The sequence below is a fragment of the Myiozetetes cayanensis genome, unplaced genomic scaffold (genome assembly GCF_022539395.1).
Source record: "Myiozetetes cayanensis isolate MyiCay16 unplaced genomic scaffold, myiCay2020 scf14, whole genome shotgun sequence".
In the NCBI taxonomy this organism is placed as follows: domain Eukaryota; kingdom Metazoa; phylum Chordata; class Aves; order Passeriformes; family Tyrannidae; genus Myiozetetes; species Myiozetetes cayanensis.
The window spans coordinates 5,601,820-5,744,981 of NW_026087048.1; the positions used below are offsets into that span (position 1 = coordinate 5,601,820).

The 143,162-nt window shown below is 39.4% G+C and overlaps 5 protein-coding genes and 1 pseudogene across 16 annotated transcripts; 5 read left to right on the forward strand and 1 right to left on the reverse strand.

Annotated features, from left to right (window-relative positions):
* Nucleotides 1-7,088: 7,088 nt before the first annotated feature.
* On the forward strand, nt 7,089-15,695 carry LOC126636890 (Ig heavy chain Mem5-like; annotated as a pseudogene).
* A 5,075-nt stretch (nt 15,696-20,770) lies between these two features.
* Nucleotides 20,771-36,803, forward strand: LOC126636789 (threonine--tRNA ligase 1, cytoplasmic-like). Of its 2 annotated transcripts, none has more exons than XM_050309434.1 (19): nt 20,771-21,032; nt 21,680-21,772; nt 22,592-22,782; nt 23,338-23,461; nt 24,603-24,724; nt 25,516-25,633; nt 26,218-26,282; nt 26,967-27,045; nt 28,252-28,398; nt 29,920-30,018; nt 30,345-30,511; nt 31,016-31,178; nt 32,076-32,213; nt 32,649-32,726; nt 32,826-32,926; nt 34,054-34,158; nt 34,973-35,045; nt 35,734-35,848; nt 35,971-36,803. In XM_050309434.1, exons 1-19 carry the CDS (start codon nt 20,775-20,777, stop codon nt 36,117-36,119), a joined length of 2,385 nt encoding a protein of 794 aa, XP_050165391.1. In that variant the 5' UTR covers nt 20,771-20,774; the 3' UTR covers nt 36,120-36,803. The 2 variants fall into 2 exon arrangements, with proteins under 2 accessions (XP_050165391.1, XP_050165392.1); XM_050309435.1 differs by having other exon boundaries at nt 31,016-31,127.
* Nucleotides 36,804-38,117: 1,314 nt separating this feature from the next.
* TM2D3 (TM2 domain containing 3) lies at nt 38,118-43,793 on the forward strand. Its single transcript, XM_050309436.1, has 6 exons — nt 38,118-38,266; nt 39,123-39,215; nt 40,016-40,173; nt 40,690-40,864; nt 41,437-41,512; nt 42,729-43,793. The coding sequence occupies exons 1-6, from the start codon at nt 38,179-38,181 to the stop codon at nt 42,892-42,894; spliced, it is 756 nt and encodes a 251-aa protein (XP_050165393.1). The 5' UTR covers nt 38,118-38,178; the 3' UTR covers nt 42,895-43,793.
* A 138-nt stretch (nt 43,794-43,931) lies between these two features.
* Nucleotides 43,932-73,535, forward strand: ADAL (adenosine deaminase like). Of its 6 annotated transcripts, XR_007628193.1 has the most exons (12): nt 43,932-44,036; nt 53,063-53,193; nt 53,699-53,759; nt 54,191-54,278; nt 54,876-54,957; nt 55,661-55,787; nt 56,470-56,550; nt 57,172-57,310; nt 57,780-57,880; nt 69,385-69,511; nt 72,819-72,881; nt 73,454-73,535. XR_007628193.1 is itself a non-coding variant. In XM_050310022.1 (10 exons), exons 1-10 carry the CDS (start codon nt 43,977-43,979, stop codon nt 69,445-69,447), a joined length of 933 nt encoding a protein of 310 aa, XP_050165979.1. In that variant the 5' UTR covers nt 43,932-43,976; the 3' UTR covers nt 69,448-69,814. The 6 variants fall into 6 exon arrangements, 4 of the variants coding, with proteins under 4 accessions (XP_050165979.1, XP_050165978.1, XP_050165980.1 ...); XR_007628192.1 differs by lacking the exons at nt 72,819-72,881; nt 73,454-73,535 and adding an exon at nt 69,826-71,817; XM_050310022.1 differs by lacking the exons at nt 72,819-72,881; nt 73,454-73,535 and having other exon boundaries at nt 69,385-69,814.
* LARP6 (La ribonucleoprotein 6, translational regulator) lies at nt 61,900-69,219 on the reverse strand. 6 transcript variants are annotated; one of them, XM_050310018.1, is made up of 4 exons: nt 68,662-68,858; nt 65,319-65,495; nt 65,011-65,203; nt 61,900-63,916 (listed from the first exon to the last, which is right to left on the reverse strand). In XM_050310018.1, the coding sequence occupies exons 2-4, from the start codon at nt 65,399-65,401 to the stop codon at nt 62,846-62,848; spliced, it is 1,347 nt and encodes a 448-aa protein (XP_050165975.1). In that variant the 5' UTR covers nt 65,402-65,495; nt 68,662-68,858; the 3' UTR covers nt 61,900-62,845. The 6 variants fall into 6 exon arrangements, with proteins under 6 accessions (XP_050165975.1, XP_050165973.1, XP_050165971.1 ...); XM_050310016.1 differs by having other exon boundaries at nt 65,802-68,858; XM_050310014.1 differs by lacking the exons at nt 65,319-65,495; nt 68,662-68,858 and adding an exon at nt 68,936-69,219.
* Nucleotides 72,190-113,982, forward strand: LRRC49 (leucine rich repeat containing 49). The gene is made up of 16 exons (XM_050310013.1): nt 72,190-72,338; nt 72,819-72,881; nt 73,454-73,541; nt 75,876-75,975; nt 76,453-76,656; nt 78,097-78,163; nt 84,276-84,419; nt 87,343-87,404; nt 93,020-93,167; nt 100,175-100,258; nt 104,143-104,294; nt 105,299-105,536; nt 106,814-106,999; nt 109,937-110,046; nt 110,713-110,866; nt 112,887-113,982. Exons 1-16 carry the CDS (start codon nt 72,285-72,287, stop codon nt 113,091-113,093), a joined length of 2,061 nt encoding a protein of 686 aa, XP_050165970.1. The 5' UTR covers nt 72,190-72,284; the 3' UTR covers nt 113,094-113,982.
* Nucleotides 113,983-143,162: the final 29,180 nt, after the last annotated feature.

A 143,162-nucleotide genomic window follows, 5' to 3' on the forward strand; every position in this document is an offset into this window, starting at 1 on the left:
TCCCTGATGATGTGGGCAAAAAGACAAATATTGTCACTGTGAACCCAAGTATCCTTAACACAAGGTAATAGGTGTGGTAATGAAAAAAGAGGACAGGACCCCTAACTTTCTTTTCCCACATATACTCTGGTCTTGAAGAAGCAATCTCTTTTGCTTCTGCCCTGGATCCCAGAAAACAGACACGCCTTTACTACCTTGCAAGGTCTGTCCAAATAAAAACTATTGACATTTACTGACATGAGATTCTCTCCTCTGTGCAGAGGTATACAGAGGAATACTGCAAGCCCTGGAGTTATTTGGAGCACAGTTTGATCTGATTGTTTTATCTTACTACTAGAGATTAATAGAATTTCCAGTCTTTCCAGTGAGCTGATCCCCTCAAGGGTGACATCAAGATAGGCAGAGGGGCTCCCAAGTGCTGCTGCTGTTGGGAGGAGCTCTGATGGGAACTATTCAATCTCATCCTAGATGCAAAAATACTCCTTATATTTAATGAAGAACATAGGTACTTCTTGTCCTACAGCTGACATCTAAAATAAGACAGATCAGGATGTGATCCAGCTGTACATCTTTCCCTCCAGTGACTAAAAAAGACATTTAGAAAACTAGCTCAGATGTAGATATCTGTGTAGTAGATGTCTAAAAGCAGGAGCCCTCTGCTCTACAGTATGGGACATGGTCCTCCATGAATTTTTAGCAGTGGGACCATGGAGGTTTTAAATTTGAAGATCTCTTCCCAGCATTTTAACAAACAGCTCACCATCGAGCTTTCTGGGTATTTTCAAGCAGCTCCTCTGATTCTGTGTTAGGTGTACCTGAGGATCTGGAACTCAGATCATCCAAAAGGTACATATTAAGAGAAAATGGAGGTGAAGAATACAACTGTTATTTCCCTGCTTTGGGACTGAATAGCATAAGAAGGCAGGAGGGAATGAGGATGGTGTTGGCAGGGGGTGACAGTCCCATATCTCTTGCCTCACAGGTTTCGTGGTCTGGTTGGTCGACGCCTGCCATTTGTGAAGGCAGCATCTTCCTATGGAAAGACTTGGTTTCTCATCTCAGCTTTCTCCTTCCCTGGACTTAGTGAGGTTTCTTACCGAGCATTCTATGCCTTAGAGGACTCTGGTTACGAGTCCCATGTAATTTTCTTCCACCCTCAGTACCTGAGTGCTCTGAGCAAGTACTGGTGTGATCATGGTTTTCATGTCTATCGCCTCTCCTCTGCTTTTATGCTAGTCAGTGCTGCCCTGGAGTTGTGCCAACACACTACACTCTATGGATTCTGGCCATTCTCTTTGCATCCAGATGGCTATTCCCTGACCCATCATTACTATCACAACATGCTTCCCAAGAAGCATATGCACAACATACCCAAAGAGTTTGCATACTATGTGGATATGCACTTTCACGGTGTGCTGCAGGTGCACGTGGGGCAGTGCTGAAGGGTCAACACAAAGAAACAGGGCCTAAAGAACATATGATTTTAAACTGAAAGAGAGGAGGTTCCAATTAGAAATTCCTTACTGTGAGGATAGTGAAGCCCTGGCACAAGCACCCCAGAGAAATTGTGGCTGCCCCATCCCTGGAAGTGTTCAAGACCAAATTGGACAGGCCATGGAGCAACCTGGGATAGTGGAAGGTGTCCCTGGCCATGGCAAAGGGTTTGGAACTGGACGATCTTTAAAGTCCTCTCCAACACAAGTCATTCTATGATTTTGTGATTCTATGAACATGACTTCTGCTCTTGTTATTATCCATTCCAGGAGCTTCTGATGAAAACACATAGACCTAGATGAAAGTCTAGACGTTCTAAGGATGAAAAGTATGCCACCTGACCAGATCTTTTCCACACTGACCAGTAGATGGCATCAGATAATTTTAATGTTAATTAATTATGAGGTGTTAATTTTTATCTGTTAGGGGTTAAACCATAATTAAATTACTAGTAAATTACTTCCTTTCTTGTCAAGAATGCAAATTTATTAACTTATTAACATTTCAGAATTTGAGTACTTCATCTCAAAAACTTTCATTTTTCTAACACCACTTGTCAATAAACTATTCAACGCTTGTCACATTTTTATTATGCTTTGTTGGCTTCTGTTTGCTTCAATCAGTTAGCTGATTCTTTTATCTAGTTGTCTTACAAGCATTAGTCATAAAGCATTTAGTTCTACCTATTTGCCGATCTATGCACTTAGTCATCATTCATGCTGATGCAGATCAGAGTTAATCTGTCAGTCCTCGCTGTCTGGTGGATTGCCAGCTGGGCTGGTGGCCGGTATGGATTGCTGGCTGGAATGCTCCCAAAACGGAGCAGTGTGTCTTCCACCAACACATAAATGAACAACAAATCCCTCCTGTGGCTGTGAGTGACTGCCAACTGATTCATACAGTAGTTCTAGATTAGAGAGATATATGCTCTCCTCATTTAGGGAGTGTCCAGTACCGATTTACAAAGGGGAAGATCATACCTCTTGCAGCTGACAGACTTCTGCAGGGAGTATTGTCTTGGTGGGTGAAAGGAGCTGTTTATGCCTTTGGGAAGGATTTCAGTACTGTGTCCCATAACATTTCCACTGGTGAATTGATGAAGAACAACCAGTGGACAGTGAGGTGGAGAGCAAACTTGCTAAATGGCCAGGCTTACAATATTGTGAGCAGAGATATGAAGTCAGCTGCAGGCCAGGCACCAGTCAGCAGTAGTGTGCTTGAAAACAAAGCCAGCAATATTAGATATCTTCAAATGAGACTGGGATCAGTACTGCTGTCATCCAGGGGCTTATTTCAAGGTGGAAGTGTATAGACTGTATACAGTAAGAGGGCATTTTTTCTTCAGCTTTCACAGGGCATTCATTAACAATTCTTTCTGTGTTTGATACCTCAAAGCATACAGGAACTGGACCAGATTTCTTTGGCTTGTACCTCATTATCTTGATTATCAGAACATGTAGTTAAGGAGGAGGAGAACAAGGAGCCTTGGACATGTCAGTGCAAGCACTACCATCAGCTGTCCAGGCAGGAGCAGAATTTATTATTCTACCTTTTTCTTTAGAGTTTATGCAGCCATGAATTTACCAGACTATCCCTGCCCACCTCAAACATTGGCATCTCCTCCCCTAAAAAAGACCACTCTGTCCTGCCAGGAGCAATTCTGGGCCAAGCATCAAATTCCATTATATCACCTCCTTTTCATATGCCATTCCTTGCAACAAAACCAGCAACATCATAAGTTTTGAAAAGAGTAAGGACTTAGATTATTTCACTTATTGGCCTGGAAGAGAAATATAAAGTTCATCTATCCCCCCCCCCCCATCAGGAACATTCCATAAAACTGTGGATGACAGGAAAGCTGGGGAATGGAGCTACCCTGTGCCCCAAATCAGCATCTCATCATCATGTCCTGCTCCAGCTCATCTCTCAGCCATTGTTTGCTAGACAATGGAAAAATGGGATACTGCCCCAGGAAGAGCCTTGAGCCATGAGTGGCGGGGAAAGAGTGATGGTCAATGGTAAATACACCAAGGCTTTACACAGCATCAGAACCCCCTGCATGGTCCCTCTGCTTGACTCTCATCACTGTCTCCAATTTTCAGCATTAATTAGACCATGGAGAGGCTTTGTCAGTAAAGGCCCTCAGTGGGGCCAATTAATAATCAAAAAAAACTTCAGAATTTCGTTCTGACTTTGTCTTCTTGAACAGTTTGTTTAATATCCTCTCAGTAACTGACTTAGAACCAAATACACCCTGGGGCTCATTAAAATTCTGAAATTTTCTTCAAGTCCTTGAGAATTGTACAGATAATTGGGAAGGTTTAAGGGGAGTAGTGAATGATGAAGATTTCAATGACCATTTAAAAAGAAAGGTTTTTTGCTTTTTAAGGATATTTTTTTAATTTTTCACATTACAGAAGAAGTGATAGCAGCATGCTCCAACTGACATTGATCCAGAGGGTGTCCTAAGGAGATCTGGGTGGGCAGGAAAAGCTGTCTCCTTGAGCCTAGACACTATATCAACAAACTTCCTCATCACCTTCCTTTTATCTGCCCTGTGGGACTTCCATCATTTTCCTTACATCAGACTTCTCCACTGAAATCTGCAGCTTCAGTGAGTTGTTACAACTCCTTTGCACCAACTCCCACTTGCTTTCCTCAGAGAATTGACTGCACACAGGCACGGGAGGATTTCTCTTCATTGTAAACAAACAAAACTTACACAAAATACAACTTAATGAACAGGAAAACACTCCTTAACTGTATGCTAAGTCCAAGCTCCATGTGGTGAGTCCACAAGGGACAGTAGAAAAAGAACTTTTTTTGGCAGAGAGATAGGAAATGTTACATATAAACACAATAATGTAGATCAAAGAGTAAATTTAGTACAAGCAAACCTGTCCCTTTTCCTTATTCTGAAAACAATTGTTATGTCCACAGCAGCTGATAGAAGTGTTTCTCTGACCAAATTGAGCCATGTGCCACAGAGTGTGTTCAGTCTCTCTCTTCCCTATTTGCTGTATTTACTAGATGTCCAGTGACTATAAAGGCAGGAGTCTCATAGACATCCCTACATTGCTTCCCCTAATCTAGTCCAGCTGCTGAATTTATTAGTCAAATACAAGCCTTTGGTCCTAATTCAGATACCAAAACCATCTGACACAGTTGTAGCACACAGCTTGCAAGGGCAGTGCAGGTCATCATGGTCAGCTATCCTCATTCAGAGCTGGTGTACCACAGAATCCCCAGGTCATCTCAGACAGATTCATCTTTCTTAGGAGAAAGTGACTGATTCCCACCACTGCCATGAGGCAAGGCCTGTGCATCTCCCACATTCTGTTGTCATCTCCTGGATGATACAATTAAGGGACAGGCGAATGATTTTCAACATGTTCCTGGGCCAAAGGATGTCCATACCCAAAGACTTTTCATCAGCACCTGGGCCTTTCTGGAGATTACCTTCATTTTCATCACTGGTCCTCTGGGCCTTCACAGACATCACAGAGTACAAATTCTATCCACCTCTGGCCTGGTAGGCAGCAGGGTTTACTCTCTCTGTGCACACAATTTCAGCTATACATTGCCTCCTGCCATCTATGCCAGCATGTCTCTACTCTGGAACAACAACTTTGCTTTGGCACTTGGTAGCAGGTTTTCCCAATCCTAACCTTAACACTGAAAGTAGTCCTAATAATGGGGAAGGGAGGTTTGGCTGCAGAGATGTTTCAGGTCTTGGAAGACATAGCCCTGAGGGCAAAGGTGGGTGGTGAGAAGGCAAAGGAGCTTGCTCAGAGGAAGCTGTGTACTTTGAATGGGATCACAGTTTCTGGATTTTCCCTCCCACATTTCTGTTTTTACTTTCCTCTCATACTCTGATCATATCCCTGCTGCCTGGAGCTTTTCCTCGTGGGATATATTTCCCCTTCCTTATTTTTTTTCCCTGTCAGTGCTCATAGACTGCATCCCAAACTATGTGCACTCACCCATCTCTGTAGGGCACTGGCTGGGCACACATTCATGTTTGCAGATGGAGAAAGGTAGGTCAAAACAACTTGAAGGGTCCAATAGCACTCAAAGCTGATGCTAATGCTGTCCACAGGCAGAGGAGTGGCTAAAAACACTTTACAAGACTCGATCAGATCTGCTGATCTTTTAAAGTTACAGATCAGACATCTGAGTGACTTGTTCAAACTTGTTCCTTTACCCTCTCTCCCCTCACCCCACTACCTCCAGAGTAGGAAAATGAAAACACAAGAAAGTTCCGTAACTTTACACTAATCCCTGCATTGAGTTTCCTCTTGAAAAGTCTCTGCTAGAGATGTCCTGTCTGGATGTGTGAGCAGACCTGACTCACACAGCACTCTCCCAAAAGTAGGACCTGCCCTGAAAGGGGTTTCTCCTTCCCACCAGAGCTTCTTCTTGCTGTGTCACAGGAAGCTGTCCAGGCAAGCTGGGTGCTGACCCTGGCAGGCAGGAGTCTCTGCCCTGGAAGACAGCTTCCTGGGCCACGGGACCCTGCTCTGAAGAACAGCCCCAGCCACCCCTGGGTGAACACATAGCTGAGCACCCCTGCAGATGTTCCTGGCAGAAGAAAGGTGTCATGTCCTGTCCTTTGACAGTGCAGCAGGGAAAGCCTGCTCAAGAGCACCTTCTCTGCATAGACCATGGTATGTGCCAATTCTAAGAAATACTTCCAGACTACTCATCTGCATTGTGCTGCAGCCAGAGACTTACCATGTAAAGGTCTGAGAATCTTTCTCCAGCAGTGAAATTTTCTCTGTCCTCCCACACCAGACTTTTAAGCCTCTCTACCTCGTTCATCTCCTCTTGGAGCCTGCAGGCAGTGTCCTCAGCTCTTTTGCTCCTGGGCAGAGGTTCAAATAGCTCCGTCAGACCCAGGAGCCTGCCCCAGCTCAACAGCAGAGCACCAGCCTTTCTTGAGATGTTTTCATAGCTCCAGGGCTGACAGCTCCTGGAATCCTGCAGGGTGCCCCCTGGGATGTGTAGGTTGAAGCAGACTGATGTATTTCCTGAATGTTCCTCTTTGAACATTGAAGACACTGCATTTGTAAGAGTGATTTGTTCTCCAGAACTTGGTATTCTTTGGGAGAAGGACATTTTCTCCTACCTCAGCTCCTATCCCTGACCTATTGCCAGGCAGGACACCTCAGCAGTGACAGGTAGGGGTTGTATCCCCTCATCTAAAGCAGCTGAAGGAGGGAGGATACCACTCTGAAGGAGAAGATCCTCTCCACAGTCCCCTCCCAGCCACCGCATGACCACAGTCATCTCCAGGGCCACAGTTCCTTACAGGAGGTTCAGAGATACGAGGGTGAGGAGCACTGGGGAGTAAAGAGAAGTTTCTACATTTCCAGTGCAGGCTGAGCAGTACAAAAAAACAAATGTGGTTTCCTGCCCCACCTGGGGCAGCAGTGACGTGTGTACCCAACTCCCTCATATACAAAGTACCTGCAGCTACAAAGTGCCCAGAAAAGGCTACAAGTCTGCCTGGAGCTGCAAGGAGCCTTCAGTGCTGGAAGGACAGGGCATTTCTCTGCTGACCCAAAGAGCAGAGCCCTTTGGGTGAGCCCTTCTCAGCCCCTCAATATTACTTTCCTAATTCTTGGTGCACCATGCAAATTCCTCTGGGGAAGCCTGCAACGCTCCTCCGGATGCTGGTCATTGTCTTTTCTGCACTCCCTACAGGTGAGAACTCTCACAGACAAGGTGGAGGGGCTGGGGGAGGGGTGTTTCCCCCTGCCTGGGACCTGTATAATTCCCAAAATACTTTGTCCTTTCCTGGCCTCCCATAGGATGTGTGGAGGTTGGAGGATCAATAGAAGGATGGATGTCTGATATAGCCCTGCAGTACCCCACTGCCAGGTGCAGAAGAGAGGTCCACCAGTCCCAGGGCTAGAAGGGATGGGAGCCAGACTGGGTCTCTGTGACCTAGGCAGACCTGAGCTCTGCCCTGCCATGGTAACCTGATCCCTCTCTGCAGACTCACAGAGAATGCACTGTCCTGCTGGACTTGGGAAGTGGGGAGAACCAGGCTGTAGCTGGAGGAGAAGGAGCAGGAGATGGTTCTGATGTAGTCAGGTCTCCCCTTGGTATAAACTGCAGGAGGTAAGGCAGGTCCCAAGAGGGGTCTCAGGAACACAGGGCCATTTTGAGGTATCCAGACCAAGGACAGAGAAAGGTTGTGTCAGGGAATGGGAACATCTTTGGAGCTTTAACTTTCCTCTGTAAAAGGGAGAGGAACAGGCTGTTAGCACCCTAGCATTCTCCTTTCCCCCTACCAAACACCCTGTCTCTGCTGAATGTGCTATGGTGGTGGGGAGCAATCCTGAGAGTGTGACACAACAGGTGAAAGTGATGGGGGGAGGGAGGCTTTGAGCGCCCTGCACCTATCCTCTTGTTGCTGTGACTGTGGCCATGTGCCTTGGGAGGTGTAAGCTCTCAGGTGTGTCTGGTTACAGGTGGAGAGGGGCTGACAGCACCCAGGGGTTCATTGCATCTCTCCTGTACCACGTCTCCTACATCAGCCACAGTTCTTCCACACTGCAGTGTGGGGCTGCTGTGGACAAACAAGCCACCATCTCTAAAAGTAGCTCATAGAGAACACCTCTAGTTTTGTGCATCCTGCACCCTCAGGACTCCAAGGAACTGCACAGTCTTGCTCTGAACAGCCTTGGTATTTTGTAGGGAAAGGACATTTCTTGGGAAGGTTTAAGAGCCCCAAGAGAAGGTCAAAAAGCTTCTTGTCCCTCCGGTGCTCATAGGCAACTGGCAAACCAATTCCCTGTGTGTCCATGTCCAGCCTGTTCTCTGCACCCTCTATATATGGGGATATGTGTTCAAGCATAGCTGGTGAAAGGAGCAGGTGAGCTGGAAGGGCTGGAGACTCCATGCTCTCCTTCTACCAAGCTTCTGGATTCATATTTAAAGATACAGCACGTTAACAAGCAGTTACACAGGGTCTTGTGAGTTTTCTACCTCAGTAGTTCTTTGATCTGTGGCGTCTAGACAAGCCACTGCCTCCAGGCATAAGTTCTGGAACTAAAGGCCAAAATTCTGGATTTGTGCACCCTACAACCCCAGGATGGACTACTGCACATGTGAGCTTTCTCACAGCCACTCAAAAGTCACACCTGCCCTATGTCTTTCCAGGTACCCTCTCCAACATAGAGATGGTGGCATCTGGTCCTAAGGTGGGGAAGGTCTCCAGCTCGTTCTCACTCACCTGCACTGTAACGGGAACACCTCTGGACAGCCCTCGATATGATTGGAATTGTGTCCGTCAGACCCCTGGAGGGCACCTGCAATTCGTAGGCTGGATCTACCCTTTTGGGAATAACACAGGCTATGCCCTAACCTTCCAAGGCCGAGTTACCCTTTCTGCAGATAAAATCAAAAGCAAGGTCTCCCTGCAGCTGCATTCCCTTACAGCCTCGGACACAGCCACCTACTTCTGTGCCAGACAGCACACAGTGATGCCATTGCAGGGAGAGGAAGCACAAAAATGGGGAGGTACTGCAGTGGTGGCAGATCCCTTTCTCAGAATGACAGTTGCCTGGACTTGCTCTAGGAAATATCAGAGAGACTTGGGATTGATAGACGTGGCCTCACCAGCTCTGAGTACAGGGGAAGAATCATGTCCTTGGTCCTGCTGGCCACACTGTTCCTGATACAGGCCAGGATGCCATTGGCCTTCTTGGCCACCTGGGCATACCACTGGCTCATGCTCAGCTTCCTGTCGATCCAAACTCTCAGGCCTCTTTCTGCCTGGCTGCTCTCCAGCCACTCTGGGCCCAGCCTGTAGCACTGCAGGGGGTTGTTGGGGCCAAAGTGAGGGACATGGCACTTGGCCTCGTTGAACCTCATCCTGTTGGAATCTCTCCAGTCTGTCCAGGTCCCTCTGAAGAGCTCTCCTGCCTTCCAGCAGATCAACACTCTCCCTAACTTGGTGTCATCTGCAAATTTGCTAATGATACACTCAATCCCCTCATCCAGATCATCAGTAAATATATTAAACAGAACTGGGCCCAACACTGATCCCTGAGGGACACCACCAGTGACCAGCCACCAACCATTTACCACAACTCTCTAAGGAATCACTAAGGAATTGTAATGTCTGTCATGGTGAGAAGAGGCTGAGACAACCAGATGGTTCAGCCAGGTGGAAAGGTTGATTGGGAAGTGGGGGATCTTCTCTGTATAAATATCTAACAGAAGGAAGTAAAGAGGATTACGTCAAACTCTTCCGAGTGGTACCCAGGGAAAGGACAAGAGCAAATGGGCACAAAGTGAAATGCAGGAAATTCCACTTAAACAAAGCAAAGTATTTTTCACATCCTGAACCTGGGCAGGTCACTCCTGAGAGTGACTGAGCACTGGAACAATTTCCCCGGAGAAGTTGTGGAGTCTTCATATTCAAAACTCAAGTAGACATAGTCCTTAGTTACCTGCTTTATCTAACCTTACTTTGAGCAGGGGTTTGGGAGTTAACAGTCCTCTAACATCCCATCCATTCTCATCCATTCTTTAATTCTCTCTTTCTGGGTCACCACTCCTTTCCACCACAACCCCTCAACCTCCACCCAAAATCCATACAGAAAAAGAGAGAATGATACCAATGAAAATTAACCTCTGAAGAATTTGTGTATCCGAGACTTATTTTTCCTAGAGCATGAAAATATTAGACATATAAATAATTTTAGGTACAGAGTAATCTTAATACATTAGAAAATAATCTGACTGTGTCTGGTTCTTGACATTCTTTAAAAAGTATCCTCCCTTAAATCTCTAGAATTTTATTTAAAATATATCTGAAATCAAATAATTTGACTTAAGGTCTCTTACAATCCAAATTGATCCATATTCAGTGTCACCAGCTGTGGGCAATATTTCAGTAAGAGTTGTATTATTACCTTAATCTGGCATAAAGATGATGCTGGCAATGCTTTTATTAATAACTGTAATTGCTGTGTGGTTTGATTTTCCAGCAACAAAAGGGCAGAGGAAGAAAAAATGCAACATTCAAAAGACATCAAAGAAGAGGTGTCACCTGGCATTGAAATGAAAAGACAGTTTTTGTATGACTATTCACTGCTGTGTGGTCTAGGTGACACAGTGTTTAAAGGAGACTGAATCATCCATCAAAAACTGACTTCTGGAAAAGCCTGAAGATGCAACCTACCCCACTTCCTCACGGCATCATCCTCCCCCAGATAGCTGCATCCTGAAGAACACATCTGATTCTGACTGGGGTTCAAGCTATGGAGTGATCACTATATGCCACATTCAAATACAGATGTTGGTTTCTAGATCATTTGATTTTGAACATACTCTTACCAGCTCCAGTTCAGCAGATTCGTGTTTTTACTTGACACAGTTTAGAAGTTTCTATCTGTTACACATGGTGTCCCCTCTACTCCATTGTAGAGAAATAGCTGGTTCTAGAATTTTTCGCTTCCCAAGCTACTTTAGAGAGATAAAACAGTTTGGTCAATTGCACTTGCTGCATGACTCTCTTCACAACATTCAGATGATGCCCTCAAATGCAGACCCTCGAAGCTAGATAAGAAGACTTTAGCTCCATGTGGCAGGTCTGGTTTTCCCTGACCAGACCATGACCCTACCCTCTATTACTGAGCATCACCACTGAAATGGGTCCCTCTATCTTCATATCAGCTCACAGTAAACAGTGACCTTCTACCCACCAGCTCTATCTAGTGTTACAGTTCTCCCACCCTTCCTGCCTTTTCCACATCTGTTTCTCTTTCCGCTCAACGATTTAAGAGATCATGCATTCATTCCCTCTTCAACTGCATGGCTAATGTTTTCCTCCATGGCCCAGATCATGATCTCCTTTTTTTGCCCATGACAGCAGCAGTTTCTTCCCATTCATTATATCTTCACGAACCACTGCAAGGAACACTGTCTGAGTTTCTGACAGTCTCAGTGTACTTCACTATCAGAGCAAATCTAAGTTAGTGCACTTCTTCTTAAACACCCTCATGGGCTATAGATTAGACTGTTGCAGAATCTCTATTGCTGCTAAACACTTAGGACACTTAGAGCCTCCCTGGAGTCACTCAGGCATCTCACAGCTTCTGGGAAGAGAGGAGACCCCATCCACTCTGGGGCCATTTCCAGTGTGGCCTCTTTATGCCCTGGTCAGCCTGGTCCCCTCCCACCTCCTTTTTGGGGTATGTTTTTTAACCCTCACGGCCAACTTTCAGCACTACTTTAGTGGAGGACCAGACCAGTACTTTTGCACCTTTTTCCCTTGTTGACGCTGTCACTTGGGTAGAAAAATCCTATACTAGCGCACAATTGCCTTATAATCTCCCGCCACATATAAATTTTTTTTTCAGGATTTTAATATATTTCCCTTCTTTCTGCCCTTCTCCGGCTTGACAGCAGTTAGTGATTGGTATTAAATTGTATTTCCTTGGTACACCACCTGTACCCAGGTTTTCTTCTTCCTTATAAGCTGTTAACATGAGTTTAGCTTACTGCTGCTACCTCAGGCTAAGAGAACCACTACATGTCTATTTTCAAGGATTGTTGTTTCAGTATTGTCTGGGGTGGGGGAAGAGGTACCCATGCATTTACCCTACTGCAAATACCACATGATTCATGTTTCAATTAAAGGTAATTTGCTTGTATCATGTGGCTGTGTTTACATCCTTGCATTGCAAAATTATCTTTTATAGCATCTTCAGTAAGTCAGCCAAGATTTCACCACCACAGTTTCCCTTCTATCACTAAAGTGGCAGCTGCTTTGCTGTCCAGCCTACGTATGAGGCTGGATTTATCTTTGCTTGCATTTAATGTTCCACCCAAGTCCTTAGTTTCAGGTGGTACTAAGGATGCAGAACTTACCCATCGTGCAGGATTTGATCAATCCCCTTTGCACCATCCAGAGCAAAATCCTTGTTAATAACTCCTCCCATGGAACAGTGTACCTCTGCCTAATAAAGAGCAATAATTTCTTTTTCACTTTTAAAAATACCAAAAGCAGAGTAAAGACTTCCTGAGGCAGCAAATGATCCTCACACTGGCCCATAAGAAAGATGACAACTTGAAAAAAAAAATTCAGAGCATAGAGAATACAAAAACAACATCAAAAAAACTCCACATCTGTAACTCTGAAGAGTTTTGAGAATTGCTGTAGAATAATACTCAAACTTTTCTCATGAGACTAAAATCTGAGCCTTACCAGACTAACATTATAATACTTCATTATACTCTTAGAGGTGTCAAGCAGGTTCAAATCTCCTTTTTTCTTTCCACCTTCGGGTCCCTATTTTAAAGTCCATGTGATTTCTTATGTGCTATAAAGGGCATATGACTCCAAATCTCACATCACTGTACAGGAAAAGGGAAGGAAGCAGCACTTTTTGTAACTCAGTATATCACTGTGCTGAGAACTTGGGGTAGCTCACAGTGGCACAAACGCCCTAAAGTCTCATTCAAAAACCTGAGACTACCAAAGGAGCAATGCATTTTGAAGAAAGAAAGAATGGGAAAAGGAAATATATTAAAGAAGATAACTGCAGAATTCCTAGGAGTACTTATTCTGGAAGTATATTGCTTATTGAGGTAATAAATGAGAGATGGGTTTTAAAAGCTTTGGCCTGGATCAAGTTCTTGAAAATCACTCTATAATGAAATTATTGTTTTCTATGCTCAGGATTTTGCTGATTTTCAAACACTTTCATGGCTGTCCATATATGGATCATTTGGACAAACTCTGGCATTTTCTTGTCTGGTTTTATACACTTTTAGAGTGTGGTGAGGAAGGTGGGTTTATTTGACTATGTGCAAACAGTGTGGCAACAGACAAGCTTGTATTTGGAACAGGAACCACTTTTTCAGTTGAGCCAAGTAAGTTCCAATTCTCTTACTAATAATGTGTTTCTGAAGTCTTCTCTCCTTATGTGTTATGGTTAAGCCTTTTAGCATCATCCAGTGAACCATTTTTGGGTAATTAGAAAAGAACACCAAAACCTTTCAATATGTATCATACATATCAAGCATATTAAGCTACTCTTGAAGTAAATAGTCTTCTTAGTATCTAAATTTTTTAAAATAAAAATTATTATGATAATTTCTGTTGTATTCTTCAAACTTTCCTCCCTCATTTCAAGGTCCCTCAGTTAAATTTGTGTGTGTGTGTGTGTGAGGACAAGCTTAGGAGTCCAAGAGATTATAAGCTCCAATGAAAATCCTACCCTTATACTCCCTTTCCATCTTTGATCTCCTCTGTGGTAAATAGAAAGAAAAATAAACATAGACAAACACTCAGCTGTCGGGGGACAGATGTGGCTGGACTGTATCTGAACTATAGATGACTTAGCTCTCAGAAAACATGCAGAAAAATGAAATCATCACAAAACAAAGCTTCTTTTTTTCAGAGAGCCTAAAAGAATCTGCCCCAGAAGTCATTGTACTCAAATCAAAGAAGACTAAACAACATGACAACAAACTGAACATGGCTTGTTTGGCAAGGTCTTTCTACCCTGAGAGCATCAGCCTTGATGTGCCTGAGAGTATTGTTTTGTATGACGTGAAGGTACCTCTGGTCACATCTGGGGGGATGTACAGCACCATGAAGGTCGTTGAAGTGGAGCCAGATGCAGAGTTGACCTGTAAGGCTACGCACAAAGGGAACAGGAGTAAAGCCAGCACAATTCTGCCAGGTACAGTGCTGTTGCCCAAATGCCACCTGACTCTAGAAGATGTGTCTTCCATGATTTTTTCCTGCCCTCTGGGAATCTAGCAAGGAAAAGTGCAGTCAGAAAGATATTTAGGCACTTAGTTAGGTGAAGACAAGATATTTAAAAGCCATAGCATTTGTGACCTTAATTGAACTATTAAAGCACAACAAACAACTAAACTAATCTAAACTTTTCTCATCCCGAAAAAGAATAAACATAACCCTCTAATATTTGTTGGTCTAACTTTATCTACAACAAAATAGTTGAAGGGAAATGGGTACACATGTCTGCTAGAAGAAAGCTTGAAATAACGTCCTTAAAAACACAAAATAAAAAAAGGACATATGATTGTTTGGTTACATTTGATCACTTTTTAAATTGTTGTTTTCCTTCAAAAGGGAGAGAAAAGTAAAACTCAACAATCCTGAGGGGGTTTTTCTGCAATCACATCTAGAAAGCTGATTTTTCTCTTCAAGTTAATAATTAATTAATGACTTGCCATCTGATTCTCCAGTACTGCTTAATTACTGCTGGCAAAAGAGCTATAGGTATATTTCGTGTAATTCCTGTTTTGCATAGTTTGGATACAATTTATAGTGTGTATCATTTGACAGAAGAGAAAACTGAAGAATTTGGAACAGTTAATGATTGCAGCATTACAGATGCTTCTAAAAGAGGTGAGTTCTCTGAAAAAACATCAGAGTACAGTTACTTTATTGGGGATTCAGCAACAATACAGGAACGTGCACTGCCTTTGATACAGAAACGTCTGAACTGGAGATACTTATTAAGCAATGAGCTGCACCTTTCTACAGACTCAATATCAAAACATGAACAATTGCTTTCTCTGGTGCAGAAATCTCAGAATTGGAAATAATTATTGAGAAATAACCTGCTTCTTCAGGTTAACAGACTAGATAGCTGACAAATTTCCATGGGATAAACAGCAATTGGAAGTCCTTTCTCCTCTCTTCCCTGCACTTACTACATTCCTCTCTCATATTTCCCTTAGTTCCTGCATCCCTGTGTGGATTTTCCTTCTTTTTTGGGGGTGAGTGGGGCAGGGTGGGGATAATATCAAGATGACACTTTCTTCCCTCTTCTTCTTCTTAAAGCAAATGCCAAAATGGAGAAAATGAACACGCTTTTCATGGCTGTTCTGGGTTTGAGAGTCTTGCTGGCAAAAAACATCATCTTCAATGCTCTCATGAGTATCAAGCTGTTCCTCTTCTGAGGTAGGAAACACATCATTCAGTCCTGCGAACACAGGAGGCAAGATCAAAGAGTAGCCATTTGCATCCTTCTGTAACCCCACAAGGAATGACATTACTTCAGTTGTTCCTGTTTCCACTGAATAAGTTAATTTATCCTCCAAATTGCACCTTATCCCCAAATCAGGCTAATCCAGAGCATCTCAGGTTCTATTAAAAATCTGCTGGTTGTTTCCAGTGGCAAAGAACAAAGTCTGGATAAATGTCCAAATCAGAAAGAATATAAAGGGAGAATCCCAAAAGTCAACAAAGGCAAAAAGAGGAGTAGGAAAAGAAGGAAAGAAAATTATAAAGATCAGGTAGCAAAATGACCAAAAAACATTTGGCCACTCCATTGCAGATTAACAGGAGCTCAGTGCCACTGCATTAAATATGAATAAGAATTTAAAAGAAATATTGTTTGCTCTTTCAGGTACTGGGTGAGCCAGAAATGGGCTGAATAAGAGCAGGAAAGAACACACAACAGGATAACACTGTGTGTCAGCTTTGCTACCCATAAACATCTGAAGAATCAACAAACTCCCCCATTTCTGTAGATCTATGAGTCTCTTCACTTCATCAAGGTGCTCTTTAGTGAACACCATCTAGAATCCTTCTTAGACAGAATTCTCGTCTAGCTTAGAATCATTAATAGAACATTTTCTGGTGTTTCTTATTTCCCTCATCCCTCTGTTGAGTAGGAACAATTAGCTCTCCTACTCCTGGATCCATTGCACTGATGCATTCAAATTGCTTAGATAGTTTTGAAAATTTTAACTGTATACTTAGTATGCTTTAAAAATACCATCTCTGGTCATATTACTTTGTTGTCTACAGAAGTAATGATCTTCTGCTCAGGGATCCCAGGCACAGGGGGAGAACTGTATAATTTCAATTTTTAGAGGATTTTATCAGTGGCAATTTTCCAGGGCAGGTCCAGATATCATTTGGACCTAAAGGAATTCACTTCAGACAGGTATAGCGTTTTCATTTCCATTACCATTTTCATTTCCATTTCTTCTTTCAAGCATTTTTCTCTTTTTTTAAGTATATGGTACCTGAATTTTAGGTTTCCTTAATATGCACCAAAATAAAGTTTTATTACGCTTGATTTTTACTGTGCGATTTCTTCTGAAAGTTGGATGAAAAGCTTTGAGATTTCACTGTCCTATCCAGTGACCACTGAGAACTAGAAAATTACTTATTACAGTCCAGATTTCCTTTTTATTAAATTTGTCTTCCTTGTGCTTTCCACAGGGAAAGAGAAAGACTCCTTAGCCCATTTAAAAGATTTCAGGACACCTATTGGGTTTAAATGAATTTTAATTACTCATGGTCCTTTCAAATTAATCAGGCTCAAAATTTTGGATCATAACAATAAGAGAGACAGGTCTAAAGAGAAAAGGTGAGAGAACAGGCTGTTGATTTGCCACGCACCAATACTAGGAAGGGGCCAACAGGAAACACTGGGGTGTTCTGATAAATCACACAACCGTTGGCTGGCAGTCACGAAAACCCAACACCGACTTCTGTCTCCCGAGCTGCAAGCTGTGAGGATGCTGTGGTTAAAACACACTGACTTTATCAGGCTACTCAAGAAAAATATCCCCTTGCTTTTAAACATGCGTTAACCACTTCCCAGGTGGCAGGGCCCAGAGCATTTCTCAGGTGCTGACTGAACCACTGTTGACTCCAAAAAAGCCCCCAGAAGGGTGCATGGTGAAATATATTTAGCTAAATTTGACAAATTTAGTTCAAACTCTCCCTACAGAAGTTGTGACATTTCTGTGGTGAAACCACTGTCTCTAGGTCCTGTAGCTCTGTGGTTGGTTCTCAGGAGCACATACTTAGTCTGGAAAACCATGTCAGTCTTGTTATTGTTTCCTAGGCATCCCAAGAGCCAGATGGACATGTGAAGCAAGCTGACAGCAAATCTGTCTTGAGACAGCCCACTTCCTGTCCCAGTTTAAACAGGCCATACCCCACCTCTGTGGTCTGAGTGACTCAACCACAAAACCAGGCTGCTCTCACAGTTCCCTTCTTCTACTCTGTTGCTCCCTTTCCACCCTGGCTCCTGAGCCTGAGCTGACTTCTCTGCAGGCAGTGCCCAACACCTGTATTTCCCTCTCTGTGACAAAGGAGGCAGAAAACATGCTGGTTCGGTGCAAGGACTTGTAGGGAGAGAGGCATCCATGGGAACCAGACAGTTCCCACTACAGTTCCCATCTCCCCACAGACATGGACAGGTAACTCCAGACAAGGCCAAAGCTTGGTGTTCCCTGTGCTCCAGAGGCAATGGATGGAAAGGTGGGATATGCTGTTGGAGCAGACCCTGCTCCACCAGGACCATGACATTTCCTCTTCCCAGCTCTTCTGTTGCTTCACTTGGATTTTCCCTGAGGCTGTGGTGTGCCAGCACAGACAGCCAGTGCCACCCTTAGTCCCTGAATGCCCAGGACTGGACACAGAGAAAATAATAGTAGTATGGAAATCCCTGCACTAGGAGTTTGTGGTGCTCTGGATTAAATCTTGGATTTATAATTTTAAAATTGTGAGTGAGGTGAGGGGTGAGGTCTGAGGAGTGACAGCAGGGAGGGGTGGGAATGGGTGGGGCTGTGGCTATAAAAGGAGTGGGCAGGGTGGTGCCACAGTCAGTTTTTGGGGTCACAGGGAGAAATTTGGCACTGCATTTGCTGGTCTTGGAACTGGGCCGAAGTCCTGTGATTTGAGGCTCACAAGCAGACATCCAGTGCTGTGTTTTGGGGGTTCAGAACCGGGCTCACTTGGAGAATTTTTAGGGCATTGGACAGTTGCAATGATGCAATGGAGGAGGAGATGAGTGGGGAATCGAGGGGGTCAGGTGGAATCCCCCCAGAAAGGGAGGTTACAGCCCAAAAATGCCAGAAAATTCATAGGGAGTGTGTGTGAATGCTAAAACCTTTAAAGTTTCTCATTATATATATATATATAATCAAATAATATTAATTTATATAAAAATATTCTAAAATAAACCCCTGTGCCTGCTAGATTATATACAAGATTTTAGGATATAAGAAATTCCGAATACAGATCTATAGGATTTGAGAATACAAATGTAACTTTTGAATATACAAATTAACCAACAAAGGGCTGGAAAACGTAAGGAAACATGATGAATATGAAGGCAATAGGAAGAGCTCTGGGTGCTGGGAGGCTTTTTTCTTTTCCTTCTCGATGTCACACCCCGAGCTCAGGACCACGCCTGGGATTGTAATCGCCGCTGTGGTGAAGGCGATGTACTACAAGTGTTTGGTGACTCGCGGGTGACACCTCCTGACCGAAAGCGGTAATATCGAGCTTTTCTGAGCCGGAATGGAAGTGACAATTCTGGGGTAAAACTTGAGCTAGTCAGGGGATGTTTCAGGGAGCAAAATCTGAGTTCATGTACAGAGGACAGAATGAACGTTTCTGAGGGAAAAGCAGAGGCAAAATAGGAGTGGGAACAGAGGTGGCTTTTTTTGACAGAAATGCTGAGGTGATTTTGATTAAACAAAATCATGTTTTTTGCAGTTTGAATACAGGGGTACTTTGGGGAGGGAAAAAATTCTTTGTGAGAGAAATTCTGCAAACTCAGGGAAGACATAGGCAGCGTTTTTGACAGAAACTCTGGGATTACTTAGAGGGGACAGAGGTGACACTTTGAAAATCTGACATAATTTAGAGGAGACAAAATCAGTTTTATTCAGGGAAGTGTGAACTGATGTAGAGGGGAGAGAGGTGGAATTTTGATGTCTCATGTGCAGAAGATGAGTGCTGCCCACTTCGTGGACAGCAAGACCTTTCTGTTCTGTTCCTTTGCCTGGGAGGAATCTTTGGCCGTATTCAATTTTGGAAGGCAGACTCACAGTTTCAGCACAATAGGAGTTGTACAATCCTCCTCAGCTTCAAGTCCTAAACCCTGGAAACTCAAACCTCTTCAAATTATTTACTTTTGTGCCAATTTCTGCAATTGGTGTAAATATGCTGCTTAATTTCAGACAACTTAATTTCATAAGAAATGGTAGCAACCGGGAAGCATCCACTACAAATAAGCTCTGGTAGTGTTTATCTGACATTGAGGTCAAATAAGGATGTCATTTGACCCAGACTTTTTGACATTGAAATTGTTTCATAATAACAATGAAGGAGGATACAGCACAGATTGCCAGGGCCATGGGAACACTGACTAGCTATCCATATTTTCGCATACACTGACAATATCTCTGTCTTTCTAAGGCACCTGGTAATTGTCATTCTCTTTTATTTGAATAATCTTTTGAAGGACCAAGACTTTGGTGATTTTACATGTAAGTCCTTTGCAAGCATGTATTTATTTAAATGGTATTGTTAAAGGGTTGCTTTTCTGTGTTTTTAATAACAAATAAGCTCCACAGATGATAAATTGGGTATTTGGGAACATAAAGCAAACTTGATGTGTTTTTTCCCCTCCCTGTTACAAACTCCTTGTCATGTGCTCCGCAAAAATGGCATGATCAGGATTTTGAGAACTTGTGATGTGATTTTTCACTGCAGCCTCAGTTTATTCAGCTTCTTGTTTATGGGTGTTACAGAGAAAACATTTGCAAAGAGCATTTTTAGATAAACTGAAGTGGGACTCCAACATGAGCTATCCAGAGGAGGGCAATAAAAATGGTGAAGGGTCTGGAGCATGAGCTTGATGAGGAGCAGCTGAGGGAGCTGGGGGGCTCAGCCTGGAGTAAAGGAAGCTCAGGGTGGATCTTCTCACTCTCTACGACTCCCTGACAGGAGAGCGGAGCCAGGTAGGAATGGGGCACTGCGCCCAGGGAACAAGGGACTGGATAAGAGAACAGAGTCTTGAGCTGCACCTGGGGAGATTTAGGTTGGACGTTAGGAGAAATTTCTTCACAGAAAGGGGGATTAGACACTGGAATGGGCTGCCCGGGGAGGTGGTGGAGTCGCTGTCCCTGGAGGTGTTTAAGGAACGGCTAGACGCGGCACTCGGTGCCATGGTCTGGTTGACTCGGTGGTCTCAGAGGTCTTTCCCAACCTAATCCATTCTGAGCATATCGACACTTCCCAATTGCTCACCGGTCTGGGAGCCTCGCGGGCGGGTACGTTATTAATTAACGCCATAGCAGCGAGGGGTACAAAGCATTTACTCAATGAGAACGACTGATACTAACGGTCCCAGCCCCTCAGTCCCCGAGGCAGCGCCCGGACGGTCTCAGGGCGGATCGGGCGAGGCCGGGGCGGGGGTGGTGCGGCGCAGGGGCGGTACGGCGCGGCGCGGCGCAGGGCAAACATGGCGGTGGCGGCGGCCGAGGCCGAGGCGGTGGCGTTGAGGGTGTCGCGGCAAGAGAGGGAGCTACGCTGGCTGGCGGCGGAGGTTGGGCGGCTGAAGGAGCCGCAGGAGCCGTGCTGCGCCGGCAGCGTCAGCCCCGAGTTGCAGAGGCTGCGGGCCGAGAACGAGAAGCTACGCTACCGTCTGCTGCACCTGCGCCGCAGCCTGGCGGCCGAGCTGGGCCGAGCGGCGCCGCCCGAGCCCCCGGGCGGCGCGAAGGTACAGCCTAGGGGCGAGCGGGGGCCTCTAGGCCCCAACGGGGAGGGAAGGGACGGGACAAGGCCGTTCACGGACCTGTCACCAGCCCACGGGGGTCGCTCAGGGTGGTGCGAGCCTGCCATGGTGTCCGCACGCAGCACTGAACAGGGTCCTACCTTTGCGCGAGTGTCACAGAATCAGAGAATGGATTAGGTTGGGATCATCTCCTTCCAACCCCTTGCCGTGGGCAGGGACACCTTCCACTAGACCACGTTGCTCAGAGCCCCATCCGGCCTGGCCTTGAACACTTCCATGGATGTGGCACCTGCAGCTTCTCTGGGCAACCTGGGCCAGGTGTGACACCACTGGAAGTTGCCACTGCTCAGTGCTTCCACGGTCTCTCTTGGGATGTTTTGTCGGTGATAGTTGTAGCAGTGCCATTGGGTAAATTGTGTTGAGAAAACTTTACTTGGCGAGCAGTTTTGCTGTGTCTGCAAAGATGAAAGCTTAGGTGTGCCATGAGAAGTCTTTGTGCTAAGGAACATAACTTATTCCCCGGGAATGGCCTTTTTAGCCCAGTATTGTACTGGACTGGTTTGGTTTAATGATTGCTGGGAAAAGTCTTAAAAGCATAGCAGGTGTATACTTTGTATTATCACTGTTTTCAGAAAGTCTGCAGTGCAAGTCCAACTGATACAGTGAATCAAAATAAAGAGGAAAAGAAAAAAGAAAATAAAGCTGTGAACCAATATCAGAATGATGTAAGTCATTATTTTATACTACATAATAATAGAAGAAGGAGTGTTGTTTGACCAGAAAGGGTGCTCAAATCTGAAATACTTTGCTGTATTTTGAAATCCCAACTTTTGGGAAAAAGGCTTTCTATAGCATAGAGGAAAAAAAAAACCAAAAAACCAACATTATTTAGGAGCTTCATCTTCTGTTAGTAGGATTACTTACACATTCTTAGGTCTGTACTTTTTATGTAAGAAAAGGATTGGGATTATTGGGAAATAAAAGTTGTAATTCTGTGGTGCCTAAAGAGAGTGAAGGTTCAGGAGCAGTTAAACAGTGTGATCGCTGAAAGGATGTTTGTTGGCAACAGTGGCTGTAGTAATAATAATAATATAATAATAGTACAGTAGAGCTTAATAACTCAACTTACGTTAAACCAGAGTGAACTTCACGTCACCTATCTTCTTTGAATCTGATGCTTTGAATGGACTAGCAGAAGTGAGGACTTGTTGGAGTGATTCACATTTCTCTAGGACATCTGCCAAATGCAAATTCTGGGGCAGGAATGTAAGCTGCTTTCTGAGGTCAAACTCACAAAGCCACTTAGGCCCAAATTGATGAAAGTGCATGGAAAATTGGAAAGCCACTATAAAACAGTCAGAAACTTGGATGAGACTAACCTGTATATAATTATTTACAAATCCTTTAATGTTTTTTAGTATAAATTCTAGTACAGTGAAATCTGGTCCAAGCTGGGACCTCTGGGAATGCACCAACACTGTGAATCCTTTAATTCTGTTTCTCTCAAAAGTGTGTATGTGTATAATCTAATTTATTTGTTGCAGCTACGGTGTGCGCCAAGCTTCATAGAAGACAGACTGAAGCTTTATGAAGCACTGAAAAAAGAACATGATGCTTTGCTAGCTTACAGAGCAGCCAACCAGAGCAAATCTGTCAAAATTACTCTGAGAGATGGAATGATGGCTGAAGGGGAGTCTTGGAAAACCACACCGTATCAATTAGCTATAGGAATTAGGTAACCTGCAGATTCAAGGAGTTACACTTTTGGAGTGATAAAACTGTTACTGTCATTTGTCTCTTACCTTTTTGTGAAAAAATATATGTCATGGTCAGTGGATGGTGACTCAAACTTGTTTCTTTGGAAAGCATTGAAACTTCAGCTTAATGTAGAATAAACAGGTGGTTGAAGTTAGTCTTCTGAGTGATACTTGAGGTTCTGTGCTGGGATCATAATGCCTGCTTACAGTTAAAGAGTAAGTCAGTGAGAGTGCTAGGGATTAATAGAGACATCTGAAGTTCTGTGAGTTACCAGATACAGTAGAACCTGTTGTAAGAAACAGTCTTTCCGCCAGATCTCTAGCACTGAAAACTGTGGAATGAAACTTCTCAAGACCTTAAGGTTCTTTACCTTAAAAGTGGAAAAGTGTTCAAGACCACCACTGAAACAAAAATGTAAGGTCTTCAGGTGCTACAAGATGTGGGTGTGATCTCACAGGGTTTAGAAACCTAAGGTCTTTTACAAATTGAACCTAAATCTTCAGGTCTCTTGTCATCTTTTCTGGTTTTTTAGTCAAGCATTGGCTTCGAGTGCAGTCATAGCCAAAGTGAATGGTGAACTGTGGGACCTGGATCGTCCACTGGAGGGAGATTGTACTCTAGAGCTGCTGACCTTTGATGATGAAGAAGCAAAAGCTGTGAGTAAACACTCTGGTTTCTGCTTGATTAGGAGAACTGATGACATAAAATTGATTGCAGTATTAGGCATTTAAAATCTTGAAATAAAAAAAAAAAAAGCCACAAAAGTTCAAGTAATGTATTTCCCATGATTCAGCAAAGATGATATGCTAATCTGAGAGCCTATAATCTGAGAGTGAATAAAATTTTAGTGTTCTTTTCATCCTTCTCTTTTACATAAACAGGTTATTTCTCAAATGAGATCATACAGAACATCTTGATTTGTATGCTAACATGAAATAGTTTAATGTCTTCTAAGATGTGTTTTGTGGTTTGACTCAGTGCATCCAAAGATCAGACAGTAAAAGCAAAGTAAGACTATTTTACCATTTTCTAAAAATTGTCCAATATTAGATTTGAACCATAAATAAAATCTTCATGTCCTTGTACTGGCACTGTTTAATAAAACCTTAAGTAGTCATATCTGAGTCAATTAAACTATGAATATTCTTAGCAACACGCCTAAGATTTTTTTTTAATGGGATTCAATCTGAAACCTATACACTACAATTAGACTTCAGTTTTGTCAAAGAATTATTCATGTGATTGAGCTTGTCTGAGGCATTCCATGTAAAGGCATTATCTTGTAGCAGTGGCTCTAAATTAGTCCAAATTAATAGAAACTTAGAACATAAGACTGGTATTGATCTACTGGGTCATTGGCTCCCCTCTGCTGACATTTCAGGTAATGTACTTTACAGACCTATTAATAAACGTACTGAATGTGAACAGTGGAAGCTTAACTGGCTGCATTGTTTTAGATCTGATTAGTGTTGCATAGACTTCTGACTGACTGGAAACTAACTTATAAATGAATAAGTTACAGTAAGTACTAAGTTGATGGGATAGCACACAGGTATAGTCATGGTCTTTCAAACTGATGTGTGGTAGGCCTTTAGTGCTACATCTGACGTTGTATCAGTCATTTAGAGTACTTCAAAATGAGAACAGGAAATTGTTTTACCTCTCTCAAAATTTAAACAACCTTGGTTCCAGTCTATTTCCCATCTACAGGTATACTTAATGGTTTGTTGTTGGTTTTTTTTTTCAGTTACACAATGCCACTGACCTCTTGACTTGCTCACCTAAGTTTACTTGCAGGTTTATTGGCATTCAAGTGCTCACGTCCTTGGAGAGGCCATGGAAGGATATTTTGGGGGCTGCTTGTGCTATGGACCACCAATTGAGAATGGATTTTATTATGACATGTATATTGAAGATAGGTAAAATTTCAGTGTCTTAGAACTTTTATACTCTGTATTGAAGCTCAGTACTAGAATTATTTTGTTCTGTCAAGTTTCTGCATGTTAAAATTGTGTCTCTGAAATGATTTGAAGCTCATAGGTTATTCTTGTATGTAGACACATAAATTGAGTATGTGTGTGTGTATTTAAATTCAGGAGCTCTGTTCAGATACCTGCTCTGTAAGACTTGCAGCTGTTCAGTGTTCTGTGGAAAAAACATAGAGTGGATAAAACTTTATGAACTTCTGGGGACACAAAGGAGATGGAAACCAAACTCCCCTAATTCTTCAAGGAAACCGAGTCACTTATACTGAGGGCACCTATGCATGTAACTTGTATAAGTGTTTACTACTTTTCTAATCCTTGTGCACAGCACCCCAATTCTGTTTATTCCTTGTTTATCTTTCTGTAGTAAGGGAAAATACTGAATCTGCATCAGCTGATAAACAAACTCCTGCAGCTGGGTTGAGCCTTTTCTCGCCTCCTTTTTTTTCTTAAATCATATGTATACTTCAACCTGAAGGTCTTCCAGACATTTAATCATGTCAAAGACTGATGAAATGATTACTGTGGGTTTGTTTGGGGTAGTATGATTTGTGTTTCTGAGTTTAGTGTCTGAAAATAGAGCTGATTGGAAGAAACCAAGAAAATACCGTGACAAATCACAACAACACATTTTTATGGTTTTGTATTAGAAAGTGGTTAATTGAAAAAATCTGAGTATCAAAATAATTAATTTATATTTCTTTTACCTGTGTCTTTTTGTTTAGAGGTGTGTCTAGTACTGAATTCCCAGTACTAGAGAACTGCTGTAAAAATATCATAAAAGAGAAACAGGCTTTTGAAAGGCTGGAAGTCAAAAAGGAGACCCTGTTAGAGATGTTTAAGGTAAATCTTTTGAGTAGCTGTGGTTCTGGTACAATGATCTTTTAAAATGTAACTTTTTAAAAAATTCTACATGTGACTGACTCATCGGAATTGTACCTGTCTACTAAAACAAAGAAAAAGAACATCATCCTCTTCCCCCTCTTTCCTCTCAAATGTTCAAAATGTTTTCAAGCACTAATAAAAACAATTTTTATTACACAAAAACACCTCAGGCTCAGTGAGATGACAAATAAATACACAAAAGGCACACATTCCTTCTGGCTCACTTGCAGAGACAGGTCAAAAAAGACTTTTGGTTTAGCCCCTGATTTTATACAGAGAATATTGCCAGTCTCACTGTACTGTGTAATTCAGGTGGTACTCGCCATCCTCAGCACACCCTCAGGGGACTGAGATCTTTTTGTCTCTCCTCTTATTTTAGAGCTCTTCGGAAAGGATGTTGAACTGTTGAATACAAGCTTTTTTTTTTTTTTTAAGTTACAAGTGTCTGTTACTGATGCACTTGCATTATTAATACATAATTTAAAAAAAGAATTTTGTTACCCAATTTATTGATATTATTGACTTTTCATGTTTCCACGCAGTATAACAAGTTTAAGTGTCGTATCCTTAATGAGAAGGTGAAGACACTGACTACCACAATATACAGGTAAAGAAATATACTTCAAAGGTATTACGAAGTATTTTTATAGTTAGTTTATTTAAATTGAGAGGAGAATAAATTGATTTTTTGTTTTGTTTTGTATTCTTTCTGAATTCTTGTGTGATTAGGATTTAAGTTTGCAGTTAACATTGCTACTTATATAAAAAGAGATCTTTTCTGTGCTGGGACGGATTAGATCTCAATTTGTGAGCAAATGGCAAATCCAGTTTTTATTCATTCCCTCTGGTTTCAGTAAACTGGTTAAAGTAAGTTACCACCCTTAACATTGGATTGATGCATAGTGGATAACACTAATTCTTACCTCATTGCGGGATGAGGAACCTGCTTATTCAGTTGCTCATTCCAATCAGTTGAAAAATGGCAAAACCATTTTTCTGTTTGATGTGCATAGTTTGAAATCTCTTGGGCAACTGTAACATAAAGTTCACATGTGGAATTATCTGAATTGGTAACTGTTGTGATGCTGTTGATAATAGATAGCTGTGCTGAGCATTTACTGAGCAAATATCCCAGTTGAGGTAGAAGGCACAGTTACATTTAAGGTGCACTGAACTTTCTGCATGTTGCATATTTGTATTTACTGTCATGTTGGAATGTGTCAAGCACGAACTTGTCACAGGAAAGGTTGGAGCGTTTGGAAATGAACCCTTTCTTTCTCTTGGCATATAGATGTGGTCCACTGATTGATCTCTGCAGGGGTCCACATGTCAGACACACTGGAAAAATTAAGACCCTTAAAATAGTTAAGGTAAGTTTAAATTAAGTGTGTGTTGAAACCAAAATTAGAATGCAGTTGATTTATTTATATATTTATTTCTCCTGAGCTGATTATGCTAGGGTTCTTTGTATTGTTTTCTTTGTTTACTCTGAAAATAGTCCTTCATTTCTTTCCCACCTCCCATTGTATAAGTAGAACTACAGACTTCAATCATTCATCTGCATCCAAGGTTTACTGATTCTTGACTTTCACAATAGCACATAGTGAAAGTTAACAGCATCTTTTTTTATCAGGGTATTAGTGTAGTAACATGCATGTTTAGACTGCATAACACTACAAAAACACTGTAGTTAGTAGTGACTAGATTTGCTGTGGAACCAATTGTACCACGCCTAGTAGAGAAGTGCAGAGCCTAAGCCCATGTGGCAGTGCTGTTCCAGTATCTCCAGCCAGCACTGCACCTGTATCCTGGTTTGAGTCTGTCCTTGCTGTCACATCTCTGTGTGTGTGGGGGTGTTGTATGCACACTCTGTTCTGCAGTAGATGAACATCCAAGTATTTATTGGGTCAGAAAATACTATTTTGACCTTGTCAGATGGTATCTTTTCAGGTACAGGATGTAAAGTGGACAGTGGCAGATCTGCAAGTGCTGCTGTTAAAAGATGACATTGCTTATAGGAAAGGCAGAGACAGTGTTGGCAGAGGCCTCTGGTTTTGTGGTGTAGTTTAAGTTATTCACAGATGCTAATTTTGGTAACCTTATTAGACTGACCTCATTAATCATAGTTGCTTTTGCTGGCTTCCTAACTGAAGCGTATGGAACTCCGAATTCCAGGGATTACATGTTAGATTGTTAAAGCAGCTCAGAATTAACTGTGAGAGTTAGGTTTGTTGTGTCTTTCGTGTTTCCACACTGCATTATGTTTTGAGTGTAAACAGGTGCTGCTTTTTTAGCTGCTATAACATGAAATAATAAAACATGCCTTGATGTGAGTTGAAACAAAGTGCCTAAGCAGAATAAAAATATTACTTGACCAGTCACTTTTTTTTGTCATCTGTACTAATATGCTGACTGAAAGGTACTGCAAGTGTATTCGTGTTATAAACAAATGCTGAAAGACTGCCTATAAATCTTTTCCCGAGGGAGAAAATAATAATATTTGAATGTGTTAATGTTTATCCCTCTTTTCCCTGATATTATGTAATATTCCCTTAAGTCTGGGTTTTGTGTATCAGAGTTCCTCTACATATTGGGAAGGAAAATCTGATATGGAAACTCTGCAGAGAATATATGGAATATCCTTTCCTGAAAACAAAATGATGAAGGAATGGGAAAAAATACAGGAAGAAGCCAAAAACCGGGATCATAGAAAAATTGGAAAGGTACAGTATTCCACTGTCTACTTATTTTACACTTCTATAATAGAATTCATTCTCTTTCCTTGTTTTTTTTAGTTTTGAGTTTGTTTGGGTTTTTTTTCCCATTTTTGACAATTTTAATGGGAGCCAGTTCTGTGTGCTTCTTGGTGTTGCTTACATTTTGCAATTTTTGTTCTACAAACTCAACTTGTCACTTGCATACGAGTGTTAAACTAATGTTGGGAATAAGTTAATGGGTTTAGTCCCTTGGTTTAGGGAAGTACATCTTAAACCTTTTAATGTAGAGACTTTAGGGATTCTACCTAAACCACAGTATTTTTCATAGAAGAGATAATTTATTTGAAAATTGCATAAATAATATGGTTTGGTCTTTGTTTATTATAGGTATAAATAACGTTTACACCTTTACTGTAGTTTTGCTGATAGGGTGGAGCTATAGGGAGGGTATTTCGGAAAAGAAAGGAGCTTTGTGGATATGTAAAGGCACAATGAGCAGTACAGGTGTAAGCAGGAAGGCATTTACTTGAACAACTGTTGTGTAAATGAAGGACAGCATTGTTGGACAGGAGGATGGAGGCATTAACCTTTTGCTGCTCACTGGCAGACATGAAAGGAGAGACTGTGGAGGGCCTTCACAAGCAGAGGGTGAACAACTGAGGTAACTCAGAAGAGGAAGAAACAATGAGAAATTTATAGAAGACAATAACAAAAATTTAAAAAAATTAGGAAAATGGTCTTTATGGAAGTGATCATGCTTATTTCTATTCTTATTAAGACTTGAATATTTCTGTAGTATTTGTTCGATTACTTTTATGCCTCTTCATAAACAAATGATCTAGTATCAATCAATCAGAGAGGTTCTTACCCCAGAGGGTGATCAGGTACTGAACAGGCTCCCCAGAGCAGTGGTAACAGCACCAAGGCTGCCAGAGCTCAAGGAATGTTTGGATGATACTCTGGGGCACCTGGTATAACTCTTGGGGGTGGTCCTGTGCGGGGCCTGGAGTTGGACTGGATGATCCATGTGGGTCCCTTCCAACTCGGCATATCCTATGAATTTATCTAGTGTTTATGAATCTAGTATCTGTGATATTGAAGTGGGTAAAGCTCTCCAAAGATGTATGAGCCACACTGCTGGGCTTCTCTTTTTTTGAAATAAAAATGCTGATAAAGAGTGAGTAGCTCACAAGCTTCAGCCATCATCCCTCACGTGTGATGGATATCTGCTTAATTGCTTTACTAAAGCAATTAAGGTTACTAAAGGTAAGATTAGATACGTAAAAAAACTTCAGGATTTGGGGGAAATGTGTCAAAGAATCAAATGGAATTCAGTGTTATTACAAACTTCTAAGAGTAAGAACTGTAGATCAATTAACTGGTGTTGCTGAGAACTTGTAGACTTCAGTAAATCATCTTGTTTCTGTAACATTTCATCTTTGTGAACAGTGTCTCAATGTGTGTGAGGTAATTATGTTCTGCAGTTCTATCTGAACTGTTAGAGCAATCTGGTTTTAATTTACCTAGGAGCAAGAACTCTTCTTCTTTCATGATATGAGTCCTGGAAGCTGCTTTTTCCTCCCCAGAGGTGCCTTTATCTATAACACACTCATGGATTTCATACGGGTGAGTATATAGTGATGTAACTCTTAAGAAGTTTAGTATCAGTTGTCAATCTTAAATTGACATTCATATCACTGAGCTATCCACAGAAAAATAAATATCTATGTATATAAATATTTACCAGATTTTCAGTATGATTATATATATCTAACCTTTTTTGAAAATAGTGCAGAGTGAGGCTGTGCTTTTCCAGTTGTGCAAAACTTACATGTGCAGTAGTCCTTTAGTCTCTCTGTAAATTGCCATCATAATAACACAGATTAAAAGAATCAAGCTTTGGCTTGTCGAAAGCTCTGTAACCTTTTAAATGGTGAATTTTTTTTCTACAGGGAGAATATCACAGGCATAATTTTACTGAAGTTGTGTCTCCAAATATCTTCAACAGTAAACTCTGGGAAGCTTCAGGACACTGGCAGCACTACAGTGAAAATATGTTCTCTTTTGAGGTTGAGAAGGAAACTTTTGCCCTTAAACCCATGAATTGTCCTGGACATTGGTTTGTACTCTTAACTGGAAAACTTCTTATTTTACTTCATTTATCCTTTGTGGGGCTGAGGAGAATAAATGGGGTATCAATACATGTTGTCATGTATGTTCACAATGCACTACTAAGCCACTGGGTGTGTCCAGGGAGCTTCTCTGACAGTGTCCCAGAAGTCTGCCCTAACTGAGCAATGTTTGTGCATGCTAATCCTAGTCTGTACCATTAGTGAATACAAATTGTTTTGGGTAGAAATAGGCATCAGACGTGCTGTACCAAGAAGGTACAGATGAACCAGTCTTGATTTACTCTAGCAGTGGGTTTTTTTCTAGGTGGTCTTCAGCAGTACATTCTGAGTGAAGCACTTTTTTTGTTTGCCTGTCTTTTAGGATGCAAACAACCTGAATGAATAAATGCTTAAAAATGTGCTTACTGTCTGTATTGATCTTGGTTTATTTCTGTGTTGTCTTAAATCTCCTGTAAGAAGGATAAAAGGAGGGCTCTTTCTCTGTTTTTTAGCTTGATGTTTAGCCATCGTCCCCGATCCTGGAGGGAATTGCCTCTTAGACTTGCAGATTTTGGAGTTCTGCACCGAAATGAGCTCTCTGGGACTTTAAGTGGCTTGACTCGTGTAAGGCGCTTCCAACAGGATGATGCTCACATCTTTTGCACAATAGAACGGGTAAAAAAGAAAAAGGCAACTCCAAGCACTTCCCACACCCCCACAAGTCAAAAAAACCCAAACCTTTCTTTTCCCACTGCAAACAGTAAACAAGTAAACAGGAAGAAGTCCCTGAAGCATTTCAACTCTTAACTTCTTCCATTGTGTTGCTGTGTATCATAATGGTGCTTTTGATGGTTTCCTTTGGTAGGTTTAGGTGCTTCCTTCTTTGATATTTGATATTCCATATTTCTTAACTCTGCAATATTGCTGAACTCAATAGCCTGTTGGACTTGGCTGCTTTGTTGCAAGTTTCTCAAATAGTAATGCCATACTCAGTGTTCTTTATTTTATTTTTATTTTTTTCTTTGAAGTTACAAAATGCTCATATCAAAAGCAGTAAACAGTATTATTTGAGGGATCTTAATGTTTGTGAATTATATAATAAGATTTTCTGTATGGAATTTTTCCATTTGGAAAGATGCGTTGGGCAACTAAATCCCAGAAAGGAAGACTTTTTTTTTGTTGCATCTTCCATCATCCCCTGCAAAGAAAAAAGCTGTTGACCATGTTTTGTTTTCTATAGTAATACTGAACAAACATTTTATTTTGTCAGTAATGCCATAGATTTCAGTGGAACTACATGTATAAATTGATGTACTCATGTCCATTCTGTTGGGTGCAATTCGGCTCCAGAAGTCCAGGCTTAACAAAAATATTACTTTTCTTGCCATGCTTTGAAACCACAACACCTCAATTCTCTCTTCACCCATTACCTAGATTTGGATTTGTAGGATGTAGGTTTAAATTTTTGCTTATTTAATGGACTCTTTTATTCTGGGTATGATGAATTCAGTAGTTTCAATTACATTGTTATGTAAGTGACTTTTAACTAATATATTTTGTGTTATGTTTAAGATCGAAGAAGAAATTGAGGGCTGTCTTGATTTCTTGAAGTCAGTATATGCTGTCTTTGGTTTTACTTTTCAACTGCATCTTTCTACAAGACCCGAAAATTATCTTGGAGAGTTAGAGATCTGGGATCATGCAGAAAAGGTAATTCATTTAAAAGCAAACAAACAAAAAACCCCCTTAATATTTGTATTTGTGGAAGTAGATATTTTACTGAGTTCTGTCATGTTGAATAGTGGAATTGCTTACATCAGATCTGAAATATTGTCCTTAGTGGAAATGCCTTTTGAAAAACATCACATTAAATCTAAAGTTACTGTATACAAATGAGAACTTCCAGATTCTTACTTAGCCCCTTATCTTAAACTGGTTAGATTTCTATTTATTTTTCTGATTAATCACATACTGTACAAGCAACTACTATTCCAAGGCTACTTACCATAAATGAACAAATGCTTGAGTAATAGGGGTTGTGCTGCCTGTTGGCTGCCTTTGAATTTTAAAGGCAAGTGCTTTGACTCCTAGTAATAAAACACCCTGCTATACCTTTTTAAATTACTCTCTCATTTTTTTGATTAGCAACTTCAAAACAGCTTGAATAAATTTGGGGAGCAATGGCTTTTGAATCCAGGAGATGGAGCATTTTATGGTCCTAAGGTTAGTGATTCAGCATTTTAATATAACTTGGGGATAGACAAGAATGCAGACATAGTACAGGGAAACTATATTTAGTAACTGTGTTATTTTGCTTCACAGATTGATATTAAAATTAAAGATGCAATTGGGAGGTACCATCAATGTGCTACCATCCAACTTGACTTCCAGTTGCCCATTCGATTTAATCTTACTTATGTTGGGTGAGTGGTTAAGCTAAATAGTTTCCTCTTTTAAATTAAATAATGAATAAAAGTAATCATAAATGCTTTCATTGTCTGTAATTCCCATTATGTATTAATGCTGTGCTGCTCATTTAACAAATGATTAGCCTGGTAAGGAGAGTCACAAATTTGAAGATATTTCCTCGATGTAATGACAGCTCACTTTAGTTGAAATGGTGCTGAGTGCAGGATAATCTCATCAGCTGTCTTGTCTGCCAGTTCTGAATCATATATAATACTAACAAAACCTCAGCTGAGTCAGTTTTCACTTTCAGCCTAGTCATAGTGTCTTCTTGGAAGACATACCATACAAATTCAAATATGCCTTACGGAGCTGCTATGTTTGTACTAAGTACTCCTTTGTTTTTATTGGGTTAAACTAGTTAACTTTGAACATAAACCAAATACAAACAGTTTTTAGTGAAAATCTCACTTTGGCTTCCAGCTAGAAAGATGAATTTTTATCCACTAAGCAAATTAATCTTAATATTATCTTAATTTGAATACACATTTTCTGGGTTGTTTTTTCTTGTAGTGTTGTTTTTCACGTATTATCAAGATATCGATAGGGAAGATAGAATAAGAGTCTTTATTACTTTTGATCCCACTTCGTGTTCTACAGTAGATGCCATAGCTTTTTAGTAGGTGATGATACTGTTGCAAACAGCTGGCTTTTTTTTTATCACAGTATTGTAATTTAAGCAAAGTAATGAAGAGGTGAGGTTCAAAAGGGAAGGTGAGGTCCTGTGCAACAAAATAAAAGCAAGTCATAGTGGAACAAGGAAGAACATAAAATATTAAAATGCGCAGAAATGGTGCTGAATCAGTCTAGTGGCTTTTCAAATTTAAGAGTTAGTGTCTATGCCACTGGCTATAGGCACAATTATTTTAAGTCACTGTGATTATTCAGTATTCCTTTAAAAGCCTAGATGACTTAAAATACATTTTTAATAAAAAGAGTAGATTTTGCCTAAGTAGAACTAACTAAATTTTGTCTTTCTGTTAAAAGGAGAATCAAAAATATTAGTTGGATTACGTGTGTGTGAGCTAAGATAATTTCATTTTTTAAAAAAACTTTGCTTGTTTTTTGTTGTTTTTTTTTTTAGTAAGGATGGCGATGATAAGAAAAGGCCAGTGATTATTCACAGGGCTATTTTGGGATCTGTGGAGAGGATGATAGCTATTCTAGCAGAAAATTATGGAGGAAAATGGTATGTAGCACACATGGACTTCTAAGAAGTGTTTAACAATATAGAAAGTTGAGATCCTTCCTGCTGTCCCATATATTATAATGCAAAAATAATATCCCTAGAATGTTCTCAAAACTAGTAGGTAAGATTACAAGAAAATAAGTCAAATTTTATGGTCTGAGTTGTAATTAGTTTGTTATTAGAAATTCAATTTCATGAGACTGCAGAAAAAAAACAGAATAATGCAGAAATAAGAATTGTAATTGAATGTGTAAGTCCTGCATTATTTTTCTTAAAAATAATGCTTTTGTACTGGGAAGACGTCAGCCATATGTAAGGCAATTGTAAGGCAATGTATGTGTGTGTGTATATATATATATATACATGAATTAGTCCTAATATGTGAAATATTTTTTGTACTTCTAAGATGGATTGGTTTATCTTGAATAAGCTCTGAAGGTATTTTTCCATGAATGTGTTTAAGAGTATTAAGGAAGAGTTAATTCTTAGTTTCAGTCACTGATCTCTCTGACTGTCCACTTTTGACTGTAAAGTTATAAATAAAAATGAAAATTATTTTTAAAATATTCTGTTTAAAAGTGTGAAATCAGCTAGAAAGATAACAGAAAGTCCAGGTTCTGTATTTGTCATTTTAGTGGAATCAATCCATTTGCTATTTCACGTGAACTTGAAAACACAAAGATAACGTACCATCCAACATAGCTAACATAAAGATTTCTATAAAGTAATGAAATTGTTATAGTGGAATGTGGCTGTGATTATGAATGCAAATGTCAAGTGGACATTTATCCCATGTGTCCATCATGCTCTCCAGGCCACTCTGGTTGTCCCCACGGCAGGTCATGGTGGTGCCCGTGGGACCGACATCAGAAGAGTATGCCCAGCAGGTGAGAGCAGGGCAATTCTAATGGATCCTCAAGGACTTGTTCTAGAGCAGAGAATGAATACTTTAATGATTTTGAAGACATATTTGGGGGGGGAGAAGTACTTTTTTCAATATACAATTTCCAGTCTAAAGCTTGTGTAAGCCTGAGTAAGGAATATGTAACTTTAAGTGGTTTTAGTTCTGTTATTATGGACATAATTATTAAAGGAAAAAACATTCTGGATGACAACTAATGCTTCATTACACTACTATTAGCCTAAAATAGGGACAGAGCCAGTTTCATCCATTTCCCACCATGTATATTCTTGACTGCATCACTTCTGACCATGGTTGGTTTTGCCCCTCTCCCCTGCTTTTCTTTTAATATAAGAAAAAGTGGATTTGTTCCTTCTGCTTTTTCTGCTTTCTCAGACTGAGGACACAGTTTTCACACTGAGCAGTGTAGCTACCTGAGGACAGCAGCACATATTTGATATGGATGTTACCTCACACTGTCTTCCAGCTGTAGTCCTGCTAAGCACTTAAGTGGGTGTTCAGTTTTCTTCAGATAAAGTCATTGAATTCCCTGCAGTGATTCACAAGAGCAAAATTATGCACATACATGGGAGAGATCAGTAATTATAGCATGTACAAATGTATGTTTTGAAATATATAGTAATACTAAGAGTGTCTTGGTTTGGTTTTTTTAGGTTTGCAACCAATTTTTTGAAGCTGGATTTATGTCAGATGTGGATCTAGATCAAAGTTGCACATTAAACAAGAAAATTAGAAATGCACAGCTGGCTCAGTATAACTTCATTTTAGGTAGGTAATTGCAGCATCTTACATTACTGAATATCACTTAAGTTTTAATGTTGGACATAGAGTTTGTCTAGAGACTAATTTTCTAATGTAAATAGTTTCATATTTTGTTCTATGTCTTCCAGTGGTTGGAGAAAAGGAGAAAGCAAATAATGCTGTCAACGTGCGAACAAGAGACAACAAAGTTCATGGAGAGATTTCATTATCTTCTGCTATTGAAAAACTAAAAAAACTTAAGAGTTCACATATTCCAAATGCAGAAGAAGAATTCTGACATTGCTGTTGGGGAAAAGAAAATATTAGCTGTTTCTTGTGCACAGCAGTGATGCTCATCTGAGAGAATTTTCTGTTAATGGATACACAAAATAAGCCAATATAGCACTGTTGCTGCTCCAGGAAAAGCATGAGAGGACAGATGCATCTGCCAACTCCTTTAGCAATTGCATGGGTTTCCAATCTGCTTGAGTTGGAGAATGCTTGCTCACAAAGTCCTACACCTCTGATAAGATATGTTGAGCTTGCTGTGGAAGTAAATCAGAGCTGCATGACCCCAGGGAACAGGAAGCTGAGAAGGGCAGTGGCTGCTGTGGGAATGCTGAACTCCCTCTGTCATGGGGCAGGTGCATACCTGTGTTACAGAATCCAGAGCTTGGAAGTCGGTTGGTGCCTGAAGAGCAGTTTTTAGTTTTTTTCTAGCTCCAGATTGTAACAAAAAACTTCGTGGAGGGAATAGCTTGGTTGTTTCAGAATCTGTTCTCAGACTACAAATACTTTGGTGTCTTTGGAAGTCTCAGTAAAACAAGGTATTGATGGACGTGGTGTGATAATCGGTCGGTGTAAAAGTGGTTGCCAAGAATGCAGTTGAATTACTCCCCATATCTGTGTGTCAAGTGTTTGTTTTTTCCTGTATTTGCTGTTGATTTGGCTTTTGTCTAAAACAAAAAAACTTTGAAAAACCTTTCTGTGTGTAATTTATTGTAGCATTTGCCAGGGGATATTGAGAACACTGAGAAGGAGCAGAGGATAATTCTGATATTAAAACAGCATGTTGGAATTTAAATTGGCCATATTTGTTCCGTTTATGCTTATAAATTATTGTTACAGTTGCTGTTGCAGGCAAGTGAACAGCATTTTTTGGAAGATTAATTTTTACCTAATTTCACTTTCATATGCGCTTTTCTAGTTGAGTGGCTTAGATAGTGTTAAATGTGTTGCTCAGTTATCTAAGCTATACAGCTATAGTTGTGATTTAAATGCCACAGCCATAAAGCAGAAAATACTATTTAGTGCATAAATGTTACACAGATGCAAAGCTTGTGTTTTACTTCTGCCTGACACTTGTACAGACTTGTGTTCAATAGGCCTGTGTTTAGTTTGGTCTTTATTTGGGTTTGTGCATCTCTTTTTATCTCCTGCTTTTAGAAGAAAAGGAAAAAAAAAGTAGAAGGAACAAGTAATGGGAAAGCTTTATGTTCCACTTAACAGAATTAGCATGGGATGTGGAGCATGATTTTTATTTATATATTATATATAAATATTTATACATTATATATGATTATATAATATATAATTATATATTAGATCTATATTTTATGTATAAAATTGTTTGGACTAGAGCTTATGTGATGCATGTGTGATGTATTCAGACTGCAGAATTCAGCTACTGGGTTTGGGTTTTTTACAGCGAATTTTTAGGTTTTGCAAGTATCAAACTTTTTTAGCACACATGTATCGATGCTCTTGGCATTTCAGTTTTCACATGACCTGCAGCAAGGAGAGAGGTCAGGGAACTACACAGAATCACAGAATAGTTTGGGTTGGAAGGGACATCTGGAGATCCCCCAGTCCAATCCCCCTACCAAGGCAGGGTCACCTGGAGCAGGTGACACAGGAACCCTCTAGATGGGTTTGCAATGTCTTCAGCGAGGGAAACTCAACGCCCTCCCTGTTCCTGCCGCCCTGCTGTTCCAGTGCTCTACCACCCTGAACATAAAGACGTTCTTCCTCGTGTTGAGGTAGAACCTCTTGTGTTTTAGTTTACGGCCCTTGCTCCGTGTCCTGTCACACAAAAGAGTCTGGCACCTTCCTCTTGGCACCCGCTTTTGGGGTATTTATATGTATTGATGAGATCAAATAGAAATCAACAAAAATAATGTAAAATTCCCTACGGGGAGAAATATGTAGAGAGAAGGGCAGAGGGCAGAAAGCACTGCCCGGTAGCCTGAAGGGGCAGACACCGTGTCCGCAGTCACTGGGTCGGGGGGAGTCGCCTCCCGCGCCTCACGCTGGGTGTGAGGGCCCTGCCCCCAGCGGGCCCGGCAGGCGGAGTCAAGATGGCGGCGCTGTGGGTGCTACGCGCCCTGCGCGGTCTCTGTGGGGCCGCGCTGTTCCTGTCCCAGCTCTCCGTCCTCTCCGGCCGCGGTGAGCGGGGCGGGTGGGGTGCGAGGAGGGGGCAGCAGGGGAGCCGTCTCGGGCATGGGGACTGCTGTCCTGAGCGGCCGCGGCCAGGGCTGAGCTCTTCCGACGGGTCCCGCTGCGGAGGTGACCGTGGCCGCGGTGAGGGGGAGGATGCGCTGCCGCTTCCCTGGCTAGGAGAAGGAACCGTGTGCTTCGGACATGGCTGCGTTTTGTTGTGCCGGTGCTGCGGGGCTGGGTGCTCGGTGTTAGGGCAGAACACGAACCAGGCCCCGCTCGTCCGCTGCTCTGTTACACAGCACCTTTTGTGCTGCGCCTTGTCGGGAACGTGTGTGACTCAAAACGTACCTGGCGAGGTTCTGGGCTCCTCAGCACCGTCTGAGTGGGTGGGTGTGATAATTCCGTTCACCCTTCCTTCCCTTGTGAGGGCTCGGGGTGGCCCGTCGCAGCTCTGCACAGCCCCGAGCGTCTCACAGACCAGAGCGCAGTTAATGCACAAATACCGCCGGCGTTGCTGGCCAGTTTTTCTATTCCAGCTGCCAAAGAATTATCTGCATTGGTTCACTAAACGGTATTGTTAAAATCTGCTTTCTGAGCAGTGCTTTTAATTCTCATGGATCAAAAAATAAGACTGAATGAAAATAAATGTAACTCCATGTCTAAAAGGAACTGTTCCGCTCTAATGCTCATTTTAATGCTTAACGTAAACATCCCACTCTTAAAGAGAACAGGAAAGCAGAGTTTTCTAATCTCCTTACACTTTCCAGCTGTATTTTCATACTAGTGTGCTGAAATCAAACTGTTTCTGAAGGTTAATTTTATTTTAGAAATATCACTTTATCTATGTTTTTTTTTCTTCTAGCGGGATCTTTGATGACAACAAAGCTCTCACAGCCACAGTCTACACTGGCAAAAAGCCTAACCTCAACAAGTACAAACACTCCCTATTTTAAAGGTGTGGTATTATGTTGTTTCTTTGTTGTCTGTGAGCCCTTCTCAGTGTCTTGAGTCTGAAAGTTCTTGAATTATGTCTTAGAAACCTGTATATGCTTTCACAGTGGTAAGAGGCATTGTAATATAACACATTATGAATTACTCTTCAATGACCATAACAATTAGTTTCTAATTAGATAATTGGCCCATATAAGAACTAGAAAATGGCTGGTTAAACTGCCATTGTGATGTGATTGATGTGATTTATATCCTGTCAGGATGGTGGAAGTTCTTGAAAGACTCCAGCATTCTGCAAGAACTTGTTCCTATTCCCTATCCACCATCAGCACAGCTTTGTAGCTCACTGAGAGTGCATCAGAACTGCTGGCAAGAACAGCGTTTCAGTCAGTTTGAGAACTGATTCCGTGCACCTGCAAACAGCAAATGGCTGAGTGAGCTATAACCTTAATTAGAGCTGAACTAAAAGTAGGTTACCCATGTCACCCTGCTGCTGTATTAAAGTGATTACTTCTGAGAAATGCAGGCTGAGGTGGGACTAATCCATGTAAGCTCTGTTTTGGTTCTCTGCTGAAGTGTTGCCGTGGTGTCCTCTATGCAGCTTCTGTGTGAGAGTCCTGGGTGGGTGCCCTGCTTGCACTATGTGGCTCCTCTGGCCAGGAATGCTGCTCAGTGTGTAGTGAGGAAAGCCTTTTATAACATGTCCGTGTTTATATATGTATATATATTTAAAAATGCTATATATACTTTAGACTGTTTAGCTCTTTTAATTCAGTTTCTTAATTCATTTTTTGCCCCTTTCAGAAAGCACAGAAATTCCACCTTACATCATTAAGTGTCCCAGCAACGGGCTTTGCAGTAGGTTGCCACCAGACTGCATGACATGCAACACAAACTACTCCTGCATATATGGGAAGCCAGCCACTTTTGATTGCAAGGTCAAGCCACATGTTCATTGTGTTGTAAGTAACCTGTTACTTTTAATCCCAAATTTAAGTAATTGAACTGTGGCATCTTGTTTTAAAATCCAGAACATTGATGTCCAGGTTCTGATGTAGGCTGGTTTGTTGTTCTGTGATATGTTTGATCACCACTGTAGGCTGTTGCTGAAGAGGCAAGTCTGCCCTTCTGTGGTTTGCCTTTCTTGTGTTGGATCTTTTCATTACTTGGCCATGCCATTGAGTTGAACCAGTCCAACCATTCTGAGAGTGGGGAGACTAAATATCTATCAGAGCTACAAACTGACTTTATAGGTGAGACTGAATGAGTTCTCCTTTTGGAAGCAGCCTTTGATTGGAGGAATCAGGAGTGTTAAACTTGACTTTAATAACTCCTGGTTTTCTGATACTGATTTTTCTGATATACTTGGCTACATAAAAGAAGTAGCAAACAGAGTAATTTTGCCCAAAATGTACTTGGATACTGCACACTAATTTTGTTTTCAGTACTATGGAAGTGATAATGCTGTCCTTTTACAGGATGAGAATAACCATGAGCAGGAGAACTTCACAATTAACATGACATGTCAGTTTTGCTGGCAGCTTGCCACAAGTGACTATGTCTGCACCAACTCCACAAACTGCATGACAGTGTCCTGCCCACGACAACGATACAATGCCACTTGCACAGTCCGGGATCACATTCATTGTCTAGGTAAGGGGGGCTAAGCCTGATTCTGCAAAGCAGCTTTTTTCTAAAGTATTTCTTAACAGTTTTTGTAATGGGTGAATACAGTGTTTATGTCCATTGCAGTAACAGCCTGCACCCTGATTAATCTGTTGAATATTTTTATAGTTACGTTTTCATTTTCGAGCAGAATAGTGACATGTAACTGCAAACATTGTCTCATTATACTGTTGTATACTGTCACACAAGAGAAAATAATTCTTTTTATTTTTGTCAACTTGTGTGAGTTAAACTTATTTGGACATCACTAATAGAATTGATATCAAATGTGTCAGTAGGGTAATTAAAGAAATTTATGCTCGTTCCACCCAAGTAGTTTAATTTTTTTCCCTATTTGTTCAGTGGCTTTTCTGATGAAGGGACAAAGATTGATGGAACTTGGAACTATAGGGTGTATATTGTGTTGACAGCTGTTTTGTCAGCGTCAACCCTTTTAGACCCCTGTTGGAGAAATACAGTGTGTTCTTGCTTGTCGTTTTCTTACTCATTATATGGTCTTTGTTTATTACATTAAGGTTTTTATGTTTTCTAATATTTAGGTAACCGTGTCTTTCCTAAGATGCTCTATTGCAACTGGACTGGAGGTTATAAGTGGTCTACTGCCTTGGCACTAAGGTAGAGAAAAACTATTAGATAATGTCAAGCTAAAATTGATTAGTTGTCTATGAAATCTTCAATTTGTGTGGTTTTCTGCTTGGTATTTAACAGTGCACTGAATAACCAATATTTCAGATAGTCTTGGAATAGCTTGGAATGTGTGGGCATATTGTGCCTGAAGATTTCACATGCAACAATCCTGGCTCTCTTCAGTAAACAGAGCTGGAGAGAAAACAGTTACCCTAGTTCTGCTCTAAATGTACTTTCTTCAGAGTAAATGCCAATGGTTCTTAGGCTTCACAGAGTGATCAATTTTTTGAGTAGAGAGGACATTTTGGCTTTTATTTGTATGGTGATATCTGCAGATTTTTTGTTTTTTCTTACATTTTTTTCTATGTTTTTAAACAATTAGGGCTGGAAATTGCTTACATTACTACTTGGCATTTTTATTGAATGCAGCTGTTTCTGAATTTGATAGGATTCACTGAGCTGGCTGTAGTTTGTATACATTTGTTATGGGTTCTTTCCCAGCTCTTACAGCTAGAAATGCTTCCAGACCAAGTTTCTTGTGTTTCCAATCATTAGGGAAGAGTCCAGGGAAGCAATATTGAAACAAACAGTATAGGTTCTTTTTTGAGTAAGTCATGAGAGCACCACAACAGCAGTTTGAAAGTAACTGAAGTTCTTTTGGTGGTGTGATCTTTTTCACTAAATGTTAATATTTCAGAAGTGGTTAATATGATAAATTAGGTAGGGACACTATTCCTGGAGCCTAAGATACAGTAGGTCTGTGATTAAGGAAATGGTCTGGCATACTTCCCTTTAGAGGAAAAGTTGTTCTCGCTGCCATCATCTGGAGAAACTTACTGTAGCCTGGCTCCTGTGTGAGTCTGAATGTAGCATTTGGGAATTTACTATTGCTTCTTTGTTGCAGGTTTTTACCTTTTGCTAATTTTGAAGAGTCAAGACACATTCATGAATTTGAGAGTTTTGGGTTTCTTGCTTGTCATGAACAAAAACCTGAAGTCTCTACATAGTCTTAATGAGCTAAGAAATAGTAGTATTTTGTCCAGAGCTTTTCATATTAAATAACTGTTATTTTTCTACAAAAAATGTGTAGTTTCTTGAATGATGTAGAGCAAAACAATCATTGGCTTGTAGGTATGTCAGTGTGTATGGATGCCTAAACTGAGCTCCTCTGAAAATAATAATAACCATATTTTTATTCTTTTAGCATCACCCTTGGTGGATTTGGTGCCGATCGTTTCTATTTGGGCCAGTGGCGGGAAGGTCTGGGGAAACTCTTCAGCTTTGGAGGACTTGGAATATGGACACTAATCGATGTGCTGCTCATAGGTGTTGGCTATGTGGGACCTGCAGATGGTTCTCTTTATATTTAAATGTGGGTGAGGAGAGGAGTCATTGCCTGGGAAGGGCTCTAAATAAAAAAAAGAAGGTGAAGATTTGAGCCTTTAAGGTAGAATGAAGAACAACTGTTTGTTCTATGTGCATAGATTTTAATGTACAGTATCTGTACTTGGTTTGCCTTTCACTAAGGTGAAATAAAAGAGTGGATCACTGAGTAAGTCGAAATTAATTTCATTTATTCTATGGACATGTTATTTTTTATGAAAAAAGTTGAACTTGGATGATCTGTCAGGCCCCAAAAGGGATGCAAACTAACTTGAATATTGAATTTTTTTACTTCATATTTCTATGCTTAAATTTAACTTTAAAACTGACTTTCCTAAATATGTCAGTAATTTTTCTGTATTTGTGGAAGGATTCTTTATTTGCCTGAGTTATGCTGGTATTATGTAGATCACCATGTTTTATAATGTTAATTATATTAATCTCTTGTTTTAGGACATAGCAAGAGCTAACATCTGCCTGTGGACCTGACTTAAAATTAGGGGGGGGGTAGAATTAGCTTGCAGAAACACTAAAAGCTAAACATTAAATAATTGAAATAGTTTGGGTTTTTTTTTTATTGTTCTTTCTTTTGGTTGGGTTTGACCTTCATATCAGTGAAAAGTTACAGTTCCTATTATTGTGCTAGCAAGCTTGCCAAATTGCTTTAAAAAGGGGTTGGCAATGTAATCCATGAGTTTATCCACGTAGGACTTCGGGACATGATAATGTGGCGGACTAGTGCCATTACAGAAGAATAACTTTGTGTAGTAGCGGTAAATTCCCGGCGGTGTGTGCACGGTGCTGAAGCTGCCGCTGCTGCGGCACAGTCGGGCTGCAAATCGTATCGCTTGAATAAACTACGACTCGAAGCTTTTATGGCATTAAATACGAACAGTGTTTATTGTGATCTCACTTCGCTCCCTAGGCGGGAGGGAGCGGCGGCACCGGCCCCGCGCTGCCCGGGGAGTGTCGTCCCGCGGGTCCCGCTGGGGGGGGGCGGGCCCTGTGCCGGGGCGGTGCCACCGCCGTGACCCCGCGTGTCCCGCCCTCCGCCGGCACAGGCGCGGCCATGGCAGCAGAGCGGGACTGGGACCGGGATCTGCTTTTCTACCGGCGGCTGCCCAAAGCGGTGAGCGGTGGGAGGGCGGCCGGGCCTGGGCCCTTCCTGCGGCGGCCCCGGGCTCAGGCTTGGCCCCGGTCTCGGGCGGGAGCGGGGCGGCGGAGGCGGGGCTGGCAGAGCAGCCGCGCTGCAGGCGGGCGGACGGGCACATAGACACATACCCTGTCCCCCCCCTCACACACACACCCACAGACCCTTGCTGCTGCTAGCTCGGGAGTTTTTCTCCAACGCGCGTTTTCTGAGGCCCTTCACCCCACAGGAAAGTGTATGTGCCCTGTCCTGCTTGTTTATAGACCTCAGCGACTAATCTAATTCCACCTAAATCAGGCGTGCGTGATCTTCGGTTTACCTTTTTGTCCTCTTCCCTCCAGCCTGACCTAAAAAGTCTGGCTCAGATAATGCTTTTTTTTCCGTGTCCCAAGGGTGTGCCTTACTTAAGGCATATCTGTGCAAGCCTTGCATGTGGGTTCGTGCGGCTTTATCGCGGCTCCCGTGCCGCGCTTGCAAAACAGCCGATGGCACGTCCTGCAGGGCAGAACCTGCACAGATGCACGATGAGACAAGTTTCAGACCAAACTGTGAGAAATATCCCTAATTAAAATTTCAAAGTAAGCAACAGTAACATGATCACAACTATTAACAGGTCATGGCTGCAACAGAATTGCAACCACAGGCAACTGCAGAACACCCGTGGTCCCAAAACCTCCTCATCACGAGGCAACCATGGAAACCCTGCTTGTAATAAAACCGTTTCATTTATTTCTTACAATCCCCCCTTTCTCTTTTTCTCATGGTTTTATTACAAGCTAAATATTAGATGTTCTCATTGTCCTTTTGAGAATGTTCCCATTCCGCTAGTGTCTCTAATGCTTTGGTCTTATTTTTCACTTGCTTGGAACCAGGGCGTAGGACCATGATCATCTGTGTTTCCAGGTTCCCAGCTGCAGCATCTTTCGGATTCATCGGTATGGTGGTCAGGTGCATTCTTTGAACTACACTAAGGATTAACTTTATAAAACAGGAGTTAAACACGGCAAAAGTAACAGTCCAGCAAAGGCACACGAAGGAAGCTCAGCTGTTTCTGTCATGTCTTCCCAAATAAACTAGTCCACCATCCCTCTGATCCATGGTCTATTTTCCAGACATTGGTCACTATATTGGTTATTGCTCTTCTGCTGCCATCTATTTGTAAAAAACAGTTTGAAGTATTGAATTGACCACAGACCCCTCCTTCCTCTGCTAAGAGGTAATCTAACACCAGCCGGTTCTGGTATATGGCTGCTTTGCTTTGGGTTTGCTGGCAAGCCAGTAACTCCAAGCCTTGTGTGGTTTGGTTAGTAATTATTTCAATTACTGCTTGCAATTGTATTATTTGGCTGCACTTTCGGTTTATTATTGGTAACAATTTCTTCCTTTATTAAATTCTGGCTTTTTTCTCTGGATAAAATATCCCAACAAATCCACTCTTCACCTTCTGGGCAGTCCCACCCTAGTCTGGTTCTTGTCAGTCCCAAATTGGTAGCCAGTATTGTCTATCACCTTCTACACAAGTTCCTCGTTCATCTTTGTTATAACACGCTTTATTCACATTTTTGTGTACTCTAAAGACATGTATTACACCTTCTTTATAATAGATATTGTGGTAACATTTTAGACAGTTGTCTTCAACGGTACTAATCACCAGCTGTATCACTATTATAGTAAGTAGAGATGTGGTATGACATATGCCTCCACTCCCCATGCCTATTGGTTTGCAGCCAGCAGCAGGGTTAAAGATCTTCTTCGTGGCCGGTGCAGAGGTCAACCCGGTCTTGCCCTCTACTATGTTCTTTTTGTGATATTAAGGGCTAAAAGCCAGTGAAGTTATTATACCCGTTGTTGCACAAATCTTTTGTGCAATGACAGTAATGTTTGACTCACAGCATTCTATATAAAGAGATGATGTATTCACAGTTATCACACTTTAAGCCTATCTCTTGGGTTTGTATCTTGCCCTTACAGTTTGGCTGATACTTCACCAGTGTCCCTTCCCATGAATGAGATCCTGTTTTGCTCCACAGCAAGATGATGTCTTTCTGCAATCCTTCTTCTTGAATTCTGCAAGAGATTCACTTTTGAGTTATTTTCAGCTTGGGGTAGTCCCCTTGGCATTCCCATTCAGGGACAACGGAGGGGGGGCATTACTGGCCCTTTGACTCTTGCACTATGGGTCCATCCTTTCTCGACTGTCCTCACAGCTGTTTCAGTAGTCAGTACCACCTAGTAAGGTCCCTCCCATTCTGGTTTTAGTGACTTCTCCTTCCAAGTCTTTACTAGAAGCCAGTCCCCTGCAGAAATGTTGTGAATTTTCATTTCCAGTTTCACAGTTCGAGCAGTAATCCTCATTGCCTGAGATTTTCTAGTCTTTTTGCTATTTCTATAATATATTCCCTGAGAGGCTTATCACCCATTTCCACGGTAGGGGTCTTACTACTATTTTTATGACATGCGGGATAAGGTAACCCAAATAACATTTCATAAGGAGACAGATTCAAGTCCCGCCTGGGGGCCGTTCTGATTTGAAAAAGGGCCAGAGGTAAGCGTTTGGTCCAGGGAAGCCCTGTTTCTAATGTTAATTTGGTGATTGTTCACTTCAAGATTTGATTCATATGTTCTACTCTCCCTGAACTCTGGATGCCATGGAATGTGATACTGCCAATTTATCTGCAAAGCTTTGCATATTATTTTTAGGAGCTTTGAGGTAAAATGTGGTTCCTGGTCAGAGCTGATAGTTTCAGGTATCCCAAGCCTAGGGATTATTTGCTCCAATAATACTTTAGCTGCACTTTGTGCAGTAGCTCTTAGGACTGGGAGTGCCTCCACCCAGTGAGTTAAATGATCTACAATTACGAGGAGATATTTCCATCACTGCACTAGAGGTAATTCTGTAAAATCTTCTTGGATCTTTTGGAAAGGTTGACTGGCAAGTTCTCGTTCCCAGGAGGACGAGTTCTTTGCACTTTCTTATTAACCTTTTGACAAACTGAACATTGATCAGTTATTTGTTTTGTAATGGTATATATCCCCAAATAGCCATAAGTTCTTAGGAATGTTTCTGCTAAAACCTGGGCTACCCAATGAGTGCTGCTGTGCAACTCTTTTAGTAATTCTCATGTAATTGCTTCAGATAACATTTGTCTCCCATCTGGAAGGAGCCATTTCCCTTCTACATTCTTTTTGGCTCCTATTCCAATTAATTTCTGTTCTTCTCCTTCTGTTGGTTGCGGAATTTCTCTTGGCATTGGCATTAGAGCCATTATACTAACTTCAGGTACGTTGTGACTCAAGACTGCTTCTCGAGCCACCTGGTCAGCTCTCCTGTTTCCTTGACAGATTACATCTTTCTCTTTCTGATGCCCTCTAACATGCACAACTGCAATTTCCCAAGGTCACTGAATTTCTTCCAACAACGTCTCTAGAAGTTCATAATGACTCAAGTTCTTCCCCTGAGATGTCATCATACCTCTTTCATACCAGATTTTTCCGAACATATGTACCACTCCCCAGGCATACCTTGAGTCAGTATAGATGGTTCCTATTCATTCTCCTACTATCTGTAATGCACTAATTACAGTATATATTTCACATGCTTGAGCTGACCAGTCACTTGGAAGGATTCCTGATTCTACTACAGTGAACCCTTCCTTATACACCACTGTGTAACCGCTTTTCTGTGAACCGTCAGTGAATAGATGTGTTCTCCCTTCTATTGGACGTTCTAGTAAGTCTTCTCTCACCTTCGTTTGGTAATTTATGATGTCTAAGTAGTTATGCTCCACTTGGTATTCTGTCTGTTTCTATCCATATAAAAACTGAGAAGGATCTGCACATGAATTGATAGTCAGGGTAAGGTCATCTCTTTCCATCAATATGGTTTCATATTTTAAAATTCACAAGTCTGTCATCCACCTTCCTGGTCTCTGGGTCAAAATTGTTCTTACTGTATGTGGAGTGTGCACTCTGATCTTCGCTCCAAAGATCAGTTTTCTAGTTTCTTCTACCAGTATTGCTGTGGCCGCTACTGACTGCACACAAGTTGGCCATCCCCTGATCACTGGGTCTAAGAACTTTGATAAGAAAGCCACGGGTTTTCTGACTCCTCCCCACTCCTGGGTCACTACCCCTTTTGCTATACCTTCTGAGGTACTGACACAAAGATCGAAAGGCTTTTTTAGATCTGGTAGTGGTAGTACTGGAGCCTGAATCAAGACTTCTTTTAGTTTTCCAAATTTTTCTTGTTCTTCTGAGGAATATTCTGCCCAATTACCTCTCTCAGAGGTCCCCTCTCCTAATTTCTTATACAGAAATTTGGTTCTACTACTATAATCTGGAATCCATAATCTACAGAACCCCACTAATCCTAAAAATTTTCTTATTTCCCTCTTTGTTTTTGGTAGGGGAAGGTCTAGTATTCCTTTTATTCTTTCTAGGTCTAGTTTCTTTTCTCCTCCCTTTATGATGTGCCCTAAGTATTTCACCTCTTTCTCTACGAACTGAAGTTTATTCTTTGACACTCTCAGCCTCTGTTCCTCCCAAAAATTTAACAACTGCACTGTCTCTCTCTCCACTCCTGTTTTGGTTTTTCCTGCTACTAGTAGATCATCTACATATTGTAGGATGGTAGTTCCTTTATATGGACTGAATTTCATCATTATGCTTTCTAGAGCTTGTCCAAAGAGGTTGGGTGCTTTGGAGAACCTCTGGAGTAGCGCTGTCCATCTTAACTGTTGTTTTTTCCCGGTGTCTGGATCCTCCCACTCAAATGCAAAAATATCTCGAGACCCCTCATCCAATGGGCATGCCCAGAATGCATCCTTTAGATCAATTACTGAAAACCATTCACATCCATTATAGTACATGGATTGGGAACAACCAGGTGTTATGTCCAAACTATTTTATTGATCTCACGTAAATCTTGAACTAATCAATATGTCCCATCACTTTACTGGTAGGATGGGAGTATTATATGGAGACATGCAAAATTCTAACAGCCCCTCCTGAATCAATTTCTTTATAATTTGGGATAACCGTTTTCTCTCCTCTGGGCAGATGGGGTATTGCCTAATCTGAACAGGGGCTTCTGTATATAGTTTTACTGAAAAAGGCTCTATTTTCAGTCTTTCCCTATTACCATCTTCTGGAATTATACTTGTGGATTTATATTTAGACCTTTACTTAATACAAAAAATTTAACTAAGTTCTTATCCTTGAGGTATTAATCCTATCCCCAATGGCTCCATTAAATCTCTCCCCAACAAATTTGTTCCAGCTTGGGGCACTATCAATAAATCCCTTTCCAGTATTTTCCCATTTCACCGTATTAATCCTGAGGATGCTACAAAAACTTCAGATTTTTCTCCCTTATCTCTCACTGCAGTAACTTTCTGATCAGATACTTGTGCTCCTAAGGGGGGCTGAGTTACATATGTTCGCTGAGGCCCCGAATCCACCTGAAAGGTGGTGTCTTCCTCCTGGGGTCCTAATTTCAGGTTTATCAAGGGCTCCCTTTCTGTTTCTAACCCCAGGAGGAAGAGAAGCCCCTGACACCCCTAATCTGAGCTCTCATGTAGTCGGAAGACATGGATATCCTTCTGTCGCTCTGGACACTCTCTCCTGAAATGTCCTATTTTCCCACAATAATAGCACTCTCTCTTCCTCTCTTGTACAGGTGGGCAGGTTAGGTTTTCTCCTAGCTTTTGTGACACTCGAGGAGGTCTCCTGGAAATCTGAACTTCTTGTTCCTTGCTGCCTCCATGTTTACTATGCCTATTCTGTGGCATCTTTGCATATCCCTGCCCTATAACCTGTCTTTCCTCTTGTTTGTTCACTTCTTTAACTGTGGCTACCATTAGCCGGGTCTTTTGTTTCTGTCTCTCCTCATGCCTCTGAACATATACTTTCTGCGCTTCCTTTAACAATTCATTCAGATCTTTTTCACTTCCAGTTTCTCTAACTTTTTCCTAAGATCTATCCACAAATGAGTCACAAAGCTGGCCTTCAATAACTGCTGCCCCGTCGGAGTATCTAATTAACTCCTGAATATTGCTGTATATTTCTCTTTAGTCTCTCCAACCATTCAGTCGGTGACTGATACCTTCCCTGTCTCCCATCAAAGGCCTTGACCATATTCTGTACCCAGGGTGCTGCTTCCCTAATCCCTGTCACAATACAATTCCAATAATCTATAATATTTTGTCTTCCCTTCTGTGTATTCTGATTCCAGTTTGGACAAACCACAGGCATATTCTCTTCTCCATTTTGACCATGCACCCCTGGGGATGTTCCCTATCCCACACACAGATTCCTGCTGCTCTAATCATGTTCATTTCCTCTACAGAAAATAATATTCCTATTATACTTTGCATTTCTTCCCATGTGTATACACTAGGTCCTAAGAACTGATCAAATTGCTCTGCTAGACCTGATGGATCTTCTAGAAGTTTTTTCATTCCTTTTATAAATTCTCGTACTTCAGCGCATGTTAAAGGAACATTCACATAACCTATGCCCCCTTCTGCTCCCTGCATTGGAACCTCTCTAAGGGGATACAGTTCCTTGGGTGTCTCTGAATCCTGCCCCCTCCTGGCTCTACTCTGTGTCTGGGGAGGACTCGGAGAAGGTGCGAAGGTCGGGTCTTGCACCTCATTCTCCCCAGGATTAAGCGGGGGAGGATTTGGGATCATATTACCTGAAAGATTGTCCGAAGGATCCCACTCAGAACTCTTTTTCTGATCTCTTTGTTCACTACTTGCTGTATGAAACAGGAATAGCCCAATAGACCCTGTCCAGCAGGCGGCATATCCTCTCTCCTCTGTATTCCACAGTTCCCTTCTATTCACATAAACATTCAGTGCCTGACAAATCCAGTCTTCAAACGAACCAAACTGAGGCCAGTAAACGTTGTCTGATCATATGGTACTTTTTGTCCATCCATACATACAGTACTGAATCATGACTGCCTTGTCTTTACCCTGAGTTTTCCCTGATTCGTCCCATGTGTCTAACATTCTACCCAGCGGGCTCTCTTGTGGAATACTGGGGGTCTTTTTTGACCCCCCCTTTCCTGGGGATCTTTTACTTTTGCCCACCCCCATCCTGAGATGTTGGGACTCACACACTTCGGGATTTAATCTTCCCTTGGTACGCACACTTTTCATGTTCTTAAAGCTTTGCTTTAAGCCAAAGCTGAAAACCAAGAAATTCTGTCTAAACCTGAAAGCAGTCGAAAAATCTCCAGCTAAAAACCAAAAAGCTGCCAAAATCGTTCCAGCTAGAAACTGAAAAGCTGCTGAAAACCTTCTGGCTAGAAACCAAAAGACCACCAAAAACTTTCTGGCTAGAGACTGAGAAGCCGAAGGGCTTCAAAAGCCGCCAGGATCCACCCGCTAAAACCGAAAGCTGTCATAATCTTCTGAAAGCCACCAAGAGTCTCCAGCTAAACCCAAAAGTTGCTGAAAGGCTTCAGAAGCTGCCAGAAGTCTCCCGCCCTTGCTATCCGAGTTGAACGACATGGGTCGACTCCTATAACCCCAACCGCTCTGAAAGCTCTCTCTTTAAACTGGGTCACCTTCAAAATGCTCTCTCCCTCTGGTTCAACCTGAAAACACCCTCACTCTAAATCGGGTCCCCCTGAGAGGCTGTCTCCCCTCCGGTTCCACTCAAAACCACCCACACTCTAAATCTAAAACTACCCGTGGTTGTCCACCCTGGGGTGTATTCCACTCTTGCTTCACAACAATCACTTTGTCCCTTAACCGGCCAATCCCTTCACAGGGATATGGAACCGCGGTTAGAAGGATTCCACATTTGCTTCGTATCTTTAGACATGTCTCAGTCACACAAATGCACACTTCCCTGATCCCCCTCCCCACCTGATATTTCGGGGAAAATCTTCCCTATCTTACCAGGTTTTGTATACGAAGTTTGACAATTGCCGTGGATTGATTTTTATACCAGGTCTGGTTTTCCCTTTTTTTTGTTTCATGCCGTCTGTCCTAGGATTCTCCATCGCAACCATCTCAGGTGAGGGCACAGGTCTCTGGACCACCGAAATATGTAGAGCACACCTTTCAGGTTCACTGGTCCCTCACCCAGACCAGGAGCTCTCCTGGCCGAGCCCCCAGAATTGTGAGAAATATCTCTAATTAAAATTTTGAAGACCAAATAAAGTGCAACAAAGAAATTTATTTTCAGCGCACGCTGGGTGTAGTCAGGTCTGCCTGATGCCAGGGCCTGAGACCACACCCGAGATGGGAGGGGGCAGTTCTTTTAAGGTCTCTCAATTTGCATAACTATTCCCTCGTCCCTCCCATGCTCAGCTCTGCTCCTTTTCTTCCTTAAAAGGCGATACAGCCTTTTTCTTGAGTTCAACTGGGTCTCTCAGGGCCAGCTTTTACTTCCCTGTGCCAGTCCATTGGTTGTCTTAACCAACCTATCAGGTTGTTTCCCCGTCTCGGCCGCGTGGTCCCTTGGCAATGAGCCCTGGCTGGTCTCGTTGTCTTACAGGCTTCCCGGTTTGCCTCTACACAGCGATAATAAGCAACAGTAACATGATCACAACTATTAACAGGTCATGGCTGCAACAGAATTTCAGCTACAGGCAACTGCAAAACACCCCTGGTCACAAAAACTCCTCATCACAAGGCAACCGTGGAAACCCTGCTTGTAATAAAACCATTTCATTTATTTCTTACAACACCATCCTTGTATTCTCGTGCTCCTTTTCAGTAAGTCATTTTTCAGGGTGTATTTTTACTGTCTGAGAGAATTCTGTGAGGTGTTTCAATTGTAAGCTTGTGAAAAATGTAAGGTAGTCACAGCACGGTGTATCTGGCTCGGCTTCCTGAAGCAGTAAGCAGCCACAGCTCCTGGTGCTTACCTGGAGTTACAATTTCAACATGTTTTCCAGTGAAAGACATGAAGAAATATTTCTCCAGTTTTTCTAGTGAGAGGAATGTGTACAGGGGGATGAAGTTCATAGGACTTTTTTTCTATAGGAACTGCATGCTCATTTGAATGGCTGTATCAGTTCTGCCACCATGAAGAAACTCATGGCCCAGAAACCAAACCTTCAGATCCAGAATGGAATGACTGTGATTGACAAAGGAAAGAAAAGAACCTTGGAGGAGTGAGTATGCACATGTATGTGATTAACTGAGGGTTTTTTAAGCTGAAAACAGAGAAATGTGTGGCCTTATACACTGATTGCAGAAAATAAATTTCAAGTTTCCTAGTATAATTGTTAGATATTTTTGATAGTTGTATCTACAGAATAACTTCTTAGGTGCTTGCAGACCACAAGGAAACCTCATGTAATTAATTCCATCTTTAAAGGATTGAAATTTTTTACTTACTTATGCTTTTCAGAGAAAATTGACTCACAGACTTTCCTGTTTTTGGAAGCTTCGTGTTTTCCTTTGTGCTTCAAAAAACTTTGTGATAATAATAATAACAATAACTTTTGTTGCAAATGCTTTGTTAGCATCTAAAACCAGAAAGTGCTGTTCAGATAGTCTTTTTATTTCAAGCTGTAGGGTGGTTAATTTACCTATTGAATACGTGTTTTCAGAGCATAGGTTTTATTTTTTTCTGAATACTGATTCAATGTTTGTTCATTTTACTTTTTATTTTAGATGTTTTCAGATGTTTCAGATCATCTATCAGTTTACCACTAGGACTGAGGATATTTTACTGGTAAGTTAAATAAAAGTTCATTTAAAAAAAGCAAACAGTACACACAGTTGGATTAAGAGCATTGGGTTCCAAGTAAGTGGTGTGGTGTCCTCTTCTTCCCCAACTGTGAGGGGCTGACAGCCAGCCTGTAAAACATAGAGAGAGGTACAGAGCTGTGCAGGAGGTTGTGACTGCAGCAGACTGCACTGAGGGGGATTCCTGTTCAGGAAATTCTCATTTGTCCTAGCTTTCCTCAGTATCCCTGAGGGAGTGGAATGTGCCCTCTGTGGGGTGGCATTTCCCGAAATGGAGAGTCCTAAAAACATATCAGGGACTGAAAATGTTACAAGGGTTTCACAACAAACAATAAGTGGGTCTTCTAGTTCTAAAGAAAAATATAAGCAATTATAAGCATTACTTTTGTGATGCTGAATACACTGTTACTTAATCAGATAACTAAAGATGTCATTAAAGAATTTGCTGATGACGGTGTCAAGTATCTGGAATTGAGGAGCACTCCAAGAGAAGAAAAGTCCACAGGTACAGTCTGTTCTGGTTTTCAATTTGTAAACTTGATGCCCTATAAAACTTAGTTAAAGACTATGTTAATAACAAGTAAAGTCAAATTTATTTGGCTCAATAAAAATACATATATTTTAAATATGAAACCAAAGGTTTAACCATGTAAAAGCATATTTTTGAGGAGAAAAATGTGTTGATTATAATATATATAATATATATATTGGTTATAATATATACTACCTAAGAGTTTGGGTTATTTGCTTATGACATCTGAGTCTGTTAATATTCTTAAGAGCTGATCTATTTTATTTTTATTACTTCACTTTTTGCTTTCTTTCAGATACAGTTTAATAGAAACACATAAGAGAAATCCTGTTATGACTCTCTGGTTCCCAGAAAGTTGTTTTCAATTTTCCAGATGCTTAGGAGGAGGTTTAGCTCAAACGTATGCTTCACAGTAAAGCTACATTTACAGCTAGAATTAGAATTATATGGATTAGAAGACTATGGAGTAAAATCAAATGTGCAAAATGAAACTTAGGAGGCTAGAGAGCTGAGCCTGCAGTATAATGAAATTAATTAAAATATGTTTGTTACAAATGTATGTGTTTGTAGGTATGACCAAAAGGATGTATGTTGAAACTGTACTTGAGGGTATAAAGCAGTGTCAAGAGGAAGGCTTGGATATAGATGTAAGGTAAATAAAGCATGTGGATTACCTCTTTTCCAAGGTTCTGTGTAGTTTGGTGCTTGATCACGTTTGCAGAGAGGTTTAAAAGCCATCAGTGTAGGAAAGAGAATTGGATTTAAACTAGATTACATGGAATGGGAACAGCTAATACACATGGGAAGCTGAATTTTTATCTTTTTTACTCCTAGAGAAGGAAACTGGATGTAAAACTTCTCAACTTTAAGCCTGTCTGTTCTCTGCAACATTTTCAGGAAAAACAGTGTTTTTCATGGAATTTGCATTAAAGGTTCCTTTTTCATAGCCTAGATTCATTGCAAAGGTTTTGCTTGATTAACTGTACAAGCAACCTGCTGTAAAGGAGAGCTGGTCCTGACCAGCAGAGAAGTTTCAGAAGGTGTCAGTGTCTGCTTGGAGGTGGTCTGTTCACCTGTCTCTTAGAGTCTCAGCAGCAACCCTTACCAGATTTTTTTTGTGGAAGCTGAAGAATTCTCATCCTTCATGTGTGCTATTGCATGTCACGGGCCAACCTATTTATCTATTTATGTCCCTCTGCACTTTGGTACCTTCATTCCTTTGAGTCGTTTCCTATACAAATAGTCTTTATGTTCAACCATGAAGGATGTAAAGTGCCATTTTTGTTGGTATCAGATCTGTTGAGCTCCTGATATTACAGCTTGTATATAATTTAATACATGCATTTCTATTCCAGATTGTTAATAGCAATAAACAGAAGAGATGGCCCAGCAGTTGCTAAGCAGACTGTTAAGCTTGCTGAAGAGTTCCTGCTTTCCAGTGATGGGGTTGTAGTAGGGCTTGACTTCAGTGGTGATCCCACTGTAAGTTTTTGGTTCATTTTGGCCTTTTCTTGAAGATAAACATGTACTGTGGCATAAGAGCAAGCAGTTCTAACCATGCTTTGTTCCTACAAATTTTTGCCCGATGTTGTTGCTAGTTGGAATGGATTGCCTTTAATCTTGCTACCAGGTTGCTGTAAGGGGCAAATATTCTAACAAAACCCCAATAGATTAATATGTGAGTCTGAGAAAAGAGCCACTGAAATGTAGTGTTTATCTGGTATGTGTCTGTAACTGAGTTGTCCCGGTCAGATTGGCTGGGTGGAGGGAAGTTGACTAGTTTTGATTAGTTGACTAGTTCAGTAGTTGACTAGTGATGATTTTCCTTAGCTGCACCAAATGCTTACTGTATACTAAGAAAGCATAAATATTCAAGGACAGCTGTGGAATAACTCTGGGTGGGAGCTGTATAAAAGGTATCAAAATCAACACAATGGGATTGTAAGTTTTGGGCATCATCTGAGCTGCTGATGTTTGCCTCGTTTGTCTAAGTTGGCAGAAGGCTGTGTGACTTCCTGCATTCATTCCAAGTGAAGTAATGGGAAAAGAGAAATATTCAAGGTAACTGCATTTGAATGAAGTATTTTGATAGTTTCTCAATTATGGCAGTGGCAGGGGTTTTGTCAAATAAGCTCTAGAATGGTAATGTGAATCTGTTTTCCAGGCAGGACATGGTCAAGATTTTTTGGAGCCACTTTCAGAAGCAAAAAAAGCAGGTCTAAAGCTGGCATTGCATCTTTCTGAGGTAAAATTTTTCCTTATTTTGGTACCTCTCTGTAATTCCCACTTCAGGAAAAGCTTGATGAAACTAAAATTACCTTCTGTGCATTTTGAACTTCTCAGGCCAAGCTATTAATGGTTTGGAGCATTTGTCAAGGGAGAGGAAAACAAGGAGAAATCTTCAACAATCAGAATCAGAATAGTAAATGCGAATCAGAATAGTGAAATTATTCCTTCCTGTGCTATATTGGGATGTTAGGTGTGAAATTGAAATTAGTAACATTCTAAGATATCCATTGTTTTCTTCCTTTGTTTTTTACTGTAAATCTTGTATAATGAAATCTGCACAGTTTCATAAGTACTGAGCTCTCTTAGCATTGCTTGAATTAATAGAGAGTTGGGCTGTGCCATACAATCTGCTGAAGTGGTAACTGGAGTTTACTCTGACAAATCTGATAAATACTGAAGTCGGTTTTATTTCTTCAGGAAATTAAGCAGGACATAGGATGTCACAGGTCTATTTATACTTGTTCCTATTTCACTATCACTTTCTTTTGGGTAAGAGATGCTTTAAAAAAAGAACTTGAAGTCCATTGTAACTATTTCATACACTGCCTTGACAGAATGTAAAATATTTCTCCTCTAGATTCCAAATCAAGAAGAGGAGACCAAAATTCTCCTGGGCCTGCCTCCTGACAGAATTGGACATGGAACATTTCTCAGCTCCACAGCAGCAGGTTCAGAAGAGTTAGTGTCAATTGTTCGACAGAACCAGATACCTATTGGTAAGGAAAAAAATATTAACAATGGCTCTATCTCTAGATTTCAGAATGACATGTGGACTGCTGATCTAGTGACTCCAGTTTGTCTTGGACCAGATGTGGCTTAGGCAAACATGGCAGGGAGAATTGCCATCAAGGTACACTCATAATGCATTGGGGATTTTTGATGTGTTTGTGGCAGCAGACAATTGATGTCTCAGATCAAAACAAAAGTAAGTTATAACTTATAGTTACTGTGCAAGACTGGTGATTCTGTATGTGGTTTGCAAGCTCCCTAACTCTTACACCCTGTAGAAATTGATTGCAAAACTTTCTTCAGAAGAAGTTACCAAAGAAGCAATTAGAAAATAGAGGAAACAACAGTAGCTGATTTTAATTTTTATTCAGGAACAGAAATAAGTCAATTAACATGTCAAAAACATGTCTCTCATTTTGATATATATCCTAATTTCTCTTTTTTTTTTTTCCATAGAACTTTGTGTGACATCAAACATTAAATCTCAGACGGTGCCTTCCTGTGGCAAACATCATTTTGGATACTGGTACAGCATGGGCCATCCTGCAGTACTCTGTGTAAGTTTTTTGATATTAACCATTTATTAAGGCAAAGAGCCAAACTAATGTGAAGTTGGAGAAGCATTTCCGCTTTTATGGATCAGAGCTGACTTACAGATTCTGACCTTGTAGCAAATCATTCACTTTTAGGAAATCAGAATGCTCAGTCTGAGAAATGCTTGTAATACAAACAGGAAATGATAATTAATACCTCTCTTGGTTCTGTTGTAAAGCCAGGTCTTTTTTCTGTGTGGATAAGGTGATCAGCTATACATGCAATGACCTTCATATCTGTTTGCATACTGACAGGTTTCTTTTAAAACAGACAGTCCAGTGCTTGCACACACACTTGTGTGTACCAGGGGGTTCATTGTGTTGGGTGAGAGTTCTTGTGTTCTCTTGACAGCTCGTTAAGGTCCTTAAACACTGAGGTGTCAAGTACTTATGCTACCATTTGGCAGGATTTTACTATCATCCTGTTGGTTTAACCCCCATAACCTGTAGCATTGTCCATGTGTGTGTATATAAATATAATAGCATTGTGCTTATTATTAAAATAAGCCTCAATCCTTTATTGTGTAAAGGGTCAGAGAGTTTCTTCCCTGGAGATGCGGAACACAGATTATGCTCTAGTTCCCAGATCTAAGGAAAGAGAAAAGAGGAATAAGGAGACCTGCACATAACTTGAATGTATGCAGCATTTGATAGCCATCTTTTCAGCAATTTTAATAGGGAATCCTGTTTTCTTGATAAATTATGCCATCATTTTAAGAGGTTTTCTTATATGTTTGAATAGTTAATTCATTTTGAGTGAAAATAGGGCAAATAGAGATGAAATAATTATGCACAGATGAAAGAACTGTGGAATAAAATATGAGACAGGAAGATAAAAGTGGTTTGTATGTATAGAAAGAGACTTTTTTGATGTAGAGAAACTAATTTAACCTTTTTTTTCCTTTCTTTCAATGTAACTCCAGACTGATGATAAAGGCATCTTTGCAACCGAACTATCACAAGAGTATGAGGTGGTTGCAAAAACATTTAATTTGACTCGATCACAGATGTGGGATCTTTCCTATGAATCAATCAACTATATTTTTGCTTCAAATGCAGTGAAATCCAAGCTCAGGGAACAATGGTGTAAACTGAAGCCAGCTCTGTTTGATTAATCAAATTGTTGTTCTAAACAGCTCAGGTGTATTAGGTGAGTTAATAACCATTTTTTACTGAAGACCCTATGTTTTTTTCAGACTTCAGGGTTATAAACCCAGCCAGAAACTGCTTGTGCAAAATGAAGATGATGGGAACGCATCCTTTGTTAGTGGGGACAGAAGTAAATATTCTTTTATAGTTGGGAGGGGCTCTCAACCAGTGACCAAAACTCCAAATGTGTTGTCACATTGTTTCTCTTTAGCTGATATGCCATTTAAAAAAAATACTTAGTTGAAATATGTCATTATAATATAAATATTTGAGAGCTGGAACAAAATGAAGGCATGGCTGTCAGTGTTTCAAGTGTCTCTGTTGGCAGCGTTTCTCCAAGCAGTTTTGGATGTGTAGTGCATATATCTGGGGGTTGTACTGTTTTCGGGTTTTGAGCAGTTAATTGAATGTGAAGACACAAACAAAGTCAGGGAGAGTGAAATGTTTGTCCCAAAGAAATTTAATATTTTCTCTGTTTTTATTGCTGTACATGTATGACTGAAGCTGCTGTGGATTGTGTAGCACATGGGGGTCTCTGCTGGTGCTCTCAGCAATGGTGGCGTTCAGGCAGTTGAGAATCTTGAACGCCTTTGGTAACTGAGCTACTTGTGCGAAGTGATCTCGTTCTTAAAATGCTTTTTAGAGTTGCTGTTTGTTGTGTTAAAAAAAAGCAATAAAAATATCCTCAACCTCTATGGTTTTGAAACCACCCATTTGAGATGGGGATGTGCATGTTTAAGCTATACAGAAGAGAAGTAAGATTCCCTGGGGGTGAGTGGAGCAGATGAGCTGCCTGCCAGCCACAAAACTGCAACCAGGGCTCCCTGCCTCGGGCAGCAACAGGGTTCACTGTGCCCTCCCTGTGCACTTGTGTGTGTGTTTTGGTACTGAGAGTTCAGAATGTCTCTGAACATGCACATGCATCAGTATCCAACACTGAGCATTGCTGGCTAGTGCAGGAAGTATCTGGAGAGAAGGTGTTTCCTACCTACAGTCCTTTTACATTGATTAATTAAACAAGCAAACGTTCTTTTTGCTCCATGAGGAATACTGAATGTGTGTCTAATGCTATAAAAGCTGTTCGTAATACAGTCAGTATAATGTAGCTCTGGCTCCTAAGTGGAAATAAGGGTGGGGAGGAGGATAGCAAAGAAGTTGGTATGCCTGTGTGTCTACTGGAGGTTTCCACAGAATGTTTTCCAAGATGAAAACATATTCCTTTTGGAGATGCAGGGAAATTATGTGGAGCAACCTTGTCGGTTTATATATTATCTGAACCAGAATAAGACCATGTGTTGACTTCTTCTATATAAGCACTACTTTAAATTACTTTCCAAGTAGTTTCACTGGTGACATTATCATTTACTGTTTGATCATGCTTGTCTGTATTTTCTTTTAACAAAAATAATTACCATGGCAAGTGTATTTTTTCTTTCTTATTAAAAGCTCTCTGAAGACAGGTGGAGCAGCTTTCCGGAATTTTATAGTTAGTCATCTCAAATAAGATGGCGTTCTCTTATAAGTTTTATTGTATTTCATAGCTCATGGCCTTCTAATAACTCTTCAGTAACACAGTATTTGATTTATTATTGAAGAAAAACTGTAGACTTCCTATTTGCTTACTAAGGAATCATCCTCAGTGTTCATTGTATCATGTGTAAAATTTTCTAAAGCAAAATAGGACTCATCATTAGTGTCCGAGACTTTTAGTTCCAAACTGTTAGTGTTATATGGAAGTAAGTTGGATTTTTAAGGTTTTTGTGTGGAATGTGACATGTAGAAGTGTTAATTCCCAGAGCATAGCCATTTAATTCCCATAGCATATGCTGATATTTTCAACTTCCTTGTTTTCGTGCAAGTATACAATGTCTTACAGATTTTTTAACAATATGGATTATTACATACAATTCCTAATATTTCTATTTAATTTACTTCTGTGTGTCTTCATGGTACTACCTCGCATCAGCTGTAGTGCTGCCCCCAAATAGTTTGGTATACGATGGTACATGGATGCTACATAGTTTTATAATTAAAAAAAACAACCAGCTTCCCTGTTTATTCCTGACACAAGCATTTGGAAATAGTGAACCAGTGCAGTTGTATGTAATCTGGAGTTCTGGAATCCCTCTTCTGAAGATTTACCCTGTAACTAAGATATTTGCAGGTGATTTTAAAAACCACCACTTAGTATTTAACAGTATTTATAGTATCTTAGTAAAGGGAGTTAGGAGGTAACTTGGACAATTCCATTTGTGTGCAGTAAAAGAACCAGGAATGTATGTAGGTGGCTGAGGAACAACAGACAGAATCAGTACACACGACTCTTAACTGTTACTGAGGTTGTTTACACTGCAGAAGTGTTGTGCTTAGGAAATTGGACAGGATGTGGACTTTTGGAATGAAGAATCACCATCCGATGAGACCTTTGTCATGCACAGTTCCCAGGCTGTTAGAACCTGAAACCCTCTTACTGTCTCTGGGCTAGTTTTTCAGAGTTTAACTATTATAAGTAAAACTGCAGTTTCCTTCTTTGGCATCAGGTAGGATTATAGTTAATTTTAATTTAAACACTTCTTGCTGAGCCTGTTAAATCCCGAGTTAGCAGTGACCACTGTTTAGTTTATAATGTTATATAAAAATGAGTGTGACACACAGTCACAGTGAAGCATCACCACAGAATTAACCATCACTAGTGGGGCAGAGGACTTTTTTTCCTTGAATGCAATGGAAATTTTGTGTAACTACTACTAGAATTACATGGTATAAGATGAGGTTTAAGTTATCTATTCAGGTGCAACTCAACTTATTTTTAAAGTAAACAAAATAGATCTAGACAGAGTTAATATTTTTGTTTATTTCCATCTGATTATATAAGAGAACATTTACAGAGCAGTCTCCAATGCTCAGTCTTTACTCACATCACATGAAAATACACACTGGTCTTACTAAAAAATACTGCTTTGGCAATGTACACGAGAACAAATGCTCACTGTGGCTCAACTTCCTCAATTCCTTTTTGAGGCAAACAGAAAGTCTTCAAAACCTGAGCTCTCTATGATAAGACTGGTAACATACCACCCTTCTCATATTACAGCCACTAAACTGTAAGTATTTACACACTGCTCTTCAGGATCCTAGCTCTGCAAATGACGTACTTACATGAATGATTTATATGTCCGTCTGGATGTTTAGGCATTTCAAAATAATACATTAAAGAAATGGATGCAGGTAAGAGCAGTGCTCTAGCAAAGTGATTCAGCTGATTAAAAGGCTGGCACATCCCTCTTGTGAGGCCTAGAGAGCAGGCACTGGTTAGACTGGAGAAGAGAGGGCTCTGGGGACAGATCTCATCAGTTTTTAAATACCTCATAGGAAGCAGTAAAGAACACAGAACTAGGCACTTCTCAGCGATACGCAGTAACAGGAAAAGGGGAACAAACTGGAACATAGAAATTGCACCTGAATATAAAGAAACACTTTTGTGCTGTGTGGGTGGTTGAACGTGGAAACACATCATCCAGACAGGCAAATGCTCAAACCACTCAGTGACTTCTTGTAGCTTGAGACAAGGAGGTGGACTGGGCAATCTCCAGAGATGCCTTCCAACCTCACCTGTTCTGTGGAGAAAATATACAAATATACAAATGATAAAGTCTCTATATGAATACAAAAGCTTCTAAAATTAAATACTCGCTTAACTCAGTCATTCAAGAGAAAGTTTTTTACCAGACTTGGTCATCAACAGGTGGCTGACTTGTTGAGCCTGTTTTTAAAAAGGGTTTATTCACTCTTCATAGCCTTCCTTCTTTCGCAAACATTGTGGAATCCCTTGGTGCCATCAGGACCTTTAGGCAACCTCAGTACCCCAACAGGGAGACCGTCTGCATTTTGTATTTTCTGAACCAACATGGGACTGCTAGTGGAACTCTTCTCTTGTGTGAGGGTTTGGGCTTTTCTTCTCTGTACCCAGGGGCTCCCAGAAGGGGTGATGCTGCTATCCAAGGAATAATCTGTACATTTCCTTGGAATTTCAGGGCTAGTGCTTGGGTTAAGCTTACTGTCTTCAGCCAGTGGAGATTTTTTTGTTACTTTTCTTAATGAAGATGGACTGTTCCAAGGGCTTGATCTGGGTGACACATTAGGGCTCAAATGGTTATTTGGATGAATGTTTGGGCTCAAATTACTCACAATATTTGTTGCAGTACATTTGCGCCCTGACAATGGTGATGTAGGATTGCTCTCTGGGTCAGAAGAGCTGTTTGCTGAAGATTCATCACCAACAAACTGAAGTTCCTCCACTCTCTTATTAAGGGATCGAGTCTTCTTAAGACTCTTTCTGGAACCTTCATCATGGTTCTTGTCTTTGGGAACTTTTTTCTTCGGCAGTTTCATTCCTACGAGGACAGCTTTCATGCCAGTCTCTTTCTTTTCAGTGCACATTGAATCATGAGCATGTATGGCAGCATCTACTTCTTCAAATTCTATAATTGCACATTCCTGAGTTCCCAGCTGGGTGTACCAGTTGCTGACCCTCCTGATATCAGGTGGTAGGTCTCTGCCAGGCTTGAGAATACGAACTGATGAAATGACACCAAAATTTACAAAGGCTTTGAGGAGATGCTTCATTATCCTTTCTTGCATGCATCCATTTTGTTGCTTATTAAGAGCCTGGAGCTCAGAAATCATGTGGATGTCATACACCAGTAACATCCTGGTAGGGACATTTTCACTTGGAAACAGTGGAACTGGAGTATTTCTTCGCACCTTTTTGTTGTCATCGTTGAGCTCGAGAGTGTCCGAGTACTTCAGTGCGTAGGCTGTGGTTCTCCAGTCTCGGGTAAGGTGTTTCACCTTGGAGACAGACACAGGTTAAACACCACAACTGATCAAACCCACTCAGACTATTTACAGGATTTTAAGGCAGATGCAAGCTCCAGTCTACAAACAGAAAGGGAGATTTAAGTTTCATGTAGGTAAATTTCAGACTTGGTGAGAAAGTAGACAGTTTTCCTGCTATAATGGGCCTCAGTGAGCTCCTGTAAAGCTCATGGCCTGCTGGATGTAATGGAAACAGGAACTGACACTAAAGCTCAAATTGGAAATTGTTATTGTAACTGAAAGCCTGCTCAAGGGATGCTTGATCATTCCACATGTAGGTCTGAACCATGATCAAAATGTGTGTTGTTCTGGCGGGTTTATTTTGTTAAATTTGACAAGCAAGAAGTTTTGTCAAGTTTAGGACTTCATTGTATTGAACTACTTTTCTTCCCTCAAAACTCTCAGTTTAAAAAACACCCCAAACTTCTCCATTTCCTTTAAGTGGTTTATCTATCACCAAAGTAATGTTTGAAGTGGTCTGAAGAAACCAGGAGTGCTTCAGCTTCTAGACTGAAAAACTCTGCAAACTCTTAGGGGTAGAATCTTGACAAAGTATTTCTGTTGCAATTTTAAAAATTGGTTACGTATGCATATTTACATGGTGTTCCTAATGTAAGAAGAAAAAATAACAGACCTCATCTCACCTTTAACTTGACTTCAGTTATCGGATACTTTATACTAGTCTTAATTTTTGGATCTCTGTACAATTGCAAAGATCAGATTCACCATCCCTTCTCAGAGACAGGAACATAACTTTACAAGGATTACTCAGCTACTCATGAGTAGTTGACATAAAAATTAATTTTATCTGATGTTCTCTCTCAGAATGATAATTTAAAAGCACACATGTTTTTAAGCCTATGATTTCCCTAGCCAATCATGAGTTCAGCTTTTAAAGTTCTGGATGAGAACAAACCTAACCATCACAGTAAAACAAAATCAACCCATTAGAGAGACAGATAGAGACTGTAAAATTGCCTCTATAAAATGTAATTTTCATCTCTCCTAATGTTTTTAGATGCATCAGGCTTACATGAGGCACTTCAAGACTTAGAATGTTAGCTTACCTTCTTAAAAGAAGTGAGAAGTTTAACACTGACATAACCCATCTTATTTCTTCTCACATGCTTCAGGAGGAAGGCGTCTTTCTCAAGGTTCTCATCCGAGAAGTAATATTCAATCTGTGCTATTAATTTCTGGATCAGGTCATTTTCTGGTGGTTTCCAGTTCTGCTCAGAGTCGTCATCATTTTCCCCACCACTGGAAAATAATTAAATCATATCAACAGATCATCTTATATTAGCAAATTCAAATAGTCTTTCAAAAAGAAAAGACATGACCATTATACCAATTGGTATTGCTGCTTCCAACTTACTTTATACATGGGCACTGAACAGTTACCACCCATCCATCTGGGGCAGCTGGCCAGCTCAGAGGAGGAAGCCTTCCAGTCGGCATAAGGAGTCAAGTTCCTGAGCTCATCCCAAAAGCTGATCTCAGTGTAGAACAAGCAGACATACACACTAACATCTTGAAAACACTCTGCCAAATCCTGAACCAAAACATGAAATGAAGGTGCACAGGTACTATACAAAGTTCCTCCAGTGACAGTGTTTTATTTTTTATTAAGAAGCTATTAAACATAGGTTTGACCTTTATGTGCTTAATGGGTAGTGTCACATATCAGAGGATCAATACCTCAATGTGATGCAGTCACGATTTTTCAAGCCTCTTACCTACATGAATGCAGGAGCTGGAATCCAGAGAGTAAACAGGACTGACAGGAGTGTTGCACTTCTACCAGGTCACTTCCAGAGTGACAGAGTAACATAACTATCAGTTTTCCATAAAGGCTTACCTTGCCTGTATGTGTGGTAGCAGCTCATGTATCTCAGGAAGTCATTCTCATTTTTTCTCTCCTTCCCATCATAGTGTCTAGGTATCTCTGCAAAATGGAGCACTACTGGGCATCCTATCCCAAAAAGAGATACTGCAACCATGAGTTCAAGAATCTTCTTGTCATGCACAGTTACAGCAACGTTTGTTGCTGAAATCGCAATTTAAATGGTTATTTCCATCTATAATTGAGGCACATGGCTCACCCACAGGTGACTCTAATGCACAAATCTGTCTTAAGCCAGAGTCATTTTTTAAAGCTGTAAGCAGTCCAGTTTTAACAAAACTTGGACCATCACCAAAGGTTCTGTGAAAAAAATAAAATCAGCCCCTAAGTACCTTAGATCCTATTATTAGATCCATTAGATCCATTTATTATTTCAGTCTCCCACATACCTCAGCAACAAAAAAGGAGCCGTGTATTTGCCCAAAATTTTCTTAAATGGGTATTTGCAGAGCTTTTGAAATCACTAGGAAAGGGAGCAGGCATCACACTGGAGTCCCCAGAGGCTGATGTGGCAGGGAGGATGCAGCCTTGCTGAATCACCCTGCCTTGAGACAGCTCTGTCCTGGAGATGAACTGGAGGCTGTGAGCAGTGCACTGCCTTTGCAGATGCTTGTTGTATGTCTGAAGGTTATGTTTAGGTCAGTGGGCTCTGCACAGGGAACGTGCTCCCACCAGTGGCAGCTACAGCAGTTCTCTGGGACCTGGCTGTTTGAAGCTTACAGTCTATTTACTTCTTATGGCTCTTCTGATGATAGGGCAGCACATCATGGCACATATGTGGATACTTGCAAGATCTGAGAAGTCTCACTGCTAAAATCTTGGTAGCCATTAATGGGGTACAGTTTGAAGGAAGGAGGAGTGAGAGAGCACTTGGCAATGCCTGAAGTAGAGGATAATAGATGAAGTTATGATTGGGACAGTAAAAATATTAGATGGCCAGCTGGGGGTGCTGGTTTCATTAATGATATTCCCTTACCCCACTACTCGTTCTTCGTTCACTAGCAATTCAGAATTAGTGTGAACACAAGAACCTTGGAACATTTCAGCCTTTTATACATATCCACACTCTGCTAGGAAAAGCTTACCTTCAGTTCAGAACGGGGCTGTTCTAGAGAATATATTAGCACAGACATTTGCAGGTGTTTGGATGGAAACAAAAAGGGGTATCATGCCTTAGAAAACAATAAAAATGAACTGCATGTTTGCAGCAACCAGTGAGTTTGCAACACACTGAATCAGAGCAAAACAGGCCGCATTTCACCTCTCACATATTGGTCACAGTCTGACCTATATATGACAGTATTTGGCAGACAGCTCAGCTTTTACAAAATCTCATGGGCTCTTACAACACCCCTCACTAAGTGCTGTATGGAAATGCCACCTACAGCAAATGCAGAAATTTGTAACCAGCTCCATATTAATTCATAGTAGTGAAACATTATCTTTTAGACTGACAACATCATAAAAACATTCACCTTTCAAACTCAGATTCTTCCTGTGTCTGTCTGAATCCAAAATAAACTTGAGTAAAAATAGCTTTACTTCATGCACGTGAGAACTACCTGTTATCAACAGTCTGGAGATGGTTCTGAAGCACCTGGCAGCTAAAAGGCTGAGGACTGAATGTCACAAATACCCAGAGATTTCCCAAAGAACGGTAGGGCTTGACCATTGGAGAAATGGCTTTCATTTCGTACCTAGAAATTGAGGTGGGGGGGAGAATCCAAATTGTCTGCTAGCTTCACCTGGAGAGTGAGAAAGCTCATTCCCAGCAGTTTTAGACCATCACTAATAATTTTCAAAATGCTTGTAAATAATTTCCTACCAAATAAATAAGTGGCATTTAAGAGTAGCTACTGTGTGTTACAAAGCTTGAAAAAATAACCACCCTTTTTTCTAGTCTAGGCCAGGGCTCGAAGCTCTTACACAAGTAATACTATCACAGATATCAAGTGTAAATAATTTCCTAAAATTAAGAAATCAATAATTGGAATGCAACGCTGTAGATTGCTGTAGATATTTATAAAACCAATAGTTCCATATTGTGGAAAAACTAAGCAGACTCAGCTTAAACATCCTAATTGTGCCTAGCTGTGTTCAGCTCCTGTTTCTGTAGTATATAGTTGAAAATTTTGGCAGCTGCAAAAAATTTTCCCTCCCCAACTAGCCCTCTGTAATTTAAAATAATACACTGCAATTCATTCTGAATCAGTGCTAGGATAAGAAGTTCGAGAATCGATTAGAAACAACAGATCTACAAACAGAATACTGAATTTCTTGCTACTGTACATAAATCTTTAGATGATAATTTATTACTGCATCTGCAGCTTTAGTACAAATCATAAGATGAACTACTACTAACAAGCATTGTCTCTGCAGTTTTCTGGCACAAAAATCCTGGATGTGCCTTTTACTAGCAAGATATCCTTGTAGGCATCAAAGCAATTTCAGGCACCACTAGTAATTCCTACAGCACTACTGGCATTATCAAACAGTAGAACGCAGAGTGTGAGGTGGCAGTTTTTTCTGCATTCCTAATGGCCTTGATTTGGTGTCTAGTCAGCTTGTTTCCAAGGCCATAACACCGGTCTCTCTGTCCATGTCTTAAATATCTAAGGAGATAACTGCGTCTGGGTAATAAAAAAAAAAAAATATCGAGTCCATGCAATAAAAAACAAACAGACAAAACAAAATAAAACAAAAAAAACCCACACAAACGCCCCAAAACCAAAACAAAAATAAACAAAACAAACCCCAAAACCAAACAAACAGAAACAAAAACACAACCAAAAAAACAAGCACAACAACAACTAACCCTCAAAACCGTTTCTGTAAAAGGCAGTGAAGTGGCATGGGGAAGCCGCGGCCCCGGCACCAGCCGCTCCCCCGGGGACGGAGGAGCCGCAGCCCGGGCGGAGCCATCGTTTCCCGGACAGCTCCCGCCCGGGTGTCTCCTCGCTGAAGGGGTTCCCGTCTCCCACCCGCCCCCTCAGCGTTGCATCAGCCGCGGCCGCACCGTTACGTGGTGTCCGCGGCGGCCCCGCTCCTCGCTCCTCACGGCTCCGCCCGGGGCGCCGCCGGGGGCTCACCTGGAGGGCCCGCACTGCCCCGAGTCCTCTTCGCTGCAGCTGCGGCACAGCGCTCCGCCGCCCCCCTGCTCCTCCTCCTCTTCCTCCTCCTCCTGCTCTTCCTCCTCCGCGGCTGCCTGGACGGCCACTCGGATCTGCACGGGGCCGCTCCCCGCCGCCAGCTCCGGGCCGGCGACCGCAGCCCCAGGCTCAGCCGGTTCCTGCTGAGCCATGGCCGGGCTCAGCCCAACGCGATAGCAGCGCTGCGCTGTCCGCGGCCGCAACAGCCACCCTTCCTCCGCTCCTGTCCCCTCCCGTCCCCTCCCGCTGGGGTGGCGCTCCCGGCTCCACTCCCCCGGCGCGGCAGCGGGAGGGTCGGACCCTCCTCCGGCGGTGCTGCTCCCGGGCCAGCCGGGCGCTGAAGTGCCCTTCTAATTGACGGCTCCATCGGGATGCTTTTGTTTCATCAGAAAACAACGGGCTCCTCGCCGAAGAGCAACGTCTCAGCTTCTCGTCCCCTGGTACAACCTTGAGGCCGAGTCGCTGCGCCCCGACCAGAGCGTTGCGTTTTAAGAGATTCAAAAAGGTTTCACTGGGGTAAGTGTGGCCTAAATGCCGAGGATGAGATTTGAGTAAGAAACACGAGTGAACAAGGACACAATTGGTTGTTCTTGTAAAGCAGTATGCTCTATAATTCTGTATGTTATTTACACAGAATAAAAACATTCCCTGTTATAGTCAAATGACCAGATATAAATTTTCTTTTTTTAAATATATTGTAGAAATTTATTGAAGGCAAATAAGCAAAACAGCGCGCTGGAAGACCCGGGGAAACTCCTGTTCCACCAACGGTCTTCCCGCCGAAAACGTGCAATGATCTTTTATATGTGCCACTATTCCCTCCCCTTTAGGCGGCGCCTGGATGCCGGGTGGCAGGTCCCAGATGGAGGTGGTCCTCAGATGGCAGCGGCTGCTCTCGAAGCGGGGCGAGTGGCTCCTCCCTCGGGCAGCTTGCTGCCACGGCTGCTCTGCCGCTCCTGGCTCGGCTGTAACAGGCTGTGCCGGGGGCTGTGCCACTCGGCTATGCCCCTTTTATCCATATCTTTATAGGCACATTTAAAGCTTACATTCAGAACTTGTTTAACATAGTAAGATATAGCTTTCCATAGTAACATAACATTGTGGTTTGACATTTGTAATTCAAACTAACCACTAACACTAACATTGCAAAGATAATTTGATTAGCAAATTATTTATCTTTGCCTTTATTAACTATTTCATTCCCCTTTGAGAACTAATTAAAATAGAGGGCCTTTTTCTGAAACACTTATACAGTGGTTATTTTGAACTTAAGACTATTGCACTTTCTTTCAGTGGACTGTTTCAGCTACTAAAGTGAAGTTAACATTCATGTTCTGAAGACTAGAATCAAAAACTTTTCAGTTTCCATGTAAATATTCATTCTTCAGTCAGGGAAGATCTTTTTTTCAATAGTGTTTAGACCTAAACTGCTAAATATAGCTTGGATCTTGATACCACTTTGTGGCATCTTTGTTTTTGTCTTTATTGCTTCAATGTTTTCTTAAAAATTTGAATGGATGAAAAGTGGGGCTGCACTTCGGGCCAGTTCTTCTCATCCCTATGACAAACAGTCCTCATGACTCAGGTTTGCTGGCACGGACACATCCTGAGACTGCTCTGCCTCAGTGGGTTTGGATTATTTTTTAACATGCCTCAAGCAATGAAATATTTTGTTTATGAAATATGCTTACATGCATCACTAAGCAAATCTCTAGGTCTCTGCTAATGGGACATTCTGTAATATGTCTTCAGTAGGGCATCACTTTGCTATTGATTTCAGTGGGAGCAGAAATACAAATACAAAAGTACACATTTTAAGACAGTATGGACAGGAACCGTGGGTCTGATTTTGTGTGAGTTCATGGGAGTTGTTTGCCTCCCTGGGCAGGCACAAGGCCAGGACCAGTATGAGCAAAGAACTATTCTATGCTGCAGCTAACCCAAATGATGTTTGAGAGAGACCTTTCAGTTTATCTGATGTCTCCTTCTGTCGAGGTTAAGGGAACTTAATTTTATAGAAAAGGACACTAGATTTGCTTCTTTGCTTTACGATGGTCATGACACAGAATTGGCCTTTGGCTAGATGAAGACTGATGTAATTTCAACACTGTGTTGCTTAGGACTCCTCTGAAATTACCAGACAAATGTTTTTGGGGTTGTTTGGTTAGGTTTATTTTCCTTTTAATATAGCAATGCTCTATAGTGCTTAACTATTAGCAGAGATGAAGCAGCATTTGTAACCATGGGAGAACTTAAAAGTAAAAGAACTAATGTAGTCAAATGCCTTAGAGGGAAACTCATGGTTCACTGGTACCCAGTAATGATCATAAACCCGTGAACCTCAGCTGCACAACCAAAATCTGCACAGATTTCTTATGGCATACATATTTGCATAGCATTGCCTACATCCTGTAAAAAAGAAATAAAAACAAAATCTCCGATATTTTGCATTTCTCACAAAATATGCTGTAATTACGTTATTCTTCTGTGAACCTTTCAGCAGATGGTAACTAAAATGACAATACACAAAACCTGGAATACATATTTGTTAGGGTGGTAAGGCATTGGAATAAGTTGCCTAGGAAGATGATGGAGTTACCATCCCATAAGAGCATCTCTCTTATGAGGAAAGGCTGCGGGATCTGGGCATGTTCAGCCCTTACAAAAGACAGCTGAGAGGAGACCTCATTGAGGGGTATAAATACCTAAAGGGAGGTATCAGAGGATGGACCAGACTATGCTCGGTGGTGCTGAGCAATAGGACAAGAGGCAACAGGCAGAAACTGAAGTTCCACTTGAAGATGAATAAGAACTTCTTCACTATTCAAGTGACCGAACACTGGCATAGATTGCCCGGAGAGGGTGTGGAGTCTCTCTCACTAGAGATACTCCAGAACCATCTGGTCACAATCCTGGGCCCACGAGCTCTAGGATGACCCTGCCTGAGCAGGGAGGTTGGACCAGGTGACCCACTGTAGTCCCTTCCAACCTGACCCGCTCTGTCAGTCTGTGGCGCTGTAATAGTGTCTTTTCACTAGGCGGGGGGAACACGGTTCGGCACTGGGCACAGCAGAGCGGCCGCACAGCACCACATCCCTCCCTCCGTTCCCTCACGGTCTCCCGCCCATCGCGCCGCCCCAGCCGGCGGGCGGGGCGGAAGTGGCAGTTGCCGCGGTAACGGCGGGGCCATTTCCGACAGGGCGGCGGCGGCGCGGGGTGTGCGGGGTGGAGAGTGTGCGGGCTGAAGACTGTGCGGGCTGAAGACTGCGGGGCTGAGGGATAGCGGCACATGGTGCCCAGCAAGGGCCGCACCGGCCGGGGCCCGCGGGCCACGCCCGCACCGGTAGGTGCTGCGGGGGGTGCGGGCGGGCGGCGGCTCCCCCGGCGCTGTTTGTGTGTACGCCTCCTGTAATGTGCTGGGAGGGGATGTATGAGCCATTCGGTTAAGGGTTTCTGTTAATCATTTTGGCTGCTTTCCACGTAGGTGCCACATTTTGTCATACAAACCCAAAGACTAACCTTTTAAAAAGAGGCATGTTTAAACATAAGCGCTTGTTTTCTTCATGATGAGACTTGCATCCCCATGGAAGTTGTGTTTTCGGTGTATTTTTAAAACTAAAAACAGCGTGATTTTTTTTTTAAACTAAAAATTATTTAGTGTTGCTTAGTACTCTCATGTGTTCTTCATAATATTTTTACAGCGTAGTTCCTTTCTTGACACATTTTGCTTTTGAAAATGCCTGTATTGTTACATTTAACTCTTCATGTTGATAGCTGTTTTTGACAAACGTAGCATTTAATTTCTTATTCTTTCAATTTGCAGGTTAATAATTGTGGTCTTCAGCTGGTTATCCAGACCTCGTCAATGCCAGAGAAGACCAAACCAGTAATTACTACCTTTTCTTGGATAATTATATGAATTAAAGCAGTTGTATGATACAGACAAATTTGTATGCTTTCGGATAGGAATTACCTTTTCGGTAGTCATCTGCTGACTTATAATATCTAATGTATCTGATAGTATTTTAGTAATTTATTTCATCCTATTAGGGACATATAAAGTAAAAACAAAGGAATGTACTATACCCTGCCATAAGCTTTATACATATATATTTACATATATATATACACACACACACATATATATATATGTTTTCTTGTCTGTACCTCTCTTTCTCCTGTAATTACAGTACTCCTTACAGGGGGGAGGATTTTTTTTTCTTTATTTAGTCAACTACATATGCATATGCTGCTAACTTCCATATTTTCATTTTGGTTTCCAACACTGAAGTTTTTTTCCTGAAAGAATAAATACATCTTTTATTGGAGAAATTATTATTTTTCTAAATAATTTGTAGAATTTCCTGAGAATCGCAGTTACTATAAGGTTGTATTTGTCTATGTAGGCATTATTTGCATTTGAAAACTTTAACATTTGTCTTAAATATTGTGTTACAGTTTGAATTCAGGGTAAATAAAGAACCGTCATCTTTCCATAATAGACTTCTGCAGCATGATCTGGAAAAAAACTATTCAGGAAGACAAGGTGATGTTCAGTAGGGTTTGCTTTGTTTGTCTTTTGTATCTCTGTTTTATTAACTGAACAGTAAAGAGAGATTGTGTTATGATTAGAATATGTAAGAGTGACAGCTTTTCCTACTTGGCTACAGTAGTTCAGTGTAATTACTGTTGCATTACATCCTTAACCCACTATTCTGGTGCAGATGTCTTTTTTCATCACATGTTTTCCCCTCATGGAAGAGCATTCTTTCTTCTACCTACAAAGCCACAACCTATCAAGTGTCATACTGTTCATCCCCTCAAAAAGCCACACAGTTCTGTCTTGTAACATTTTATTGGACATTTAACATCTTAATATATTTAGACAAAATCAGTTTCTGATTCAGAACACCAGTATGAAGAGAGAGTTTTCCTATTGTGTTTGGGTGCTTTTGGCTTTGAAAAGAAAGATATTGGTGATTTCACTGCTAGCTGTGGTGAAGACTAGAAGACATTTGAAACAGCATTTCTTGACATGCTACTGCTGCTTGCCTGTCATGTAAAAACAGTGAATGGTTAGGATAGAAGATCAGTTTAAATATTATGGCAATTCTTTATTCATTCACATAAAACATAAAGACCAGCAGCCACTCAGAATGGGTTGATTTTTAGGGTTATTATGCAACTTACAGAGTAAATGTAAGTCTGCAACTTGGTTTTGTTCCCTGCGCAGGAGACCAAAGAGTCTTAAGTCCTATGGTGCATAATAAGCAGCTCTATCTCCCAGTCCCATCCAGTCTGACACAACTGGCTGGTTTGGAGTTGAAGCAGAGTACAGGTTCTTTATCAGGATTTGGCGAGACTTCCATTCACACACCTACAAAATCCAGATCCTGACAAAACAGTCACAATGTTAGTTCAGGTAACACTGAAAGAGCCTTGTCAGTCTCTGTTACTGGGTGTTTTGCTAGAAGTGTTTCCTAGGGCTCCCTTAGGGTATTAAGAGAGGTTAGTAGGTCATGGTCAGGAAACCACTAGAAATATTTTTCAAAAATATAAGATAGGCATTTAAACAGAGGCTTTTTATAGATCTTTCTCTAATGAAAGGGCAGTAATAGGGACTTTTCACACATGCCTTTAGGAGGATGACAGTAGAAGAAAAAAAAGTCACTTTACTACCGTCCTGTCATGTTTCAGACTGATTTTTAAATCCCTGATTTTATGTTCATTGGCTTAAACACATGCGACAGAACTAATTTAAGACTGTTGCAACAATGTTGATTAATTTTGTTATTTTTTTTAGTGTCTCTGATTTTTTTTCTTCACAGCAGTTCTGATTTTGAAGGATACATAATGTTGCTAGAGTAGCTAGTGATAAAATATTAAGAGTAGCACTGAAAAGATTCCAAATTGAACAACAAATTATTTTACTGATATAGATATCTAATGGTGAACTTTAGCTAATAATGAACTCACAGTAGTAGTAAAGCAGTTGCCTTTGTTTGTTGAAGAATTAATGTTTTTGCTGTTAATGTTTGATTTATTTGAAGGAAGAGAATGAAAAAGAAAACAAAAAAGAAAAGAAAGGGCAAGCACATAGAAGTTGAGCCTATATTTTTGTGGTAGTGTACATGCCCAGTGATTTATTTTTGACCAGTATTTTTCAGTAGATCATTTTCCAAATAAGCCAAAGCTCACAGAACACATTTGTTGATTAATTTTGCAGGTATTTTTAGACATCCTACCTCTTTACTTTTATATTAATGAAATGGGTAAAGGTGGACACCTTTATAAATGTGTTTTAAAGGGCTGCCTGTTTCTTTCTTGATAATGGAGTGAAATATAAGACCAATCATTACTAGGTATTGCATGCACTTACCTTTAAAGGACTTTACATTTGTTTGTGACTCAGTGGGACTCTTTCAATGTGTTGGTGCTTTAGTTTCTGGTTCTATCAATATCTACCTGATCTGTCTCTTTAAATTTATCTTAAGTTAGGAAATACCTTCTTTAAGTTGGGATACTGAAATTATGAAACAATTATACAGCTTTATGTTAAAACATCACTGGGTAATTGTAATCAAAATAAAAGCATCTACAAAATATCTGCCTACAACAAATTGTTGACTGAAAATCTCTCAGAAATAAAACAAATGGATGTACTTTGGAAAGAGGATTTAGGGGGATATAGCTGAAAACAAAAAATAGCAGGAAAGAAAACTGATAAATCATAGTACTGAATGTAGGGAAAAAGCACTTTGATGTACTATGTAATGCTTTATTCTTAATAAGAAAGAAAACTTTGCATTTATCACCTGTAGTTAATGAAATGCATTTGCAAAGAGGTAATTCATGTATTCTCTGTATGATTTTCTAATAGATAACACAAATTTTGGGAGCAGTTCATCAATAACATTTCCTGTGTTGCAACGAAGTGCTGAAGAAAAAATCCTGAACTCTGATAGACTTACCCTGGAAAGGTGAGAAGGTGACAGTGCACGTGCCACAGCACACTAACGTATTTATATTTCAAATGTCAAGTTCTATAAAACAAAGAAAAATCATATAGACATAGAACACTGAATTCTGGTATCAGCAGTCTGTTTATGTAGTATCTGGTGAAAAACTTAAAAAATTGTGAGGCTGCATCTGTTGAAATTTGAGTGTGGTCACAACACAAAACTTCCATATATTTTCCATGGAACAAGCGAATCTCTGACTAAATGGAGAGGAATTCAGAAAATTTTGGGAACACTTCTATATTTTCATGCTAATTTTTTAATAGGAGGAGTTACCTCTTTATTTACAAACTTGAATTAGCAAACCTAATTACCTTAATGTTACCTCACCCAAGATACTATACTTTCCTCTGGTCAGTCAGAGTGGGTGAGTTGAAAGTTGGTTACCAATTTGTTACATACATGTGTAGTTTGGTTTTTTTTTTTCTTCTCTTCCAGGCAAAAATTGACAGTGTGCCCAGTTATTGATGGGGAAGACCATCTTCGTCTTTTGAACTTCCAACATAACTTTATAACTCGCATCCAGAATATTTCTAATCTTCACCACCTTGTTTTCTTAGATTTATATGATAATCAGATCGAGGAAATAAGTGGGGTTTCAACTTTGAGATCCCTGAGAGTCCTTTTGTTGGGAAAGAACAGGTAAAAAGAATAAAAGTAATTTAAAGCACCCTACTTCTTTATGGTGTAACAACTGTGATCTGTCATTGTTTTTGTTACTTACAGTTCTCGGTTTGTGATGTTGCTTTGAGACCACCCCTGAGGAAGGACACAGCTTTTTTGTGTCATGTTCTTCAGGAACTTCCTTTCTTACATATATTTTAGCAACAATTCTGAAGTCCTTTACATGTCTTCATCCAATCTTCTGATCAACTGTTCAATATGTGTTCTTAGATTGGTGTGACAGGTGGAATATCTTTTCCCATCAACTGGAGTATTCATTATTTATAACCTACAGAAAGTATTTCTGCCTGATATATTTAACTGGGAAAAATACCAGACAGATGAGTTATGAATTTGATGCTTACTTATTGGTTCTAACTTTGAGCTTCTAATTCTGGTAATTCAATAGAAATATCTGTGGAATTGCTCACACACCTAAGGGTTGTGTTCTCATCTTGTTAATGTTCCATATTTTCTTATATTCAGTGTAGTGAGAAGTGGTGAACAAATTTCAATTATGTGCAGATTATAAAGAATGTACCTCCCAATTCAGCCTGTATTCAAACCTGACAACTTTCAGTAGTGCAGTATGTTACTGGAGCTAATAGCTTTGGTATTAAAAATCTTGCCTGTAGACATCAATTTTGTTTACAGTAAAATACTGGGGGATGGGAACTATAAATTTAAGGTGAGGAATTGCTTCCCATATCATAACCAGTGCAGTTTAGCCTGTTTGCCTAGAAGTATGTTTTGGAGATAGTTAGGACTAGACATACTCATGCGTGATTGATTACAGGTCAGACACAGTTGAAAGCAACTTGTTTTCAGCTTGATCTGTATGTGAACTTTGATTACTCTTGAAGAAAGTGCTTAACATGCGTGTTTAATATCATCAACCAGTAGATGATGCTGTTGAGAATATAATAGCCTAGATCTGGAATCTGAGAAAACAGGACAGGGCAGAGTACTTTCAAGAAAATGAAGTTGTTCAGGTGAGAAGACATACTGCCAAACCTGGAAATCTCTGTCTAGAAAGGGCTGGTAGCTTTCAGGGTGTTTTAGTTCTGTGTTCTTCTAACATGCTCTGAAAAGCCTGTGTATCATTAAAATGGTTTGAAATTAGCTGTTTGCCAGTAATATTCTTCCTTTAGTTACTATTATTCAGGGATCTGGATAGATTGCTTGTCAACTTTGTTTTCTAGTGAGCAAGTATTCCTTCCTTTTCCTCTTTCTAGAAGAGCCACATACTGCTGCTATTGCATTATTGACAGTCAGGAAGGTAATATTAATTTAATTTTTTTTGTGTATTTCAAAACTGTTATTCTTCTATTACTCTTGGTAGTCAGGAAAAAATGGCTAATGAAAGATACTTTTTATCTAATATTAAAAATAATCTATGTCATAATTGAAATTTTTCAGAATAAAGAAGATCTCAAATCTGGAGAACCTAAAAAACCTTGATGTTTTAGATCTCCATGGAAATCAGGTATAGTACAATAACTTGATTACTTATATTTCGTGTGTAGACATCGTGTGTGCTGTGTCTTTTACCAAACTATTGTTTCTTGAAAGGGAACTGGTAGCAAGGTTTTCAACTTTTGAGGTCAGAGAAATAAGCAAATTAATAAAAGGGGACGTGGTGTTTATTTTGAATCTTTGTATTAAGTCTCTTGTACTTGAAGGTTTCAGCAGTTAAAATTCTGAGTCCATTGGGTATAATAACACTCACACCTACACAGTAGTCATCTACCACAAATATTTGTGGTGCAGTTAAAGTAACACAGTCTTGGAAATCATGTAAAATTTTAAGATCCCGTTGATTGTTGTGTTGTTTCTACTGTTGGTGGTCTTACAAAACCAGATCCCTTACCTTTATGTGGAAGACTTAAATTTGTACAGGAAAAAGCAGAAGGGGTCTGAGCTCTTGACTGATTCATGAAAGGACTTAAGTGACTTAACTTCTGTTTAGGTTCTTCAGTTTGATACTAAACAATCATTTCTGCTTCAAGGGGTGCATAAAGTTTTAGCTGCAGTACATGTAAGAATAAGGGTTTTTTTGTTTAATGCATACATCAGAAGCAACATGGAGTATCAGGGCAAGCTGGATATAGTATTCTTGAAAATAAATTCAAACCACATGTAATAAAAAATGTCCAATAATTCAGATGTTTAAAACAACATGTGGCTATTGTGACTGTACAGGACCAGTGTGTGAATTCTCTGGATTCCTTTTTTGATGGTTTTAATGTCTTACTGATTTCTCTGTGTGTGTTTATTATACAATTGCTTGATAGTGGAGAGTGGAAATGCTTAAAAGAAAAAGACAAGCCAGCACTATAGGGAGTTACTGTTATAAGTGCTGCAGTAAGTTTGTGACTGCTTTGAGTAACATCAAACAAACAATGTGTGTGTTATGCAGCACCAGAGGCAATCTAGGACCAAATGATGACAATACTCTTGGAATCTTGGCCATCTCTAAACATATTCATTCTATGGTTTTGTGTGGGTTTAATCCTTTTCTTATTGCTATTGTAAATGAGTTATGTTTTTGATAAAAAGTACTTGCAGATAAAGCTGTACCAGTAAGCACAAAAGAAGGAATCACTGATGGAAATGAAACACATCATGCACAGCTCTTACAAGTGATAGCGATTTGATCTGATTTGTCTTCCCCCCCCCGCCTTTTTTTTTTTCCCCTTCAAGTATCTGTACAACTCTTTACAAACTACAACTTTACTAGGAGTTGTGGGCATAGTGCCCAGCTTACTGTTGCTAGATCATCTGCATAATGATAGTCCTACTTTGATCCAGGGAACATAACAAATTACCCTATATCAGGAACTAATACTGTGGAGTATAGTAAGTTATTTTGGTTTTCAGAATGTTTTAATCATAAACATACATGTGAAAGGCACAAATGTTAGGAAATGGAATGGGGTTGCTTTGTTTTGTTTTTTGGTAGGTTTATTGTATTTTTTTCTTGGAAAGACCTAATAAAGACTATGAACTTCGTTTCTATTAATAAATTATCTTTTTGTTCCTTTCCAGTTTAAAGATATGCAAGTTATCCCGTGTAAGTTCTTTCTTTCCTGTCTTTGAGAAATTCAAAATTTGAAACATCAGTCTGCTGCACATAGTATTAGTTCTTTCTGAAGGCATAATGAAGGGAAGAAATGCTGATGTATCTGTTTAGTGTACTAATGCCCTCTTGGAAGGCTGTTCTTTGTTGTTGTTGTTGTTTGCTTATGTAAAATGAATAAGGATCTCTTTTAACTCTATTTAAATTTGTGGTATTTTTATTCAGAGCAGCCTTCTAGTCTATCTTAAGAGATATTTCTTCTACATTGTAAATTTTTGAAGAACAGACTTAACAGCGTAATTGTCTTTGAGATCTTCAAAACAGGGTTTCCAGTGTTCCAGAATGTAGCAATTTCAAAAACAGATCAGTAAAATTAGAACCAGCCTTTTCTCAGTGGTGTTCTGCAAAAGGACAACAATCATTGAGCACTGTTAATTATGCACAGAATCATGTCAATGTTCCCAGTGATCCCAGATGATTGTTGAACAATCAGATCTTGTGTACAAGTTATAGTAAAGTATTGAAAATACATTAGGCTATCAGAAAATGTTAGCTGTTTTCATTATAGGCAGTAGTTCTATGTAAGATGTGAGATCTCAGTGGGCACTCTGAGTAGATTGTTGTGGTTTAACCCCAGCCAGCACCTAAATACCACCAGCCCCTGGCTCACCACCACCACCCCTCCCTGCAGTTGGACAGGGAGGAGAATCAGAAAAACAGGTAAAACCTATGTGTTGAGGTAAGAACAGTTTAATTGAATTCAATTAAAGTACAATTATAAAGATAATATTAGTAATTGTAATGAAAAGGAGACAGAGAGATGAATAAAACCCCACAGAAAGACGAGATGCACAGTGCAGATGCTCTCCACATCCTGACCAATGCCCAGCCTGTCCACAACAGTTCCTGACCAACTCCGCTCTGTTAATACACCAAGTGTTTCATGGCATGGAATGTCCCTTTGGCCAGTTCAGCTCAGCTCTCCAGCTGTGCCCTCACAACTTGTGCCCCTGCTCACTGGCAGAGCATGAGAAATTGAAAGTCCTTAACTTAGGGAAAGCAGTACTTAGAACAACTGAAACACCAGCATGTTGCCAACATAATTCTTACACTAAATCTAAACCACCACTGTACCAGCTATTAAGAAGAAAACCAACTCTATTCCAGCTGATGTGGAATATAAATACTCAAATAAGATGTTTATTTATCAAAATTTATTTATCAAAAATAGTTCTAGAGCCTAGCTAGAATTTGCTTATTCTTGTTAATGTTCATGGAGTAGTAGCAGTTAAGAGGAAAGCTGGATTCATGTTTTAGTCTTAGTCCCTCCCTTCTTGTCTCTGGGAGTGTAAATCGGTCCTGCAGATGGAATGCAGATTGGGAAACTTCTAAGGATGTAATATTTCCAAAAGGTTGGAGGTGAGGAAAAAGAGAAGGAGGAAAATTTCATTTTTGTTGACTTTTGGGGAAGTATTCTGGTTTATTTGGATGCTGGGTTTTTTGGATGATATGGTTTGCTCAGAACTTTGAGACTTCTCCTGCCAAGTGAGAAATATACTGGGAACTGGATGTACTTTAAAACATTGAGGTATAGTATTCCCCAATGCTAAATGATAAACCTTGTAGGGTTTATTTTTTTCTTTTTCTTTTTTTTTCTCCAATCAAGTTTTTAAATGCATTAGTACTTAAATCTCTTCATTTAATAAAACAGCCAAAAGAAAGTGAAAACCCTCCCAGTATTATGTCTAATGAAATACCACGCTTAATGCTTATGTTTAACAAAAATGACAGAATATGAATTCTTTTGTCCTACTACTACTCTTTGCCTGTGTTCCTATGTGATTTAGTAAGGCACTTGATACTAATACTGCCCAGTAAAAAATTGTAAGAATACAGCATTTTAATAACACTAACTGAATTTTCATGTAGAGACTCTTGTTTCTATGATTAACACCCTAGTATGGACACAGCATACTGGGACCCTACACAGGGCTTTTATTCTAGAATGCTTGAAATATAGAAAGTCATTGGAGTAATTTCTTGTGTTCTGTTTAGTTCTGTGAATTACTTTTCTTGCCAAAAGTTCAAATATAAGTAAAAGGAAAAATAATGCAACCTGATTTTTTTACAGAAATTAACTTCCTTTCAGTAATCTCAGAAATGTTTTTTCAAAGATGCAACTTCTGCACATTTAATTATTTGTGCAATTTAATTGTTAATGAGTGATTATTGGGGGCATAACAACCTTCTGAGCTCTGTTTCATAGTGAAGTATTCAAAGATACAAGCAAACAAGAAAATAGTGTTTTTGTTGAGTGTTTACAAGTAGTCTTTGACTTTTGTACTTGAAAAGGCAAATAGAAATGGTTAACAATCCCTTTTTATTCATAATTAACAGAAAATAGTCATAGATGTAATTTCTTTATATTATCAGAAAGAGGTGATAATAACTTGTATTATTCCATACATAATAGTACATATGAGAAACTGCTGTCCCTCCATGTGTGCATGAATAATTGAAACAGGAAATCCAGTAGAGTTAATCTGAAAATTTAGCAAAGTGTTATCTCTGTACTTTGCTGATGAAATCATTATCTTTGCAGTAGCAGTAAAATGCCAGGATTAATATTCCACCCTGGCATGGAGTAATTCTGGCTAAGCAGATATCTGCAGGGGGTCTGTGCTCTTCATGCCAACCATCTGTTCTCAGTGTTGCTTTTACAAGTTTTTCTGTCTCTATATATTCTTCTGAATGGTGGCATTTTCTGTTCCTCTTAATTTAATATTTTTGTATCCTGATAATTTTTTCCCCTGCATAAAATGCACATAAATGAGTAGTTTAATTAGCAGTTGAATCAAAAGCAGGTTTAGGATGTTATTTAATTTTGGTCTTGCTATCTACTTTGGTGTGCTTTTTAATAGAAAAATTGCTGAAGTACTGTTTATAGCAGCATATTCCAGTCATATGTCACAGACTTATACATGGGTACATACATGAAGATTACCAACTCAAACTGTTAAACAATAGCTACCTTACCTCTTCTCCTATTCCAGAAAGTGTTAGGAACTTTCTTTAAACTGGCACAGCCAGAGTTGTGCTGGTCTAAAGCCCCAGGAAGTTCAATGTCCCTGGGAAGGTGACACCAGGAAAGGTGTACCTGAGGACTGGGTGTTGGAGGGGGCTTGCAGTGGCCCAGCAGATGATCATTCTAGTTGAAAGGGACAATGTTAGTACATGGGAGTAGCTGTGTGCACTGTATCCTTGGATGCAATGCTACTCAGTGAGACTGGCTGGTGTCTTTTCCACAGGAAAACCTGCTGCCTTTTTGCCACAAAGCACAGGCTGCACTAAGAGTGCTTCCCCTTCTCCATGTATGCAAGTCATGCATGAATGTCTGGATGGGTGCTGGAGGACAGACCACTGTGAGAAATAAATATCTGGATAGAGAACCTTCAGTGGGTCACTCTGAGGAATGCTAACAGCAGGAAATAAACCCATGTTGTGTCACCAGAGCAGTAATCAATGTCTTTTGTAAAACACAGTTGTTCCAGAATTGAAACATAAAATTAAAGGTCATTAGCTATTTTTACTCTATTTATGACTTTTTTTTTGGTCACTGTCACCCAAATCTTTAGAATAGGGTATAAAGTATAAAAATAAACCTCTGGCAAGTGCCTGTTTACTGTAGCATAGTCTCTTTGTTTGATCCCTGCATTTTCTAATCACAGGAAGCCACAAGTTGCTGAAGTGCTGAGGACTGTCAAGCAAATGTGCTGTGTATCCAAACTAAGGATGCTGCTGCTTCTTTCCTAACTTTTGAGTATGTCTTTCTGATCCCAGTGATTACCTGCTCATAAAACTTCCTTGCAAGTTGCAATTTCAAATAGTTGTTTTCTTCTTCAGAGGGCTGTGGGTGCTACTCACCCCTGACTCACAGCAGGTTCCTGTCCTCATGACCTGCTGGAAAATCTGTTTGTGGAGCTCATGTAGATAGAGCTGTGAGTGCTACTGCAGGCTTTATAAGAGTCATGAAGGGAAATTGATGCAGAGTTCTATGATGGTAGGAAGGTAAGATGCTGCTTATTCTTGTAGCATAGGCACCAGGAGATTTGTTTGAGTGTCTTTGCAGAGAAATTAAGGATGAACCTTAATTTCCTCATTTTGACATACCTTGGTATCATCAGTGTTGTCTTTGTTTTATGGTGTCTTTGAGGTTGCTACTACAGAGCAGCACAGCTGAAGTAACCTGATTTCTGATAGTATGGAAGGAAATGTTGACTAAGTGTTACTGCAGTGTTGTCAGTAAGGTATTGGTGAATACTCATTCTGAATTTCTAGCAGACTGTAACTTGTTTTCAGCTACTGGATATGAGTATCATGGTTTAGAAAAATACACAAGCACTATTTCATTAACTTGATTGTTCATGTCTGCTTTTTAAAAAAAAACCAAACAACATGCAACATATATCTATTGTATATCCATATAAAAAACAATCTGCATATCATATCTCTTTCACAGATTACTAAAATAGAGAACATCGGTCATTTGAGTGAACTGAGGGTGTTAAACCTTGCCAGAAACCAGGTTACCATTGTGGAAAATCTGAATGGACTGGATTCCCTCACAGAGCTCAACCTTCGTCATAATCAAGTCTCTGCTATAGTAAGGAGCAAAACTCTTTCATTTTCCCTTTTTCCAGCTTTTCTTTGATTTTACCAAAATGCACTATAACTTGTTTAAACCATATCAGCACTTCAGATTTGTGAAATCTTGTGTTTTCCTGTGTTGTGTCACTCATGTTTTTCTGCTGCAATACTTCAGGTTACAACATAAAGGTGAAACAAAGAGAAATTAATTTTCAGTGTTATTGTCTTTAAATGTGATCAGGGAGGCTGGACTTAGGTGGTCTTTAAAGATCCCTTCCAACCCAGACTTTGCTGTGATTCTATGATGACTTTTAGTGCTTCAAATTTTGAAAGCTCATCATGTTTCTCTAGAGAGGGGACAAAAGTTTCTGAAGCAGATTTGTGGTTCTAACATATATATTTAGATACTTTTCTTCCACACAATTTTGTTTCTAGAAACAGTCTCAATTTCTGTAGCTTAGGTAAACAGTCAGATCATCTTAGAATTCATGATCTTAAGAATGTTTCAGGGGCAAATGCTGGAAGAAGAGGTAATGATTATAAAAGCAGAATTTCCCAGTTGAAGTTTCAACCTAGCGTGGTAAGTCTTCATGTTCTAAAAATAAAGTTCTTCACTCTGCAGTTTGAGTTGTAGTTCAGATATGGCAAGTATATTGTTTGAACAAGAGCCTTTTAAAATAAAACAGTGTATAACTTACATAGCATTAAAATCATGAATCTATACATACCATGAGCTATGAAATAACTATTTACTTTCCATCCTGTTGAGAATTAGGGGCACTGTTAAGGAGATGATCTGTATTTTTCTTTGAAGGACTGATGTGCTTGTTTGCTTTGAGGTTTTAAAAGTTTGGAATTTTTGGTTTTGTCACCTTCAGCTTGATCTTAGATTTGAAGGAGGACTGCTCAAGGTGTTCACCATCTTTTCACAAAGGAGATCCTGCCCTCTATGTCCACTGCCCTGTAAGACTTTGTATCAAAACTGAAGTAGCTGGAGGCTTTTTTTTTTTTTAATAGTATATTCCTACCTAGTGTTTGCTGTCAAACCCGTGAGACTTGCAACATATTTTACAGGGCAGTAATGTATCATTTTAGTTATGGGAATTTGTCTTCTCCACTGATTAGTTGAAATCATTACTGCTTAAGAATTGTTATGTGTGACCCTATAATGCCTGTCTTCATGTGTATAACCACTGATACCATGTGTGTCCACCCCTTTAGGCATCAGCACTAGGTAGCCTTAGGGACACAGGGGATGTCTAGATGTAATTCTGTTGTGAACTCCAACTTTCCATGGTCTGCCCTGGGAGGATTCACAGCAGCTCTGAACCAGGAGTATTGCAACTGCAGACTTGACCACACAGGCCCTGCTCATTGTACCCAGCAGGGACTCTCAGCAGCCCTTGGTAGCCCACATTTGGTATTTCAGTAATAGCAACTCCATGGTGTGTTTAGAGCTGCCTTTGTTTACCTGTTTGGTTGGAATTAACTGTTTCCGGAATGCTCTGTAGACATGTCACAAATCTGATGGAGGGAGGAAGAGCTCTAGATTTGATTGTGTGGCCAAAATCAAGGCAGTGGGCTCTGATACTCCTTTCTGTTTCTCAGCTTTGTGTCCACTGGCTTCAAGCAGGGTGAGGAAATGCAGGCTTAGAACAGAGGAGTTAGGTGTGCAGTCTGAATGGTTTGTGAATCACTGCACTCTGTGCTATCTGTCTGTTATGGATTTATATTTCACAAATGAAGTCACTTGATATGTTAAATAATCTCACTTGATACATTTGTATCAAGACCTGCAAAGGTCTTTAATGGCATGTATTAAATTTACAGTTGCTTATTGTGGAAACTCATTCCTACTTGAACATATTAATTGCAGAGGTTGTAAAGATGACAGAGTCATTCAGATTGTTCTCTGACAGGAGAGTCATTGCTGTTTGGTGGTGCTACTTGCACTGCTGTATTGCACTTCAGAAACCTTATTTCAGCAAAGCTTTCCCTTTCTCTTCTTTCCCCCCTCCTCTTCTTTCCCCCCTCCTCTTCTTTCCCCCCTCCTCTTCTTTCCCCCCTCCTCTTCTTTCCCCCCTCCTCTTCTTTCCCCCCTCCTCTTCTTTCCCCCCTCCTCTTCTTTTCCCCCTCCTCTTCTTTCCCCCTCCTCTTCTTTCTCCTTCTCTCCTCCTCTCTCTTTCTTCCCCCCTCCTCTTCTTTCCCCCCTCCTCTTCTTTCTCCCCTCCTCTTCTTTCCCCCTCCTCTTCTTTCCCCCTCCTCTTCTTTCCCTCCTCTTCTTCTTTCCCTCCTCTCTTCTTTTCCCCCTCCTCTTCTTTCCCCCTCCTCTTCTTTCCCCTCCTCTTCTCCTCTCTCTTCTTTCCCCCTCCTCTTCTTTTCCCCCTCCTCTTCTTTCCCCTCTCCTCTTCTTTCCCCCTCCTCTTCTTTCCCCCTCCTCTTCTTTTCCCCCCTCCTCTTCTTTCCCCCTCCTCTTCTTTCCCCTCTCCTCTTCTTTCCCCCTCCTCTTCTTTCCCCCTCCTCTTCTTTCCCCTCCTCTTCTTTTCTCCTCTTCTTTCCCCCTCCTCTTCTTTCCCCCTCCTCTTTCTTTCCCCCTTTTTTTTTTTTTTTCTTAGAGTGTTTATCCTGCAGCTTAAGTGCTGAGACAGCACCTTGGCTCATTTCCCAAAAGCTTGTTCAAAAAGCAGCAGCAGCCCTATCCTCTTTTCTTTAACATCATTTGCTTTGCAAGTAGTGCAGCGTGTTCTGCAGAGTGGGGATTTGCACTGAAACCCTCCCTTGCAGTCTGCACTGGGGAGAGATGGAACTGCACCTTCAACAGAAATCCATGTTGCAGCAAGGTCATGGCATCTAGAAATGAAAGTGTCTCATCAGGCCAGGTAGAGAGGTTCAAAAGCTACTTCAGCTACTGAATTTGTGCCTCTCTCTCTTCCTTCTAGAAAGATGTGGATACTTTGCCTTGTCTCCAGCGTCTCTTCCTCAGCTTCAACAATATATCTAGGTAAGGGAAATAGTAGTTTGCTTCCTATCAGTAATTTGATATACCCTATTGGAGCTGTATTTCATTACAATTGGAATTCAAGCACTGTGAGTAAAGATACTTTTCTTCCCCCCCCCAATATGTCAGATAACATAACCAAGCCATTGTGTATTTTCTACTTTAAACATGACAATTCTTTAAACCCTTTGCATTTAAATGTAGTTGTACTATGAGTATTCTACCAAGAAACATATATTTTTAATTTAGAAATGATCATACTGTTTATAGGAGTCAAAATTAGACGTGGTTTTGTGCATCTGTTGTTTTACTGTTAACCTAGATGTCTGTTAGAGCAGCATTATGCAAGGTACAAATTATGCCTAAAATATCATCCCTGTATTTATGGAATTACACAGACTGCTGAGTCAGATTCTGCTTACAACGGGGAGATTATTTAATGCTTGTATTTTACTTATCCATATATTAATAAAGTCTGAAAGGTATATTCATGATTCCCTTTCAGACCAGATACAGAAGCAGAATAGCTCAGCTCACAAAGCAGGTGTCCTATAGTTTCAAGTAACTAAGAGCATTTTGTTATAAATAGAACTGTTTGTCTTCTGTGCCTTTTCATATTAATGCATTTTTTGAGTCTGCCTTTATACTTGTGTCAGTATTTAAACAAAAAAAGTGCCTGCATTATCTTCAGTTTGGTATGTCCTTTTTTTAATCCCTTGATCATTAGCAGCTTTCTTTGTTTAGAATCAAATAATTGAATGTGGAGTAGGGGAAAGAGGCTTCATGTTCCAATTACTGGAAATGCCATGCTGTTCTTGTGCTATCTGCTTTCCCTGTAAAATGCTGTACTTAGTATGGACTTCTACTGTACCAGCTACTCAAACATTTTATGTTGACCTGCATTACGTTTTGTGCAGACAGCTCCAACCTACTTGTCTGTGTTCCTTAGGCTCTTAAAGTACAAATGCAGTACATTCTCTTAAATACTCATGGCTATTAAGCATTTAAAAAAATTCAGAGATGAACTGCAGGGATCTTTAATATGCTCTTCCCTTAGTTAATTAGCTAGCTTTTTTATTTTATGTTTTAAATTGGCATAATGAAGAGGAGGCTTTAGCATTTTGTTTCTCTTGAATAATTTCCAGAATTCAGGCTTACCTTTTGTTTCTGGTTTTCTAAAAAAGATCTCAGGTTGGCAAGAACAAGGAGGGGACTGCAGTAACTGGCTCCCTTGCTGTCAGGGAGCATCACTGCACTCAGTGCAACTTCCATATCTTTTTATGTGCTGGCTATATTTTGTGTCTCTTTCTGACTCCTTTCTCAAATTGTTTTATGCAAATTCATGGTATTTTTACAGTATTCAAAGAAGGAAAAATGTTCTGTTTTTTCTGTGAGGTTTTTAAAAGTAGATGTCTGAAAGTTCATGTGATCAGTAGTTTGCTTCTTGGTACTATATCATAATTTTTGTCATTTATTTATTGGGGATTCAGTTGAACTATTGATTAATCTACTCTTAGTTTTCCATGTAAGCTAAAAATACTTATTTAGAACATATGTGCAAATACATAATTTAGTTTTAATTTGCAGTTGGAATAATTATAAAAACACTTAAGGTAAAACAAAAGACATTGATCTTCTATAAATTTTTTACACATATGTTGGTAGATAGGTGGATGGATAAGTTTAACTCTTTATTTACTAGTCATTATTTTAAAACAAATTAAAAATCTCTTTTGAACACATTTAGCTTGGATTGTTTAAATAATAAACTTTTATGACATACTGCAGTTCTGAAGGCTAAAACCCTCATTAATTCCTGATTTTGAGTTATGTAGTAGATCTGTGTTCAACCAGGAAAATTATTAAATATACAAGATATTCTTGACTGTTTTCTGATACTTGGCTTGATACTATTTGAATTCACTGAAGAATTTCTATGTAACCATAATAATTGTGAATTGCTGTGCTATATCTGAACATTCTTACACCCCTTTTAAATGATTTTGTGTGTTTTAGAGTTTAATGTATGCCATGTGGTAAAATGAAAAATTATTTTCCCTAGAAACAACCATGTCTATACAACTGAATTTTCTTTGTTAAGCAAATTGGTGCACAAAACTCTCACTCATTTATCTGTAGGTGCATAGAAAAAAACCACAAATGGAAACAAACAAAAAAATTGCCAAAACTTGAATATGTTTGTTACAGTTTCATGAAAGACTTGGGAATGCCACTTAAAAATGTCACTATTTAAAGCATGAGAATCTATCATGGGTTGAATCACCATATTCTTTTTACCTCATGCCTCAGAGGACGGCTCAAAGTGCTACTGCTTCTCTGCAGAACAGTAAAGTAAAAAAGGATGTGTTGGCAAGATAATAGAAGTGAAAACCAAACACTGTAGGAGTTGATGCTGATCTGAAACAAAGAAGTCCTGGGTTTGGCTTCAGCCAAAAGATACTTAGCAGTTACAAACTGACAGTGGTTTATATCTGGTGGCTAAAGGTAATACACACACACACACACACATATATATATATATACAGAACTATATCCCCCTTATAAAGGAGGGGAAGATATCCCATTTTGATTTTATCTTGTGGTACAGAAAAAAGGTTGCAGAAACTTTTTCAGAAAAGAGATGCCACTTAGATTTGGAAACAGGGTTAGTGCTCATATTTTAACATGTGGAACTGGGGAAGACCATTTTTTATCTTGAAAACAAAATACGTATTTTCACCGTTACATTGCTGTCCAGGTCAGCACTATGTTAGCTTTAGCATTTAGCAAGCATCTTGTGTGGCCATAGGAGAAGAGATGAATACAAGCTCATCTAATAGTTGTTCTTCATTTGGTTGCTGACTTGGAAACCTGAGAGAAGGAATGTTCTTAGCCTAATAAAAACAGACCTTTTGTCTCCGCAGACTGAAAATTTATAAATTGGTGTTAAATGCTTGAACAAAAGCAGTGCAAGGGGAATGAAAGGTTGATTGTGGTAACACCTATTTCCATCGGTAGTTTAGTGGTTAGAAACATGGAAAAATCCAAGTTTTCCTCTTTGAATGTTTTTTGAACATACAGTTCCTCCTCAGGTGTTTAATGAGATTGTAGTGATTATGTTGCCTTCAATCTCTATTTCAGAGCTTTTCTCCTTTATGGAACATGCTTTTAAAAAGTAGAGGATAAGTGTTTCTGTGTCCTGTGTGTAAATGTGTGTCACTGGTGGAGGTTGAGCTTACAACAGCTGTTTAGTAATTGCCATGTTCTCATATGACAAAGGAAAAGTGGGTTTGCATCCCCTCTGGCAGGGGGTGGAATTGGATGCAGGACTCTGAGCATACACACAAGATGTAAAACTGATCCTTTCTGAAAATATTTCCAGAAAACACTTCGATAATTTAGCCCAAATTCACACCTTGTTTCTGTGTTGCTGAAACTACCATTGTAGAAAGACAATTTATCTAAGAGGAAAGAAGGACAGGAAGGAGAGATGGTTGCCACAGTTTGGTGGGACTCCTACACGAGAAGGTCTTTTGGAAAGGGAATCAGACATTTGCACTTGAGAACTCTGACTGAGTCAGCCTGAAACAGCATCATCCACAGCTGCTTTGTATTCCATGAGCAGGTTAAAGACTGCTTTGTGGTGAACAGAGGCTACAGAAAGCACTGAGATGTGGCCTCCGATTCCCTCAGAGTGGTCACCATGTGACTGTGTCACAGCAGTCTCTGTGCCGGGAACAGACAGAAGCTTGAGTGTAAAGTGTGTAATCTGTTTGGTGAGTGTATCACACAAAAGCTTTACTTGGTTTAGGATTGGGATACCAGTGTGACAAGTACAGTATACTAAGTTTTCCACATGGAGTTTCTAAAGCTCTGGTTTTTTATATGTGTATACAAAGATGTGAAAACAGTTTTTTTGCACTGCTGCTTCTTTCTAAAACTGAGCTGCTAATAGGTTAGCTAAAAGTAGGATAAAACAAGCGCATCTGTTTTAGCTCCAGAATTAATGTTCTGGTATGCTGAAGCAGTGAGAATTTCAAAGCACAGCAGTATGTATAAGTGGAAGGTCTTAAACACTAGCAAGCTTTCAACTTTTCTGTCACTTCCTGAAGAAATCATTTTTATTAAAAATCTGTAAATCATATGTAATGGCAGAAGTACTGTTTGATTAAATGTTTAGTGGGAAGTACTTGGAATAAATATATTCAATGCTTTTAAATATATTTACATTTTTTAATAATTTTGAAGAAATTTTCATATTTGTTAAGCAAAATCTCTTCTCGTTCAATGGAAATTCAGTTATTTTATTCTAACATGCTTACAAATTCTGTGTTATTTGGGAAGAATATCTTTTATCTTCAGGACATGTTGAGTATGTATTTCAAGGAATATGTCAGCCTAATCTTCCAAAATGTTGTTCCAGGAGTTGTTTTCTGGAGAGGAAACTGCATCCCAAAAAGAAGCAGAAAATTATAATCAAACTTGTCACTTAAACCACATGTGCAAAACACCCAATTCTTCAGATATACTCAGCACCCTCTCTGCCTTCAGCCCAATCTGGACATAGTTCATTTTCCATCGGTTTTTAGGTTGTTTTCATACCCTGAGCACAAAGGCAGAGGATCTTCCTCTTCATTCTGTCATTTTTCTCCTCTATTCACCAGGGGTATAGTGCAGAAACTCCTTGCCTGCTGATACTTGCATGATAAAAGCAATTACCACTTTATTCAATGACAATTTTCAGTATGAACCTCTTCACTGTGTCTGATTTCTGATCCCTGAGTTCAGGACGTACTTAAGGTTTGACTTGACTTGTCTTAAGGCAGACCTGATTTTTGAAAGCCAAAGTGCACGAGGATGGGTGCACAGTTGTACACTTATACATTGTAATCAATTGCTTATTTATTGCCGCAACTGCACAGCTTTTTTTTAATCCAGTTAAATAGTTCTCTGTTGTTTGAAAATACTATTTCTCTCAGCTGCTTTCTTTTCATATTCCGTCATCAGGGAAAGGAACATGACACAGGCTATACATCTCTAAATGCATTTTACACAGGCCAGTTATGTACTGGCAGGTAATAAAGTCCAGTGTTGTCTAAGAAGCCAAGTTGGTGGTGTTTGTAGACTGAACTCAGAACAATGTCCTGATCTGTTTTGAAGATAATATGCTTTTGTGGGTGTTTTACTTCCAATATTAATCATGTTGCAAACACCAAGGATCATTCTGTGGCATTTGTGGTTGGCTTTTCTCCTTGTATTTTCCATATTTTTCATTCTGCCTTGGATGGCAAATACATCTTGTATAATTTTTTTTGGAATATAAGTTGATATGTATTGTATTTTAGAGGGGGTTAGATAAAACTGTGTTCCCATAGTTAAAAAATTCTCCTTATTCTGCATCTCTTTTTACCAGTATGTGAAGAGACAAACAAATTTAACAGCAACAGCTGTTGGTATTTCAGAATACTTATAATTGGATTTCTCATGCACAATATCGATGGGTGGGGGTTTTTCAGTACCAGTAAATATTTATGTTCTATCCTTAAGAAATAAAATCTTCCATCTCAAAATTATTCTTACGCTATGACATTAAAACTTTTAAACTTTTTTGGTTACAGTTTTGAGGATATTCTGTGCCTTGCTGATTCCTCATCTTTGTCAGATATCACCCTTGATGGCAATCCAATAGCTCAGGAGACATGGTACAAGCACACTGTTCTCCATCATATGATGCAGCTCCGACAGCTAGATATGAAGAGAATCACAGTAAGAAATTTCTGTTTTCGTCAAACTTAATAGATCCTTAAATTCAGAAGTAAAATTTAGGGGGTTCTGTTGATATATGTATATTAAGAATACATTTTTTTCTTAATTTAGCATGGAATTGAATGGTGCGTAGACATTACAATATTTAAAACTTTAACCTTTTTTTCTTTAGTTCAGTATAACAGAAGGGTGTGGGTTTTTTACTTCAGTTTAACATGTATTTTGAAGTGCTAAAACTTTTCAGCAGTAAATATTGTGTGTTCAGTTGCCATGTGACACGAGGGAGTCTGCAAAGATTTTGGTTAAAACTTTCCTAACAGTCTTTACTGATTTATTTTATAGGTGAGAAGGAGCAGCATATTCCTTTCATATCCTGTTGTCCTGTAGCCAATCCACCATTAGTAGATAAAATAGAGCCAATTAGAATGTAAATTAGAACATGTATGTGGAAAACATTAATTTTAAAAATAAAGTGCTTGGGCCACGAGAAGTTTTGTTCCCAGCATTGAAAATACTAAATACTTGTTTGCTCACAGATATTCTGTCGGGTTTTTTTGTACTTTGTGAATTTATATTGACTTATTTGAATACATGGGAAGAACTTAATCTGGCTTTGCACCTTGTTAAACGTCAGAGAATGAACCACAAAGACAAAAAGTTATAGAAAACCAGGCTTCACCACTTGTGCTGCTCATAAACCTACTTGTAAAAATAATGTGCTTTGCATTCTTTATTTGCCTTCTGGTTTTGAGCCTTTTAAAATTTTCCTCATATAGAGGGTGCTGTATATTTTCTCCAATAAAAACTGTGTTACTCAGATAATCATATGACTTAAGAAGCTGGGATTTAAGGAAAAAAAACAAGTATCCTGAGATGTGTGATAAAATTGGAGAGCTGACAATCTCAAATCCAGATGTTCTGCCTCATAATGCAACATACTGTGGCCACCACGTGTAAGGGTAGACCTTACTTGGAGGGGAAAATACAGTATTATGTGCTTTTTCTCAATTAGTGAACCTAAACTCTAATTATATTTGGATCTTTTCTTCGTTAACCTGAAGAGTGTCCAAATCATTTTGAATTTAAGTGTTGCTTTGTCTTGTAACAACCTGAGAGTTGAATGGTGGTTGTTTTTTTCTGACTAGGAATTCTTCGTTAACCTTTTCAGAAGATTTTCTGCTCAAGAACCGAGTTTTATGCAATTTTTCCTTCTGCTTTTAACGTTTACCTGCTGACTTCACTGGGACAGGAAAATTATTACAAGAAAAAATAAAATCTTAAGGATATTTTCAAAAGTTTTTATAAGAGACTTGGAAGCTTTATTCACATTGGGTTTCAAGAAGACACACACTCTTTGATGCCAGGCCTTTTCCATAAGATTACCTGGAAAAAGGGAACCTTGGTGCAAGAGTCTAGTGGTAACTGTCTCTGCCTTAGGGAACTATTCAGAAACATACAGCTGCTATGAGAATCAAATACACTGCACTCAGAATAAAACCTTTTTGCATTGTAATTGTTCTAATACTGCTTAAGTCAGGGCAGATTTGCCTTTATTCAAGGGATTGTGTGGTATTATGGCAACTCTTAACCCTGACCCATGAGGAAGCCAATGTTTTCTTAGGACATCTCATTCCTAAGCCATTTTTGAATGTAAGATTTAAGCTCTCAAACCACTGAGGCATGAACCCAGTGGGGGTGGCATTAGTGGAGGTTACACACCTATATTGATTTTCACTGTGAGCCCATAAACACTTGTTCCTTGTCTACACAAGAAGATGATTTTCAGCTGAAAAACCTGACCACTTTTTTTCCAGAGAAATATTTTACTATCTTGAGCTTTGGTAGATCAATCTAGAGACTTAGAGACTGGGGAGGAGGCTGAATTACCATGGCTGGACTGATTCTACAGTGTCACTTGTGTGCCACTCTGTGTCAGTAACTCTCAGCTGCAGCTTTACCTCACCTTTGTTGCAATGTAGTGGGACTTGATGAACATCTTCATGGAATGAGCTTGTGAGGTTGAAGTGCCTTACAGTCAGGGTAGGCTCAGGCTGCATTTGTAATTATTTACTTTGGTTAAAACACTCTAATGGTTGTTTTTCTGGGCACTGAAGCTTTTTCAGTATGTTTTGTAGTTTGAACTTTTCCAAGAGGAGGCCTACCCCGTGGTGCTTTTAGTTCAACTGTGATTAATCTCTTTCTCTCCACTCTTTGGTAAGAGTTAGCAAATATTGTCTGCAGACATGTAGTAAAATATCAAAATATGAATGAAATGGGTACATATTCCTTACTGAGGAGTTATTTAACAAGGAACAGTTGCTATTCTTCTTTTCAAATAGATTTTCTCAAAAGAATTTGATAAGTGTATATATATTTCTGCTTGTGTATGTAAATATAATACACAGTGCATGTATTTTTTAAAATGTGCTGTGGTTGCCAAATTGAAAGACAAGCTGTGTCTCTTTAAAAGTAAAACTTTGCTTCTTTTCATTGAGGTTTTATAGGTTTTGGATTCTTAAAGTAAGAGAGCTATGTTTGGTTTTGATTATTGGCTTAGACATTGCATTGCTGATCAGGGAATAGGTTCTACTGCTTTATCCAGAATAGAATTTGTTACTGTATTCCATCACCACCATAAAGTGTTCTGGTTTTTTTAGGGAAGGTTCCCTTTTCTTTTTTTCTTTCCACTGGAAAATAAGATACTTCAGGAACTTCTACAATCATCTTTCTCTTTAATCAGGTCTTGGGAAAATATACCTAATTAATGCTAAAAGTAAAAAATGGAGATATAGCTCATTGTCAAATATCACTTAAAGAATGATTTGACAAAATTTTTTACCAATAATTTTCCGTGGCTGTATTTCTACTGGAACTATTCTTACTTCATTCCTGTTTAAAATCAGCCTCTGTGGTTACAAAACAAAGAGCAATCTGCCTTCTGCAAGTGTGAGCTGAATGCTGGGTATTTTAAGTGTACTGTGTTGGGTCTCTCTGTGCCTTGTAAGTGCAGAGTATGTTCCAGGCCATTCTTCACATTCTCCATATGATTTTGATTACCTAAAATAGTTTCTATCAAGTAGACTATAGTTGTTTCTTAATCTACAGTACAATTACATGAATAATTATAAGGGAAGTGTACCACGGTAATGAAATGCTGCGTTGCCTATGTGCTGACCCAGCATCTTCCTCTCCCGTGGCTTGTGGCACCATTTGTTGAGAAAGAACTTGTTTGCAGGGTATTAAAGCAGTAGTGAGGACGAATACGTGCATTCCACTGTGGTTCCTTTAGGATTCTCCCCAAATGTTCTGGATGGGAAGTTGCTGGATGTTTCCTCCTGGGACAGCGAGTGATCGGTGTGTTGCGGTAGCGCTTCGGTAGCGGCAGAGGGCACTGTCGGCTCATCCAAGCGCTCTTGGAATTCGTGTGAGCGCGGGAAAAACCACCTGTAAAGGCATCCCCACCTTGTCCAGCAAGGTTTGGTTTTCAGACAAAACAGCTATGGAGTGTAACAGCAGAATAATGAGGGCAAACAAGGAAAAAGGGAGATAGCTTCAACTCTTCAGAAATTCTTTCTAGAAGAGAAGTGGTGATAGTAAAAATTAATTGTGGCAAGGTTATTTAGGGGTTTGTTTTCTAACTTTTCCAGTATTATGGGGGTTTTTTGTGGGTTTGGGGAGGATATGTTTTTTAAGATTGCTTGCATGTGTTGTGTAAGATTAATTAGGAAACATATATTGATTTGAATTCCATAAAAAGTAGATTTGACCCACTTCACAACTTCCTCAGGAGGGGAGTAGGGAGGTCAGGCACTGATCTCTTCTCAGTGGTGACCAGTGACAGGACCTCAGGGAATGGCCTGGAGCTGTGTCAAGGCAGGTTTAGGTTGGATCTCAGGAAAAGGTTCTTCCCCTAGAGGGTGGTTGGCACTGAACAGGCTCCCCAGAGTGGTGGTCACAGCACCAAGGCTGACAGAGCTTAAGAAGTATTTGGATGATCCTGTGGGGCACCTGGTGTAACTCCAGGGGATGGTCTTGTTCAGGAGTTGGACTTGATGATCCTTGTGTGTCCCTTCCAGCTCAGTATATTCTGGGATTCTGTGGCCCTTGATCTTTATTCAGATTTTCTCTGTCATTGTGCCTTAATGAATAATGAGTTAAGCTAGGGTGTATTTTATCTTCTGCCTGAGCTAACGTCTCTTAGAAATAGTGGGGTTTTAATGTCTGTAGTTAAGATAAACTCTTAACTTAAGGAAAAAAGTCTGATTTAGCTAATACTCATTAGAATGTAATTTGCATTAGTTCACATCAATTTTCGTATGAAGACTGTTGGCAGGGAGGGTACTGAGCTGACTTCATGAGGGTAGTAGACCCTCGTACGGAAGGCAGTGTCCTAAAGTACACATTTAGACTGGATTAAGGGAAAGCTTTGAGAAGGAAGATAGAGTAGGAAGAGATTTGTGGAAGTTGAGAGAACTGATTTAGGGATATCTGTGGATGGCTACCTTAAAGCTTGGGAAAAAACCACAACAGGTTGTTTTGAAAGGAATAAAATTAATGAAGGATAATTTTAGTATAGATGAGTGTAGGTAATTTAGTATAGATGAGTGTAATTGTGTTATCTGGTTTTCACCTGCTCCAGTGAGAAACACACTACCTCAGTTTGGAGTCTGATGAAGGGCCAGATGTTTTCTGCCAAATAGAATGGATAATTTCTGCTTCTTCTTCCTTGGTGGGAAAATTAGCTTATGTTTCTCTTCATTCTACATGCCAGTTTTATGTAACCAAACTTTTAGGGAACAAAGGACACCAACCCTTAATTTAAGACTTCTGAACACACTTTAAGTCATTTGATATGTTCGATGTGTTGAAAAGTCACTAGAGAAAATGAAGACACTGAAATTGTAAAAGCTTGTTTCTTTAGGAGGCCTAGTTCATGCTTTTTAGCATGAATGCCAGGTCAAATTAAGAGATTTAATTAAAAAATTAAAAATTCCTGATACAAGTGTTTATCCTTTATTTTAAGACTTTGGGGTTTTTTACTTAATAGCAAACACTACATTGGAATACATAATTGGAATGAACAGCTATCATGAGAACAATGTTTGTAGTTCTTAGAGTTTTGAATTCTTGAGGAACAGCATATTTTGCATTATTACTGATTATTCATATGCATTATATATAATATTATATATAATATTGTATTGTATTATGCAGTATTAATAATTATTCATATTCATACCGTATTACCTGCATTGGGTTTATGTCATGATTTTCACAGCTTGCCCTTGAGCCCTCCCATTCAGGTGTTGAGTTTCATTGTGTGGTATTTTGTTATATTGCCAACTAGAAGACTTTTTGTACCAGTGTGTGCTTTTATTTTATTATTAAGTTACTGGTGATCCTCCTTTAAAGTGCACTAGTGACCTATTGATCCTTCTAACCTGGATTAATCTGTAATTCTGTGGCACTACCTGTTTGGAAATACCCTGTTTAGGAATAACTGAAAATCCCAGTAGCTAAGGAAGCTGCCAACAGAACTGCACCATCGAAAGGCTACAAGTTGCTTTCAGAACAAGGGCAAAAAAAAAAAAAAAAGTTACAGTAATAAAAAACCAGTTAAAAAAATTAGGCTTTCCAATTAGTGTTCCAGGGAAATTCTTGCATACACTGGGGATAGCAAAGCTTACTCTGGCCAAAGCCTCCTACCTTAATCTGCATTGAGTTACTCCTCTTGTTTAATACTGATATTAGGATAAAGTCATGGAGGGACAATTTGGAAATCTGTTGTTTAACCACTTTTCAGAGTGATGCTGATATCTGTGGTATGTCAGTGGGTTTCAGGGGGAGTGTACACAGATCAGGGTAGGTCTGCCACGTGAGTCAAACTTCTTATGCTTGGAAATTGTTTTATGCTAAGTGTGAAGTTCCTGTTTTATTTTCTCTTCCAGTAAGCACTCACCCATGTACTTAGGGATTCTTAAAATACTCTAAACATAGCATGTTTTATTTATGTAGAAATTTTGACATATCAATTTGTCTTCATGGTTGATGATGCCTTCAGTTCATTTTTTTGTTTGTTAATTTTGTTAACACATAACTTTTCCAGAAAATGCAAAGGTTAGGACAGGAGCTTTCTATTTTGAGGGAAATGAAAACACTTTTCATATGTTCTGGGAAGACACTTTAATAGAAATGCCCAAATGGCATGTGAAGTAAATCAAAATAAGTTAAAGTATGCTTCCCAAATATTTGTATTGGAAGGAATCTACACTTTTTGCTTCATAGTGAACATTTCTTTTGTTACTTGGAAATTATATGTTCTAAAAATACTGTGCAGTGAGAATGTTTAGACTTCTGTAAACAACAGGCATCCAACCTAATATGGGGATATTGCAGTATTAAATTGCTGTACCAGGAAAATTAAGCAACTTCAAGTTCATTGTTTAGAAATCAATGGCTTTCTTCTTGAGACTTCTGCTTGATTAGGTAATAATATTGAGAAATAATGCTAATTATTTTTTTCTATTCTTCCCAAGTTGCCTTGATGATTGAGAGAAGGCAACCCCTGGAAATAGTTTATAATTTTATAGTTAAAATTAGCCTTGGATTATGATTCAAGCATAAATAGAACCCAATTTTTTTGCTGCATGCCTTTTCTTGCAAAAAAAAGTCCTACCACAAAATCTGCTAAGATACAAAGATGTATTGCACTGTTATATTTTAAAATGTTCTTTTTCACTGTCATATTCACCATTTGCTTTATACTTTTTTGAAGGCCTTTACAAATATTACTTTTAACTTGCAACAGTTATCTATTTGTTCTGTATACCTTTATAGTTAATAATTTTATTGTTTTTACTAATATTTAGAAACATTAAAATGGTATTAGAGTGAAAATTTACATTTTGAATATCAACACAAAAACATACTAATAATTTATCAATAATGCTTTTCAGAACCTGATTAGTTTCTCCTTTTAGGAATTTGGTTTTCTTTTTGATTTCCAGGAAGAAGAAAGACGTATGGCCTCTGTTGCAGCAAGGAAAGAGGAAGAAAGGAAGCGTGAAAGCCATAAACAGACCTTGATTAAGGTATTTTCAGTGGATGTTCTACGGCTATTGTAGACCAGTTTACAGCAATAATTTATATTCTAGTATTTTTTTGCTGAAGATCTTACATATCCCAATATGCCTCTCTTTTTTTAAACTCTATTTTTAGAGCTTGAACACTGCACTCCATGACTGAAACTCTTCTGTCAAATAGGCAAGTTATACTTTTAGCAAAAAAACCCAATTGAATACATGAGTGTGACACATCTAAATGGGTGGCAAACTTCATTTTCCTAAATCCAGAGTAAAGAACTTTTCCAGTGATTTCAGATTCCTTGAACTTGGTCTCCCAATATCAGGTGAGTGCTCTGACTGCAGCCACGCAGGGTGTTCTGAAGCAGTTTCTCCTTCTTTCTTTCCTGTTGAAGCTGTTCCTTTCTGCAAAAAGAGTGAAGCTGCTTGGAGAGCACAGCCAGACTCCAGCTGTTGCCTTGTCAGGAGAATACTTCTCTTTATCTCCCAACCCAGCTGGCCTGGCTGGTGCTGACACATGAGGTGGAATATCCTGAGCAGGGGAGACTGAGGAGCACTCCAGGATACTCTTTCTGGGCCTGCTGAACAATGAGCTGTGTTCCTAATAGGAGACCAAAGTTCAAGGATCTAAAAGCATCTACATTCCATTTGCTCCATGAATTCGTCTCCAAATAATTCTCCTCTGGAGAAGAAAAAAGTGCCTAAATTTTTTTCTGTTATCCAGTAATGGCTATACTAAAAATTCTTTCAGTTTGCCACAGTCAAACAAGCCAACAAAAATGTTCATGTATGCATATTAAGTTTCCCAGGTAAAATCATATTTCTGGAAGGGGATTAGACTGAAAGTAGTTGCAGGAGGCTGTAAGAAGTGTAGCAAATGTATATAACTCTGAAAAACAAAAAGACACAAACAGAATGTGTATTTAAAAAAATATATAAGTATATTAAAAGTATTATTTAAAAATTATTTTTAAAACATAATAAAATAATATAAATTATATTAACAATACAAGTCTTAAAAAACCCCTCAAGAACCTAAACATATGAATTAGGGGGAAAAAAAACACCTTCATCTCTAGTGCCTAAAAATATATTTTAATTTCCTATATATTTGTATCCATGTATATTTTCTCTTGGAAAAAAAAAATATAATGAAAAAGTCTTAAATACAGTTTTGGGATTTTGAGGTGATTTTTTAAGCAGTCTTGTAGTTTGGGAATTTTTGTTGGTTTGGAAATTTTTTTCTGTGAGATAATGATGTATTTAAAGTCTCTTCAGGTTTGAAGTGTTGGTGCCAGTTCTTAGTAGCACAAAGAAATGGGAAATTATTAAATAATATTCACATGTGGAATTATTTGTGCTGTTGGAAATATAACTGTGTCTCTGAGTAGAAAAAAAAGTAGGTGTTTATTTGTAGTTCTTGTTTTTGACTCTTGATGTCACATTTCCTTATAGCAGAGAAATTGTTTGCTTTGATGGTGTGGATTTCATTATGCATTTTGCTAATGGAAAATTCTCTTAGAAGAAAAAAACTATTGTTAATGTCCAATGCCATTATTACTTGATTTCAACATTAAATTGCAGGGGTTTTAATTCAATAAAGGTATATTTCTCATCTTCAAATAGTTAAGTGGCGTAAGAGCCAAATCCCAGTCCTTTTTTTTGTGATTTGGTGATTTCATATATCTTTCCTTTATAAAGGATTCAGGCTTTTTTCCTGTTCCACACATGTGCATTGAAGGAACAAATCTGCTCATAGACACAATGTCCATCAAAAAAAGTCTTGAACTATAAAATTTTCTTCAGAGTTTAATCTGAAGAAAACATTTAGAGCGTTGTTTTCTGCAGTTTTTATTAGTCACATTTCTCCAAACTTTCATAAACTATATTAAGTGTAAATGAAGTTCTAAGCTCTCATGTAGTAGCAAACAATTGCTGTTTTGCTGGTTGCACTGCATTGAAAACAATAATTTCATCAAGGTCATTTTTTTTTTTTTTTTTTTTTTTTGTAACTTGTTGATACCTGTCTGCCCAAATGTGTAGAGAATGTGATTCCTTTCCGACAGAGCTTAAACTTAATACTTACTGGAACAAGAAAAAGTTATTGCTAGCAGAATCTTCACACCTCTAAAACTTGCTCCTTGTAAAATGTATTCATGGAAGTTTTCAAAGCTCTGTAGGAATCCAGCAGCCCACAGCTAGGGGCACTAAAAAAGAGCTGTACAGTAATTAAGGTTGTGAGGAGACCCTCAGCCTCAAGAATAAACAGAATTTCCTAAAGGTGTTTGGAAAAAAATGCTGCCTCTGTTTCAACTTCCCCCACTTTGTTACAGTGGAGTCCAGTCACCCCTGAAGTCTTGAAATGTCCTCTAACAGGAGTGTGTCAGAACTCTCTGGGCTCTTTAAATGGAAAAACTTCCAAAAGTAGTAGCTTCCATGTACTTTCAGTGTCAGTTCTAGACAATTATGGATGTGATTTTTATCAGTGTTTAAGGACTAGAAGGTCCATCTCTGCATCACTGAAATGAATCATGCTGTTTGAGGATTATAGCTGCAGCAGGAGCTTGCTTTTTGGTTAATCTATTATTTTCTGGTTTTCAAAGAAATATTCATTTGTAGTGCTTTACACTTCATATTTCCAATATTGAGTAGTGTCAGGAACATTCTCAGTGAACTGCATTGAAGAAGTGTCCAGAACTCTCCCAGTGCAAAAGGAATTATGTAAAAATGTAGTGGTAACAGTCACATGTTACTTTTATGATTAAAACCACAAGCATAGGCCATGCTTAATGTATCAAAAGTGTTAATTTCAAATTGTAAAGTTAGATTTACCCTGATCTCCTGACATTCTCCAAGACATATCAAATAAATTATCTTTTTTTTCCTATTTCATAAAAGGAACTATAATAAAATTTTGTGTTTAGTGTTGATTTTTTTTGGTGGATATAAACTTAGTTATGCTAAGCTGCCGTATAATATTTTTCTCTCAGAAATTCAAAGTCACTATTCAAGTTTGATTGAAATGAATAATCAATAAGATGACCAACTCTGAGAATTACATCTAGTTCAGAAAAAAACAAATCAAGCTTTCATTTGTGAGAGTTCAGCTGCCAATCCATGAGTTCTTACAAAGCACCTTGTTCTTTATCCTTTTAAAGGTTTCTAAGTTGGCTGTAATAAATCATTCATATCTATATGATGCAATAGAACACCTCCTATTCTTTATATATAGGTGGTTATTTGACATGATTTGCATGATTACATAAGAACAAATACTTAATAGAGCTTTGAAATACTGGTTTATTGACAAGAGCAGCCTAGAACACAAAAACTACCCAATAAAACTAATACAAAATATTTGAACTTATATCTGTTGTCCTTGTGTTGATCATGAAGGTAACTTTAATTTTCTGTTTTTATAAAATTGACCTTTTCCTTTTTTTCAGAATATGTTGCAGTTCCTGTGAAGCCTTTAAGCAGTTGCACGACTGCCTCAGCTGAAGTGCTGGGGTGCTCTGGCAGCAGTGGAGGGTGGGAAAACAGTGTGCCCTGTTTTGTGGGAGGAGTGCTACAGACAGCTCCAGGCTGTCAAAATGAGACTTCTGTCATTATCCAAACTAAATATTTGAACTTTATGCTTTCCTAAGTTGTGGATTTATTATGTTACTTTTCTTGTTTCTATTACTGCAAGTTCAGTGAAATTGTTTGCTGTCAGTTCCAAAAATTGGCACTAGAGTGGCACATTGATTTTAGTGAATAACCACCAGCCAGTACTGTAATTTCTTCAGTTTGAAACTTTTAAAATGTTTTCATTAAGCAGCATATTTCTTTCAGAAAAAAGCAGATGTGTTGATACTGCCCTGACTTAATATGACTTCTGTATCTTGTTTCAGGAAAAGAAGCGGTTAACGATTTGTAACATTGCTCGTCAGTGGGAGATCCAGCAGAACAGAACAGCTCTTGAGGCTTCTTTAAACCAGGATAAAGACAGTGAGCCCTGTCAGATCAATGGCAGTGCTGCATTTGTATTTCCTGAAGAAAGCAGGTATTTTATTGGGTAATATTTCTGCTTGTTCATGTCTTACACTCCAAGTTGCTACTTCTCACTGTATGTCATTGTCAAAGATGTCTGACTTACTTAATGGTCAAAGGGTAACATATATTTAAAAAGTAATACAACAGCAAGTTAAATTATTAGGTGACTTTGCTAAATAATGGACAACTTCATGTTTGCAAGAAATGTCAAATATGAATTCCTGAGCCTTGTTAAGACTGTTCATTTCCTTGACAAATTAGATTGTTGCCTTCAGTTGAAATGAACAAAATGAAGATGTGTGGGCATTAAAAACATTACAAACATTTGTAACCTCTGTGCATCAAGAGGTTTCACAGTTAATTCATGCTCTTAGTTTGAACATCTTTTATTGGACTGCTTTCACACCCATAATATTTAACACTAGCAGTATTTTGACTTAGGAATAAAACTAAGATAATTTTTGTATTCTTGGTTTAAAATATATTACTTTTTTTAGCTTATTAATTGCATTGAAAAGGTGGCCATCTAGCATTATATAGTTTAAAACGCACTTAAAGAAATGCTTGAGTGATTGCTCATGTCACAACTTATACATTTCACATAGCAAACACAATGTGAAGGGGACGTTGCTTAAATAAATACATTGTTTGAAGTTGTGTTTAGATATCTAAAGCAACACAAAATATGCTAGGTTAGCATTCTTAGTTAACATTTTCAAGCAGTTTTTTAAAATATGAATGGATTCTTTATTTAATTTTACCCCTCCAACAACTTAAATACACCCAGAGCCCTTCTGCTGAAGAAGTAAAACATTTGCAGTGTTACTTGATGGAAAGAGGATTTTCCAGCCCTCAGTATTTTTGAACCAGGTGGGTCCTGAAAATGAATGAATGCTGAGAATTGTCATTGTATTTTGACAGTTGGGTTTTGGTGACAGTAAGGACTGTCATTCATTGATGTTATTATTTCAAAATAGTGTCACTTATATCACTATATTTTTATTTCCTTTGCAGGTCTCTTGATGCAATTCTGAGCAGTGCAGTACAAGGCTTGTCTGTTCTAGAGTCTCATTTAGTGGAAGTGGAAGGGGACACTCTTGGCTTGTATGGTGCAGGAGCACTGGAGTGCCTGGATCGGAACTGGAGTGTTCAAACAGCTGGAATTATCGTCACAGTCTCCTTTATGTTCATAGAATTTGATGAAATTGTTCAAGTGTTGGCAAAACTGAAAATGAAATTCCCTAATTGTGTGGTAAGTGTGCCTCAGGTTTCAGCTCTGTAAACAGCTGTGGAAGGTGCATTCCCTAATAGAACCTTCCTTTGGCACGGTCCCCTTTGAGTGCCTTCCTGTCAATAGATACAGTTATGAATTGCATCTCTTCTTGGTATTATAACACCAGCTTTAGCTTGATACTTCTTAAAAATCAATACTTCAGTGTAGATTCATTTTCAGACTGGTTTTTACTTCTTTTAATTCCTTTGACCTAGCTGATTATTTTGAAGTTGAAAAGCTGGTCTGTAAATACAGTCTTGCTATGCTATAATACTGTTATGGATCTGTGGTATCAGGAGGACTTAATTTGTGTTGTGAGCTCAAAGATTAGATAGTTGGTAGGATAAAAAGAAAGAAGTAAAATTGAAGGGAATAGCTAACTAAATCAGTACTGCTCTTGGAATGACTCAGTTCTTGATAAAGCCAAGCAACATAAATAAGATGTCTCTTTAGTATGTCTCTTTTTCATTTTTTCCTTGGATGTTGAAATCAGTCATTTTGAAGCGAATAGTAAAATAAAAATAACATATATAAGCAACTTGTACCTCAGGCAGTATGACTCCTTGCTTCTTTTCAAGGTTTTGAGTATAACAAAACTTCATGGTTTAATTGAAATAGATAAATTTGTGAGGAGCTTGAGACAAATTTATTCATATTAATGAAACAATAGTTTCAGGGTGGGGAGGGAGGGTAGAATTTGTGGGTGATAGCAGAATCTTAAACTAAATTTTTATCTTCCCTGCCAATTTTTCCTCCTCCTTCCGTCAATAATGCTACTGTGTAGCCAGATATATGATGCTCATAGGAACATTAGTGTAGGGCATGGTTCAAACACAGCAGGGTATGACTTAGCCAGCATGTTGTGCCCAAAAAAAGTCAGATTTTTGAAAACATGTATTGTATTTACTTTTATGTGTAGATGCTGCAGCTGCTTTACTTGCAGAATTAAACATTGCTCAAATACTATCATTGCTTTTTGTAACATTGAAAATATTAGTGCTGTTAGTAAAGAATTCGTTAAATTCATTTAATAAATTTGTTAGGGGTTGTGAAGTTGCCATCTCTCAATATATGTAACATATAAGTGGTTGAAACATTGATGTGTTTTGCTAAAAAGACCTCCAGTGGAAAAGAGCTCAGTGGCTTCACCAGACCCATGACTGCTTATCTGAGTTTCGAAAAACAGAGTGGCACAAAATAGTGGGTTCCCTCTTTATTGTTTTTTTTTGAGTTTACTGTGGTTTGGCCTTTCTCAGCACCTGAAATTCAAGGAGACAAACCTTGTGGCACTGCAGCAGTTCAGTGCACTGGCTGAGATGCACCGCATGGAGCAGCTGACAGTTGATCCTCAGGGAAATCCGGTTGTCAACTTCACTTTGTGGAAATACTATGTTCTATTCAGACTGAACCATTTCAACCTGCAGAAGATAAATGGAGTGAAGGTAGGACAGTGTTACTTCTTTCTTACTATTGGTCTTACAGGGTCAATTAGCATTGTATTTTAAAAGAGCAGATGAATTGATAATAAAATGAGCCCAGCCCTGTCAGAGTCTTTTCAGCACTAGGGGAAAAAAATTTAAGTAGACTTCACCGTGTTATTTGTTGTGAAATAAATATGTAAATTAATACAATTTAATAATATTAAATATGTGCAAATAATATTAAATAATTCCATAATTTTACTTGATTTTAAGAGGCACTTGTTTATTGTGTTTGAGAAGATCACAGTGTTGACATTGAATACTTATGTGTGTTTTTTTGACAGACTCCTTAATGATTTACAGTGTTACAAAATATCATAGAAGCATGTAGTCTTCTTTAAGCCTATCACAGGAAAAAATAACACAACTATTTAAGTAGACTTTTTGTTACAATCTCAGGGTCAGGAAATTCAGTCTCTGAAGAAGACTTTGAATTTAATATTTCTTGGGGAGAATTGAGTAAATGGAGCACATGTAGCACAGCACAATTTTCTGTAGGCCATGTATCAGATCTTAAATATGTATGACAAGAACATTTTTGTCCTTAACAAACTTTTTCAGCAGACCACACTGTATGAAGATGTGCACACAAATTTTTTCTTAGTGTCATTAATCATTTGAAAAGTGTCATAGCCAAGCTGAGGAAAGAGATAAGCTCTGATCACTGTTTTTCATTACCTTACAGCAGAAGTCTTGGCATCCAGCTTTGCAGATGTATATCACCTTTTTGATTAACATCAGTAATGGAAAATACTGTTTAATGTAAAGAACACAACCCCTGAAGTGTATTCTCAGACCTTAGATCAGATAATAGTTTAGATGACAGAAAGGGAAATGTGCATATTCTGCTGTTCTGATCACCATTTGTGTGCAATGTTTGTGGAGACTGTTGTGTTGCCAACTCTGAGGTTCACAGAGCTGTGAAGTAAAAGCAATATATACCAACTGAATTAACTAAATAAATTGCATTTTTAAACTATAAAAAACCTGCATAACAAAGCTTTTATTTTCTCCAGTTCATGTTCCAGGCCAGAAGCTGAGTGCTCATCTCCCCCTAACTATGATTCTATTCCCTTGTCCAATTGCTACATTTACTAACTGTGAAAAAGCAGACTCTCTTAGTTGAGATAGACTATCTGAAATTTTTCCCAGTGACAGTAATCTCCGATTAATTCCAAATTGTCAAGGTTTACAGTTACCGAACCCTACAGAAAGCTGTACAGCTATGGTATGGCACACAATGTGAGAGATGCACCACATTCCCTGAGCTGGGCCTGTTGGCATGGTTGGTGCCTGTCCCCTGTACTTGGCAGGAACCAGGCATGAAGCCTTACATTTATGTGATACTACCGTTAAATCTTTTTGTGATTAATGGAGCAAACAATGCACTGCAGTAAGAAAGAGAACATGAGGTTTTGTGAACTGGAGAGTGTATTCAGCATTGCTGTCTCTGTTGACCTGGTCCTTATGCTTCTCTTAACATAAATAAATACATTAAAGTCACTTATTTCTCCAGCAGGCATTTCTGCCTGCAGTGGGCTTTGTTTCCCTAGCTGCCTTCTGTGCTCTTTGTTTTAGACCTTGCTTCTGTTACAGACTGTTCAGCAAGACCATCTACTCCTAGCCTACTAAATAAGACTTATTTAATTTTAAGTGAAAATGAACAAATCTAAACACTGTGAAAATGGAGTTGACTTTACATTTTAATTTCCTGGTCTGTGTCTTCTCTGGTGAATTTATCCCTGCATTATGCTGTTGCAGTATATTTAGGCAAGAGTAGACTGTATAATCCATAAACATTAAACAAGAATATAACAGAAGTCTGTTAATGTGGATCAAAATTCCATTTTGCTCACACATTTGAATAATATAGAACACAAAGTCTGTCTGGAACTGCTTAATAAATATTGTGAGTATTGAAGTTTATTTAATAATGGGTTGCTCTCCCAAAATATGTTACAGGATGAACGGAAATTAAATTTGATCCAGAAGTTAAGAAGTCAGTGAGTAAGTTTCATCATCCAGTGTTATCCAGGTCAGATTTAGATAATCATAAAGATTGCTTCTGCTCTCAGTGGAAAGCCGGGAGCCCAGAAACTGTGCCAACAAACTTTTGGCAGTTGAAAGCAGTTCGTAGTCTGGCCATCCACAGGCTATGGTCTCCAGAGGTTACGAGCCAAGACAAACAGAAAACAATAACAACCACCACCAAAAAATGAGCCCCCTCACCTTCTTTACACTTTTCAATTTTGTATAAAATGAATCTTGAAAACTTTTCAACCGTTGAAAATTAAAGAGACATCTGTAACATAATGTTGACAAAACAGTCAAGAGAAGTGTAATGGAGGAACACTTATTTTCAGGAGTTGAAAAATGCAGAGAAAATACTTTCTTTCCCCCCTCTAAAGCCTCTCTTTCTATAAGGTCTTCTCCATGATGCTGCCAAAATAGGAGAGTTTATAACTTACCCTTTTCACATGTGCATGTGCAGAATCTTTCTGTTTCTCCAGCATAACTTAATCAGAAGTTTTCCAGTAGACCTTCTGCAAGTGCAGGCAATATGGAGCAGAATTAATATGTCTGGCCTTCAGAAAAAAAACTGTTATAAAATCCATCATTTCACAAAGACTGTCATGAAGCACAGTATATACATTGGAATTTCCAGAATTACTGGAAATCAAACAAGAACCAGTACCCCATTTGGTTTCTTCTAAAGTACATTTGAAGTGCCAGTAAAAGAAAATCTGTTTTGAAGATGTGCCTGGAACAGATCTGTTTGCAGTGTCCTGTGTAACATGTCTGAGTTAATTCTCAGTGTACATGTGTAATGAAATATGAATGTACTAATTTTAAAATGTAACTTTTTTTCCTTTTTCTTCCCTTCCCTCTCTCTCACAGGTCACTGAAGATGATGTTGTAAAGGCAGAAAGGCTCTTTGGCATCCTGGCATATGTAGCATCTTCTGAGCTGCCACATTATCGTGTACTTTCATTATTTGGAGAATCCAGGTAAAACACAATGAACAGAACTGGGATTTGTCCAGAATGTGTTGTTTAATTCTCTTGCACACTGTTGTAATAAATTCTTTTTGGGTAAAAAGATAATTTCACAAAAACCATCTTACAGATGGTAGGTCCCCTGAATATTGCACAAATGTTACTATCTCCTGGTCTTTGTAGCCAGAGGTTTTCACACAGTTTGTATGAAGTCTGCTGAGTCAGGTGAAAAGGCACATGCACGCAAATGTACTGCTTGTTCAATTCTCCAGTTGTATTGGTATTGGTGAAGGCTTGTGGACTTTCCAGTGAAAACTGGCTATTTTTTGTAGGTATTTTATAGTGGGTGACTGTAACAGTTAACAGATTTAGGAGTTGTACTGTAAAAGAAGGGTGCTTAAACCCCTGTATTTTTAGTCTTCTATAAATGAGTACTTAATACAAATTTAAGCTGCAAGACTTCCTATTTAGGAGATGCTATGTGGTATATGTCAAGGTCAATTGTATAGATGCAAATTAATGAAGGATCATATGTATTTTGAACAACTTGAGAATGTAATATACTTGAAAGCTCAAAAGTACATGTTCAGAAGGAGAATAAAAAACACTCACAATCACTAGAAACATTTGCACTTGAAAAGAAATTCCAATAATTGTAAACCTCTTATCTTTTCACAGGAGGAAGCAATTTCATTATCTGCTGGAGGGAAAGGGCAAGAAATCTGGGGTTGGGAGTGAGGAAAGTAATGATAACAGAAGAAATGGAGGGGAAAGCACAACTCGAGCAACGCTGAGTTACATGACAAAGGACTTCCATATGGAAAAGCTTGAGGTAAGTGTATCATTAAAAAATACTTTCATTCTCTATTAGGTAACCTTAGGCTACTACTCATGGAATCTGTCTAGATATCGAGTTTCAGTTGTGCTGTTGAGAATGGTGGTTTTAAAATATCACTGCTTAATATATTTACATACCTAATCAAACACTTCATCTAACTGATCTTTGCCAAAATATTGGAAAAAGCTCAGTTTACTCAAGTTGTTCCTGAACAGTGCCACTGTCTCAGAAATACATTCTCACCTACAAGCCTTATGTTCATGACAAAATATATCTGAATTATTAAAATGTAAGAAGTGAGCACAGTTTTTTACAAAGAAAAATGTATATTGGATGTGTTAGATTTTCCCAAAATGAGTTTAAGAAACACCTTTAAAACACTTTAGACAGTGTAGGCTGTAGTAATAAAGAGCTCTTTCTTAGATTTTAAATGAGCTACAGGAAAGTAAATATATATGAAATGTGTTAGGTTTAATTATTAGTAAAACTGCAAGCTGGCTTGTTTCAGACAAGTGCATCAGTCATGGTTGTTTTAGTTTGTGTTTCTGATCTGCTCAGTCTTTTGCTTGGGCAGAGGGAAATTGTTCCCAGAGGGAACGTGATTCTTTCAGCCACAGTCTCCTTTCTGAGCAATCATCAAGAGTTCTAGCTGTATACACCCTGACTGCCACATTTGTCCCAGTATTTGCTTTCTGGTTGTGTAGAAATAGATACATCCTCTAGTGCAAGGAATTTAATCAGGTTCAGTAATCACTGAATTCAGTTATTGCATTGTGGCTTTGTTATCTCAGATCCACAGCGCAGAACAGGGACAGTGACTGCATGTGTGGAGGGATTAAATTAAGAAAACATTTTAGTTTCAAAAGCTGTGATTGTAGGTCTTAAAACTTTGAATAGCATGGAGTAAAGCAGTGAGGTATTCCTCTTGTCCTTTACCATGGAACAAGCACTATAATAAAATAAGCTTGGTATTTGTGCAGTCCATTAAATATATGTATTGTTATCTCTTCGCAGTGCAGCAATTCCCACCTTGTCCTTGGCTGTAGTACTTTGTTTGCAGCAGATATTGTGGGATGTAAGAGTGAGATAGGCAAAACCAGCTGCTTGCAGTTACCCATCAACAGTAAACTAACATGATGAGCGTGCCTGAATAAACATGTTGGTAAAGACAGTCTTGAGTCATTTTTTAATAATTTGAGTGTTTAGCTGAAACCAGTGGAAAGTATTTTCTTTGCTTTATCACTCATTAAAGAAAACGTCTGTTTTGGTGGCCTGAAGCATGATCTAACATATTAAACAATGCCATAAATCAAACTAGTTAGACATTTAGCACCAATATAACTTATTGTTCAAAGCTTGTGATGGCATGTTATAGAAATTTTGCAGAAACAGATATTAATACTGTTTGAGTTACTAAAATACAGAGCTAGTAGCTGCACATAAGACTGTATCTTTTTATTAATTTTTAAAGGTTCAGCTTACTTTAGTATCTAATGTAATACTTATTAGGAACCATGCACTTGCCAGATTGCCTGTGGAAAATGATTTGTACTGGCATGTTTTTCTATGGCAATATACTTGTTAGGGCAGGTAGATAAACATATACTGTCCAACTGTTGTACTATGATGATGAAATGCTGGAAAGGGATAGCAGGAAGAAAGTGGTTTAGTGCATAATAGTTTCTGTAAATTTTCACTGCTATGCCAGAAGGCAACAAAACTAGTGCTGTTAAAAGTTATTTATGACCACTTTAAAGTTGATTTCAGATAATTAATGAATTAATATAATATGGATATTATTAGTGCACTAAGATTCTGTGGCTCGACACTGACCCTTGGCCATGAGACTTAAAACTAAGAGAAGAAAGTGCACAATAACCTCTTTGCCTGTTAATTGCTATGTCCTTTAATTCATGAAATTTTTGTGGGTTTGGTTTTTTTTCTTAAATTTACTCTTGTTTAACCTTTATTTCCCCCTCTTTCTTATACAACGTGTAATGGTCCTCTCATGCAGGAAATCAAGGAAAGGAAAACATTTTGCCAGACATATGTGGAGAACTTGGTGAAAGAGGCAGCTGACATCAATATGAAGAACGAGTCGCTGCAGAAGCTCTGGCCTCAGATGTTCATTGAGCTGGTCAGAGATGCAGTGATAGAAATACGCAATAAAAATTCGTACATGAAGCTCTGCTTACAGAGGATCACTGAGCAAAAACAGTAGAGCCAAGGCATGTTGTGTTGCAAGCTTTTGGGTTCGGTACTCCATCATGTTTTACAAACTTCATCCAATAGAATTACCATCACTAATATGGCATACTTCACCTCCCCACCCAAAGGGATGCCTTTAAATCTTAATTAACTGTCAATAGCTTTGAAATAAAAGTTTACTTTTGTACTGCTTCAACAATGCTTCCATGGCCAATTAAAGCAGTGAGATAGCATGGGTGAGATAACTAGGTGATTGTTGTGTTTTACTAAGTTATTGTTTATTTTTTCTGCCACCCTTGATTCTGTAGTGCTACAGCATTGATTTTTGAGGAACAAATATACAATGCTTGCCTTATTTTTTATTGAACACTTTTCAATTGTCACCTTTTTGACTGCTGCTGTTTAAAAAAAAAAAATCCAAAGTAGTAGCTGATTTTTTTATGACCAAAAGCTAATAAATTATTTTTACACCCTAAACTCGATGAAGACTTATTATTGTTGCTTAACCTGTGAGATTATAGAACACTTTTTCACGTCAGTGTCATGAGTGCTCACATGTTGACATTTATTGAACCTGATTCTCAACTGAGCAAATTGCTCAAACTTGATTTCAAATGTTTTTCATTAATTTCACTAATAAGTTTGTGTGAATTATTATAAGTAAAATATGAACTCAAGGTAGCTCACTTAAGCTTTATTTTTGTTGTGTTCAAATATGTTAATTTATTTTGTTGATTACTAAATTATTTACTTTGGAAGTTTGCCAAGATCAAATGAGCTAAAGTGCATGCATTACATTTGGTAAGGAAACTGATGACTACTATTGAGTTGTAATTCATTTCTGTGACTGTGTGAAAATTTCATATTATCAATAAAAATAAATTCTTCAATTTTACCCTTCACAGATACTTTAAAGAAGTACTGTGTGCAAAGAAAAGACTTAATGCTGCATGAAGAGATGAGACACAGCTTACCCCCTAAAATCAACTGTGAATGGGTAGAAAAAAAACCATATTCCATAGTACAGTACCTTCCACTGTAAACACCTTGACAATTTCTGTCCAGAAATTCAACTTAGGAAGTGGTAGTAGGTCCAGCAGCTTCCCATGGCTGGCATTCATGTCCAGGTAGAAAGTTGTGCCATTTAAACCTTATTTTTTATTTTGATTGTATTTTAACTAAAACAAGCCAGAATCTTAGTGCATTCTTTTACTTAGTTCAAATTGTTCTTATTTTACTTAAACTTATTTATAGAAAAGAAACCAAAGAAAACTTTCTGCAAGGGTTTCTATGGTTCAGAACCAAATTTATTTTTACACTTTATTTGGAAAAGACTCTCTGTCAAAGCGGAGATGCAGATACAGTTTAGTATGTTTTTATGCCTTGAAAACCATGGAATCGTAGAATGGTTTGGGTTGTCCTTAAACACTTCCTGGGATGGGGCAGCCACAGCTCTTCTGGACAACCTGTGCCAGGGTCTCACCACCCTCACAGGGAAGAATTTCTTCCTTATATCTAATCTAACTCTTCCCTATTTCAGTTTAAAGCCATTCCTCTTTGTCCTATCGCTACATGCCCTTGTCCCAAGTCCCTCTCCAGCTCTCTTGGAGCCCCTTTAGGTACTGGAAGGGGTTCTGAGTTTCTCTGGAGACTTCTCTTCTCCAGGCTAATCAGACCAAACTCTCTCAGCCTTGAATGGGTAGGAGGAATCAGGTGGTTCTTGGTATTTTGGGGTCTGCTTGCATTCTGGTCAAGGTGGTGCATCTAATTTGTCAGAGAGAATCCCTTTTCAGAGCATGTCCCAGGTTAACAGTGACATCCATCATGTTAATGCAGTTTTCCATTTGGTTTATGTTATATATGATGCTCTAGCCCATACTTGCAGGTCGTTTTCAGCCTTTATAGAATGTAGTAGAGGTAAAGTCACTTAAATTCTAAGGAAATGTTAGAATTCCTGGAGAAACTGCTCCAGCACCTGAGAGAATGTAATAGAAACAGTCGCCCATCTGGACTTTTTGAACTGCTTCATGGAATTTATAGGAAGATTAGTGTATTTGATAGGATTTTTTCTCTTTGCATTAGAAAATTGCACTTTCATTTTATGTTGCATTTTATTAAGGGAACAAATTAAGACCCTGCAAAATGTGAGAAAAGGATAGTTTACATTAGAGAAATAACCAATGATAATGCAAAAGTGTTTTGGATCCATCACTTACTTTACATCATTTCTGTGAAGGGGTGGGTGGAGCAATTCCAGCTTCTGCAGGGGGACAGGAACTTTGGCAGCTGGGAAAGTGCAGAACTCTGATGATGATGTAGCTGGAGCAGATGGGCCCCTTTTGAATCAGATTCAGCAGCAATGAAAGAGTGGAAAAAAAGTGTTTTAAGAAGGGTGTATTGGTCTAGAGGAACAGGCAGTTCTCCTTGGGAAAATCCAAACTTTCTGATATTGAGGCTTTAGAAGCATAATCCTGATTGGAGGCTTTAAAGTAGGGCCTAGAAAACAATAAGATAAATAAATCAGAGGGTATTGATGATGAGTTATAGAACCATCTCCTTAAAATGCTCTGTATTCCAACTGGTCTGTGAATGCTGCCAGTTTGGACTTTTTTCACTAATAGCAACTGTTTCATAACAGGATTTCTAAATGGCTGAAGTGAAGGGTAGCTGGGCAGCAGTAATAAATGAAGAAAAGATTAATGTTGGGCTGCTTATGTTCTTTTCACATAAAACCAGTAGGAAAATCGTTACCAATTCTTTTTAGGAAACAAGTGAATGATAGATTAGGATGTTAGACCTAAGAGTACATAGAATTTTCAGCAGCCGGGGGATCTTAAAATTGTTTGCCTTCAATATGTCATTAACGTGTTTACCCAAATAACGTGTAACTTCATGTGGACTCACAAGATATATTCCTATAGTTGACTATTGAGGAGTTTTCAAGTACCTAAAAAATTGAAGGTCATGTAAGAAGTAAATTCTTAGATTTTCTGAACTTCTTCTGGTTACACATATAGTTTGAGGAGTTAAAGTAACCTTTAAATGCTGCATAAAACTAAATTTTGATATTGTTATTATTTAATTGAAATCCCATCCAGAATGGACTATTGTGACCATCTCATGTAGCCTGACTTTCTGCACAAGACAGGAACTATTACTATAAACTATTTATATGTTAACTAGAAGTCATCTTAAGGGTTAAAAAGATGCTGTGTTGACTTTTAAGTCTTTTGAAAACTTTTTTTCCCCATTGATTTTTGGATTATTTATACAGTTTCATTATTTTCTGAGACAAATTTCTCCTATATCCAGACAAGGGAAGATGTGTGTGTTATTTTTTTTCAGTTTCAGTTTAGCTGTATCACACGTGAAGGCCTCATTATGTGATGCAGAGTCACTGTTATGCAAGTGAAATTTGATTTTCACTAAAGAGACTGATGAAGGGCTGGATTTCCTTTTGATCTGAAAAAGTCATAGAGCTACAAATGTGCTACCACAGTGGAGCAAAGGGAGAGCAGATTCACTTGATGCAAACCAAAAGCTGATGCTGTCAGTTATGAGGAAAAAAAGGTACTGGGAGGAGGTTTTAACTGAGCATAGAACTAAGTAGAACTGCCTCACTGCCCGGGACCAAGTCATAGATGTGAATCTGGAAATAGCTGAAAGTTGTTTTCTGTGATATAACAGTGAATTATCTTGTACCACTGTTACAAATGTCATACTTCTATCATGTAAACTACTTAAAATAATTACAATAATAAAAAGGTTAACCTATTAAAGCACTGGCCATCTACAGATTAGGTTGGGCTATTGTGGAACCAGTAGTGAGTCCACAATCTGTGTATACATTCTGTAAATTCAGGACAAGCAGCTGCTTTTTTTTTTTTTTTAAATCAGCTGTAGGGCTTTAAGTGTGACAATGATGCTTTCAGTTGCTGCTTTTAATCATAGCAACACATCAGGATGAACTGCTTTTTGTTAGCTAGTTTATTTAAAGAAGTTAAGCCAAATATTTGCTATTTCATATTATTAAGCAATATCCATAAAGATGTGATTTAGATTGGGAGACCTGTGTGCATATTCAAAATCACAATAGTAGCTATTTGTTTTGCTTGAGAAAGCAGACTCCTTGGATGTGTTTCTGTTTCCACATCATCCAAACTCTGCTACATCTTGAAGCCCAGTTTCAGTGAAATTATTTTTCTTTTTAAGTTAGAATCATCATATTTTTTGGGATTTTTAAGACTCAGTGTTTTGTTACACATGTAGAAGAAGGACAGGAAAGAGGAGACAATGAGTTTGCTTTGTTGTCTAATGCAGCAGAGGCTTTTGCTCAAGTGAATATAAACTGGGGTTTTTTTTGTTTGAAAAAGTAGACAGTGTGGGCTACACAGACGTTAGACAATCTTAGAAAAAGCTGGTAGGTATCTGCTTACACACATCACCTCAGAGCTGGATTTTCTTGAGCATAAGCTAAAAGAAATTGGATGATCTAAGGGACTGTTTATACAACCCAAGTATTAATTTTGTTGGCTAATTTGCTAGGCTTCTGCTCTCAGAGGAAGAAGGAAAAACTCCTCTGGAGGAACTCTTGTCTCTCTTTGCTGTGGTAAAAACAGCATTTCTTTACAAGCTGTGTATTGGGCCTTACATGCCATACTCGTGTACAGATGGAGTGCACAGATGCTTCTGCTTATTGTATCAAACGTCAGGAAACCCTGGTGAAGAATCAAGAAGTCTTAATGGAGGAAAAGGTGACTCTTCTCAAATTCTAAGTTGTATGGTTTTGGTGTTTGGGGTTTTTTTTCAATTACAGATAGTTGTATTTCAGGCAGAAACATACTTAACTGATAAAAGTACACTGAGTATATAAAAAAGCAGAAAACTGCAGGTTAGAATATTTGTACCAAATCCAGCATTAGAAGCATCCAGCATCCCCAAGAAACAGGTTGGTACAAGGCAACCCTGTATTCCTTACTACTGATACATTGACTTGAGGATGCCCTTATGGGTACCTGTTTTATCCAGCTTTCTGGAAAACACTGAAGGCTTCCTGACTGCTGTGGACTTCGATTGATTGGTACAGTGCAAAATAATGCAATCAAGACAGCAGGATCGGATTCCTCGGTCATGGGTTCTGTTGGTTCATGGGATGACAATGCTTATTCCCACCTTTTGTTGCAGTCTTCCCAGTTAGGTAGGTACTCACATATTAAGGAAAATCTTGTGTGCAGCCTTCATTCTTATATAATGCAGGGCATGTGGTGTATTTCTACATCCATAACTGGGACTGTCTAGTTCCAGGCCAGCTATTCCTTTCACTTCTGTTTGACTAACATGGGTATCCCAGGGGTTAAATGCTGCAATTATTAGTCCTCCATTTTACACACCTAACAAAACTGGAACTTTTAAGGAATACTGAGGAGGTCATAAACAAGTTCATTCTTTCTAGAATACTACACATGGATAACATGAATAGCACTAATGGTGAGAATGATACCTGTCTAGAGCAAAGGTAAGGAAAAGCCTTTCTGTGTGTAGTATGGAGCACTTAACACTATAGCACAGGAGAAGATAGTCTGGAATGATAATGGTTTCCATCTATTTCCATCATTAGAGAAGAGGTGGAAAAGTTAATTCAGATTACCATGGTGAAGAAAGTGTGCCTGTGAATGTGATGTTTGCCCTACATGCCCACGTAGTCTAGATGTCTTACTTGGTCGTGCAAGTAACAGTGATATTAATGTAATTTACACTCAAATGAAAGAAATCATAGTGATATGTAGAGAAGCTGTGACTTTACAGAGATAAAAAATGCTGAGTTAATTTATTAGCTATTATATTACACTTAGAAATTATATAGTGATCCAATATGTGCTGTGGTTTGAGTTCTATGTGGATGTGTAGCACGTTTGCTGCCTATTTGCATTAGGCTGCAATGATCTATGCTTTCTAATAAAGTAAGGAAGTACCTCTGAGGGATGATGAAAGAAGCACAGAGTACAGCTTTTTTAGTTTCTAACTCAGCACTGACAATAGAGCATATTAAGTTTCATACAACTGTTGTATCCTGGATAAAGTGCAACCATGTTGGAGCTTCCAGAGTCATTTGACTATGAAGCTGTTGTGAAAGTCTCCTCTGCAGATGTACCAATGCAAGATTTAAATGCAAATCAACATGCTGCTGAAGATTCTCAAAGGTATTTGCATTGATTTATGCTCTTTATTAAGGTGCATAATCAAAAAGGAGTATCTAAAACAGGTAACCTATGTGAGCTAAAACCTTGATGCTGTTGAGGTTGTTGTAAGTGACAATTTATGGTGATGACATCTGTGTCTCAGTCATGTAGATTCTGTGCTGGCTAGAGGAAAATAGACACTTCTACAGTGTGAAACATCTGATTTGTTTTAGATGTCCATCGTTTCAATGAAGGGGAGTTGCCTTTACTTTTATTCCTTCCCCTGTTAAAGTACTCTAGGCAGTCATCCAGATGTTGATGTCTGCAGAAGTTTGGATTTGTACAGACAAGTTCCATCCTTCCCACCTGTTGTCTGCTTCCCTCTCATATAACTAAATCCAGTGTTTTCTCCCATGCTAGTCAGAGCCCACAGAAGTAGCCCTTTGTATGATGAACAGGCATGTGCTCTACTTGGCTTTGGGGTAAAATCTCAGTGTCCTAGATTTCCACAAGGACTCTGGTTAGTCTTTAGTGAAGCCTTGTCACACTTGGAAAGGCCTTGAGGTCCAGCACACAGACTAAAAGTTCTCAGAACACAGGTTCTTTCCTTTGCTCTTTTGAACGCATATATTGCTGGAGTGGGGAGAGAGACTGAAGTGGAGCAGACGTTGTTAGACAGCAGATAACTGCTTTTTTACTCAGGTCATTGCAATAGCATATGCCTACGAGTAGTAAAGAGTGTTGCAAAATATGTTAAATGTGCTTGGTGACTGTAATAGAAGGGTTAACTTTGTTCATAAAATCTTATGTGTATGAAGGAATAAGGAATTTTTGTTGTAATTCAACAAGATAAGTTTCATGGACATCCTGTTAAGCAAGCGTCAGTAAAAATAATTGCAGACATCTTGCTAAACAAACAAGTATCAGTATCAGTAAAATTTACAACTGATAAGAAACTGCACCTTTCATCTCTGACAAATGCCAGATGACCACTTAACAATGAGCTACAAACTCAAGCCTCAACGCAGCCGCATTCAAAACTCGGGACTTGGAAATGTATAAAAAAGAACATTTACTACATTTTGTGTGTGCCTCGGCAGGGCACTTGCCCTCCAGGCCACCCAGCGCTGTTTTGTTTTATTATCGCTTGCTTAATAAATTTATCAATGTTTAATTGGAATTGAGTTGTCTAAATTCTTATACTAACTTATAACAGTGACAAGCCAGAAATACATGTGTTAAATATGTCAAACTAACCAGCATATCTCCATTGTCAGGCACAGCCCTTTCAGTGGTGGGGAGCTGACTGTTTGCAAGGCTGCTGCTGTCTCTTGTACAGAGATTATTTTGCTTGGCAACTGCAAAGAAAGTAGGTCATTTGCAGATAGTAGGGGTCTTTAAGTTGTTGAACAGATTCTTCATATGTTCTGCAGAGTATCATTCTCAAAATTTTCAGATTTATTTAAGGGAAAATTTGCTTCAGAGATGTGAGGGACCCTTTGGCTTTGCTGTTCAGAATTTTTTTTTTTTTTTTAAATTGCATGAATCTGTGTCTTGTTGCTGCTTGTAGAAGAAACCAAAAAGGAACCACAGGTGGTCTGAGAAAGTTGTATTATTTGTTCTTCCTTCTTTGTTGGTACTGAACTTTTGCCCTTGCTCGATGATGCTGTAGCTCACTCACCCTCAGGGACTAACTAGAGGCTGTGTCAGGAAATTATTTTAATAGAACTAGGTGTGCTCAGGGCAGTTTCCAAATTCCATCAGCATATGGTGCCATCTAAGATTAGTCATTTATTTTCACACCTTCCATCAACACCTCACTTTGGCAAGCTTTGTCACATTGCAGGGACAAACTACCATTTTGATAATGTGCATCTCAACATGTGACCTACGAATGTGTTTGAGGTCTTTCAGTGGAACAGATGAGTGCCAATTGTAAAAATTCTCATATTAGAATATTTAGTGTAAGGTATCTGTGCAGCCTTACTGCTGACTGGCTCTCAGTTCTTATTCCATTACTATTATAAAATACACTTGTCAAACACCTCCAAAATGGTATTCAGAGGAGACCATAGGATAAAAAGCTGTGCCGTGGTGAGGATCATCCCCTCGTGGCTTACATTTTAACAGCAGCAAAAGTGAAAGAAAAACACCTATTTGCATTACTTATCTGGCAATGGGCTGACAAAGGTGTTAAGGTAGCCAGGTGCTGTTTATCTCATCTGTGCTGTATATTAAATGTGGGGCAGCTACAGAGAATGAGGCAGCCTTGTGTATTTTTAGAGGTGTGAGAACTATTATGGGGAGCCAAATCCTTCCAAATTTCCCCTCCCCTACTCCACTGAGGAGGCTCTGACTTTCCCCACCCTTTGTTTCCAAGCTGCAGAGTATTTTGTTATTAGTTAAGGAAAATAGTGTCAGCACTGCTCATGGCTTCAGTGGTTGGTCCACAGAAGGCAGGCACAGGCAACTTATTCCTTTTCCCCATCTCTCCAGTGGGAAAGAGCTACAGAGAGGTTATTGCTTAATTAGCTTTAGTTGGTGTAAAGCTGAAATGGCATCGCTGTGTTACAATGAGAGGCTGAAAGGAAGAGTGTGAGAGGTACAAAGCACCTGTCAGTGTGGAGCAAAATAGTTCTAGCACATGGAATGTTGGATTCAGTGGGATTTTTCTTTTTCCTGGCTCTTTTAAAAGAAATTTTTATTGCTGTCGTTTCAATTGCATCAGCAGATGAGAGAATCCATAACTTGTCTGCCACACAGACTTCATTAACCTGTAACAGTCACAAGTCAGGTATTAGTTGGGGTTTTTTTATTTTTATTTTTTAAACTACTTTGTTTGTCTTGTGTTCTAGGGAGGAATCATGCCACTCTTTGGGGTTTTTTTTTGGTTTTGTGTATGTGTTTATTTTGCCCGTTCTACCCATAGCATGTGTGGAATCTGTGATAAATAAAATGCACTGAAAGTAGGTATTTTTGTGTGAGCTTATGTGCTAAACATTTAATATCTCTTTGAAATATTTGTTGATTTAGAAGAGTCTTTTGATTCTTTTGTACATGTATTTCAGAATGCTGTTAATTCAGTGATTCCTAATCCAAAGTCTCTGGAAATCTAGAACAGGGTTGCCAAGTCTTGCTTTTTTCTTAGTATTTATATAGGTGGGTTTTTTAAATGACAATTTATGATATAGCTAAAAATCATGTAAAACTTTAAGTAGGTTCTTGGAAATTGTCTTTAGAAGATCAAATAAAAATTATTTCAAAATTTTGGCTGAAATTTTTTCATCTATTTTAGACAAAGCTGTCAAAGGCTTATTTCTTTAACTATTCAAAAGACAGTTTTGTGATGTGCTCCAGACTACTTCTTTCATAAAATCTGTTTTTTCAGAGTGAGATACAGAATCTTCTAGAGATTAACTGGGTGAGTATAATTGTTTATCTTGTTCTCATTCTGGGCTAAAGTAACATGGTGCTGTTTGACTTTCTTCTTTCTAGCATTGTGTGATGACATCAGTCTTCACATCCAAGAGAATTAGAGTTTGAAGCTACAACATATTCTTGGCAGGAGTTATGATACTGGAATCAGATTTTGGCTAGGGCAGACTCCAGGGTGATCTCCTGGAAATGAAGAACAGCAAGAAACAACACTGAAACCAAGCAGCTTGTTTACTGAGGCCAATAAAGGTTTTTGTTCTTTAATTAGTTTTTATTATGTTATTGGGATTCTTGGAAAATTTGCATCTACTTTCAGATCAGAGAAATAATTGCCTGCATAGGTTGCAAATTATGTCATTCCTTTCCTAGGAGGAGCTTGGAAGGGATTCTTGCAGCTGCATCTAGAAGTTTAGGGTCTCTTCTTATCATATAGAGGTGAAGGAAGTGGTAATTTTTGTGGCTGGGATGGAGATAAAGAGCAAACCAGCTCAAAATTTGTAATTTTAGTCTTTCTATTTTTACCTCTCTGAGACTAGTGAGAAGGGGAGGAAGAGTGGAGGGGTGGCAAGAGTGTGGGCTATGAGATAGGAAGAGAGACTAGAAAGGTAATATGAAATTAGGAAATGCTTGTTTGAAGGGCTCCTTCTGGAACGTGGGGGATTGGCAAACCAGTTGGCTCTAGTGCACAGTGCTGTGGAGCAGAGGAAGGCCTGCAGGACTGCAGTGGAGTGAAGCAGAGAGCTAGAAATGAGGAAGGGGGAGCTGGGAGCCAGGATTGAAACTTTGATTTCAAGCCTGTAGAGTTTGGCAGGTCTCTGCAATTTTGAGTGAAAAATATGTGCACCCCAACCAACCTCGGTGAACATTTGTCTTTTCCTCATAACATTCTTTAACTGTTCTCTTTGGTTGCTCTCCCAACTCATTCCAGAAGGCAGCTTTCTGCAGGCTGTGTTAAAGCAGGATGCCTCTGGCCTATGTCAGGTCAGGATTTTACATCACTGTTGAGTATTTAGTACTACTTTATTTACTTGGGGTATGCCTGGTGATCACTTTACAAAGTGACAAATACCTGTCTTTGGTTAGAAAGGGCAGGCCCTTTACAAGCAGTACTGACAATCCTTGCTACATGATGTCTCTTTTCTGGCACTCCACCAGAGACATTCCCAGGCACCTTACGAAAATCAGAAACTGTGCAAACTTTCCTGCAAGTCTCTGGCACCCATCATCTTTGTGCTTTCTTCAGGGAGCAGTTACCTTCTCACTGCTATTAAAGGCTTAATACATTTCTTGAAAAGCATTTTTGTAGTTCTGTGTTATAGCAGATAAACTCTAGAGAAATTCAAGCTAAATGAATTGATCTTTTGGGGCAGCAGCTTATTCCCATCTGCTGCCTTTGCCCAAAAGTTGGCAGATATTTTCAGCAGGGATAAAAGATGGCATCGAGGATAAAGTGCCCCCAGTGCTAATTTGAAAAGCAGTGCAAGTGGGTGAGAAGTGGTGGGTGACTGCAGCTGTCAGCAGATGCCTTTCCTTGGTGCTCCACAGATCTAAGCAGAAAACGTTCTACTAGCAAACGTCATGCACATCTGTTATAGGTTTGAAGAGATGTTGGACCTTTTTCCCAATATCAATCACACCCCACCATCCGTTTTTTTCCGGGAAGGTGGGAAGGAACGGGGCCACACTCAGGGCCCCACGGGAGTGTGGGAAGGCTCCTTTTTAAAACCAGCCAGCGCCGCGCCTCGGCCCCACCCTCGGTTTTGGCCGCCCCCTCTTTTCCTGTGAGGAGAAGGTCTTTTTTGTCCACCTCACTTGGCAGCTACTGCTGTGAAAGAACGACTGGGATAGCCACGACCGTCTCGGAGTGAGGTATCCTGCCCCGGGCGGTGGGGCTGCCTTATCAGAGCGTCTTCTGGCAGCTGCCGTGACCCGAGGACCATAGCCCTGGGACTGGCGGGGGAAAAACCCCTTTCATTGTTGGCAGCGGAGCCACCGTCGCTCACGGGGCTGCGAGTAGTTGTTGAGCTGCCGGGAACAGCCCCCGGCCGCCCCACCTCGGGGAATTAGGACTTGGGTTTTTTTCAAAGTTTTGGTTGCACCATTGCTGTTTATTTGGTTTTGTTAATACAGAGCTGTTATTTTCCTTCTCCACACCTTCAGGCTTCACCTGAAGCCTCTTAATTTCAAAGTTGTAAAGTAGCGTGGAGAAAGCAGGCTGGCTTTTCTTTTCTAATACCCCCATCCCCTCCTTAATGGACATTTGTGTCTTGCTAAACTAAGACAACATGGAAATTTACTGTACTGTTCCCTTTCCAGATATGTAGCAGGGGAGGGTCTTCCCTTTGGTGGGAAGAAGTTTATGGTTTGAGCTGGCTTAGATTAGTGTCTAAGACAGAATACGACCATTCATCTTTTAATGCTGTCTAGGATATCACTTCCTAATCTGTCAGCAGTCCAATGCTCAGGGTCTTCCTCATACATGGGATTTAAGAGGATGGTCTGTTATTTCAGGATTCACTGACATTGCTATGGTGCTGACTTTAAGCAAAACATGTTTGCAAAACCTGTGCAAATCAAAGGCCTCTGGTCTGAAAGTACTCCTGAATAGTGTGGTGGCTTGGAAAATCAGAGACAAATATGCAAAGAATCTTCAAAACTGGTCCAAAATGTTTCTTAAACAGAACACTTACGTTACAGAAAATGTTGCTGTTACTCCATTATGTCTCTTCCAAATATTAAAAAAAAATAAAAAAGATATTTTCTCTGGCAGGACTTGAGCTTTAGACTATAGATCAAATATATATATATATCAGGTTCTTACATTTTTCTGACATTTTATTTTTAAATTTTATTTTTTGATTGATTTCTTTATATTCCCATCAACATCTACTCATATTTCAGAGTGGTCTGGCAAACAGTCTTGATACAGAGACAAAAATCTTTAGTCCTATTCAACTAAGATGGTAAGAGATCTATATTTTCATCCTGAAGTCTGGGGCTGTCCTCTTGCAGTACGTTACAAGAGTTTTGTCTCAAGATTTTTCAGAAGTTTCCGACACTAAGTAAGTAGTTAAATGCTTCTTCACTGGTATTGAGCTCTGTTTGAGCTCTTCTTTTCTGGAGCTGCAACTAAAATCAATGATTAAAATCAACGTAACAATATTAATCCTCATTCCTTTAATGTACCTGGATGCAGCAGGGAATTGGATTGGGGTTACATGCAGCCAATTAAAGCCTATTGCAGCTGGGTTTGATGGTACCAAACTTTGTCCGTCCAACTGTATGGCTGGAGAATGCAGCTGTTTTTTGCATTGCTGAAATTTGGCTGACTCTGCTGCAACATTCAGGCCTTTTTGGATGCCTTGTAATAAAAATACGACACTGCTAGTGCTCTGCTTTTACTATTAGTGAAGGTGCGAGTGCTAAAAATATGTCTTGCTTTCACAAGAATTTAAGCACAGACAATGCTGCAGAGAACTCCTTTCTGTCTGGGTCTCGTTTGTGTGATCTGTATCTGGAACTGAAAAGGGCCAGGAGGTTTCCACATAAACAAATCTTCGGAATCTTTGAGATTTCCATGATGTTCGCCCCCCTCCCCCCCTACCCCAGTCTCAGCTTTGATATTATTTCTTTAAAGAAAGTTAGGCCTTAGCTGGTTTAGTATCAAAGAAAACCTCAAATATGTGAAGTTGCATGTAGGGGATGTAGACAAAAGTTTGCACAGAGCTTGTAACAATAGTGGGAGGTGTGAACTACTGCCTTTGACTCTATCGAATGTTAGCTCAGATATTTAGCAGAGGTATCTAACTGTGTATATTAAGTATTTAATTCCTTTTAAAAAGGAATAAAAATACTAGAGACAGCAGAGCTTCTTCATGTGTGGTGGGAGGCATGTCATTTTGATGGCTCAAGGCAGTGGCATTTGGGAGTTGTTTTGGTTGTTGGTGTTACAAAGGAGAAGTCCAACAATAAAATTGGTTGGGATAGGAACGAAAGAGTGGGGATTTTAGATTTTTAGCATCTCTGAGTAGTTTGTCCTGTAGGTAGAAAACCTGTCACCCTCCATCCACATTCTTTCTCTCACTATTATTAAACAGGAAAGCATTAAAAGACTTCCAAGACTAAAATGAGACACTTCTTCGTGGAGTCCTGAATGCTGGACTGGTTGGTTGGATTGGGGTTTTTCTGCCCTGGTTGTCTATCCTTTCAGTCCTTTTTTCTTTAATAAACTGTTTTGAACCTGATCAAACAGGACTATTTATACATACCAATTTGTGGATATGAAAGATGAGAAGAAGAAAATAATTTTTTTATGAAGAAAAAATTACATCCACTTCACCTTGTTTGGCTCCTGTGCTCCAGTTGATTCTTTAACCTAATTAGTTAATGACTCACTAGATGACTCAATGCAATTTTTTTTTTTTTTTTTTTTACAGTATGCAGTTTTTCTACATTGAAAAGGTTCTTTCCTCTATTGTTCCTTTAAAAAAAAGGGCATTTAGCAGGTTTGGGCATTAGTACAGTCTATGCACACATCAAGTACATGCTTTCAAGCATTAAGCTGCTTAACCAAAGCAGAGTTTGAAGGTCAGCACAGAGATTTTTAAGTGGAGAATGGATGTTAAGTACTTTGTTAAAATTCAAAACCAGTTCTACACTCAGACTTGTCTTTGTAAGAATAAGAACAAACAAAGAAAAGTGCAAATGAAGACCCAGTTTCTGATATACAGGATAGACACAGGTGATACAGATTTCTACTTTATTTCAAATTTGAGACCATGAGACATGAGAACAATCTCTCATGGTGTTGGAGAGCAGTTCATTCCCTTAAATTTGCTGACAGTGCTTGAGAAAAGTTTGGTTTGTTTTGTTTAGAACCAGGGGTCAAGCAGTTCCAGAGTTTAATAACCCAAGACAGGGTTATTAAACAGACATATAGGCTATTTAGAACACTGGAACAAACTCAGAAAACCTGGTGAAAGGAAGAGGAGAACTAGTTTTGCCATAGGACACAAGATCCCACAATAGGAGAAGGATTGTGATGCCGTTTGGAAGCCATTACAAGTTTTCTTTCAGGAAGTGAGGACTCTAATTGTGTAGACTTCCACCATTCTATGGTTATTTCTTTGATTGGATTATAAACAATTCTGTTTACCATCCTTTTTTACCTCAATGGGATTTATAAACCTCTTTTTTTTTTTTTTTTAAATTGATAACCAAATTTGAAGAAATCTCTTCAGTGAAAGAAGTAATAAGGACAGACAAAAAACCTTAATTTTGTACACCTCAATGCTGCAGTTGTCAGTCAACAGTTTGAGCAACTGTTGGAATAGGTGGAATAGGCAGGGACTTGCACCAATTGTCTTGAGGATGATTTGCTTAGCAGGGTTTCCCTCAGTTTACTGTTGACTTTCAAGTGTTTCCAAATTCTTCATTCCAGAGCTCCCACCTGAAAAATTCCAAGTGAATTTTCAAAAACAGTTAAATATGTGTATACAGATTTTCAGGACCCTTCAAGAAATGAATGAAATTGATTTATCGTCCCATTTGGAAAACTAGTAAATGAGTGAATTGTGACAGCTTCAGGAGTTCAGGAAAAGTAGCATCATAGTAACTTGAAAACCTTTTTCTACATGTGTATGTAGGTTCATAAGGGCCCTGTCCCAAAAGTAAAAGACCAAGTTTTTCTTTGCAAAGACTATAAGATTGGATGTTGGAAGTGAGAAATAAAAAAAAGAAAGGCAAAACCAGTCTTGAAATTCTGAGATCAGACCTATAAATTTTAGAATAAATCTCTTCTGTTAGTTTTCTTTTTCTCTGCAATAGAAGGTTTCAGATACACTCTGTTGATTTCTTCCCCTTAGAGGACATGAAATTCACTATGTATTATTTATACTAGATAAACCTGTTTGATTATTCCTCCCCTTGCAAAAATTGCTGATGTGATTGCTGTCACAAAGAACAAAGATTCTTCCTCTTATCTTGCAGGATTTCAGAAAAAAAGTGTGTTCTATTTGCTTACTTTGTGCCTTAGGAAACCTTCAGAAAGTTCTTTGGGATTTTGTGGTTGTTGGTTGAGTTTTCTTGTTTAGTTGTTTTGATTGGGGGGGTTATTTTTTGTTTGTTTGTTTGGTGGGTGATGTTTGTTTATTTGGGGGTTGCTTTTTTGTTTTGTTTTATGTTTTTTTTAATGAAGGGGAAAAGGAAGAAAAGGTGTGAAAGAAGAAAAGTGGGATGTAAAGGAATCTTGTAAGAAATGGAATTTGAAGGATGGATTTGATTCCTTCTAAGACGTTAGAAATGTTTTCCCCTTGACTCTTTAAGTTTTCTTTTAGCTTTTCTCTTTAAAAGCATAAATATGTGTGCACAGACACTGTGGTGTGTTTAATACTGTAAGTGTAATGTCTTTTCCATGTTTTTCCATAAGTTCTACTATCTTACAAAACCTATATATTTTACAGGTGGAGGGAGTAAGAAAATGAATAAAAAGCATGCTAGATAATAGCTTTTTTGGAACTCTTGGATCATTTTGTCCAAGATCAGGCACGACTGTGTGATTTCACTGACTGCCTGGGGAATAGCAGGTTCTCCAAGAATCTTGACTCTGTTCAGGAGGAAGCTGTCCAAGAGCACTGAGAGCAGAGCTAAAGGCAGCCTGTGAGCACAGCATGTAGGACCAAAACATCAGAGAGCTTTTGGAACACTCCCTTGGAAGGGCTTGCCTGCTCCAAATGCTTGACTTAGGGATGAAATATGGCTCAGAGCATCAAGGAAATGGAAAGTAAATGATGAAAGAGACTAATGTGTAATTAGAATTGTAGTGGTGATTTTTCTTTTTTTTCCAACAAAACATTGTTCTTCTCAGGGCCAAGCAATAGTTCAGGTAACTGCTAAAGATTTGCAGAGCATTTTTCTTGGCACTGGGTAGTAGGTTTATTATTCTCAAACATAGTGACACTTGTTCATAGCACCAAGAGTCCTGTTACCACTACTGCTTTTGTTGATTGAGACAGGATCAGATTGGACAAGCATTAGAGAAGAAAGGGACAGAGACAAAAAGAATTATTTCATTCTGTCTGGCATTCCTCCAAAGTGATACACAAGAAAGTAAAGAAGTTTTTTCTTCCATTTCAAGTATCCTAGAGATACAGTGATACATAATGATGGAATTAGTTCTTTAAATATCTGTAATACTTTCTGATAGTCTCCTAAAAGTTTTAAAGGAATAACTATGAAGTGAACATGTGAAGACTGTAAGTCGGGAGTAAACTGTTATGACCATACCAACATTCAGGAATGTTGCAGGTGTTGGTAGAAGGCATTCCAGAAACTGTGCTAATATAGCATTTGTGGCTTGACTGTGAGGCAATATCTGCTGTGTTTCCTTCTCCTACGATGCCAGTTGTTCCACACCTGAAGTTTCACAGTATTTAGATTTCCAATTCCAAAATCAGTGAATTACTCTCAAGTAGTCAAACATCATGTTTAAGATCACACACTAATTACATGGCCAAGGTAGGAGGAGAGGCAAGTGTTTTGGCTCATCAATCCACATTCACATACATTTACACTGTACTTGCTGCACTTCTATTAATAGTTACCAAATCTGCATCTTTATCAAAGCAAGCTGTTCCTCAGGTAGAATTGTACTTGGTGATCTTTCATAGAGATACCAATATTTGGTACTGCTGGATGTGATTCCCAAGGATGTGATGATACTTTGTTGAAAGAAGATAATAATTTTAAATTAATATCTGAAAAACAATTTCCTTATGTTCCTAATCTGGATCAGCTACATAGTGACAGTTTTTCCTTTCAGTGGAAGAAGTAGTTTATGTGTGATAGCAAAACTAGAAAGAACTTCCTTGAACTCAGCTCATTGCCAGGACTCAGTTGAATAAATGTATTTTTACTGGTAGATACTGATTGTTTTTCTGTTGCCTTGGGGACAGGTCTCTAAACAACCTGGCCCAGGGTCAGTCAGCTGTGCTTTGAGCAAGTGTTGCACCAGATGAAGCTCTGAGAGTTCTGTTATTCTCTATTGTTAATAGGAGCAGAATTAGATTTCCAGTTGTATTGTCCTGTCTTAGAGTCCCTCTTATTAGTCCTCTTCAACAAAAATTACTTTCGGTATTTAAACTGATGCTAAAATTGTGTTTAAGCAATTCTAAGCAGGTTTTTAACTTGAAACAGACATTCTTTTTGTCAATGTCCCCCTGAAATAACATTTACTTATCTATTTCTAATGGATTTTGAAAATGTATGAGTAATCATTAACTCAATTTCATTAATTTCACCATGACCTTTTATGATTGTTTTTTGTAGCTGAAAATAGCCAAGCAGCTGTGACAAATTTGAGTAAGGAAGTTAATGTGACATTCCTTCATTTTCCACATGTGTTGTAACTGTGTGTTAATTTTTTTTTTTTTTTAATCTTACATTGTTAATACAATGCTGTGCACTGAAGAAAGAAAGATTTGTGAGAACTCCCAGATCAAGTTCAAAGCTGAACAGGCTTCAGGTTTTCTGGCTGCTACCTACAGGTGTTCCACTGCTAACTTAGGATTGTTTATGAGCTTCAGATTGGTGCAAAGCAATGATTTCTTGCTAAGTGACAGTTGGTGTTGGCAGACCTTTCAGCAGCTCTATTGCCCTTCTCTGGCCTTGCTCCAGCATCTCAATGTCTTTCCTGAACTGAGGGGTTGAGAATTGGACACAGCACTTGAGGTATGGCCTCATCAGTGCCAAGAACAGAGGGACAAACACTTCCTTAGTAGGGAACCAGTGAGTGGGTGTCTAGAGAAGGACCTGGAAGGCTCATGCTGAGATGGCTTTGGAGCCAATTAGTAGGATTAATGCCTTCTCAGGTTATTATGCAGAATATTGTTTGTGAAACATTATCTGAACGCTGCAGTTGGGGCTACAGTTTCAGCTTTGACTGCAGCAGGGAAAGGAAGGGCTTTGCTGTACTGCTTTACCTACCGGGCAGGACTAGGTTGTCCTGGAATGAAGGAAAAAGAAAATCACAGAATGGTTTCTGCTGTTTAGTTTAGTGAAAACTGCAAGAAGAATGGTGTTTAGTTATATGGTGCTAATTTAGGGCACCTGAGTTTGCTTCCCAGAGAGCTGGGCAGGCTGTTCAGTCTCTCTGTTTCCCTCACCTTAAAGTGAGTAAGAAAATTCTGTCTGGGGTTTGTCTTACTTTTACTAGGCTGTCAGGGATGGTGGTTTGCACTTGACATTTGTACTTGTCTGGCATTATGGGTCTTGATTTTTCTCAAGGCTCTTAGAACACTACTGATGCTTCTAATTTTTAGAAGGTCTCTTTAAACCTGAACTAGTGTAGAAAATACAATTGTGTAGCTTTTTCTGATTCCTTACTGGTCAGTAACACCTGAAGAAAATGTTTGGCAATTGAAGTCCAGTTGTTAGTAGACAGATCTCTCTCCCTCTCTCTTGCAAAGTCTGTGTGTGCAAGTAGACTCTTTCCCTGGCAATCTCCTCAGATAAGTGAGGCATAAGCATCCTCTTCCTGGTTACATACTTGAGGAAGAATTACATTTGCTTTCTGACTAGCAGAGCAAAATTCTGAAAAAGGACAGGAATCAGTATACCTTCTGAAGATTAACACAACAGACATGTCCTCTCTGTTCTAGGAATGCAGTTGTGCTTTCTGGACATCTACTCTTCCAGAAATCAGAAAGATGCATTAGAGTAAGTATAAGTGGCACTTGAAGGGATTTTGCTGCTGCTTTTGCCAGAGACTCTGGCTTGCTGATAACACAGTATGTGGGGTGCACATAACAACTAGTAGAGTTCAATTTAGGAGAGTCTGGTTATTTCATTACCATTCAATACTTGTTGTAATCAGTAGTTTTTGTATGATTTTAGGATTAAGATGAACATAGCATGTTACATTAATAAAAGGGAAGGAGAAATGTGAATTTACAATATGCTCCATGCTCTTGTATGGACCTTCTTGGCACCATCAACAGAAATGCACCGATTTAGATCATTGAGAAATTTGGCCTTCCATTTCATTGACTTTTTTCAACCCTTTAAACAATGAGAGACAAAATGAGTTGAAGTCAAAATTATTCCCATGGGTTCTGTGACAAAGTGGCTTTGCCTAATGTTATGAATTACACAAGTTTAATATCTGGCAAGAAGAAAACCATGTGTATGCTAGGAAAATTATCTCTTGCTGATACGAAGTGTCAGCAGTGTTGCAGCAGAATCACAGATGAATGTGGGTTTGCTGCCAGTATACACAAGGGTAAAGTGTTCAGAACTACTTGGGGAACTGGCATTAATCTGGCACATTCTGCACTTAATTTACAGTTGCATCCATCAGAACTAGCAATAAGTAATTTCTATGACGTAAACAAGGATAAAGAGAAGAAAATAATCTGAAATTATGTGAGTAAAGAAGAACTGTTGATGTAGGGTCCAGTTGCATAACAGCAAAAACCAGGGAAGCAGCTGCTGAGGGTGATTGCCCTCACAGCAGCTTTCTGAAAGTCTGCAGACACCATCACACATTCTGAAGAAGCATTGTGAATAAAAGATCACTAGATGTGTTTTTCTAAGCTGTTAAATGGTCATGGGGAGCCCCTGGTGGTCTAGTGGTTAAGGATGCGGCGCTGTCACCGCCGAGGCCTGTGTTCGATTCGCAGTCAGGGACACTCCCCAGGCAGATGGAGCTCGTTAGCCCTGTAAGGCAACCCATCTACGTCCCGAGGACCTCGCTGCCACCGTCCAAGCTCGCTTGGCCCCGGCAGATGAACCTTAGGATTAAAGAGTGGGCTCAGTTCCGCGCACACTGTGTCTCACCTAAAAAATCCAATGCACAGGCTGGAAGGTGTAGAGACCTTCCCTGGATCTTTCGCTTGCGAAGACTGGCCATTATTATTATTATTAAATGGTCATATTGGAACTTCATTTAAATTCTGAAGTTCTCAGGAATAGTGATATATTTTGACAATTTGAATGCAAACCTTAGCACAATGTAGTCATGGCTAGGCTTCACGAACGAAGATTTGGGAAGGGCTCTACCCACGCTTGCTACAAGCGCGCTGATGGCTAAAGCACAATGTATTATATTTTACATAAATGCTGCATAGTAGGAGAGAAAGAGTGAAGATCCTCTGGGGTACAGGATGCAGATAGCTGGCAGTGAATTGAATAACTAAAGGACTGGCTCAGGATTAGTGTTGATGGATGTTGTGAACTTGACGTTTTGAAGAAACTGATGGAACAGAATTGAGTGGGGCAGGGGGCTGGCATAGGAGTTTCAAAATGCTTTGTGAAATGCACAGCACCAGAGAAAACTGCAAAAGACTTGCAGTGAAGGCACAGGCTCAGGCACTGTGATAATAGGTGGAACAATTGTCAAATGCTCAGTAACGTGCAGTGGAAGGAATAATTTCAGCCAATCACATGTAAATTGGCTGAGGGAAAAGGTGAAATGTCATTGATTCAATGATAATGAAATTATCTGCTCAATGTTAAGCAACAATCAGAGAAGCAAACGAGCTGTGTAGATGTTTAAAGAAAGGCATGGAAAGTAATACTGAGCTTATAATGTTTTAAGAGTAAAGCTTGCTGTGGCTGCACTGCTGTTATGAGGAGATGGAAGGGGAACAAAGGGACAGAATTTTTGCCCCAGAAAGACACAAGTGAGAGCAAAGTAGAACTGTGTGTGTTGAAGAGAAGAGAGAAGGCCTGACTGGTGTGTTTGTACTGGTGGATGTTCTGAATAAGAAACACCTGAAAAAGAAACACCTGTGTTTCTTTTTACTTATTGTATAACATATGGACAAGAAAATTCAAACAGGTTGGAAAGCAGTGTTTTTACAGTGGCTTTTCCCCTTCTTCTATGTGTGTGAGCAATAAGCTATGAAAATGAAACTTATCACCATCAGATGTCAGTGAGGCCACAAGAACTTCTGAATTCTTGTGCTGTTCTCCAAAGCAGTATCATTAGTCACAGCAGGGGGAAAAACAATAACAGATCTGGCCGGACTAATAGCTTGGTTTACAATGGCAGTTCCTGTATTTCAGTGGTATTTCTATTAATGTTACATACAAATCTTAACTCTTGGTCAAACTTCCCTAAATTTAGTGCACATATCAAACATTTATTTTAGGGATAAAGCCCATGCAACATTCTGCCAGTTCTTAGTGGAGGACCTTAATATCGAAATGTTTGTCTTTAAAAAGCAGATATCTTCCTTTAAACACTCCCCCTTTAAACTCTACAAAGCAATTATTCTTTCAAAGTCCAGATCACTGTTATTAACAGAGTAAAGCTTCACAGTGTATTAGGGCAGCTAGTTATAGTTGCTTAGTTTTTAAAAGATTATAAATAAGGATTGCAACCTGGCTCTGCATCTGAGAAAATGTCACTCATTTCAGGGCACCAGAATTTGAGCCACTGGTGCTATCTTTACTGAAAAGTGTGGGTGCTTTGTTGCAGTTTATCAATTGCTTTTGCAATAATTGAAAGCAACGTAAAAGCAATTTATAGATTGCTTTCTAATTCTTGTAAGGGTTCTGTGAGAACAACAATACATTCTTATTCTTGCTAGAGTGAAATGGAAGCAAGTGACTGTTTTTATTGAGTCTTACAGAATATGGTCTCTGACTTTGACTTGTTTCAACACTGGACAGAGTTTGAGAACAGTTTTTATGCCTGTTTCCTGTATATATTCACAGCTACAGTGAGAGTGTTTTATTGTCAGAAAGCTGTCATCTGCTGGATTGAATTGAAAACAGGGTAATGATTCTTTGTTGTTTGGGTTCTTGAGAGGCTTGACATCATTAACATTTGTGGAATGACATGGATCATAAATAACAGCATAGGAAAATTAGAAGGATTCACTCATGTACATGAAATTTCAGTTGCAAGGTGTGAAAATACAATGATGTTCTTATGCTCTCCCCATATAGTTGTTTTTTGGTACTCTGATGGCCAGCACAAAGTTCTCTGATATCCATGATTTCCCTGTCCCACCCCTTATATTAGCCAGAATGAAAAAGGATAAGAGTTTAAAGGAAGAAGACACATAGTTGCAGCTTGTAGATGTTCCATCTGTTCCCTAGAGACCCTCTAGTGTCATCATACAAGATGCTTTTCTGACTTGTGCCAAAGGTCCAGGGAAACAATCCCTTACTCTGCATCCTTTGCAGTGAATGAATTCAAGCTGGACAGATTTTGTCCTGTCAGAACTGTCTTGTAACTTTGTTACTCCATACCTATATACAGACTCTCTACCGACCCTGGGCCCGAGCTCTCCAGCCAGGCAGATATTTCTTTATCTCCCCACATACCATCCCCCTCCACCCCGTGTGACTGCTTCCAGCCACAGAGAACAGCAATGCTCCAAGTGCCTTTCCAGCTTGACCTTCTGATTCTTTTCACACACACACAAATCTTACATCTGGCTTGCTTAGAACCACAACGCTTTTGCTTTAGTATTTCCTTCTTCTTCTTTTCCTATCCAGGTGGCTGGCGTTGTCCATCCCACTAGTGTAACTTGTTACCCACAAGTAACATTACAAGTTATTAATTTCAAAGTTCCATAGAAGGAGAAGGGCCAGTGAGTCACTTTTGAAATTCTGGCGTGGTCAAGGTCAGTTACATCATTTGTACTTGGTCACTGCACAATACTTGGTGTAGAAACAGCTGTGTCAAATATGCTCTAAAACAAACCGGTATTTTGGAGCTCCCAGAAGGACTAAATATGTTTTTTTCATCTTCCAGTAGTGACAATGCTCTCTCAGAAAGCTAAATTCTCTGACTGAGAGAACAAAGTTTCCCTCCTTAATATCTAAAAAGCTACTGCAAAATAGAAATAATAATATGTTTTCAAGTTTTTATAGGAAAACATATAAAGGACTTGAATGGCAATAAGATAAATTCTGCTTTTGGTTAATGCTTAGTTAGGGATAATGTACTAATTTTTTTGAAGACTGTAAAATCTCCATCACTTGTGCTTTTAAAAACAGTTTTAACAGGCAATGCCAGATAGCTCTAATCCTGCTGTGGGACAGGAGTCCCTGAAGTCCCCGGCATGAGCATTTTCTTTGACTATGTAACTACAGGATTCATAGCCTCTGGGGGTTTAGTTACTCTTTGAAGCAGAATTATTGGGCAACTTAATAACATAGACATAAATGAAGACATTAGAGAGACAAGTAGTCCCACATATCAATAAAATTACAACTATTTTGATTTAATATAGGAAATGCAGTGACATTGCAAGGATAGTATAGAAATAGTTTAGTCTGCATTTGGGTGCCAGAATGTCTGCACATCAGCTTTTGGGAATTCCTTCTTTTTGCTGTCCATAGCTGATGCTTACTAACTCCAGCTGTGACAAAATTCTCTCCTTAGATTAATGACATCTAGACCAATTCCAGGAAGGAGGATAATTTGCACGTGAAGACAAGGAAAAGAGTTAGTCAACTTAGAATGTAGGGTAGTTTTACAGGCAAAATTAAACTGTTGCTCCTGTTCCTTGAGACTTAAAAACTAAAATGGACTTCCAGTATGTAGTATAGGAAACATTCGGGTGGGCAGAGAGGAGTGACCTCCCTCCATCGTTGTTTTCTGTCAGTGACTTTTATTATGTGCCTGAGTAGGGGCAGAATGCGGCACAATTTACAGTGGTACTGAGGGCCTGACTCGGTAACTTAAGATTCTGTAATGTATTGTTCTTCAGGGATATTGCAAAATCTGTATCAAATTTTTCAAGCCACATTTCAGAGTATGGTTTGTTATATGATATGTTCAACTGATATTTAGGATTGTTTTTGTACTGCAGAGCTTGAGAAATAACTTCTGGCCTGAACATTAAGTCCATGCTATTTTTGATCAGCTTTATATTCACACATCATAACTTTGATAAGTCAGACTACAGGAAAAATGGGTAAGATGGTACTTGGCCAGTGCTGAGCAGAGGTTTGGTTTTGGAAGCCTTATTGGAACAGTATGACTGGACAAGAAGCTCCACATCTCCTCGGGCCTGGCAGTGGTGAGGAGAGGACAAGTGATGCTGTTTCCCCCTTGATTGCTGAACATTTCTGTGACCCTTTCTTGGGGTGAATGAGCATGTTATTGACTGGTAAAGCAGTGCACTGGCACCAAATCAATGTGTGGGAGTTGTACCGACAACAGCAGTGAGGTTCTTTCTTTTTCTGTTTGAAAACAAAACAAAAAATCAACAACGAGGCTGTACAAGAACAAAAATTAGAGCCTCAAGAGTCTACGTGCTTATGGTGCTATGACAGTGAGTACCCACAGTCATGGGAGAACAGGGAGTGTAAAGGAATGACTGCTGGAGTAAATACTGAGGAGGGAGTGTGACTGAGCCAGAGCTGATACTCACACCCTCCTCGTGGGCCAGCACTGGCAATGGGCCAGAGGAGGTGAAACTGTTGCATCAATTTATCATATAAACAACAAATCAGGCCAGATTTATCTAATCAGCTTTTTGTGACTAAGATACGTCTAGGCTCCTTTTTCCAAAGCTGCAAGGGTTGCAGGAACAGCGAGATTGGGAATAGACTCTCTGTCTGTGTATATATATGTATGCATGCATCTATTTGATTTTTCTTTGAGCATTTGCCCTTCTGAGAGAGTAGATGGTAAAAAAGAGATAAAGCAACACAGGAGTAAGTAATGAGGAATAGTTAACCAGAGTTGGCAATTGATCTTGGCACACCGGAAAGCTTTCAGCAGCTAGGACATTTTATTTTTATTTTTCTATTTCAAGCAGGGTGGTGGTTGTTCAAGCTGAGCTGGCAGAAGCTTTCCAGACAGCATCAGATCTTGGATGAAAATAGGTGTAATGTCCTTTGGAAATGAAGCAGGGAGGAAGCTGATATAGATTTCTTCTGTCACTTACTTTTGATTGACTTGGTGTTTAACTCCTCCTTCAGCACCTGGGGGACTACAGTCCTCTTCTGCTTCTTGCTGCTCTGGTTTCTCTCTCTAGGTCTGTGATTACCAGTGATCCATGCCTGGATCATGACTCACCTTGCTGTTTAAAGCTGGCCTTTGGAAGTGCTCTGCTTTCCCAGGACACTCTGCTTTATACCAAGAACCAAACCAAGTGATGTAGCAGGTGTGAATGTCTATAATAGAACAGACACTTCTGAAGCCTTCTGTGTTTTAAAGGCAATACACCACTCTTTTCCATTTCATTTATTTACCCCACTTTATATTTCCCACTTATTTTTTACACAAGTGACCACAGAAGTGTTCTCTCCCTGAAAAAAAAAACAACAAATAAACAACAACAAAAAACCCCAAACCCCAATGTATTTTAAAAAACATTAACAGAAATTCTGTTCCTTCTGTTTCAATATTTTTAAAATTCTGTAACATTGTACTCCATTGCTTTTTTATTGCTTGAAGTTCTAATCCCTTATGACATAGTATTTTCTGCATCAGTCTACTGTGACTATAAGAAAACAGAAATATTTCTAAATCATGTGTATTTGGGTTTTGTTTGGGTTTGGTTTTTCCTTTTTTTTTTTCCCCCCAGATATTTCCATCTGGTGTCAAAAAGGTTCAAAAGGCCTGATTATTTTTTGGGTTATCAAAAGTTTTCTTCTGCCTGCTGCTTAAGAAGCTCTTTTAGAGCTTGGTTTTACCTTGTACTAACAGTAATCTTGGAATCCCAAAAACTCTTTAATTATTTGCATTTCACTACTGTGATGGATTATACTTTACAGTTAGAATCTTGACACTCTTCTGGGTTACATTTGGGTTATCTCAGCAATTAGAAAAAGGCTGGTTTTGCACCTACATAGTTTCTTAATAATCTTCTATTAAGAAACAGGTTTTGTTTGATACATGAAAATTAGCTGGGGGGAAGATCACTTTCATTCTCTCTTCCTTCCCCAACCTGCTTTCCTCCCAACTCCTTTGTTTCTAAAAGAAATTGTAGGACAAAAGTGAGAAAACCAGAAAAGTATAGGAAAAATAACAAACAGGAAACTTAGCATTTTTTCACTGTAACTTAACTTCTTTGGAAAACCCATCATTTCAAGACTATCAGCTTTCCCCTAGGGATTAAAACCCCCTGCATTTCTGTCCAGCTCCAGTCAGAGATTGTGAGGGAATAAAATTTGTCTTCTTGCTGAATGAGCCCAGGACTAGATCTCTGGCCAACTAATTATTTCCTAATCTACCAGGAAATTCTTTAGGTCTCCAAGTATGCAGAGGGTTGTCTCATCTAAAACCAATCGTCCTGGCAGAACAGCTTCTTATTCTTCACTGCACATACCAGGGAACTGTGAGCTTGTGCAGGTAGAAAAACAAATATTGCAGTTGACTCAGAGTTACTCCTGCATCTCTGTGGAGGTGTCAGAAATCTCAGCTCTGACAGATTTTCTATTCCTTTCATCTAGTCCACACCTTAAAGTGGAGGTTACGATGTGGCTCGAGGTGCTTGTGTTAACAAGCTGTGCTTTGACTCACTGTCCAGACAGTGTATGTGTAATGTATAGAGAGGACTAGGTTAGTCTCTAGCTTTCTCAGAGTTGAAATTACATACATAATTTTAATAGAAAATGCTAAACTTTCAAGAGGAAGGTTGTTGAAGAGAAATAAATGGAACCATACTGTTTTCAAAAGTTAATCATTGAACCCTGTGCAAGTGTGACATAAAGATGCTTCATTGTGCAGGATGGAATTTTGAGAGTGGGTTCAATTGTCCCTGGCTCTGAACTGCAAAATGCTGCAGAAGATGCAGTGGTTACTAAAGAAATACTGCAAGTAAATTACATAATAATATGGAAAGTAACAACCAAGTGACCTGTAAGAGTTTTAATAGCCCATTAAAAAAAAATCTGTTTTGCTTCAGCCTACTTGGTAGTTGTGTAAATACTAGAAATTCTGTGTATTATCTGAGATGTTGGAGTAGAGAACTGTTGCTTTGTAGAAACAGAGATTGTTAACAGAGACAGATTCTCTTACTGGTTGTTGTGTCATTTTAGAATATGATAGTGTCCTACTGGATCAAGGGAGTTGCAGCATCTTATCACAGAATGGTTTATCAAAAATAATCTTCAAAATTTATATGACAGGGAAAATCTACTTTTGACTTCAGCTAAAAACATCTAAAAGTCTCTTATGCAAAGAGCTGCTTTTATGTGACCGTAATTTTTCCTCTTCTTTTATGCTCTACCTGCCTTTTCAACTGCACAACCAACGTGCCCACTATTTCAGTGAAGTTGTTTTACTCTGTTCTGTGTTTACCACAGCGCAGGGATGTGCCCAGGATGCAGATGTGGAACTCTTGCCACCCATGGATGCAGCTCAGTCTTGACAAATGAGTCTTGACATGAGAATGGGCAGAGTTTATTGTAGCTCTTTGCATCAGTCTCTGAAAGGTTTATGGAGAACTAGGCAGATTCTTCTTTCCAAGCCAGTAGATATGCTTTCTCCATTGGTAAGATTCTCTTAACTCAGTGGTGATATTGGCCTAAAACACAGAGCTCTCAAAGTCCAAAGGCAAGGCTTTTGGTGTGACTAAAGAAATTTCATTCAGAGCTTATCTGAGAAGAGTAAAATGCCAGATTCCACCAGAAGGAGCAACACTTAGTTGCTGAAATGAATGTCTTTGACAGGTGAAGATACCAGGACTAGGAAACAAGCCATGCTCTTTAGAGCTCTGAGGAATATGAGTTCTTAAGCAACCATGAGCCCATTTTTCTGTGTAAAATCATTACTTAAGAGTTGAACATACGCTGTTTCTTGCTTGCAGTGTATGGATCTGACCCAGCAGCCTGGAATCCACGTGGTGTTTCTCCATTGATTTAATTCCATTTTGGATCATCTCATGTATTGAAAGGTCCTATGCATATATAGAGGGTAGATATAATCCAGATTGATTTATTAGATTGTATTGACTGCTCTCACATCAGTATGTGACTTACCTATGACTTACAAAGGCTACTTCCTAATTTGTATAAAATCTCAGAGTAGAAGTTTTGAAAACATTATCTGCTTGCAATTTAAGGCTCAAAGGTTTTTTTGGCCTTTACCTTAATAAAATGTCATGTAAATTGTCTTATTTTTTTCTTTCACTTGTGGAAAGTGTGTTGAAACCACATATGTTTCTATGCATATGTACATACACACAAAATTCAAGAGAAGAAACCCGCTACTAAAGCTGGAATGCAAAAAGTCCTTGCTCTGGTTGAAGTGCAGGCTCTCCACAGATGTTGATTATTCACATGGGCCAGGCTTCATTCAAGATGAATAGATAGTCCATAAAATGCTCACTTTCCCTCCCTCATTCTTCTTGTTTATCTGATTTTGTAGAATGAATTTAATTAACCCCACAGAACTGCAGTAAACTGCAGGAACTGTCAAGTGAACATCCAGAAACACTGCAGATAGAAAGATTGCTGGGTAGCTGTAAGGTTATGCTTTTCTTCTTTTGTGCCTCTAAACACATCTGTTCAAAGCTACACATGAACTTCTTTTCTTCTCTGGGCTGAAAGGCAGAAGGGAATATTTTTTTATGAAAAAACTTAGCAGTGCCTACTTCAAAGAAATTAGGAATTAGAGATATTTAGAGAGTGAGAAGTATTACACTCACTCTCTAAACATCTCTAAGTTGCTTTTCCAGCATGAAAAATGGGCCTCTCATGATAGTACTTTTACTTCTTTATGGAATATGATATAAACTATCTGAGGCTCTGTGTGTGCTTATATATAAAAAATACACTTACATGTCTAATTGTCCTGCTGAACAGATGCTGATATTACATAGATTAGGTTTTATGGGAAGGTAGGTCAGTGAAGGAGAGTTTGGGTATCTTGCTATGTGGTTTGTAGTACATAATAGCTCTGAGAGGATGTCTGGCATGTTCCAAGAACCCTGGTCCTCCTCATCCATTTGTGCTTGACTGTGCTTGTCCCTTGTTTCAAGTGGTTGCAGTCTGTGGACCATCTGCTTGAAGTGAACTGAGCTGTTTACATTAAGCAGAAAGGCATTATATGAGGCCTTGTTTACTAAATTATTCTCATGTTAATATTTAAATGAAATACAGTCTCTTCCCTCTCCTCTCCACTCTTTTTTTCCCCCCTCTGTTTCACTGGACCAAATAAATTAAACGTGATTCAAGTTTTATCAACAGTTTTTTGAGAGGCCACGTTGTGTGTGTTGGTGGAGGGGGCAGGCAGAGAACAGGCAGCTCACAAGCTGCTGCACAAGGGATTATCACTAGGGCTCAGCCTGTGGTTGTGGGGAGTCCAGCTCTGCTTGGGCCAGACTTTATGCTGACAGCTCATCCTTGTGCTATGCCTGGCTGGGGAGCAGGCTGGGGATAGCTGGCTCTGCTCAGCAGGGGGAGAGAAACACAGGAAGGCTGAGGTTCTTATGTAGCTCAGCAATGGTCCCTGTATCATCCCAGGGAAAAGATCCTTCCTGCTATGCGTTACCTGG

Excerpts from the sequence above, each read along its gene's own strand:
- LOC126636789 (XM_050309434.1), top strand. The coding sequence starts at position 20,775 with ATGGCGGTGGCGGCGGCCGAGGCCGAGGCGGTGGCGTTGAGGGTGTCG. Across the intron at positions 28,399-29,919 it reads ATCATAGAAAAATTGGAAAG|GAGCAAGAACTCTTCTTCTT; the intron begins GTACAGTATTCC and ends TAATTTACCTAG. Across the intron at positions 30,019-30,344 it reads CACTCATGGATTTCATACGG|GGAGAATATCACAGGCATAA; the intron begins GTGAGTATATAG and ends TTTTTTCTACAG.
- TM2D3 (XM_050309436.1), top strand. The coding sequence starts at position 38,179 with ATGGCGGCGCTGTGGGTGCTACGCGCCCTGCGCGGTCTCTGTGGGGCC. Across the intron at positions 38,267-39,122 it reads CTCCGTCCTCTCCGGCCGCG|CGGGATCTTTGATGACAACA; the intron begins GTGAGCGGGGCG and ends TTTTTCTTCTAG. Across the intron at positions 41,513-42,728 it reads TCTACTGCCTTGGCACTAAG|CATCACCCTTGGTGGATTTG; the intron begins GTAGAGAAAAAC and ends TTATTCTTTTAG.
- ADAL (XM_050310021.1), top strand. The coding sequence starts at position 43,977 with ATGGCAGCAGAGCGGGACTGGGACCGGGATCTGCTTTTCTACCGGCGG. Across the intron at positions 54,279-54,875 it reads AAGAGAAGAAAAGTCCACAG|GTATGACCAAAAGGATGTAT; the intron begins GTACAGTCTGTT and ends ATGTGTTTGTAG. Across the intron at positions 54,958-55,660 it reads GGCTTGGATATAGATGTAAG|ATTGTTAATAGCAATAAACA; the intron begins GTAAATAAAGCA and ends TTTCTATTCCAG.
- LARP6 (XM_050310014.1), bottom strand. The coding sequence starts at position 69,147 with ATGGCTCAGCAGGAACCGGCTGAGCCTGGGGCTGCGGTCGCCGGCCCG. Across the intron at positions 65,204-68,935 it reads GGGCAGTGCGGGCCCTCCAG|TGGTGGGGAAAATGATGACG; the intron begins GTGAGCCCCCGG and ends ATTATTTTCCAG. Across the intron at positions 63,917-65,010 it reads TTCTCACTTCTTTTAAGAAG|GTGAAACACCTTACCCGAGA; the intron begins GTAAGCTAACAT and ends TCTGTCTCCAAG.
- LRRC49 (XM_050310013.1), top strand. The coding sequence starts at position 72,285 with ATGGTGCCCAGCAAGGGCCGCACCGGCCGGGGCCCGCGGGCCACGCCC. Across the intron at positions 72,882-73,453 it reads TGCCAGAGAAGACCAAACCA|TTTGAATTCAGGGTAAATAA; the intron begins GTAATTACTACC and ends ATTGTGTTACAG. Across the intron at positions 100,259-104,142 it reads ATAAACAGACCTTGATTAAG|GAAAAGAAGCGGTTAACGAT; the intron begins GTATTTTCAGTG and ends ATCTTGTTTCAG.